Genomic DNA, 144,179 nt, shown 5'->3' with positions numbered 1-144,179 from the left:
GACGCTTCATGTTGGTGCAGGAAACTCGAGGTTTGACAGATTCTGCCCAGATGATGTGTGAAGAGGCTGAACTCCCAAAACAATACTGAGAGAAATGAATGTTGTTTTGTGACAGTTCTCTGTTAGTATCTTTTACTTCTGATTTGTGACCTGGTCCACTCCACCAGGCGCGAAACAATTTTCACACATTCATCATGTGGAAAATCAGGATAGGACCGACTTCTTTCTTTTTTTAACTATTTTTCTCTTGACATTTTTAGTGTTTTTTCATTCTGTGCAACTCTATATTTCCACTTGAGTAACAGTTAATACAGGCTTCTTTACTTTTTTCCATCTTACTCCTTTTTCATCTTATCCAGTTCACAGCAGTGAAACAGAAACAACGGCCTTGCTTTACTTTTATGTTTGAGACTTAAGGAAAATATTTCTCATTATACCCATATTTTTGCAGTGGAAGTTTGAAAGCATAACTTTTTTTTTATTCAGTAATTTTATTTAAGTAGACTGCCCAAATTCTTTCTCTTAAAAATATCTGAATCATTTCAATGACAAATGCAACAGATTTGCAAAAAAAAAATTGTGTTTAATGATTGACAAAACAAGATGCAAGGGTAAACATTTCTCCCCTAACTTCTTCATGTTGTGAAAGTTTCAAACGATCTGGATCAGCAGGCATCACTTCTGGTTACCTGCTCACAGCTCTTAGACGTATGAAACCTGCGTTGAGGAATATCAAGTAGGACGGCAGCTTTTAAGACAAGTCCCCAGTGTGAGAAACTCATGAAGGAGGGAGGGGAAAAAAAAGCCAAATGGTTTATTTTTTTTTACGAGTCTGCCACATTTCCTTGCGTGCACGGCATTGTAATAAACACAGTATCGACGTGAAGGTTGGAGGTCAGGTTATTGTTAATCACATCGGCTTACAGCTGCCATTTCTTCTCCTTCACTGCTCCATATATGTATTTTTTTTTTTTGGAAGAATTTCCCTCTGGGATTAATAAAGTATTTCTATTCTATTACTGTGCTCAGCCCGGAGGTGCAGAAGTCACTTTAAAATCACATTCACTACACACCTTCCCTTTATGTATAATCATAACTTTTTTTTTTCAACCCATAAACCACCACCGCTTCATGCTGCTTGCTCTCTGCTTGAACCATTCTCCCCCCGAATCCACCATCAAAACCAGCGACACGACTGTTATCTTATTCTTTTGCATATCTGCGTTTTAAAGAATAGATTTTACTCTTGTGTATTTCAAATTCACACCATTAAATCTACCTTGCGTGCTCTAAAATCCAAATTTGCAACAGATGGTTTAAAGTACATTCACTTGTATTTTTCACCCTCGGATATTTCTCAGTGTAATAATACGTCTAAGTACAAACGGTACTCGTCCCGGCTCTGGTTTTCTATCGCGTATTGTGTCTCAGTCCGACAGTAACCCCCAGAGTTCATCTTAAGAAAAGAACAGCCAGCCTGAGTCAAGTAGCTGTTCGGGCAGGTGTTGGAGTGGATTTTTTTTTTTTTTCCTTTTCTATATCAATCTTTATGTAGCTCTGAATAGTTTTCAGCGCTTTACATTTTCGTTTTATGCTTTCGCTGAACTCCCTTCAAACAAACGAGCCGTACTGGAGTTATCCAAAAGACGAATGATAACATTGTGTTAGTAGATGGATGAATATGTTCATAAGAAAAGTTTTTCTTTTTTCTTATCATAGATTCTTTTTACCATCTTCAATGAACTTCAGTGAATAATTGTTACAGCAGTTTTAAATATGAATGATCTTTGAATTCTCCAGAGGTATCCCCATATTTGAAATGGTTGAAAACTAAGATGAAGACATGGTTGTGAACTTGTGTTTTCAATATTCAGTAATATAGAGTTTACCCTAAATATTTCATTCCTATTTGTTAAACGGCGCTACTGAAGCTCTCTGAGAGTCTGTCGAGGATTGATTAATCAGCTCAACTGATGTCATTAGGCTCGGGCAGGCATAACTAAATTTAACAAGTTTGTCGAATTTCACAGACAGTGAAGATAAATCCAATTAAGCAGGACAGCCTGCCTTCCTGTCAAGAAGAATGCAAAGTCACTGCAACCTGGAGCATTCAACGTCTTTATTATGCTTTTATTATTATTTTACCCAAAATCAGTACTGCTTTCCAAACCTTCATAGCTTTGAGATTGATATTTGCTTTAAAATTTCTCTCAATTCATGGAATTCCAGACAGACTTGGAGTCAAGATCAGGGCTTGTTGGGTCTGCACCATAAGGCCTGTTCTTCTTGAGCATGAATTAGAAATGATGGGTATACAGCATTTTTCCCTCACCTTCCTAAAAGTTTGCTCCAGGTTATATAAAGCTGTTTAGGTTGGTGGAGTTGCTGAAACCTATAAACTTTGCTTCGCTGGTGTGTGTGTGTCCATGCAAAGTGTGTGTGTGTGTGTGTGTGTGTGTGTGTGTGTGTGTGTGTGTCCATATACATGTCCTGCTGTCCTCCTTTTACTGCCGCTCAACTGAAACTCTCACCGACAGATCGAAGTTTGCACCAGGAAATAATCTCCCCCCCAAAAAAATTTTGTGAAATTGTTGCCTCCCTCGTTTTTATACTTACACCATCTTTGAAGCAGAGGCAGCAGTTAACTTCAAGGAAAGTTTGACAGTCTGCAGAATAAATCGAGATGCACCAGAATGAGGACAGCAGCCAAACCATCAGACCATACGCCCAGTGACAAATATTGTTTTAAATCACGAAAACAAGTTATTATGAGCATCAGTCCTGTGATCGTCTCTTTATTATTTCAGATCCAGCCCATGGTTTTTTACACTTCTCTTGTTTATTGCATTTATTTCTGCATGAATGGGGAAGTTGGAGGGTTGTCAAAGCTGAAATGAGAAAGCTTGGAGGCTTTTCACAGTAGATTCCTAAGAAACGTCTGCCATGTGTTCTGACTCAACACGATATCCAACCAACGGCTCTATCCTCAAAGCCATAATATCCTCCACCAGATCTCCCTGATCGCTAAACTGTGTGCTGGCGGGCCTGCAGCCTGAGTACGGACCAGAAAAAACACTCGGAAAGCCCTCATATGAAGAATATTAGGAGGCAAAGTCAAAATGAATCTCAAACAAACTCAAGGTAATTACACACGTTTGAGTCACGCAGACTTGAAGGTTATTTTGATGAAATAACCAAAGAAGCTCTACAAAATAGAATAAAGTCGATGTATTTGAGATCACTCCAGGAAGCTGATACTGAAATGAAAAAGATAAAACCCATGGGAAGAGAAGCGTCAACTCACAACATGCTTTCTGAGATCTACAAGGAAAAAGAGGGAGTTTTTGTGGAACTTGCAAAAAAAAAAAAAAAATGTTAAAATAATACTGCTATTGACTTAAGTTGAGCTGACAGTTAAATTATGGTTATCTTTAATCGGATTCTGACTCCTATATCCCAGTCAGAGGGATATGGAGCACCTAGTTCTAATTGTGGGGGATTGTTTGCTCCCTCCTCATCGTGAAAGGTGATGGGTTCAGACTAAAGTGAAACCCTGTTCTCTCGGCACAGTGCAGCTTTACTTCAGATATTCCGTCTTCGAAGTTGGAGGTGGAGGCGAACCCATCTGACCACGACTCCACTGCCCTCTCTGCATATCATTTCCCACCGCAGAGCAGAGCAGAGCAGAGCTGCCTCCATCCTCAGGGACCCGCCCACCCCCAGCAGGGGCTGTTAACACTCCTGCCGTCAGGCCGGCGGTGCAGAAGTGTGAAATGCCGATCTGCCATACTCAAAAACTCCTTCTCCCCCTCTGCCACACACCACCTCACCACTGAAACCACTTAACCATCATTGTAGTATGCTCATTTCTGAATAAACTGGGCTTTGGCTGCTGATATGGATCCTTCGTTGCATGTTGTCCTGTGATCTGTGGTGGTGTGAAGAAATGCTCAGTTTGAGGATAAGGACTGCGTGGATGCAGTGAAAAAGAAAAATCTTTAATGATGGGTTAAAAATTCTCCATATCTATCAGATTAAACTGAATGATTCTCTTGACAGTAAAATGTACTTTACAGTGATACAGACCCAGGAGCAGATCCAGAGGAGAATAAATGCCCTTTGAGACTGTTGGTGGTGATTTTCAAAAATTAGACAAGATGTGAAGACGTCCACATAGAAAGGCCAGTGGAGGTGATTCTAGATTCCATTAATCTGATAGATAGAGCCAAACAATGCTGCTTGAAAGACAGATCATGGTTCTATTTTTAGAGAATTTAGTTAAAAAAGAAAACACAACGATCACAGACTCTTTGAAAACACTTTGCAGTTATTTCATTATTTTCGAACATTTATTTTTTTTGATCAACTAAAATTTATTTTTGAAGAAAGGACAAGAGAGCTTTCACAAAATCTGTATCGCTGTTATAAAAAAAATATTTGTTCACTTGACTTTTTCCTTGACAGGGAACATATTTTACAGTTTGGTAATATTCTGCTTACAGTAAATTCGTAAAAAAAACCATGGGAACTTGACAAACATGTAATCACAACACTGGCTTGACACAAAGGACGGAATTCAGTGGAAAATTGTTACTTTTGGGGGAGAAATCATAACGTCTCACGGGCTCTTTTTGGTGACATTTTGATCCTCCTACTCAAAATGAAGAGGACGGTGGATGAGGGGCGTCTTCACAGTAATCTCCACTGTACTATGAAGGATGGTGCTGTACATCTTCCATCAGAGTGTTTCTTGGATGTTTTCAGTGCAAATGGGGAGGTCTCATGTGTCCAAATAGTGACCCTTCCACTTTTAGAGGGAAATGATGTGTGGTAAGCATGGCCTGTCCATTCTGTTTATCTACTCTTGAAGCACTTCTTTTACAAGCAGCCCAGTAATTAGCTCTCATTGCAATCAGGTGTGTTCCAAATGGGAGCGAGGTAAAACATGCAGGACACTGGGCCTCGAGGACCAGGGTTAAGAAACCCTGTCATAGACGATCTACTCTGGAAGTCATGTGATCGAACCTCTTGTTCGTGGTGTGGCCTGGTGTGGTGCTGGATACCATTTCCCACAGCAGACCTGTTCGCACTTTCTTGATACTTTTTATGATTACTGGCAATTCATAGTTTCTTTTTTACATTTATAAATACTTTATTTATATATTTTTCCTCTTTTACAGACTTTATTGATACTTTACCACTTCAATGGGTATTTTATTGTTTCTTTTTTTCCTCTAATACCGGTACTATTGATACCTTTTAACATTCACTGGTATTTTATTGCTGACAGCGAGGGGCAGGTATACAACATTTCATCTAAATTTTGTTTACTTTGCTTTATGCTTTTGTTGCACACAATACATACTTCTCTGTCATAATTGCACTCTTTTACTCTGTCTTTTTTTCTTTTTCATGTTAATTTTGGCATTCTCGGTGGACAACCAGTCAGTGTGCAGAGAAACATGTTTTCACTTGTTACATTTTATAAGTAAACTTTGAATTTTGCGTGGAGGCAGGATGGGCTCAGCCCAACGACTCCCTCTCGATTCCAGAGTCCCCAGTTGATGTCAAGCTCAGGAGATTACTTGGAATGCTCGGAGATAAGCTCCACACCCACATGGAGAACATGGAAACACTGCACAGGAATGCTAATCTATTCGAGACAGCTGAAATCGGCTAATTAAAGTAACTACACCGCCATGCTGCTCCTTCTCAATGGCTTTGTTCTTACGCAAGGCAGGATTTAAACTCGTGTCCTTCAAACTCAAGAGCCACACTTAATCCGATGGGCCATCACGGGGGTGGATGTTGGACTCGTGTAGATTGTCCAAAGCTCCACCCACCTGAAAAATCTAAAAACAAAGTGTCTCCAGAGAAATTAGCAGTTAGATTGTGCTGACAGCAACGCGTTCATGCAGGACTCTGTCTCTTATGGTATGTGCGCTGATTAAGAAAATGGGTTTTATGTGCCTTTAAGCTTAGCTCCACTTGGAGCAACTGTAAAATTAATCTGTCATTTACACATTAAGTAAGCAATTATTTAATACTCAAAAGGGAGCCATTCATTCACGAGGACTGCTTCAAGTGCAATACTCGAGCAGATACTTTTATGCTGTTGTGTAAGAAAAACAACACGCAAAGTTTGGACTTGCTAATACGTAATAACAGTGGTGGTTACTTTTTAAAGGAGCATAATACGTCTTCAGTGAACAGGTGTGCCACGCTCCTCGGTGTGGAGGTGGCTGAGAAGACGGATGGCTATAGCTGCAGGAGCGAGGTGTTAACTCACACACCAGGCAGGAGTCCAAAGGCATCAGTGTTCACCCCTCAGGTGCACACACAGGTATTTCCACTCGGCTGCCTCATCCATTGTATGTAACAGGTGAACCAGCAAGGGCTTATGATGACATTATTGTGAACATCAATTGCTCATCTGGACCCGTTAAAACACACGTTGCATCATCTTTTTTTTTTTTTTTTTTTTTCAACTCCCCAATACCTCCATCCTTCCATCTTCATCCCCGGAGACCACGCCAGGCCCTCAGGTGGCTGCTGGATCAGGCAATGCTGCTTCATGGGAGGAAAAATCATGAAGAATATTGAAATAAAATCTGTAGGAGCTTCCAAGTAATTTCACATCACAGTGATTTATAATGAAGGTGTGAATAGAGACAGATAACTGGAGCTTTGCAGCAGAGGGTATCCTGATGTGTTGAAGTGGAAAGAGGCAGTAGTGTCTCCAATGGTAATTAGAATTTCAGGTACGTTAATAACACAATATTTCTCAGCACGGCAACAGTGAAAATTTCCAAAGGCTGCAGATTTACGCAGAGACGTAACAACCATCAGTGTGAATATTCAGCATATCTATAAAGTCATATTTTTATTCCTTGTGTTTGGTAAAGCAAAATGCCTCTAATACTATGGTAACCATTAGCCTCAGCAGCTGTTGCTATGGCAAAGATTCCCTCCTGGAGGCGGGAATCTGAGCTGTAACAAAACTGAAGTGGTCACAAAATACTGTGGCATGTCTGCTAAATTTATCTAAGCACATTCTGATAGCGAACTAATTTGTACTCATAAGTTTGACTCATTAACATCAGCAGAAAGTAGGTGTTTGAGTGCACATTTGCCTTTTTTTTTTATGACATTCATTTTTAATGTTCACGCCGCTCTGCCTTTGAATTTAATTATACAGTTTTTTAACCACTATATAGAACCTCTCACACAGCGAAATGCAACTGAAAGTGCTTCGGAGGTGACACTATCAACACTTAATGGAAAAGTATTTGCATATATATGCATCTGTGCATTTGCGTGCACACGCGCACACCCACATAGAGATAAATACGGGGAAAAATGAGATGTGGAGAATAATGTATGCCTGAGGCACTTTAATGTAAACACTAAAAAGCAGAGTAAAAAAAATGAATTGATTTGAATAAAATTAATCTGAAATATTTTTGATGTTAAAATGAGACAACAGCTTGTTTAGAAAACAGAGGTTTTTTTTTTTTTTTTTAACATTGATTGAACTTTTACGGTAATGTTTTATTGATTTATTGAATGCTTTTTTATTTTTTCATTTATTTTTAGTGTGGAGAGTATAACAAAAAGAACAAAATCACACATTACCCAGCATGAAAGAGTCTAACGTTAAACAAAAATGTGGTAAAGAAATGAAAAACTAAGTTTTCCCGCTATTTTTAGCTGCCTCGATTTCAGTCGTATTGCTTTTGACAGTGTGCATGTTCTGTGCGTACATGTGTTTTCTCTTGGTACTCAGGTTTTCCTCGGTGTGAGTGTGAGTATATGTTTGCCTCTGTTTGTCCTTGATGGGCGGCTTACTGATTGCCTGCCTGCCTTCTCCCCTACTCTCAGTTGGAAAATGTAGTCTGGAAGATGGATGGATGATGATTCCACCCGTATTGGATTGTCTGTTCAACCATATAGCAATTAAGCCAAACTTGCCTAAAGTCTCGAGCACATCAGAAACCTTGAAGCAGCGGCTGGTTTGGGACCACCGGTGCAAGGATTGACTTTTATAAAGGGAATCCCAGATGCTTAAAATAGTCCACTCTAATCTTGGATCTATATTTCATAACGCGCTATGGCAGGCAGTTAAATGTTGGTAAATATTTCATCACCTACTGTCCTTGTGAAGAATATTAAACACGCACAGCCCTGAAAAAAGGAGCACGGATCGTGTTTTATTGTGATTGTAGGTGGCCTGCTTCCTACGGTCTCGCGTTTACATGTCACAGCGTCCTTGAGGAAGACGGTGAACCACACATTAATCTCACTAGCTTGATGAGCACCTTGCTTGGCTGCTTTTGTTACCACTGGTGCTCCTACTCGTCTATTCATCCATTTATACTGCTTCATCCGTCGGCGGTTTCCAGGTGGATGGAGTCGATTCCGACCAACTTTGACCCTGATTTCTCCCAAGTTCCTTTTATGTAGGTTTCATTTGGTCACGTCTCATTTAGAGATGAGTGAAGTGAAAACTGAGGATCAAACGTCAAGATGCCATGTATTTTTATTCAACCATCTATACACTCATTTTCTATACAGATGTGTTGCGTTTACTGCCTGCCAAGCTCCCTCCTAGAGGTGCTTTGAGGAAAGTCCCAAATATTTTTCAAAAACGAAGTCAATTGCAACATAACCTATATAATATCCGTTTTTATTTTTTAAGATCCGTCTGATAGCTTGATGTACTGTGTGCACACTTGAGACCTGATGAAATATGAATTCAATTCAGCATGAATACATTAATAGATGTTTGCATGTCTTTTTTCATGCTTTGTACAGTGTGGATAACAGTAAAAAAAAAAAGAGAAAAAGAAAAACAGTCCTCATGCTAAGATTAAATATGTGTCCTCTGTGAATTCTCCATAGGTACTAAGCTTCCGTCTCTGTATCACCGGGTTGTTCATGGTAATGGTATCTGGAGAGTTATATTTTTATAGTGTTTACCTCCTTGAAGAAATGTATGGAGACCACTGCTCCACAGCGCTGCAGCTAACTTCAGGGTTGCAGAGTTTTGGAGGCAATCTCAGCTAAGAGCAAACACAAATTACACCCTGGACAGATCACCCGTCCATCACAGGACAAACACAGAAGCTCACACATGCGCACACAGACACACACACATATACTCATATCAAAGTTATCTAAAAGTTAGTTTTGGGACTTTGGAATTGAACTGAACTATCCAGGAAATGAAAACAAAAAAAAAATCTGCAAACTCCGACAGAAAACCCCCAATGAAGAATATTTTCCCCCATGAGCCAACGGTCTGAACAGCCACACACACACACACACACACACACACACACACACACACACACACACACACACACACACACACACACACAACTGCAAAATACGGTGAGATCACAATGTTGACGAATGCTCCAGCAGTGTCGCGCACTAATATTTCTGCTTTTTCATTTAGCCTTTTTTCACATTTGATAAAAAGTATTAGTCCAAGGATGAAATTGAATCATCAGTTTCCACTTTTTATTCCAATTTGTAAAATTGTTGCACTCCTGTGTCCTCTCATGCGTGTGTATTTGTCCATCATCAGAAGCAGAGCAGTACCTCATGCTGTTCAGATAATCTCTTACAGCCCGAGAAGACATCCAGGACTAGATTGTCTCTAACCTCATCTCACATTAACCCGATTTGCAGTGAAAAACAAGCTGCCCGGTCAGACTTTGATCCCTTTACTTGCTGTGTTTGAGCACTTTCCTAACAGATAATGGAAATATAGAGGCCAGAGTAACGGATCAAATTTTCTATTCCAGACACCGTCGATGGCGGCATCAGAACATTGTTTACTGTCAGATCCTGCTAAGTTGTGCCTAAAGGGGAATATAAAACACCTTCATAAATTCCTAAATGAACAGCCGGGGCGCCATCGCAGATGACCGATGCTTGGACGAATGGAGGTTTCCTGCGCGTTGGTGCGTTTCAGCGCGAGTAATGAACATTAGGTCCCTCAACACAGAAATGACCCCAAAGACGAGACAGCCCTTTATCTCCCCCTTTCATCCGACAAGGATTATTGATTCATGAATGTAAATGATCGTTCAGAGTTTGATGTGCCCTTGAAGGTAGTCTCTTTTCCTCTCCTCTGAATCTTTTATCCAGTCCATGTCGGCCGCACTTGGATAAAAAGATGTACGACGCCGGGGCTTTGGGAGGGGGCGCTGTCTGTTATTTTTTTCATCTTGCAATATTCATACCCAACCACATTATTTTAGTCCAACTTGAGGAATTCCACGTTTGCCTTAAATGAGCTAGCTCCTCCGCCGCAGCTCCTTAGTGGTGATAGACATCAATGAATGGGATTTATTTGGACTAATCTCCTAATAATGAGGTCCATCTGCAGCCGTGACAATAAGTACAGCACCTTCACTTTCATACTCGATCTGGGTCGACGCAGACGGCGTCACGATGCCAGGCTAATCCACTGTCCGATGTCACGGCATCCTAAATCTAATTTACCGTTCCATTTGGGGCCCAGATATTGCTGCCGCCAGTTGCACCTGTTGATTGCGAAGGCTGCTCACTTCACGCACCTGCCTTGACAATACACACACGTGCACTGGCATGCACACACTCCTCCGCCGCCTGCTCTCCCTGTAATGGTTTCTCCCACATAGTTTCCATAGCAACAGTCCAGTTTTAGTGTTCTGTTGTTTTTCCACAGACGGAGAATGGCTAATTTTTCAGAATGAGGGCCTTTGATGATAAAGAAAGCTAGGTTGCGAGATTTACATAATGAATGGATGCCACGCTAGATCAGTCACCACCTCGCACTGATGATTGCTTTTTGATGAATTTTTCTTTCTCCCATGTCCTCAGGTACCTCCGCTGCAGAGGCCCATTGTGTCCAAAAAGGAGCGACGCACACATTCATCTATTTAGGTCAGTCTCTGTCTCTTTGTCCCCACATCGCCTTGAAAATGTAGTCAAATTCCACATACCTCCAGGGCAACTATCAGCCTGTCACTTGAAGCTTTGCACCGGAGCCAAGCGAAAATAGCCGCAGAAGTTTCTGTTTCTGTGTGAAGTCCCGCTTTTTGAGATACATATTGGTAGACAGTTGCGCCGCTTCACGGTAACCTTCTCTCAGGCCTTGAGGTTCCCTTTCCCTTTCCCTTCTTTCTCCCCTCCCGCCACGCACAAATTGGAGTGCGTTCATGTGTGCATGAACATATGTACATTCGTATAGGCCTGCGCGTGCGTGTGTGTGCCTCGCGATGTTGAGGAAGCGGGAGAATTTAATCACAGTCTGGCAGATGTGTGCGGTATTGATTTGCGGTTGTTTTCCGAGCGCTGCTCCGGGCCCCTTCGGGAGGGACGTGAGCCCCTCTGTCACAGCGACCTCCCCTCGGGGTCCTGCGGCACACCAACACACCGCATCTCATGTGTGCGTAAGAGAGTGTTTTCTAGATTGAGAAAACAAAGGTGAGTCCAAGGTACTCACTCAACGACTTGTGGGGGGAAATGTCGAGCTCGCTCTGGGTGGGAATGGTCCATCCTTCCTATGAGAAGAAGCCAACTATAAATAAACAAAGCTGAGATGAGTTTCACATATCGGGGCACCAAGTGGCCGCAATGAAAGAGCACCACTTGGTTCTGGACTGGATTTCCTCACTGGCAAGACGCTGAGTGCCTGCTTTGATTAGAGGTTCTTTCTTTCCTCCAGTCAGATGGCTGAAATTACATGACCTCTACCGTGAACCGGTGCCAGTGTGATCTGACTCCTCTCAGTGGCACTGTCTCTTCTCTCTGCCTTCTCCAGCTCTTCATACACACCCTGTCTCACACACACACACACACATCTACACACTTCCTTGTAACTGAGTAGTAGCGCTCGCCTCAGCAGCCAGGAGGGCCAAATGGATTGGAGAAAAGGCACCGTGTTTACCGCCGTGGCTAATATCCTCGTTAGCGCTAATCTGTGGGGAGTGTGAGAGATGGAGGCAAAGGATGGAGGCTGTTCGAAAGACGGAAAGTAAAGGGAGGTAGGGATGAAGAATGAAAGGGAATTTGGGGGAAAGTTAAAAAAAAAAAAAAAAAAAAAAAAGGAAAAAAAGAAGCAGGCAGACTGAATGACCGGTGGGCTCATTTCAGACCCTCGATAGCTTCCTGGGTGCAGTGTGATTGGCTCATTAACCCCTCCTCTACAAGATGGCTCCATTGCGCACACGCACGCACGCGCTCACACGCACGTTATCACTTGAATTCACACATACATGCAAACGAATGTGCTCATTACCAAGTCAATGAACTGAGCAAGCATCCACATATAATCTTCCTTCATTACATACACACAGCCGATGGATCATTACCTTAAGTATGTTCTCGTTCATGCCTGAACTTTGAGCAACAGCAATCCCTAAGTGCTGCAGTGTCACGCAAAGTTCAGGTTGCTAGGCTGCACGTCTTTAAAACACATTGTCCCCCAGGTTTAGTTGTGCAGTGAGGAATGAATACATGTAGTAGTGATTTAGAGACATAAGTTTTTTGAATTTCGAAGATGATGTCAGCGTGCTTTTGATCTGTAGTTTGTTTTGTTTAAAGAAATAACTCATGACTGGAAAATGCATCTTTTGATGTGAGTTTAGTCTTACAGGATGAGTCAGATTTAACTCTGTTAAATATCTTATGCAGCCTGCATCTTTAATAGCTACAGCTGTTACTTTTGACAAATAACAGTAGGACTGAGATTCTCCCCATTACGGTGAGTGGAGTTCTTTTCTGGGTGATGCATGTTTTTTTCTGTTTTATTTCTGACTTCATGAAATTCTTAATTCCACCTCAGCCGTCCTCGAGCTGCAGTAAAGCAGCCCTTCATCTCTCTTCAGTCGGTGAAAAAGGCACAAACTGTAAATGCTCGATACCGAAAAGCCACTCCAAGTACAGATGGACCCAAGATTATAATTGCGTGACACTCAGCAGCACTCAAACTTATGCGGGGAATCTTGCGGTGCATCAGCACGGAGGCGAGACTCCGGATGCGAGCATCATGGCTGTCAACTTGACTGGCCCTCCGTTGTCATACATTTCTCAAACATTTAGCTTTTTGTTGTTGTTGTTGTTGTTGTTGTTGTTGTTGCTGTTGTTGTCGTCTCCCCCTTACCGATCGCATCTTTCATGTCACAGCAGAAAGCTGTTTTTCTTTCAGCGATGAATCATCCCCGCAGATCTGTGTCACAATTTCAAATAATAAATTGAAGTCTCGGACAGAAAATGCGCCCGTGCAGCTGTGTACAATCATAACGTCAACGCGGCCGCACTCATCCAGAAGTATAATCCACGGTGAAAGATTCTCAAGCGGCTCCTCCACTCCGCCAACAGCTCCAACCTGAAATGCCACTGTACATTCACTGTTAAAATAACACAGTGCAAACAGCAATCACGCATCACCGTTGGAGTCCCCTCCTTTTGATTTGTCATGTTGTGATTGTTATTATTTCGGCATGGCAGAGGTGTAATGACCAGGAGGCTGTTAAACTGAGCCCTGTCGGTGCTTTATGGTCACATTGCTGTCAGATTTATGACATTCTGCACCTCAGGTTTCATGTGATAAATCCCAGGGACAGGAGAGGAAATGTGATTGTCAGGCAGTAAAGCGCTCGACATTGTGCTCTGCCTCACATGTGTTTCATGAGGTTGTTTGTGGAAGGTCAGATAGAGGACAAAGGACAAAAAGCCTGTGCCGTGCTCACTAATTCAATGCATGTTGTGACATTTTGGACTTTAGCTGTTCTTCATGTAATACTTGTAATACATGAACGACTCACAGATTTTAAGTTTTTACTGCTTAAGCAGTCTGACTGTTCTTTATACAATCAGCATGAACACGTAATGTTCACTGTCTTGGCCAAAGGACACTTCAACAGACCAAGATTAAACCTCCTGCCTTGTGGTGAGAAGACAACCCGCTCCGCCAAGCAAAGGTGCTCAATCGTTCTTATCCTGAGGTCCTGATGCACTTAGAGGGGCGACAGAGATCATGGAGGGGCTTCAAGGCTTAAGGCTTAAGCTTCAAGTACTTACTGGAGTCAGTTTGTGGAGAAGAAATGACTGTACAAGGATTACAATTTAAATTCCTCTTGACACACAAATGAAAACTATATAACATTTGTTTGTTTTTTCACCTTTATATTTAGAGTTACAGTTACATCATTATTGAGCCAAAATGAGTTAATCTAGTCTCACTTTTCACCCTCTCAGGGAAAAGTTGCCCACTTCTGATCAAGACTGATTTTTCTTTAGTAAGGCTTAATTACCTCCAGGATAAACAAGATGTACTTCACTAGCTGGAAAAATGTTTTCCACACAGACTATATCAAGATCCAAATTGCTTAATTTTATTTAAAGAAACTACTTGACATGACGTTAAAAGAAAAATATTTTTATAATTTAACAAAAAAAAAAAAATGTCAGTAAATCTTGTTTAAGGAGCTCTCTGACGCTAACGCTCAACAGGCTGTTTCTGCAGATGTTTCTGACATTGTAGATTTTAGAATCTTTTCTATTGACTGGTTTATTTCCCGTCTAAAATATTGATATCCAGATAAACCCGGGGTGTTCATATCTCTTGTGGCTTGACTCCGCCACGGTGATTTGTGGTGAACTGTTGGTGGTACTAAGTGGGATAATTTACTGTCACTATGGAAAAAAAAAAAAAAATGATGTTCCAGATGTGAAAATGATTTCATTGCAGACATGGCTGCTTCATGTTGGATAGTGTCTCGTTGTTGTCACTTTATTCACACCTTAACTGTTGCCTTAATTTGCCCTGCCATCAAATTTAATATCATTGCATCATCTATTATGTATTTTTTATAGCAATTGAATTATTGCCTGGTTTTGGATGCTCATTAGTCACAACAGAACTGTTCCTCCTGACGTTACATCATCATGCAACATATCATAAAACTCTCATGAGGCAATTAAACCATAAAATGATAACATCCCAAGCAGAAGGGAATTAAGAGACTAGGAGGGGGAGAGACAATAAATTAACTCTAATGAAATTCTCACTCTGACAAATATCCACTCTTTATCTTAAGTGTGAAAAAGATATTAAGGACGAGCGTTGGCTGCAAGTGGTGTTTTAGTGCCGTCTTGTTATTCTGTTTTCATATGTATGCATCAGTGGTTTGTCTGACCGCAGTTTTCAACACTGAAGTTATCAACTAATATTTGGCACGCTTTACACATTATTATCGATCACTGGGTTGAAACAGTTGCCCAAAATACTTCAATTTGTTTGGATTCAAGGGGGAAGCAGGAGTATCTGGCGGGGTTATCTAACCTTCACTGGTTCCTCCTGATGACGCTGGTTTATTGGGGAATAGAGCAGGTCGCGCTCCTTGCGGTTCATGTTCGAGAATAAAGGGCTTTGTCGCGAGCTTACCCTTTCAGAAGATTCACCGGCAGCTAATCTCGACACGTCATTGTTGCTGCTTCTTATCAGCACTTTTACATAGGCGTGTAAGTCAATAAATCTATGCCTATATATTCAAATGTCAGATCATTTACTCTTCATTTTATTATTCAGGGTTTTTTTTTTTTTTTTCAGAAGATGTAGAGCATTTGATTTCATGTCTCTAGCTGATTTCTGTTTAATGAACATCATTGATTTGGCCCTCATCAGATCTTCATTAATCACCATGAAAGCGACTGGCTCAGTGTGTGTTCATCATGGTTACCCCACTGGGAAGTAGATGTGGTCTGTTCTCACTGTTTGGTCGGCTGAGAAAATATATACAGCATATTAGAATAAACCCTGTTAGCCATTCATGCTATGTTTTCACTGGCCTTGGTGCCACCTGACAGTTTGAAACGTAAGTATGTTCTTTGTATGCATACATAAATTCCCACTAGGAAGTTTGTCTTTTTTAAAAGCACTTTGCATCCACTTTCACTTATGTAGCTCACACCAATGGTGATGGCTGCCATGCAAGGTGCTCAAACACCATCTGGGGACAAATTACGGTTTAATGCCTTGCCTGAGGACGCTTTAATATAGTCAGGTAGAATTAAGAACCACTGAGTTTGGAGCTGAATCAAAGCCTTTGACATGCTTCCTTTAATGCACGCATTGTTGTTGGATACCTGGTAAACCGCAGTCCCTGCTTCTCATGCAGCTCTTCTGGGGTGGGAGGCACTAGCAGAATGTATATTAGGCCCCATCTCTCACACTCTGCATGCTCCAGCACCTGGAGGATGGGCTGAGCATGGGCGCCAAGGCTCTGAGTCAATATTAATCTGCCAATATGAAAGACTAGATTATCACTGGGGTCGATTGCCCAGGCCTCATGTAAGGAGAGCGTATAATGGGAGGGAGAGCTGGAAGGTGGGAGAGCGAAACGGACGGGGCTGGAGGTAGGCAGACAAGGGAGGGGGAAAAAAAACTTCTAGTGGTAAACCTTGCTGTGTGGCTTGCAAATGAAGCACTCGAAAATTGATTAGAATCAGAAGGAAGAAGTTACAGGAGGGTAGAATTACATGGGAAGGAGGCGAGCCAAGGACAATGAAAACGGAGGCTGCCATCGCATGAGCCATCTGCTGAGTGTTTGTGTGTATACATTACACAAACTGTGCGTGTGTGTGTGTGTGTGTGTGTATGTGTGTGTATGTATGTGTGTGCTGTGGAAGATTATGTGCATAAGGTTGAGCAGGATGTGGCATAATGTTAGCCCTCAGGCTCAAGCAAAACATGCAGTTAATAAGGTGAGCTCTCTAAAGGAGAAGCTGGAGGTGAAATCAAGTTTTTGTATGATTCTGGAAAGTCAACAAAGAGGAGAAACGGCTCGGGACGAGTTCTTTAAACTAGTCCTCTACAAGTCCCTGCAGCGCTCACCTTTCATAATTACGTCCTTATGATCATACGCCTGTTGTTTCCTGTTTAATGTGCGTTGTCATTAGGGCTTTTCGGCCATGATGGAGCTGTGATTTATGTGTTCTACAATATGCATCGTCACACACACACACACACACACACACACACACACACACACACACCCACACAGACTTGTCACACCAGTTCATCCCTTGATGATTAATTTCTGTGAGCCACAAAGAGCCTCCTGACCTACTGCTGCACTGTCTGGATCTCTGAGGCAGCACATCTTTATTGCCGTATGTACACACACACACGCACACACACAGTACAGTACCGAAAAACGTTTTGTGTCAGAATGTTTTGTTGTATTAAAAAGAATCTCAACACACCCTAGAAATCAAACACTCCTAATGCTGCTCACTGGGATTCCTTCACTATTCATTCTGCTGATCATTCTTTATCCTTGAGCTGTTTAAAATTTGTCATTTTCCGACGGTGACAATAAATCCTGATTTAGCTGCTGAAGGTCAAGTCACTGAGCTGACCAGATAGCAAAAACATTAAAAATAATCAAAATGACAGACAAATCCATGACATTTCAAAGTATGATAAATTTACTATTTGGTTAAAATTAATAAAGGTATTTAAATAAATAATAAATAATATTATTTGTCATCCATTGTAATGTTTCTCAGCTGGGCTACATTGTGCTTTGACCATCACTCGACTTAATGCAAACTGTGAGACACATCTAGAAAGATGTTCACGTCTTCCAAATACAATATTACAATATTCCAACAAACACAAAAGACATAATGAAAAATGAATAAGATTTAATGAGAAATTACAAGAAGACCAGCAAATGGAGATGCAGAGAAGCAAACATTCCTGTTTGTGCTCATTCTGCTGCATTTTGAACATGTAAACTCATGTACAACTGAGACTGAGACGCAGTTTTCGTTAGCCTAATAGCATAATTGCATAAGTCATATTTTAACATTTTTGGAAAACAAGAAAAAACACATTTTTTTGCAAGCACATTGGTATTTTTTTTATTGATATTGTATCAGGAAGTTCAACCAGATGTGTGAACAAGTTTCCAACAAAAAAATGAAACAACATTGATTGTATAACAAATAAAAGTGACTTAGGCAGAATATGCCATGACGAGGCAATTTTTCACTTACATGTAAATACAAACATAACATAACCAAAGTTGTTTTATTTTTGTAAACATAACCAAGTTGTGTTATTTGTCTAACCTTAACCAAGTTGTCAGAAAAGTTACCACAGGGATAACTGGCTTGTGGCAGCCAAGCGTTCATAGCGACGTTGCTTTTTGATCCTTTGATGTCGGCTCTTCCTATCATTGTGAAGCAGAACTCACCAAGCGTTGGATTGTTCACCCACTAATAGGGAACGTGAGCTGGTTAGACCGTCGTGAGACAAGTTAGTTTTACCCTACTGATGATGTGTTGTTGCAATAGTAATCCTATTGCTATTGTTACTATTGTAACAACACATCATCAGTAGGGTAAAACTAACCTGTCTCATGACGGGAGAGCTCCGGATCGCCGCTCCCGGGCGGAGACGAGCTCCGTGCCGGCCGCAGAGCGCGCGGGGACCCGCCGCATAACCACGGAGGCGCGTGGAGCAGGTCGCGGCGCGGCTGCTGGAGCTCTCCCGTCGCCTCCGTGGAGCAGCTCCGGGCCGTTTACCCAATCAGCCCCAACTCGGCCCCCTGGAAGTCAGGCACCCAGGCGCCGTGACAGCCGAGGCCGACTCAAAGTGCCTCTCTACTGGGTAGAGGAGCTCCGCAACGTTCCCATCCAAGCTAATTGTGGCTAAGTTAGCGAAAACTGTCAGCTGACCCACCTGAAGACGGTAGACGAACTGACTTTATGATAACACTGGCGATGGATGAAAAAATATAGCAGGAATGAACGATTTTGCAGAGATTATGTCCCGCGCTGAAGCTCCCTTGCCGTGGCACCCGGTAAATCGGTTGGATCTAAATAACTTCTGAAGGACTCCGAGCTTCACAATGTTTGTCTGAGTGACTATATGAGCATGCACACACTTATAAATAAGGTCCAGGTGTCAAAAAACCGGAGTTGCCCTTTAAAGGCATAAAAGAACCACATCCATTTGTTTATTACATCAAGACTTTTTGACCTTGTCAGGAACCTCTATTTCAACAAAATAAAACAAAAAAGTGTTTTACACTAAATTATAAAATGTTCTGGTTGAAATTATGACCTTTGTGTTGTTATAACACAGTTATAAAATCAGATTATAGAGATTTGTTCTGACCAGGAGCAAGACCACTTTTGCTAGTGTTAGCTAGCTTACACTACATCTTACCTTGTCGCAGAAATGTGATTAAAAGTTTAAACATATAGTTCCTAATCCCTTTGATTAAGTGAAAGTACATTTAGTGTCCACAAAGTTCAAGAAATATGAACTAGCGTACCAGATGAATCAAAGAGAAGACTTTAATGCTTCACTTGTGCTCAGCAGAGCTCTCGTTCTCATGTGTTAAGCCATGTTTGTATGTCGCGTCAAAAAATGCCAAAGTCAAAGAGATGACTAAGGCAGATAGTGATTTTGGACTCTAACAAACGTTCTGATAGGCTGAGGACAGAGGCAATAAGACAGGATGATGCAGCAGTGAAAGGAAACAAGTTAGGCAGATATCACAGTTTGGCCAAAAAATGACTTAGGCAATTATGCTATGAGGCTAACGAAACGTAAGTCCACATTTTTATGGGATTTTGAGGACTTAATTCTTTCATGTGGAAAAACAGTTCACTGCACAAAACACAAAACATGTTAATATCCTCAATATAAGAGGGGTTCTTTGTACATACATGTATTTAGATGTGCACACGCTATTTATGTTGTGATGCTTGCTGTAATGTGAGTCCTGCTACAGGAGTTAATCACACTTGTCACTGATACAGATTTAACTTGTATCACACTTTTTTAGTCATAACTCTATGAATTCAGTATGAATTGCTTTTAAAACTGAAAGGGTAACGTGAATATCTGACATATTTGTGAATTGCAAATTCAGATATTTTCCTTAATATAAAATGTGACATCTGAAAATTATGAAATAAATCATGTGGAAAAGTCTGTAATCTGCAGTTTGTAATTGCAGCGGTAGTTTATTGAAGGATTTTCCATTATTTATCCAGTGTCACTTTGACCCTGAACAGGATAAAGCAGCCCATGGATGGATGGATTTATACAGCGTATTTTGACAAATTAACTTTTCAAACAGACTTTCTTTTTTAATATATATGCTAGTAACACTATTGTGTGAACCATCATGTGAAAGCCAGCTGGGCCCCTTCTGAAACTTTTCTCACATTGATGATATATAAAGGTGGATTAATTTTGTGCAGATCAATAATGAGGGAGAGCTGAAAATTCCCACTCACACCTGCTTCTGCATTTTTCACTTTGCACCTGGTATTTTCATTAACTTTCACCAAGAAGCAGAGGTTGTGATTTATTGCCCTTCTTCACTTTACCGAGATGCAGCGTTTTGGTTTGGTGTTTAATACCAAAGCGTTCGACAACAGATTTATTGCTGCTGGACAAGAACTCCAAGTCAATAGATGTTGCCTGAGGTGGTTCCACAATTCAGAAAATAACCTTAGATTGAAAAAAAAAATTCTCAAAATGTCAATATTGAGTGTTTTCTTAATCTTTATCGCCAAAACCTGAACTGGTTGAGCTCTGACTTCAAATGATTTTTTTTCAAGTCATGTAGTTCCTCCTAACTTGTTCGTCAGGTCTCGTCTATATTATTTCCGAATCAATGCACTGGTGAAAAATAGTCATATTTTGATTCTCATTTCTGTATCATTACATTCCTTTTTGTACTTCATTGATTTATTCAATTCAGGGTCGAATTTAAAGTTCTCCTATTAGTTTTCAATTATTATAAGTTTTTTTTTACTTTTACTTTAGAATCTTATCTCACTTATTTTATATCAAGTGTGTACCATATCCTTCTAAGTTTTTGGCTGTTTAACTCCAGTGTTTCCTGCTGGGGGTCCTTCACACCGGGAGTTGGATCTGGTTCACTGCCGGGGCTGCTGTCCGCTGGTCCTCTGGTCCCGGCTGGTCCTGGGGGGCTCCACATCTTGTTGTGGGGGGTTCCCTTGGTCTAGCGGGATCAGAAGTCGGGCGCTGGAGCCCCAGCGGTCCTGTCCTGACCTTTGATTTCTCCAGGTGTGGGCGGCCCCACTGGTGGTGTTTCCCATGATGCTCATACCAGCCTGATTGATGGTGTGGTTTTGTTATGACTGATTTTACTGTTAGGTACTTTGCGTTGTTTTTTTTTATAAATAAGAAAAGTGCTCTATAAATAAAGATTGATTGATTGATAAAGATTGATCTAGATTGATTATGTAAATGCTTCTCTTTCACAAATATTCAGAAATAAAATTAAAGTCAATTTTAACTGTTACATACCATGAAAACTCAGGGGCAAATTTTCACCATAATTCAGAATCATGTGCAGTGAATAAAGTACCCTGCTTGCCTTTGGGATACAGCCTTTCAACACCTCGCCGTGCGCCCTGTTGTGACAGGTATAAACATTTCTGACTACATGGTCCAACTTAAATTTATCATGAGCTGGGTAGTTTGGAGCTCTGGCCTTCAGAGAGTGGAAACGAACTGAATGGACCAAAACTGTTCGCTGTGATTAGTTTGAGAGGTGCTCAGCGGTGTGTGCACGAGCCTATGAGTGCACATCTGTTTGTGTGCAGTGATGGCTGCGCACACACACACACACACACACACACTGGATGGTGGAGCAGTAAAACATTCAGCGGCACAGCTGAGGCTGTTACCCTCCTCGCAGGACTTTATGCCGTCTCATCTCCCTCCCCGCTGAGTTCAGTTCAGTCCTCCTTGACCCTCTGTTGAACCACCCCTCCATTATCCTCGTCCTACACGGCCGCCCCCCCCACACACACACTCCTCGCACGCGCACGCCGGGTCCGAACTCCACCTCCCCTCCTCACACCTCTTCTGGGCCACAGATCCGGCTCCACCTCCTCGACGCCGGCCCCCCTCTGCACTGCGACACATCACAGTTCTCCGTTCTTCGCCTGCCGCCCGCCCGCTAATCGGGATTGGTGGGGAGGAACGAATCGCCGTGAGACATGGCCTTCCTCTGGAGCCTCCAGAACTAGGCCAAGGTCACTCACATCACTCTTACTCCACCGCTGCCCACAGCAAACGGGGGGAGGAGCGGGGAGAGAGCGAGGCATGCGGGAGGTAAAGGAGGGAGAGATAAGACTGCCGCCGAGTGAGGCTCCGCAATCAAATGAGGGCTCATGAATTGAAGAGAACACAAGTCAATAGCAATGCTGGTGTTCATTTTATTTTTCAAATTAAGCATTAGAAAGAAAGGACGGGAAAATAATCATCATATGAAACGGCTGTTTACTCCCTCAGATTAAATATTCAGGCATGTCACTGTTGGAACGTGAGCCTATAGGTAACCTATTTTTCCGCTCCCCTTGATTAACGCTCATCAATAATTCACTCATGGCCCATTAATTTTGTGAGAAATGCCGAAGAGCAACTTCAACGCGTCAGGAATCGATTGCGTCTGTATTTTGTGCAGAGGCACGTGGCTGGTTGAGGAAGTTAAGACAGGCTTCACTGGGCAGAATAGCTTAACGAAACAGCTCCCAGTTAACCTTGGGATAATATTTACATCAATTCCAATCCGCTGCCACATCAGATTGTTGGTTTGAGCAGTCGAGGCCCCTCTGCCCTCACTTTTAACACGTTTACAAGATGAATTCCCTCAGATCTCAGTAGAAATTGTTATGGCGAAGCATCATTCAGTGGACCATTTCCCCATCGAGCTGACAATGTGTTTTATGAAATAAGTTAAAAGATGGATACTGAAGAGAGGGTCTCTGTCACAAACGCACACAGTGTTGTCATCAACAAGGCTGTTCTTTTTCCAGACCATTGCCTTTGCTGTAATTTGCACTCTCCGGCGTTCTCCCCTCCCTCCGCTGCCATTATTTCAGACAATGTTTTAAAAATCACAGCCGGTTTCGCAGCCAGTGTTCACACATTTGTCATTACGTGTCAGCGGGGCTCGGGGATTTTGCTGCATCACTTGGCAAAAAGCAATTGTGAGCATCAAGCTGCGGCTCTGCGGAGGAAGCCGACACACACCTGGAATGAAAAGAGCTCGTGGGTAAAGACGCCGCTGATGCTATTAGCCTGCGTCCTTGGCTGCGGAGTCCAGCTCTTTTACATGCCCCACCTGTGAGAGCGTGTCTCTTGAATGCCTCTAAGCCCTCTCAAGGCCTGGGCTTCTCCTCTTTCTCCTCATTCCAAGCTGAGCTTTTAACGCAGTCTGGCTCTCTGTCCTGTTGTTTTAAAGCCTCGCTTCCAGGTGTAATAATCTCCTGGCTATACGCTCAATTGGCACAAGGATATCTGATTAAGTGCTTAAGAATGATTTCTACTGTGTAAAAAGCAGACTGTATTGCCTTTTGATGGAAATTTGGAGCTTTTTATTTTTGGCTTTATTCTAGGAAAATTGCTGAAATGAGAGAGCAAACCACAATGTTTAAGCAACCAAAGGGCTTGTAAATAAATCAACAGCTTAAGCAGATAGTATCACTTTTATCAGAGGGTAAAGCAGTCAATATAATTACACTTAAAGGGCTGGTAATGATCTACGAGGGAAGGGCCGCAGATATTATTTCGAAAATAATAGAAGTAATATGAGTAAAATAGCTACAATATAACCCATAGGGAAGAGGTGGGTAGCAATGAATTACATTTGTGTGATTGAATGGGTTTTTTTTTTTTTTTTTTTTTTGCGTAATTTTCAATTTTATTTGGTAGTTTTTGAAATAGGCTATTTCAATTTTACTCAAGTGTATTTTGATTCAAATATTTTGCTTCAGTACATTGAAAATCCCTCCCATGACTGAGAAAACAATAGGGTGGGGGTGGTATCAAACCAAAAATACCCCTATTTGCATATAAGCCAGGAAATACTCATTTGAAATGAAGTTTAGTCTACCATAAAGTGATATTATACCCTCTCAACTTCCTCCTCTCCTGAGACCTGACTTCTCCATCCTCTTCTTACTCTCTTTTCCGAGTTGAAACATTTTTAGGTGTTTCGGGAAAATGTTTGATGCGAATAGCAACAACTGTTGGGAAGTGGTGATTGTGATATATTTAGAAAAACTTCAGATTATGAAATTGACTGTTGAGAAATGAAGACGGATCCAGAGGATTGAAATGAGGATCACCACTTTTTCTTAAGCTAATCTCTTTGGTTACATAATATCAACCAAAGAAAATCTATTTCTAGTCATAATTTTTTCAACTCTAATGCGTGTTTATAGAAGATGTTGAATTATTTCCACTATTTGCTCTTCAGTTGTAGCCCACACTGAGCAGACTTTCTTTTGTTAAATATCTCATTGTATATTTTATATTTGGGCTCTCCCTCTCTCTTTTTTTTTTTTTCAATCTTTCCACCTTTTTTGTTTTTTGTGGTTCCTCTGTAGCCTGAAATAGCGCAGCGTTCCCGCTGTGTTCTAAACTCCACATGCTTGCTGCTCGATTTCCAGTCTTTACAAAGCCAGGCCAAAATATGTGATAAGCCCTGTGAGAAGGAAACAAAATCAGCAGCTGCAGCTGATAGGAACGAGATCTGCCGGTGCTCAACAGTGGAGATATTGAATGTTTTCAAAAGATACCCTCACGTCCTAAAGTTGGCAAAAGATAAAGAGGCGAGATGAAGCTTGTACCAAAAAAAAAAAAAAACTTTCAAGGTAACGCTGAAGGTATTATGGGGAGTTTTTCTTTCTTATGCTTTCATGTAATTTAGAAATTAATACAAAAAGTGCCCATTCCATCTAAAAAAGCAAACACATCCTGGATTGTGCCTGAACCAACATGTGCAACCTTGTGATTTTTCTTTTTAAGCGAAAAGCCTCTCCCAGCCGGCGAGGTGAGCGCGGCCCTCGTGCCCTCCCTGACATCTCCTGCTGTGACTTTCAAGAGATCATTCGGCTCCGTGTTTGAAAACCTGGAGCAGAGCGGCGGGACATGAGAGGGACACGAGGGCTCGGTGGGGTGTGACTTACAGCGTTGTTCAAGTAGGTGAGTCCAACAACGACAGCGACAACAAAGCCGACAGAAGTTGACTGTGAGGAGGCAGAGAGTGTTGCACATGTGAACCCCGGTTCAACGCCAGACTTAGATACGCACCTTTTTATGTGCATGTTGTCTGTGAGCATGCAAGAGGTTTTTTTCTGGCTAGTTCTTGTGCAAAATCCAAATTTCCAGTCATGAGTGTGGAGTTCACCTCACAGAGAGAGAACGCTGATGTCATTCTAGGCTGAGACTGTGGAGTTTGTTTATTCTCCCTGTGTATTTTCTTCTGTTTGTGTTGTTGATGCACCTTTTTCCAAAGATTTGGTTTCTCGATTAACCCTGTGCAGGGCATTAATTGATGTAACAGATGTTGAGTTGTTGATTTCACTGAAGTAACCTTTTTCAGCTGGTAAAATTTAGAATTTCAGATATATAACAGAGTCAGTTTTACAGTGAAAAGCTGACCAAAATCACACATTTCAGAATTTATTGCGAAAAAATTCAGTCACGCCCTGATTTTTTTTTGCTGGATATTTGAGGACTAAAGTCCAACGTTTCATGTATTACTTGATGAGTTTAAAAAAATGTGACCAAATGAGGAAGTTACCTGACAAAAGGGCTCTAAATTTACCCGAACTGAAACACATGTGGGATGTAAGTGTGTGTCCCTGTTAGCCCACTGATGGAATGGCAACCTGTACAACGTGTACCCTGCCTTTCACTCTCTGTCAGCCGGATTAGCTCCAGCTCCTGGCAATCCCGGCTGGGATAAAGGTGAGTGCAGAAGATGGATGGAGGGATGGTACAGCTGCTGCTCAGCAGTCCTCTTGCCGAGCTTCATGTCTGACAAAAGTGGGAGTTTTTACCAGAGGGGAGCACTGATAATGGGGTGCCAAAACAGCAGCAAGGCCCCAAATGTCAACAGGACTAAACTCAGCTTACTGTTGATCACAGTCCCGCCACACCGAGCGGTGCAGCCGTGAAGGCAGTGAAGAGCTTAAAGAGCTCCTGCGGGCTGGGACTGCACAGCAGCCGCCGTTCTTGCCATTTTTCAGACAATACAGCTGTCAAGCGGGCTGCATGAAGACTCGCTGGATCACACAGAGGGCAGCAATCTGTTCCACTCTGCTATCTTATGCAGGTTTAATCCATTACTGCCACTGGAAGAAATGCTGGAGCGATGTGATCATAAATGGAGCTGATTATTTGTGGGGGGGGATGCTCAACTACATGCCCAGTGGAGAAAATGTTATTTCGATTGTGAGCATTTGGACGCAGGCATAATGGTACGCATCTCGAAGTTATTGCTGTTGATAAGATTAATGAAGTTGCAGCTCGCAAACTGAAATAAATAGCTTCTTTGCTTCCGTGTGAGGGAGGGAAAACCCATCTGCAAGTGAAAATAAGCATGATGCATGAGCCGGTCTGTGCATGAGTGATCCGTTTTCCACAGGTAAAAGTGAGGCACGATTCTTGGCTGCAGCCCATTTTAACGTGGATTTTTAAAAGAGCAGAACACGAGGGAAGCTGCAGACATGCCTTGGAATTAACTATCGGAGCACATCTTATATCCATCGCAGATGTTTACCCCGCCCACTTGTGGCCAAGGCGAGACATTAATTGGGTCAGCTAAAGGACTTTGTGGTGGCGGGGTGCCACGGCAAAACACTTTCATGTCCATCAAAGATCTCAAAATAAGCAGCAACACACACATAGAGACACACACACACACACACACACACACACACACACACACACACACACACACACACACACACACACACATAGACACAGACTAAGGCTCCAACATCACACTACAACCGCAGGATAGTTGATGATTATTTCATTTAGCATGAAATAAGTGAACTTTCCCTCTTCGCCGGGGACTCACTCAAAGGTTTTGTTGGAAGAGATTTCTGACCCTTATGATCAGTATGAAGACACTCCCATTACCATGCACTCAAATCTTTTGCAAAGTCTGTAAATCTGATTAAAATGACATTTTTCACCATTTCTATTCCTTCTTAAAGATTGTCTCTGTTATATCGAGTGTGCCAGTTTTGCAATATAATTTACTTTAAATGAAAAAGTACGACAAATACAACTTACTAAGCTTATCGGATGTACACTTGAAATCAGATCATGTCACTTGCATTAGATTTCTGAGTAAATTGCACATGTTTACGCAGGTTTTGACTTTTTTTTTTTAAGATAAATAATTCTATTAGCAGATGAAGCAAAGAAACCCTACGTTAGACTCTTATGCCATCATAAAAACAAATTTCAAACCAGAGACCACAGAATTATGAAAACAGAGAAGTATACAAAATGCTAAATATGACAATTTTCCCTGATTAATCTGGAGTTATATTAGTTACATGCGTTAAGGATACGTAAGGAGGACTCAGTCATTGCATATTGATGCGCTCCAGCCAGCCCCATCACAATCAGCAGTGGGCAGCATTAATATTCCCACTGATTCAATTCACACCAGCATTAAAATACCGCTATTAACATCATTACCGCCATGGAAATATATCAACAAGTCATGTTGAATTAGCGTTAATGTGCCGGCTGACAGGGCATGCACTCCTCCCGCCCAGATGAAATGCCAGCATGCTGTTTTCTGCTCAGCCTGGCGGGAGGCCTGCTCCGTCTGCCCACTCATGACCCCAAAACACTTGCTGTTGTCGCCGGGAAAGGGATCAACCTCTCTGGTGGGCTAACTTCCTATATTTTTTGGTTCAAATTGGATTAATTGGAGTAATAGGAGGTTGTCTTCCCCTCCCTGCCACGCTTTTTATCTCTCGCTAATTGCTCTCCGTTGCCCTGCCTTTTCTGTTTCCGCTTCTTCAGACAATATTTGTGTTCACTGTTTCCTTCCACAAAACCCTTTCTGAACTTTCAGTCCCTCTTCTTTTCTCTTTTAATTCTGTCTCACTCTTTGTCTGCTTCTGAAAGACTACTCCTCCACTGGTGGAATCTGTGTTTTCACGCGCCGATTTCCAAGAGCGGCTTACATCTCGCTCCCAGTGCTGAGTGCTGCTCTCGTTCGGCTCTTCCAGCTCTGAGCTCAGACAGCTTTCACGGAGGTGTTTTAATATGATTCAAAGTGAAATGCGAACAGACAGTGCTAACTTTTTCCCTTTTTTTTTTCCCGACATATTGAGACACAAACGAGGCAGAACTGTTCCATGATCCAAAACAATACACGCCCCGTGTTGCAGGTCGGCCCCGAGGATGAGAGGAAACTTGTTGCCATGGTGAACGCATGCTTGTGCGCATCTGTCTTTGGCAATGACATTTTCTTGTTGCTATTTTGCATGCAGAGAGAAACAGCTGTTGACCTTATTATGCTTATTGTGTGTTTAAAGTCTCTTGTCGAGGCCATTTAACGACGAGCATCATGTGTTTCTACAGAAGTGATTGATGCCACTGTCAGAACGTTTTTACCTGAAGCAGCGTTCGGTGTGCAAATTTCCTTTTCTGTGTCACAATAAATACCTCAAAGCTCAAACCAATATTCAGAATATATTATTTGGGAACACTATGCAATAACTTAAATTCAATCGCTGCGGAGAATTAGTTTAGAAAAAATTTACCTGTAAGCTCGAATGTAGCCAAACATTAAATAATGTAGAACTTGACCTGTTTTTGTGGATCGAATGAGCCACACACAACGAGTTAGAGGACTTCACTGTACAAGCATGTATATTTTAAATGTGGTCAGGTATAACAGCACTTTGAAGCTCTCCTGCTTCACTGCATGATCACCCATTGTTCAAGCCTCGTTGGAGGCCTTGGGTGGAGTTTTCTCCAGATATTCCAGTCTTCCCCTGTAGTACAAAAACATGCAGTTAAGGTTAAATGTGACACTAAATTGCCACTATATTGATCGTCTGTCCCTTGGTGTTTGCCCAGTGATGGACCGGTCCAGGGTGGACCCTGCCTTTGGCCTTTGTAAGCAGTGACAGACTCATCCTCTCACAGCCCTGAGTTGGGTGAAGCAGTCTAGAATATCGATGGGTGGAAGGGTTGGTGCGCACATCTTTTTGCTTTTGGACGGAGGCAAAGGTCCTCAGGTTAATCGTTACTTTGATTTTAAAAAAAATTACAAAAATAAATACCTAAAAGGAAGAAGCCTCAAAAGAAAAGCCTTCTGCTCATGTGATGCATTTCTGTGGGGACTTCAGTTGTGTTAATTAGATCTAGAAGGTCTGGTGATCTGTTCAGGGTGAACCCAGCCTTTTTTAATACTTTTTTTTTAATCAAATCAGGCAACAAAGACAGTAATCCAGTTGATTTTTGATCTCCTACTTTCATCCTTCCATTTGCATTTGCTCAGACAACAACAAAAAGACGACATGCAGTGTTCCTTCCACTCCCCACATCATGGAGCCTGCTCTGACTTTTACATGCTTTGCGCTTCATCATTAACCAAATTACTCGGATAATCTGATTAAAGTGGAACTTTGCTCTGCTCGTGGGCTCCAGCAGCAGAGGACAAAGTCCACGCGGGAGCCATTAAATGTTTGCATGCTCCATATAACCTCCAGGAGGAGATGGGAGGCTAATAATATAAAATGAGGGAATAATAAAACAAAAATCAGGTGTCACCGCCGCACCGCCTTTACTCCTCGGCCCTCGGTGTACTGTATCTCTGGTTTTATGCGACTTCGGATGTAGGTGGAAGTGGGGGTTGGTTTATGACTCTTAAGTCCAAACAGGCCTTTCTTGCCTCTCCAACACACACACACACACACAGACGGCACTCTGACTCATTTGCCACAGTGCACCGGGCAAATTTATGTCCTGAGTATCCAACACTTTCTGCTGGTTAAAAATGAGTTACACTTAAGGATTTATAAGATTCCTGCTGGCCAGGAGCGCCATAAATCCAGGACTAGGCCATGCCACTCCGGCCACCCGAGTCTGCTCTTGCTTATTAATAGCAATTTATCCAGCTTGTGTTTGATGCAGTGCGGCTCTGGCTGGCCAGTCCACTGCAGGCCGCTCCCCTCTGTACTCCACTGAAGGTTCAATCCCCCCCTGTGCAGGCCAGCCGAGGCAGGGTTTGAGGGCTACACTGACACCTGCTGGCCTCTCGCAGTACCTCCGATTGAGACGTCCTGGTTCCCCCCATTAACCCGTGCAATGATCCTCACACTGGTGTGATGATAAAACTGTAACCCAGCCAAAGCTGCACACCACAGTGGCTGCATTCATATGGTGATTTGACCATTAGCCTATGACTCTGGACAAATAGCAGCCCATTATTAAGGTGGGGTGGGGAGGAGGGCTAAGCCTTTAAGAATGGCTTAAAATCTCCCCGAAGACATTAAATCACGTCCTACTTTCTCTCTTTTTTTTTGAAAAACCATCGTTGCCTTTAATGAATTACAAGACTGAGGCAGTCCACTGAGTTGTGTCCTACTCTGGTTATAATACATCTCTCTCTCTCTCACTCTCTCTCTCTCTCACTTTTATCCAGAACCGAGCTGGTCTGTGTTTAAATGAGCAGAATAAGTTTCCCTTTCCTCCCACTTTAAAAACTCACTTCTTATCTTACGCCGGCACTGACTTTAACAAAATTGATGGCCGAGGAGCTGAAATATTAATGCATATCTTATGTGTGTATGCATATGTGTGCATGAGTGTTTGTGTGTGCGTGAAATATCTTTTCTGATTCCCAAAGCGGTGATATATTTACCCAGGTAGTTCAGAGCTATTTCCCCCCTGGGGCCTCTTCATCACTAAAATGTCTTTTGAACTCCCTCATCATTTCTCCAAGCACTCTATTTTCCCCTCTCCCCTTCCCTCTGTCTCTCTCTATCTCCTCTCCACACACACACACACACACACACACACACACACACACACACACACACTCCCACCAGGTAAATTGGAGTTATTGGCCGTGAGGCAAAAAAAAAAAAAAACGTTATATCTACATGTCATCATGGGTGTTTTAATAGTATCAGAAGGATTATATTGACAGGGAGGATTAAATTGTTTTACATGGGAGATTATAAATCCTCCGAGGAGATGGGGGCATTAGAAGTTGTCATTAACGCCGTCCTATCACCCATTTCGCGCACGCCTTCTCCTCGGCGTGCATTACCATACTTTAATGGCCGGTGGCTTGGAAAATCCACAATGGCCACTATTTCAGTGGGACGCCACTTAACAAATGCATAGCATTGATTTTGCTAATGGCCTGTAATGAGCTACACCTGTGGCTTTAATGATACCAGAGCAGATTCAGCAGAGGCACAGACTGCTTGTTATGTAGTTTATTCATTAATACATTGTTAACAATCCTATTGATGATATCCAATTGAAATATTTAGAGCTCTACTTATCCTACACGTGTTCTTGGCTTCATAGTCACCGCCTTGCTTACTAATTTTCAGCAGTACTTAATTTAATACTGAAAAAAGCGTTCCCTTTTTTTTTCACCTGGGTAAGTGTTGGTGCTGTGTGAAATGATTCAATCCCACAAGCAGATTTGCTGTAAAGGAGATTTAAACAGATTTAGCACCAGATTAAATTACTTCACACGAAGGACTCTTTTTTTTTCCCCTGAAGGGTTTTTGGCTGCTTCGGCTGAAATGTATCTTGTGAGGTTCATAAAAAGCTAACACGACTTTGACAGATAATTCATTTCCATGTAATTGTTACAGTAGGGACGTCGTCTATTCTGTTGTCCTCTGCCATCTGTAAGGTGAATCCATTGTGTGACCAGAATGCAATTGGAGCCAAAAAGGGGTTGCCTTTATGAAATATTAACACAAGGTGGTGCTCTTGCTCTCTGGAAAGGCTTCGCTCAACCTGACGCTGGATGTGCTGCAGAAGGAATCTCTGAGGTTGAGGCTTATTAAAAGATGAAAAAACTTGAGCCTTTATTTTAAAATCATCACAATTGGTGATTGATTGATGATTATATTTCTAGAGATAACTGTCCATTAATCCGTGCTCTTTGTTGTGTTATCAAACCTGGAGCTTAAACCAGCTGACTGCAAGGTAAAGTATTCTGTTAAGGTGCCACCAGCTCATCGAAGGGAAAACACAGAGAGATACATACAAAACAACCACAAAATTTTTAACTTTTTGCTTTTTTCCCCAAATAAAACATGAATTGCAACCTTAAATCACATCTGCCAAAGGTGTCACGGTCCTTTAAATCTCCTAAATTCACCCACACAACACAATAAGCAAACTAGAACATAAGTCTTCACTCATGAGTACAATCAAATCAACATGTGGGTCAATTTTTTTCATTTTGGACTCATTAAAAAAAAAAATCTCTTTGGTCAGTCCTAAAATATCCGTAAGTTCATTCAACTCTCCCACAGTCTCTTTAACACAAACTGTTATACTTGCATGTGATAGTTGGTGCTGCTTTTTTTAGTTGAAATGTACCAATATGAGCGATACAAATCCAGCGCCTGGTACAGAGAATTACTGAATATCACAAGGATACCGACTCAATGATGCAGTGCCCAAATTCCAGAAGGAAAACTGAAGTGTTTGCTTCCTCTTCCATTAGCCAGTCAAGGCTTAGCTTTAGAGCACGGTCTATGCTCCGCCTCACGCAGGACAGTCCTCTTTAAATCACTTAGAAAATTGAACCGGACCATTTTAACGTGATTAAGACACAAATTGAGCACACTAACCACCATCTCCTCCTCCTCCGTATAGCTCCTCTGTCTCTGGATATTGTGAATGTCAGACATGTGGGTAAAAAACACAGCTCCACTGTGTACTTGAGACTCTGGTGAAAACTGAATCAAATCTAAATAATGTAGAGAATGTAGAGAAGAAATATTGTGTCAAACTGGTAACTTCCCTTGGTGTGTGTAGTTGTGTTTTCACAGTCAATTCATGGTTTTAGTGCTGATGATAAGTTTGGGTTAGGTTGGGTCACAGCTGGGATCAGGTACTTTGTTCCGAAGGTGAAGATGATGAGGAATGCTTCGTCTCAAATAGAGGGTATAACAAGTACTGCAATGTCTGTAGGCTTGGATATGTGTGTGTATTCCTCTTCTACATTGGTGAGGACGTCACTCCTATGGGGCTAGTTGTTCAAAAAAATCTAATTGAGGTCAAAATGATCCAGATTTCAAAATCCCCTTTTTTGCTACCCAGGATCAGGAAATTCATCTTACGGTACTTTTGTGCTGGCTTTTCAAAGCAACATTGGATTAGCTCATCCTGATCCAGATACAGTTTTCAAGATTACCAAATCCGGATGAGTACAATGTGGGCTGGTAGTAAAGTAAAGAACAACACGCAGAAGAGCCAACGTGGGCTCACTTTAAGAGTTTTTATTCTGAGACAAACACAACAGTAACATTAACATCCACTTCTATTGATACGTAATTTCTTTTATGATCACCAACTGAGCCACAACAAATAACTAATGTACAGAAATAAATACATTGTGGTTATTTTGAAAAAGTCTTGAATTAATACAAAAAAAAAAGACTAAATGTCCAATAGTTAGCACAGTAAAGAATGTTCAGGGTTCAGGAATCTGAGCTTCTGTTCTTTCTGTTTCTCCTTTAATTCATAGATATCATTATTTCTGATTAAAGGACGCTGCAGTCTCTCCTCTGAGCTCCTGTGACTGCTGGTTCTACCAGAGAGGATCCAGGTAGGTCTTCAGTAACAGGACTTAGGTCCAGAATCAGTGTTTCCTCTGCATCAGGAGGAGCTGGATCACTTTCCTCTTACAATCGTTGGGTCTCCATTCCCAACAACAACTTGAACCGGATTTCTGAATCCTTCTTTCCGTTTTGATCAACCTATTTTCAAGATTTGATCCAATTCAGCAACCAAAATCCACTCAGATTACCTTTAACAACTGGCTGAAGGTTTCCAATGAATAAAAGCTTTTTTGGACGAAGTTGTGGTCAGAGTCAGAAGCCATGCTCTTCTATATTGATGTGGACCTGTAACTTAATTGTGTGATAACCTGTAGGGGATCATGTCACGGTGAGGGGAGAAAATGGAAGTCCTCCTCAAGGAAATAAATCCATTTTTCGGTGAAAACGTTTCCTAGTAATCGACTGTGTTGTCGGCAGTTAGTGTAAGTCAATGCAATTTGGGAGCCAAGGGCAACGCACTGGCCAGAGCACGTTAATCTTCAACACTCAGTTATTCAATTACTTATCTGCCATCTGTGTTTGTGTCTTTAATGACTCCAGTCGAGGGTTTGGGGATAAGGGCCTTGTTAATTCACACCTGTGGGGATCTAAACCTGATTGCATACCAACCCGTAGGGACTGCTATGACAATTGGGAGAAAAATTGAAGTCCTCATTAGGGAAATGAGTCCATATTTAGATGAAAGCATGTGTTATAAAGTAGATGTGGTTAGGGTTATGTCAGTAGTAGTTCTCGGCTGAGTTCTAAGTGAGTCTGCAGATAACGAATGCAAGTGAACGTGCGTGTGAGTGTCAGCTGGAGCATCCTGTAGGTTTGAGTGAAGTGGAAACGCCCCCCGCCCCCTCCGCCACCCCTCCTCTTACCTCTTTCTTCCTCTCTGTGGCCCTCTGTGGTCTCATGACCGTCCCCAAGTCATTTCAATCTAAATGCAAATTTCATCAACCTCCCACTAAAAAGACTGATATTAGTATCAAAGCCGGCGCATTATGCCTGTGTCGTGTGGACGTGTCACTCTCCATAGCATCTCCGGCACTGAGACCTGACAATTGAGAATGGATCTGTGTTTTCTCTCTCTCTCTCTCTCGCTCTCTCTCTCTCTCCGTGCCTCTTTATTCTTTACCTCCCTGTCCTGCATGTCTCCCTGCTCTCCGTGTCTTTCGGCCACATTCCTGCTCAACAGCACTCTCTCTGGCTCACATCTTCCCTCTCTGTCCACTTTGATCACTCCTCATTCCCTTAACCCCACCCACACACATTCCCTCATATTTGGCCTTGTCTAACCTTTCTTCGAGAAGGCCTCCAAATAGAACCTCATTAGTCCTCCATATGTTGTGTTCTGCCCCCCCACCCCCACCCCCCAAGTCCTCTTGCCCCTGGTCTGCACTGAGCAGCTCACTGAGACTCACATGCTCTCTCTGCAGTCGCTCTCTCTTTCCTCCCAAATATCCACCCTCCATTTTCTCCCCCCTCTCTGTTGTCTCTCCATATTTGCAGTCAGGTGAGGTGAGGTGTAGGTGCGGGGATGGAGGGACGAGTGGCGAGGAGGTCTACCGAGTGAGGAGGAGGAGGAGGAGGAGGAGGAGGAGGATGGGAGCACAGAGAGCAGGGAGGTGGGGAGGCTGCGAGAGGAAGCGGAGCGCCCAGGGGAGGCTGCGCTCCAGGGTTTGTTAACATGCAGGTTGCATATTTCTGAATTGCAGAGCAGTCTTATCTTGCCGTGCTGGGTCAGTGAAGCACTTCTTTTTTTCACTGCGCGCACAGTTTGTGAAAGTGTGAGCCCTCGCATGCGGCGGGCTTGCATTTTGGAAGCGCGAGTGCGCGCGCGCGTGCGCGTGTGTTTGCTTATGTGCAAATGTGTTGCAGTCGTGCTGGTAACAGCAGCGAATGTGAAGCTCTGATGTGGAGGGATTCTCTGCCCCTCTTTTTCTCTCTCACTCACTCTCTCTCTCTCTCTCTCTCTCTCTCTCTCTCTCTCTCTCTTTCTCGCACTGCAGCAAGAAACACTCATCAAACTGCAACACGCATCTCACAGAAGCCCTCAGATACAGCAGCAGCAGCAGCGGCGGCAGCAGCAGCTGGGCAACCTGGGCTTCCTGTTAACACACAGACGTGACACAGGGACAGCCAGCAGCTTAACACTCTGCTCCCCGGCCGCCCCTGCTCTCAGGTGGGCCGCTGAGGTCTGCTCGATAAAAGCTTGCACTGCAGGGTGTTAGACATTGCATCCTAAGGAGGGGGGGGTGATTCTTAGTGTTGCCACTTGCCATAAGTCATGGATTCTGTCCCGCGTGTCCTTGGGAGGTCAGACGTGCGGAGACCCACAGCGTCTCCAGCATGTACTGAACTCTGGAACGATCCGTCTCCTCAATATCATCCTCGATCGCCTCCGTTCGTCGTAGCGAAGCAGCGACTCTGTAGTCGTCCGCGTTGTTCTGCCGTAACTATCCAACAGCACAGTGTCACGCAGAGGTCAGAGTTTAGAATGCGGGTTGTGTGTGAAAAGAGGATCACGTAATTGTTAAGATGGCGATCGTGACTCCTGCTGAATGTTCAATTAGTTCTGTTTCTATTTTAACTCCAGTGAAGTGTTTTGGTGCAGAAGAGAGAGTGTGGGTAGGAAAGAAGGCCACTTACAATTGAGCTTTTTTATATATATATATATTTGGATTGGAAACATGATCTTGTGTTTTAAGCCATTTGTTTCCAAAAGCAAAGTCAGCAGGGACATTATGGGCTGTGGGTGTCCATGAATCAGCTGAAGATTTTTCCATTTCTGCAGAAGTAAAAAGGTAAAACTCTCCTCCGAGTGCTGCAGAAATGAGTCCAAAACCCCCAAAATAATTTAGAAGTATTGCACTTCTGCCACCTTTGTAGGTCAATAGGTTCAATGAATTCTATTTGGTTTTGATGTCAGGGATAAGGTTAGTATTGGACACGTGGGTTAAATGGCCGCCTTTTACTTTATTGTAAATTTCTCAGGAAATACCACAGTAATTATTTTCATGTTGTGGACATGTGTCCATGCCTGAATGAGACAGCAAAGGTTTCTGTAGACATGACGTCAGTATGGACCAGCCTGCCTTTACAGATATTATAGATATTTTGCTGTGAACTTTGCAGCAAAAAGATTATTAAGATAGCATTTTTCCTTTCAGAAAAGTAAGGGTGCGAAGATGAACGGTGAATGTTGTTAGCAATAAAATCATTTTGGAAATTACATGGTTGCCTCTTTTGTTATTGATGTGGATGAATGTCAGCCATGTCTCCCCCCCCTCAACCCACCAATCCCCCCACTCCTCTCAGCTTGGCTGGAGAAAATGGAACTTTTTGACCGCTGCCTTCAACCCATATCGGTATGAATGGAGAAGTTTTTCAGGTTTTTTTTTTTTTTTTTTTTTTTTTGGAAGGAAGTTAGGCCAGAACATTTAATATTTCACAAAAACTCTTGGGAAGCGCCCTTCTGCTGCAGCATTTTTCTTATTAACCTCACTCATCAGACTTCATGAATAACGTCATATTTCACCTGGACAAAAGAACAAAGTTTTCGCACCTCTTCCCGGCACTAGGAGTTTGCAGCTGCTAAGTCTTTTAGTTGAACAATCTTTACCTTCTTTAATGGGTTGTGTATTTTGAAGTTAATCTTTAGTTATTATTTTTTTGTTGTTTGGTTCCCTGCAAAAACAGAATGTCTTTGTGACACTTTAATTTAGCTAAATGTTGCAAAATCAGAAACAAAATGTGTCGGTTTGTTTGTTTTTTTTCCCTCCTTACATCAACACCCCTTCCACATGCCTGCTCTTGTTATTCAGTGGGAACGATTCATAAACAGAACCATGAATATTTCCGTTGCATGTGATAATCTGCCACCTACATTACTCGTAAAGCCATCTGACGGTTCATTCTGAGATTCAGGTGTGTTATAACAGCGGTTGGTGCATCGAGCCTCTGGCTACAGGCACATGTGAGGAGCAGGCTGCAGTGGTCTGGTGAGCTCATGACTCCAGCTCCATTATTACAGATGATTCATCTCTTTTTTCAAGTTACATGGACTTCAATTTGAAACGGTGGTGACACTCAGGATGGTTTTCCAGATTGGGGGGGAGCTTACCAAACACAACCTTTTCTTATATGCAATGTTACGTCGCATGACTTTTTGTAGAAACCAATGATGTAATAATGGCCAGTAATGTAATGCAAGATGATGAAGTTACAAGAACAATGAAAGAGACTGCTGCATGGTATGTAACACCAGCGAATGAACGTGACGGCCACGCCATCCACGATATCTAATTCTCACAGTCCAGCAGCACGAAAATAGCAAAAAATCAAAAATTTACAAAAAAATATAGTCCTATTTTAAGATATACTAGTGACTACACTTAGTACATTTTCAAAGGATTGTTTTTTTTTAATTTAACATAATAATCAGTCCATAATTTAGTAGCCTTTTACATTCTTGGCAAAATGTTTGTTTTATTTTTTTTTTTTACAATATTATAAATGCAATAATAAATTCAATATTGTCTCAAATATTTAATTACACAATTTTGTACTCATTATCATATTTTACTTATTTGATGCAAAATGGTAAAAAGGGCATTTTGGTTGCTGCACCTGTGAGTCAAAATGGTGATTTTTCATTGACCTCAGATCAGTTCTTTCACCCCTTTTTCAGGGTCAGATCCAACAGGCTGTGCTCAGTTTGATGCCCTGGGTTAAACTCGACGGTATAAATGTTTGTTGCCTCAACATCGAGTATGAATACAGATAATTCATCCTTAATTGTCTGTCTGACGTTCTACGTCCACAAGTGTGTTTGTTGACGTGTTTTTGCCGGACGCCGTGTCTCTGCTGCAGAGTTTGGATGTGTTTGCGTGAGATGAAGAGACAGTATCGGAGGGGAGTCTGCGACCCGTCCCCGGGGTCTCGCGTCATGACCGAGTGGACCTGCACTTTGCAGATTCAGGTTCAAAAACGCTGCTTATTATAGCCACACTTTAGATCTCAACAGCTAGACCACGCTTGCTCCCGCCTTCAGTGTGACTCAAGGTTGAATGCAGCGTGTACTTGTTGAGAAGGTAACATGTCTGTGCTAAACTACGACATGTGTACGCCGGGTCCTCGAGGAGCACTCCACCGCAGGCAGCGCTCTCTGCTTCTGCCTCAGCTGGCTTCATTGTTGATCTCTGGCCCTCACAAATGCAAACACATTAAAGCAATACGTTTGCCTCATCCGGGTCAGTATATTTCCTTTTCAGCTGTTGATGTGGTTTAGCCTAAATCCCCCGGCCCCGTGACGACACACCAACGCCAGCGGGCCAGACAGAGGAGGGTAAAGTGTTTAGAAAGGCAAAGATGAATGATTATTAGAGAGATCATAAATACTAATAATAGATGATGTGACAACTCATCAATAGAATATCTCCACAGCTCTTCTGAAAACATTGGTTTGATTGCTTTAAATGTCACAAACATGTTTCCCAAAGAAGCTTTGAAAGAATCGTCAAGTTTGCAACACAGTTATAATGGTCGCTGTGAAAGAGGAGTTGTTTGAAAAGCAGGGTTATAAATTCAGAGACTGTTCTGAAGGAGTTCTGTACCTGTCTATGAATGCTTCCGTCTCTCCTCTTGCGCTTCCACAAATACTTCATCTCCCAGCCGTCGCTCTTTAACGCTTACTCTCAGTTATGTTGTTTTTATCGGTTGTGTGCCTTCCCCCTATGCGTCTTATCCATTCTGCATGGCTGGCTCATTTTTCCGACTGGCCTGGATGTGAGTCAGGGATCCTGCGGTGAAATGGGAGACCATGCTAGGGTCACCAGCGGTTAATGGCCGAGGGTCGACATGCAACTCACACAGAAAGCGGAGAAGAGGTGGGTGAAAGGAGGCTCGTCTGTGCGTTTTGGTGATAGTCTGTTTTTTTTTTTTTTTTTTTTTGTTTTGTTTTGTTTGGCAGAGGATTAAAGGTGGGGCGACATGGACCAAAGAGACAGCTAACAGCAAAGCCGCTTTGGTATCTGACAGATTGGCCGCTTGGCTGTTTGATTGACAGGCAAACTGGCAGAACAAGGAGAGTGTGGGTTCACAGCGCAAAGGCACTGCCAGCAGCCATTAGCGGCGCTCTGAGGTCCACCGAAGGCCTCCGTGAGTAATAAGTTATGTAGCAGTGGTTGTTGTGAAGCCTTTCCTTCCCTGCAGCACCTGCACGCGGGAGAGGGAGGCTGATAGTGGGGGGTGGGGGAGGTATATGAGGCAGAGGGGACTATCTGCATTATGCGGGAAGGGATTGGTATCAATTTGGGATGATTGTGCACATGCATGTGCACATATGTGAGAGAGGGAGAGAGAGAGAGAGAGAGAGCTCTCTGCAGGAAGATGTCCAACCCAGTCAAGCTAAGCCACTGATCCCAAGCCACTGACTGCTCCGAGGCTCTGTCAGGTCCAGCTTTGCTCTCTCTCTCTCTTTCTCTTTCTCTCTCCCCCTCCTCGGAGTTTCCTCCCACCCACCTCTAACTCTGCCACGGAGTTGACAGCTTGGCCCCAACAGCTCTCTAACCACATTACCTGAACTCACCACAGTCATTATCCTGCACCGGACCCACTGGAGCTTGAAAGTCATTCCAACTTCACTGCCGGTAGAGGTTAATAGGTGTGTGGATGTGAGATTACATCCCAAAGGCTGCGTGGTGTCTGGCAAATCCCAGAATTCAATTCTTCCCTGGGAGCGATTTGAAAGGGACAGGTGCCAGAGGGTGTTTTTTTTTCCCCCCTCCACTTTCCTTTGTCATTCAGTTCACGGTTCTTGACTTGCATGTCAGATTAGATGACAAGAGACAGCCACAAGTGTCTGAAACATTGTTGTGCAACTCAGTGCAGCCCGTTCCCACAGAGGGCGATCCTCCACGGACGACCTTAAATGTCCTTAAAATGTCTTTGTCCTCATTTGTGCTGCTGTATCTTCAGGACAGACGTTGACAGATATGGGATTTCTGGTGAGGTTTACTAATATATTCTATTAAAATTGAAACAAGAATTAAAAAGAATACAATATGATATTTGAAAACTGGTCAAAATTGTATTTCACTGAACTTGTTGTGCATTTTTTCCCTGTGGAAATATTTAAACTTTACTGTAGTAATTTCTACTATAGCAGAAAAGTGCAAAACAGTAAAAGATTCATTCTGTTTTTATTTTGTCTTGTTACTCTGGGCCGGACACAAAATGTTATGATTCACCAAAAATTCCACAACAAGTTAACACACAAATTAGATGCAGCCCACGTCATGATGTTAGCATTTCTGAATTTGCGATGCAGGTCTAGTGGAATTTAACCACATTCTGGAAGTGTCAATATCTGCTGCATAAGTGGAATAATTAAACCTTCCCCTCAGTCATCAAACAGCTAACGGCAGTGTATCTGTATCGTTCTATGAACCTCTTTCAACACGAGCGCCAAAAGTGAAATGAGCCTCATTCCAGCTTTAGCTTTATTTATGATCATCATTTATTTTCCTCAATGCTGAAAAGCTGTTTCAGTGCAAGGAAATGACTGAAGTCCAAACACAGAATTACAAACAGCAAATGAATTTTAAAGATTTTGAATCCACAAACACGATTTAGAGATCAACGTGTAACAAAAATCTGTTTTCATAATTAAATACAAAGCAACCAATGAGCGAAGCAAACAGGGAATGTTTGTCAAACAAGCTGCAGGAGTTGAACTAAAACTAAATTACACGACAGAGTTACTTTAAGTACACACAAAGAATGAGTGGAAATCAGACACAATGGGCCATTTTCACAGCTCCACTACTTCCTGAAATTAACTGTGCACATTCATTTCCTGTCTTGCATTATTGGCCAAAATGATTAATCCAGGTGTGTCTTGTTGCAGCAGTCTAAACCAGACACTTAAACAGACATGTCACAGCAGATGGGCAGAGAAGCAGGGCTGGACTGTCACATGACCTTCACATCACTACGTCACCGTTTCTGCAGAGACAGTGCACTAAAATAGCCCTTTTTAAAAGTAAATAAATAAACCAATGGGAATGCTCACATGTTACATTGAAGATGTGATGCGTGTAAAATTGAAAAGATTTTTTTCATTATTATCTCCTGGTTTAACATTTAAAATCTAATATGTCTTGATCTTGATGCATCTTGTGTGAAAAGCTCAAGTCCAAACTACCACATCTCCAAGCTGACTTAGGATCAGCGTCAGGAATCCAGGAGTGCGGGGCCCATTAACAAGGAGAGGGTTTTTCTTTTGTGCTTTAAGGGCAGAAAATCTCTATGTTTAACTCTTCTATGTTAGGAGCCAATTACACGGCTGAAAAAAAATGACCTGGGGTAGTTTGGTGTCCAAGGTTGTTTGTGCTGACATTCAGCTTTTCAAATGCCACTCTGTTAATTATGCAAATGAACTACAGGGCCCCTGTATAAACATATACATAGTCCTCCTTAATGTGTGCACAGTCCCATATTTCCTGTGAGTTATTAGAGACAGGCAGTGCTCTTTTTTTTTTTTTTTTTTTTCACAACAATAAAAAATTGAAATATGAAATGACCCCTTCGGCTGCAGCAAGCCTCCTTCTTCTCAGACTCTCTGGCCCTCACTCTCCTCCCTTGTTCATTCTCTCTCTCTCTGTGTTTTTCTTTTTTTTTTTTTCTTCCTTGTGGTGCAGCTCTTTGCCCAGCAATGCTATGCGACACTGGCCAGCTTTAGAGAAGGCAAGTCCACATTGCATTAATTCTGAGCAGAGAGAAATCCAGTATCAGATGTAATGGGTTTGATTCCAAAGCCCTGGGGCAATGTTCTGCGCTGCTGTAATGGTGGTGGGAGTCGGCAGAGATCCTGCACTCATCAGAATGCTGCCTTACACACACACACACACACACACACACACTCCTTCTCATGTCTGCTCTCTCGTTCCTTCCCTTCTTGTCTACTCACCCCTCATCTCGATCACTCCATTTTTCTTCCTCCTTGGATGACCAGAGGTACGCTCCGCCCCGCCTCCCCGCTCTTGCCAGCCCTCTGTGCCATGCTGTTGCCTAATTACCAACTCTAAACAAGGGGGCTTTGTCCCCAGCAGTCCTCAATTAAGTGTCTGCTCTTCCTTCACAAATGGATAATAGTTTTTATTCCCCTCCCATCCTCACTGACTCTTCCTATTCGGCTGAGGTCATATTTAGCTGGGCATTCTGGAGAAGGCATCAAGGGAAAAGTCAAATAAGACCCGAAGGTAAGTTTCCCTGTTTTGCTTTGCTTTTTTTTTTCCATTGCATTTCAATTAAGATGCAGCTTCCTATCACGTGTAGGCAATCTTTGCAAGAAAGCATGAATTTTTACAGGAGAAACATTTACCCCACACCCCCCAAAAAAATGGAAAAAAAAAAAAAAAGTGAGAGAGACAGAAATCCCATGGCATACTGTTGGCCAATCAAGCACACATCAAGTGTAATTTGGTATTCAATGAAGTATCTGACCCATATAAAATGATGAGGTACAACACCATAAAGTGGTGTTTAACTTAGTGGAACTCTGTAAAACTTGCAGCTGCATGCTTTATCAGGCATTTAACAACTGTAGCCCGGTGTTTTCTTTTTAGGAACAGGGGCAGGCTCGAGATCACCGGAGTGGAAGTTAAGCTTTATGGCTCTTTGGCGACAATGTCCAGCATGCTTTATGATATTAGATGGATCTGCTGTTTTCTCCAGATACCTCACAAAGTGCAGAGTGTTGGAGGAAGGTCATGGGACATTATCAATCAAACATCCTAAATCCTTTCTAATCTCTGTTGTTGAATAAGTTATGCTTTATGTGGTGTGTTTCCATAAATATCACCTTGCGTGGGTTTCCATATAGTTCTCGGGGAAGTTCCAGCCTGTGGCACATGAAGTGTATAAGCACCTCTAATGTTGCGTAACGCAAACACCCAGAGTAAGCTGTTGTCCTCTGGTGGCCCCCCCTTCCTCCTGCATCTGGGGAAAATGAGGGGCTTCCCTCGGCTCGCCACAAAGACCGAGCAGCGTATACGTTTACAGCTCCCTCTGTGTGCTGAGGCTCCCCTTATTATTGTGATGGATGGTGCCTCCTCATCACCTATCCATGAACAGCGAGCAGCTCGACCGACAGTGAGGTAATTACACCGTCATTATAATACGCACTTGTGCACAAGCGTACTTATTCTCACACTACATAAACACAGTCCTCAGCACACCAGATGGGGTCCCCAATATCTTCAGCCTGATGACTCCCTCCCTCCCTCCCCTCGACTACCTTCCCTCCTCGGCTCTCCCTCTCCACGCCAACAGGGAAATTCCAGCCCTCCAGGAAAGCTTGCCAGGTCTGGACGGTGGAGTGTGCTTGCATAAGTGTGTGTGTGCGTGTGTGTGAGCGCATGCAAGAACAGTGCAGGAAGGACTGCATGCCAATCCTTACCATTAACAAGGCCCGTTTAACACCAGTGTCTCACTGCCACTGACAAGCTGACATATGCAGATGCTTTAGGGACGCCATACTGAAGGGACATCGATCTCCTCACAGATTTTAGACCTGCAGAAATATGTGCCTTCCTAATTAGATAGCAAGCCTAGGTCGAATTTATTCCAATGCATAAAATGCTGAATTTAATTCTACATATTTTTATATATACATATGGTCAGACAGCACTCTTGCCACAAAGTGAGATGATTGCTTATCCAATTCTGGGAGCTGGGCCTCTCTGTGTGGAGTTTTCTTGTTCTTACTTATGCAAGGGTTTCTCTTCCACGCATACAACATTTGATGTTATCACATGCGCACAAAATACAAGCTTTATCTACTCTCTTTTAGGACTTTTGTACTCTGCAGGGCCTTGGGTCCTTATACTGAAAAATCTAAATGAAAACAGTTCAGTGTGAAAAGTATGAAACTAATCACACTCAACTTTCTGACGATTAAATGTACACAGCTGAGTACTGCTAGGATGTTGCTTGTCTTGAAAAAGCAGCACTTCAGCACTTGAAATAGGAAAAGTACATGATATGAGGCACTTTGGATGGAAAACCTCTCCATTACGACTCGATAATCTTATAATTTTATCTGCACTGTCTGCATTCATTTTCCACCAATGTGAAAATATTAATGCAAATTTTGTTTGTTTATTTTTGTTTTTTTAGGTAAAACGAAGATCCGTACCACTTTTACAGTAATGTTCATTTCTTTTCAACATCTGTTTTGACATCAGTCTCTGCAGTGTCCAGGGGTTCCGTGGTGCATTAATGCAGTTCTTATTAATGAAATCAATAGCTATCTGATCACATATGGCTGTTGACCATTTCTGGGAGTTTTAACTGTTTTTAGGTAATTTTCTTTGGATACTTCTAATAAATTCTGATACAATGTTTAAAAACATGCTTTTGGGTGTGCAGTTTTTTAATAGAAAAATAGAAATAGAGAGCTCAGGAAAAGCTCAAAAGATTAAATTGTGACCGTCCAGTAAATTTTTAAACATTCATCTGACTTTTTTCCATTAGTTATAGGACTGTATCCATCTATCTAAATGTACAATATTCTCAAATAATGTGGGAGAGACGGGGGAAAGAGAGAGAGAGCGAGCCTCGGAGACAGGTTAAGACATCAGATAAGTTGTGAAGGTCTATTTCATGTCCTTGGCAAGCACACCTCTTGTTGCTAAGTGTAACAAAATGGAACAGGGAATTGGCTACTATATAAAGTGTGGAAATTATGTCGTTTCTCTTGGTTAGGTCATTGGACACAGACATGGTTGGGCTATTGAAGCGAGCCAGTCAAGCTGGAAGAGTTGCCCCATTTCTTGCCACCGTTACTGTGCTCATGCATGTGTGTTGATGAATTATGTATATTGATAGATTCCCAACAGAAGCTGGAGGATGGGCACTTCTTTTTTTTTTTTTTCCATGAGAATAAACAAGAGAAATTATAACTAGACCATTAGTGTGTAACCCATCTATAAATAGCTGTGGTGCTTTTATGCCTGAGGATGTAGTTGCATTTTTACAGGTCAGACTGTGATCTTCTCTTTAAGCCTCTGCATTGAGGCATTGAGATATATCTCTGGGGTGTTGTCCTTGCTGTTTTTTTTTTTTTTTTTTTTGGCGGTGGTGGTGTGTGTGTGTGTGTGTGTGTGTGTGTGGGGGGGTAATCTCATAAACAGCTGGGGTGGATTTTATGAAGAAAGAATTGGTGGATGGGGGATGGCTTTAATTGGGGTTTATGGCTCAACTATTTTTAATGTTTCACTTTTTATTTTATATGTATAAACCACTGTGCATACATGTTCTTATCTATAAGTAAGATACACTGCAAATGCATGCGCAGTATAAATATCACAAAAGACAGCTTGAAGTCCAATAAATTGTTCTCATGCACTATTCAGTCATGCTTAGCAAATTCAAAATGACCAATTAGAAAAGACAGGTGCTATTAATTGCAATTCAATTGATTTTAAAAAAAAGTTCAATTAAATAATTAAAAAAAAAATTTATGAATTGACAAAACAAATTATTTCAAACCTGGCAGCCAAGGGACAAAAGTCACAGCTCAAAGAAATAGCCATACATCCAACATTGCTGTATATTGCATGTTTACTTAGTATTGTGCAGCCTTACACTCAAAACACATTCAAGTATAAATTGATTGCTCAGCCCTGCCTCCACAGTAAGGCTGAGGTACTGAATGCTTTACCTGTTGCTTCCTCCACTGGATTTTGGGCAAATTTAGAAAGAATGTGTTATTGGTCTAAATAAACTATGTAGGCTAATGTATATCTTCCAAAGTAAGGCCTTCTATTAAGATGTTTTATGAATATTAGATCCTTGACAGACAGAGAAAAGCAAAAGAAACTTTCAAATACATGGAGGGGCTACCTGAGGCGACGTGTTGGAGCAGTGGTTTGTGATCTCACTTCTTCACTTCACAGGGAAAATATTGTGGGTTCAAATACTGGCCGAGCCTTTCTGTGTGGAGTCTGCATGTTCTCCTTGTGAGGTGAATTTGTAACCCTACCTGATTGCCCCAGGTGTGAATGTGACCTTCCAGGTTGTACCCTATCTCATCCATCGAAGATGGATGGGTGTTTTTAATGTGTACGAAATATAATAATAATAATCTAACTCTAATCTCACTTTGTGTCTCCAATCTATTTGACAAAGAAGTATTCAGCAAATTTAGCATATTTGATTAAATGATTGGTGTAAAATAAAAAAATAAATGTATTACAGATTAACATACAAACGTTGATTCTAGTTCATTTTATGAATGACAGCAAAAGGCACCAGAAATATCACCTCAGATGTATTTCATAGAAAAAAATAAGAAAAAAAAACTGAGTGACATCTGCAGACTGTCTCCTTAAAAGCTTTCTCGAGAAATAATGGTCTTCCTAAGAATTAATCTCGGATCCACACTACTACCGTGGCAGGCGGCCAGCTGAGTGATGTGTGCGGTTCACGCGGCCCCCGCATCCTGCGCGCTTATCTGTAGGTGTCCCGATGATCGCTCGGCTTTCAGCTCATCTCGTCTGGCTGTGTCCCCTCTCTCTCTCTCTCTCACTCTCTCTCTCTCTCTCTTCCTCTCCCTGCTCCATCTCTTCCTCCTCTTCCTCCTCCTCCTCCTCCTCTTCCTCCACCTCCCCCCTCCCTCTCCCCGCTAAGTTCGATGCGATCGGCTCTGGGCCCTGCCGTGAGTTCTCGGTGCGGGCGACAGCGCTGCTGAACATGGCGTCAGACGGGATGATTTTAACGAACCACGACCACCAAATCCGGGTCGGAGTCCTGACAGGTGAGAGCAGGATCGCCTCTCGGCTCGCGAGCGTTTCGCTCACACCTCCGCGAGCGTGGATCCGCCGGATCTTCATACATGTTGGCTGGTTTTTGCGTGGCGGCGGCGGCGTCGGCTTTTCTGTCTCTCGCTGGGTTTTTTTTTTTTTTTTTTTTGCGGCGTCTTGAAGTCGACGCTGATCTCTCTCTCTCTCTCTGTCTCCCTCCCTCTCTCTCTCTCTCTGTCTCTATTTCTCTCGTACCGGTTTGCGTTAATGTTCACGCTACATGGCTTCATGCGGTTGAAGCGGTGATCGCGGAGCCCCGCATTGGTGTCCGTCCGCTCCTGTGGGTTTCTCGTCGAGCCGTTTCCCCCCCCCCTGCTGAAGAAGAGGCGCTTAGTTTATGTGTCTTGAATAATTCATGTCCCTATCTGCTTGTCAGAGCCGAAAATTACAGCTGACCGTGTGTTGTGTCGCTGCTAAAGATGCCCAGGCTATAGATCGCATTATTGACACCCAGCTGACCACAGCGATTTTTTTTTTTTTTTTTTTTTTTTTTTGAAGTGGTGCTCACGACAGTTGCTGAAGGTGGATGTGGTGCGCGCATCCTCGGCCTGTAGGAGTGTGGATGATCGGGGGGGGGGGGGGGGGGGGGGGGGGGCAGAAATATGAAAACGCATGTAGACGTCGGATTTTGTGAATGACAGTGCGGAAGGAGAAGTTTACATGATGTCTGAGGCAGTGGTGGTGGGATTTCGTTCATTTCATTTATTATTTTTTTCTTGTGGTGTGGCTGAACACGCATGAATCCTCCTGACATTCCTGTAAATGCGAAGCGATGACGGCGCGTCTCCAGCTCACCGACATTGGAAAGGTTTTTTTTCTTTTTCTTTGCGCTCGGATGCAGTGTGCGGTTACGAAGCGGCGGATTGTGTTAGATCCAGTTGCCGCCGGCCTTCAACCCCCCCCCCCCCAAAAAAAAAAAAAGAAATCTATGTGTGTGTGTTATGTGTGTCCAGCCGATTGCTTTGTCATGTTTGTGATCGACCTCAATTCAGCAGCAGTGCTCATGATCTGAAAGTAAATTACACCTTTTTTTGTGTGGAGGGGGGGTGATAAAGGGTGTCCAGAGGAATACCCCCCCATCCCTCTCTCTCCCCATTCCTCACCCCTCCCACCCTCACACTCTCTCTCTCTCTCCTCTGTCCATCCTGTGTGAGGCTGGGTCGATCAATATTTCATGAAAGCCGTGATCTCACACACATACGGTATTCCTCCGTATGGAAATCCGCTACGGATAAAGTGGTAGGCGGTGTGTAGCGATGGAGAAATGACTGTGTAAGACCCTCTCCTGAAATCTGCCAGGGAAACCCCCACCATTAACAACACCACAACCACTCGTCTCCTTCATCCCTCCCTCCTCCTCCTCCTCGCTGGAGGAGAGAGGCAGAGCGCTGTCCGCGGTGCTGAAATCCAGCATCACTCACAAATCAGTGCGGTACTGACCCCACCACGGTAAATACTGCATGAGATAGATACACCCGGGGATGTAGAGGAGGATCAACCCATTCCAAGTCACCTCTTTCTCCCTGCACTGGCATCACGGTTTTTTTTTTTTCTCTGGGGTGGGGGGGTTAAAACTGTCATCTGAGGAGTTTTTGTAGTGATGTGGAAGAAAATAATCGCCATCTGATAAAAATTTGGTGTTTGAGGAAGACGTATAAACAGTCTTTCCCTCTGGTTTCTGTTTATGTAGGTGGCTGCTTGCCGTATGTTTCTCACCGAGTGCAGGTCAGCGTATATGCAACCCTTTTTAACACTACATTAAAGCCCACGCCACATTAGAGGGGGTTAATTTCTCAGTGTCATCAGTCTCTTGAATCCCCAACTGTATCCCCAGCGGAGTGACAGATTGCCAGTTTGATCTCGCTGTGCAGTGTTGACAATTCCAGCATACATATGCCGATGTTGAGACGAGCAGAGACTCAACCGACGGGCTTATTTGTCTTTTTGATGTATTTGTGTGTGTATATGGAGTAGGAGGGCTTGCACTGTCAGGGAAACAAAGCATCAAAGGAGTGTGGAGGGGACAAGGTGGCAATAAGTTTCCACGTTTTACCTGACCCTTAGCCTTTTAAGAATCTAATCATGACAGGATTACTCGTAGCTACAAGGTCCACTGTGCCCTCAATTTGAGGATTTTTTTTTTTTTTTTTTTTTTTTTTTGAGGTGATGTATGTTGACAGCAAAAAACTCTCCTGCTGTGCTGCCATGCACAGCCAAAGCTCCAAGTATTCAGGTCGGCTGAATCTCTCCTACGACTCAGGACATTGCTGCCACACCTCAGCCTCATATATATATCTGTTATTCTGCTGTGGTATGTGTCCTGTGTGAGCAGAATGCTAATAGAGCCCGGAGCGGTGCTCAATCTCCCCTCCTGCCTAGGGTCAAAGGTCGGCTGTCCACTCCTGCATTTAGTCATGGAGGAGCAGATGAGACCTTGGCTCACCCTCCTCCATCACTTAGCCCCGCGTCCCTCTGGACAGGTGACGGAGCCTGAGGATGTCTCTGTTTAGACCCCGGGGCCGGGGCAGGGTGGGTGAGGCAGTGTGTGCATGTGTGTGTTAGATAATGCGTGTGTTTCTGGAAGTGTTTGAAGAGAAGGTGGTTTGTATTTGTGAGGAGAGTGAGGTATGAAACAGGATTATAGGGGTGAACATCACTTGTCAGAGATGTCGCATTGAAAACGTGAGCCTTGTTATGAGTGGATGAAAGCTTCCCGTGCTGCGCTCAACCAATTGTGATCTGTGCTTCTAGTTTTTTTTTTTTTTTTCCTGTCTACCTGTGCAACACAGGTGTGTGGATTTTCACTGGCTAAATTCTAGTCACCTAGATACTTTCATATGGTGTTTCAGAATTGTGCGACTCTTGTTCATAAAATTATAATTCAAGATTAAACAATACACTCACTAGTTAACCTTATAGGCCCCTTTGTGCAGCCTAATCCAGTAGAGCCTGTGGATTGTAATGTGGAATTGGTTGTGTTACTGTCACTTTACAAATCTAATTATCTTAGGAGTATTAAAGTAATGTCATGCGGTCCTGTAAACCTGGTGCATGCTTTGGAGAAATTGATGGAGGTTCTTTTGAGATAAATCATCACGCATAAATGCTAAATCATAAATACTGTGATACTTGTGGAGTTTCATCTCTGAGGTGGTGGTTCGGATCATGGTGTTACTTTACCATCTCGATCTCTCTTTATCTTGTGTCTGGTTCATTTTTATTGCTTAGTACAACTTTAACGTCAACTGACTGGCTTTCTGTGAGGCTAAAGCAAAGTTTGCATTAATTATCTTTAAAATGTCAATTTATGGCAGATCACAATAAAGATTACTGAGTTAACCCAATAAAGTATTTGGTGTGTGTATCAGACCCCAAAATATTTATACAGAATTCAGTGTTTTAACCTTTTCAGCTGTTGTTTTATTTAAACATTAAATTTTACTCTGAATGAGTGCTGCAGTTCACATGCATGATCTTTGTGTGTGTGTGTGTGTGTGTGTGTGTGTATTCATGTGCATGTGCGCACACATGCATGTGCCTCTGCTTTGCTCTTTGTCTTTGTGCACTAATACTGAGCTCTGGCTTGAAAACACACAGCTTAACAAATCTCCCTACCCCCAAATATAGCTACTGTATGCATACCTCCCATGATCACACACTGAGGGAGACAGAAAGAGAGAGAGAGGGAGAAAGAGAGGGAGAGAGAGAGTGGCTGGCAAAAGACATCCAGTGGCTTTTAATCTGTATAAAGCCTGTGTGGGACCATACAGTATGTTACACGGCGGTGCTCCATGTAGTCCATGCGTACACCATAGATGCTCTTGGATGTGTGGCTTGATTCACAGCGTATAGAAGACTCCATTGATGATGACTGCTGAGTGTGTGGGTTAGCTCCAGCCCGTCCTCAAAGAGACTCGGATGCACACCCAGCATCGAGCTTCCGATAAGCAGCCAGGGCAGGAAAGCTCCACTCTGCGACAGACAACACACATTTTTTTTTTCCCCTCTCCCCTCTCTCTGCATCAATTTTTCCCTATCTCTCTCTCTCTCTCCCTCTGTCTCTCGCTTTTTTTTTGGCTGTTTTTCTCCCTCCCTTGGTTGTAACAACTGAGCGAGGCTCAGCGACGTGTAGGCGGCTCTCTAAACTTACATGCCTATCAGCAGACACGAATTGACGGCAGCCAGGCCTCCCAAAAACAACCGCGTTTTAGATCGCTCTCTCAATCCCTCTGTTAAGTAGAACTAATTCTCCGACTCCCTGCAGAATGGTTGGAAGACTTTTATTTTGGCGGGGTGGGGGTCCATTTTTTTAAACGAATGTGGGCTACATTTTGATTGTAATTAGGCAAATGACCAGCCTAGAATTTATTTTTGGATAAACACCCTGGAAAGGGCAACAGCCCATAACAGGGCGAACACACAGAGACAGACAGCACACACACTCACGTTAACATCTCGGGAAAAATTAGGGTCACCAATTAACCTCACATGCATGTTTTTGGACTGTGGGAGGAAATCGAAGTACTTGAGGAAAATGCACAGGCAGAACATGCAGTCACTCAAACAGAAAGGCCATGTTCAGACTCGAACCTTCTCATGGTGACAGGAAGTTGCCTACCACGATGCCATTGTGCGCATTAGTCCATGTTATGATGGTTGGTATTAATCAGAAATAATTATAAAATGTGAAGCTTTATGCAATTGGTGAACATATTGAAAAAGATGGAATTGCAGATCCTCTTGGGATTTGTCTGTCTGTGTGTGTTTGTGTGTGTGCGTATGTGCATGCATGCGTTTTGTGTGTGTACTCACGAGGATGTAAAAGTGTGTGCTCTTGCTCGTCTGTGTACTTCTTTGGCTGCAGATGGAATAATAACAATTTAATCTGCTTTTCCACATAATTTAATCTCTGGAGTTTGTCCCAAGCTCACCTTAACAGCTCAGGCGCTAAAGAGGCTCACTGGAGAAACAGGAGTCAACGCAGCGAGCGGCGGCCCTGTGTGCCAGAGCAGCCTGACCAAAAACTAAAGGACAGCGTCATCGCGCGCGGCTGCCAGATTATGATGCGTCTTCCTGAATGACTTTACTATCAAAGGAATTCAGCAATATCACTGTGCTCAAAATAGCTCTGGCGCACTAATACTTGGTCTTTATTAATGTTTCTGCTTTGGGTTTTGCATGAGAGCGACACTGATGGGAGACGTAGAACTCTCCCTTTTTAATAACAAAGTGGTTGCGTTATGTGACATTTCATCTCCTATTGTTCTCTGACCCGCTAAGCCTCCGTTATTCTAGATATAATTGCAAATTCACTCTATTTAATTGTTTTTTTTCACATCAAGCACCAATCATGCATCATTGTCAGACATGTTTGATTTTAGAAGATGATTCTACATATGGGACAACGGCGGTGTAGCGGTTAGTGCTACACCACAACTCTGGAGTTTGTATGTTCTTCCTGTGTCAAAATAATCCATCTGTAGTCAACTGTTGACCCAAAACCAAGTGTGTAAGATGCCTGCACACATGCTTTCTTCAGTAAATCTGACTTAAACAGTAGAACCACAGCTGATGAAGGAGTTTTGGGTTGAGGTTATATGAAATGACAGCAAAACTACCAAGACATTTTTTTTTGTTTTTTTATACTCATGTTGCATTATATATATATATATATATATATATATATATATATATATATATATATATATATATAGTTTAATGGCTTATGTCGTAGCTGCCACTCAGTACTCAAAAAAGGAAATATTGTTGCTGTGGGGCCAGATTTGTGTGTCTTTCTGTGTGTAGTTTGCATGTTCCCCCTGTGTGTGCACGGGTCTTATCAAGGTTTGCTCTCAGAATTGTTGGCCCTGAAGCTGCCCGCTCATCTCTCTGTGATTGTCTGTTTCTTGGTGACCTGTCCAGGGTGTAAACTGCCGTTGCACCTCATCAGCCCAGATTTACATTAAGCATTATAAAAGTTGGATGTATTTTACTTTGATATACCGGTAAATCCAGCAGCAAAGAAATGCTTGTGGGATGCATTAAAAGCAATAAACACCAAGTATAACACAAAGACTGGAAGGTTATGTTTTAAAGCTTTTTGTGAAATGTGATTGAGTAAAACAAGATTTTGAAAAAATAAGTTGTAGCTTTGCTAGTTTTTGCTGTAGTGGTGAAAAAATAAATACGTTATTTGAAAAAAAAAAAAATGAAATAACTTAAATTGCATCTGGTCACTTTTGTTATCCGGCCTTATGCTATCCGTCCATCGTGATACCAACCACACTTGAAAACAGGAGGTTAAAGTAAAATAAATGCATGACTAAAAGCTTGCGTATTAAATTGTTGTGCAGAACTTAGAGTGTATAAAGTAAGTGAATCTGATTAGTTAACCTGTATATGACTGAAAATGTGTTCATGCTGTCTGGATTTTTGTTTTGTTTTCATCACTATTATAGAGAATTTAATAAAGTCAGACCAAACCTTACAACCCAACCAGGGAACAGTGGATTACAGAAAAGATAACTCATTACAAGATAAGGTAATTCCATTACTTCAGGTCCTGTATTTGATTCCTCTAATTAAATCACTTCAGGTGAGCACACAGTGAGCAGAAATAGTCGAGGAAATTGCTGTCTCTAAACAATATCAGAAACTAATGAGAAGCGAGATACTCAGGCTTCATTACACATTGCTCTGGGATTTAAAAGATGAGTCATCAATAACACATTAACGTCTGTGGACGCTCTCAGTAACAACATGCCTCCATCCCCATCTTTATATGTCGTATCGGCTTTTCTCCAACTGAGGGATGTGGGAGGCTGGATATGATCCCATCTGACTGCAGGTGAAGTCACAGTGGATCAGTTCACCACAGGGGCAGAGAAGCAGACACGTTTAGAGTCGGTATTTAACCTCAAACATATGTTGCAGGTTTGGAAGGCCAAACTGAAGAACTCGCAGAAAGCCCAGGCTCATACAGGGGAGCCGATGCAAATTATTCTCGCCGTAGGACAAGAACACAAGACCATCCTCTGTGCTTCCTGACCTGACCAAGGGTTGAAATGCGCTGGAGCTTATCCCATATGAATGTGGGTGAAGCCTCAAACATGGAGGAAGCAGGAGAACCTGCAGAAAGCCCATGTGCACACAGATGGAACATGTAAACTTGCAAAAAGGCTTCAGGCCCGTGCATGAACCGATTATGTTCTTGTGCATCACCAGTTTGGAGCAACGCATTTACTGCAGGCAAAAAGTTCAACTGTACCTTCTCTAACAAAATTCCGTTCACTTCTGATATTATGACACAAATTTCATAATGTATGACTGGAATATACGATGTTATGTGACATACAAAGCCAAAGTAGTGCGACAGTATTGTATTAAAAAAGGCTTTGGTCATATCATTAAGGATGATTTCTTTAACATTTAAACATACAGTATTTCCCACTTAGATGCTTTGGCAGTGATTGGTGTTGGTGTTGTGTGGAAGTCAGACGGAGTTTTCCCACAAGGGAAGAATAACTGAAGATTATCTGAGCCAAACTGAAGTGACACTTCCTCTCATAGTCCAGAGACATGCAGGTAATCTTAAATGTTTAGTCTGAAACTCATCTGTCCATGTAAATGCGAGTTTAAATGGTTGTGATTGACCGGAGTGTACCCTACCGCCAAACTCTTTGGGCAACCACGCCTGGCTTACTGTGGCTTACAAATTAATAATGGGGAATTGATGACTAACAGAATATGTGGTTACCGTAAATAGTTTTGACAAGCAATAGGATGAATGTTATGGAAATTCATGACTCTTAAAAAAAAAACTATGAAAGGAACAGTTGGACATGTGCACCATGCAGATAAAACTTGTGCACGAGAAAGTATATCCATTTTAAGTTGCGCATTTAGCAACTGTAGCAATGTAGTGAGAAAAGTATTCTGTTTAAAGTCTTTCTGAGGTTATTGGCAGATTTGAATCAGTTTTGGTGTACGGTGACTACAGTAAGAAAATCTGTATGATATATTTAAATTACACGTATTTTACCAAGAGCTCTCTATAAAGGTTGACCAAAGTCTGCCAGGATCAGGTTTTGACCTGACCCTTTGAACAGATGTGTGGCTTTGGCTAGTGAAAGCATGACGGTGTAAGATATGGTTCAATGTAAAGTCGAGCCTTCTCACTATAAGCTCCTTACTGTCACTTCAACCTTCACACATCCTGCTGTAAGCAAACCCAATCTCTTAGATCAACAGCATCATTCACAGTAATGCGGTTAAAAGCAGCCTGTCTTTAAGTTCATACATTTGAAAACACACAAACCAATCTGAAAAATATCAGATTCAAATTTATTAAAATGAATGTTGCTTTGCCTATAGCTGACTGGATGGTTGACAAAAACTCCACTAAAGCTACAAAGCAGGCCGCAAAAAAAAAGGCGACTGTGAACTCCCTCATGGCCACTAGTCTGTCTCCCATTAGCATCACAACATTATTATTCATCTCCATTTTCCACTCTGTTGAATCTGAGACAGCCAAATGTAATATCCCAACAAAGCTGCCATCATGACAGGATAACAAAAACACCAAATAAACGTTAGAGTTCGGTTCACTGGTGATATAAAGATACGTGGTTTGGATGGGAATCAGTGAGCCCCAGGCGTGTGTCTACCCACTAGCATGATTTTATTTCTCCCCTTTCCTGCTTTGACCCAACTGTGTGTCTGCGTATATAGTTGAATCATCTCTGAGCTGCTACTGGGGCGATCCCTCGCAACGCTATGCGGGCATCTGTTCCAACAATATGCTAGTTTGAGAGGGATACACTTGGAACAGAAGCGCTAAATAGAGAGGAGAAAAAAAGCAAACTGGGCAGGCATTTGTTTCTGCTTCTGATTTCTCATCTGATTCCAGTGTTTTTGGATCTTTTTTTCAGCCAAATTGAAGTTTTGTTTTTTTTTTTTTTTTCCTTGGACTTTCATGGTTGTTGCCCGCATCAACACTGTGTTGGTTTGTAACAGGCTGTAAATCCAGAAATACTATTAATCTTGTAATCCCAGCGGCCGGGAAGACAAAATGGTAGCATGATTGGAGAACAAGCACGCACCTGGATGCTGGATGGCTGCTGTGCTGCTTTTGTGGAATCTGAGCCGTTTTATTTGCAGGTGGTCACGCAAGGATTGCTCTTGCTATGGGTGGGGCTCGCACTGTAGCAGTAGTTCAAACACAGAATGACCCTTCTTTCCCTTGCTCTTTCTGTCACTCTGCATCACACACACATAGACACACACACACACACACACACACACACACTGGACAGCAGTAAGGCAGGCAGACCGCATGACCAGAATAGATGATACAGGATCAGGGACACGAACACAGAATGAGAATTAAGTCTTCACTGCAAAGGAATTATTTTCAGTGTCGAGTGGCGAGGAGTGGAGCGCCTGTGTCGGGGTGGATCTCCTCCTCCCCTTTTTGCACACACCCCTCTCTCTCTCTCCCTTCTCTGTGTTTGTCCTCCTTCTCTGCTTTTATCGCCCATGGACGTGATTGTTCCTTTTACTATGAATAATCTTCAGGTGAAAAAAGTGCATTAGAATAAAAGGTAGGCAATCTTCGGAGAATGAGGCGCAGAGTGAGGGAGGGGGGGGGGTCTCCTCTACTCACAAAAAGCTCTTGTTTTCCCTCTAGAGAAGAGCTCCGTCGGGGCTTCCCAGAAAGCCATTCCCAGACTGGATGTGTAGGTGTTGAAAGAGTTGGTCGCTTCCCATTCCCCGCTGGCCTGAAGCTCTGCTACAGTCTGTCATTCATTTGAGGTGATGAGAAGGTCGTCACAGCCAAAAAAAAAGGATGATTGTGCTAAATATTTGCAGGATGGAGCTTTTCAGTGCCAGTATTTGCCTTGGTATGACTGGAAAACAGTCACTGGACATGGATAGCTTGAAGGTATTGTTTTCAACTTTTGAAACGATCCTGAAAATGAGTATTAATATCTTCCAGAAAGTGTCTGACGGGTGTTGTTAGATAAATTTGCAATCTCACAGAACTGTTTGATTGTTCCCCGGCACAGATTCGTGACGTCAGTCTCATGTCAATGACGCTGAAGTCGCATACATGTGACTTTACCGATCGGACCGCTGTGGCCTTGAGAGACATCAGGTACTCATCCAGTTTGGTACCACATGTGAACGAGACCTGGGTATATTATGCAAAAATCAGAATTGTCACAAAAAAAGATCGGATATTGGTCTTTTGCAAACAGAAAATCTGAATTGGGTCACATTTGCCTGCAGTGTGAATGCAGGCATAGAGTGTTACTTAAGTTCAGCTGGGCTGGACTAACATGATAGCATCGAGAAACAGAGACAGCTAGAAATGTTCTTTTTGTTTGACATTCAAAAAGCAGCCCTCACCAACACACTGTCAATATCGATTGATGCTCATGTAATTTCACTAGAAAACAGCAAGCTAGCTTTAGCTGTAGCCTCTTTAGTGCATGCAAGCTAACATGAGATCTAGAACTCCTTTATCTCTGAGCTCCCTGCTGGATTAATGTCATTATATTGTCATGCACAGCGCCCCCCCCCCCCGCAACTGTAATTATACCCCATCAATGCATCCTGACAGGTATTGATCGGAATAAATACCCCAGGATGTCCAAAAGTATCATGTTTACCACGGCTGTTCCTGTCATGTTTTGTTTTCGGCTTTCCCTGGCAGTAAGAACACCAGCTTAAGAAAATATGGTTAAAACACAGCTCTATTTAAATTTATTTAGAGATTTTTTTTTAAAATCAGCCAAAAATAAAAAAATCATACAGTTATATTATTATTATACAGTTACATTTGTTTCCCCCATTATGCAGACATCTTCGATTTTTGATCTCCAAATTGATTGTGTTGTGAAGTCGAGACAGATTTCAATAAAAAAGCATGTAAGATAATGGGATGCAGATTGAATTGTCCATTTCATTAAAGTATTTCCACCTTACGCTCGGAGAATCAAAGTAACGTCCAGGTGTATCCTGCTTTAATTGACTGCAACATGTATTTAATTTGATCAATTATGTGATTTGGCTTCACTGTATTTTTTCATTGAATTGGGAATTGGAAGGATGGTTCACAATCTAGATGACTCAAGGAAAAATAGGTTCGGAGCCATCGTTCCTCTAGAAAGAGTAACAACCTTTGGACTCATCAGGCTGCTTCATAATCTGCAGAATCATTAACGCCAATACGTCAATAAGTCATTAAAGCTGGGTTAAGCATTAAAGCTCAGTTAAACTAAAAGTTTTCGAAGGGATCTGAAAGTATGAGAGAAGATCATTCAGTCTGAGGAGTCAATATGTGTCCTCAGCTTCAAGCACCATCTCTGGTGATGGGAGGCATGGTGGTGACAGTATCACGCTGGATGAGTGAGATATTATCTTGAGAGAAGACGAGGAGACGAGTCACGTGTGAGAAAATGAAATCATGCAACCAAACACGATGCGGCTCTTGAAGACAGACTGACGCTGTGAAGCTTTCAACACGACCATGACTCAAGCCATCAAGTCAGTGATGATGGTGGAATGGCTTCAGGACAAATGTCAGATTTATCCTGAGTGACCAAGCACAAACCCAGACTTAAACACGAGCAATGATCGGTGGAGAAACCAAAAAAAAAATTCAATTCACTGAAGCTTCTGAAGCACAAGAGATTCTGCAGAATTCCAAGTCATGAGAGAAGTTCAAACTTTGAAGTCCAAAAATGATTTTACTGCTTTAAAGAAAGAGAGAGAATTTTCATCACTTTGTAATAATGTTGAGACATGATTTGAGTGTAAAAAAATTATTGCAACATTTAGAGGTTTTGTTTATGTAATTAATCGCAATCAGTCACGTTTTGCTCAAACCTCTGAACTTGATATAAAGGGAAATATTTTTAAATTCAAATTGATCCTTGCAGATACATTAATCAATAATTGCTGTGGGGATTATGCACATTTATTGCTTATTTTGCACACATCTACGGTCTTATCCACTTTTTGATCCCCCCCCAGTTTTTTTGTACTGAAGCAGGCAACACACACACACACACACACACACACACACACACACACACACACACACACACACACACACACACACGTGTGTTTCATGCATCACATCCATTCGCCTGCTAATGTTCTCAGCTATTTTCCACACAGCGGTTTGTCGTCGGATGCAGCTGGCGAGTTGGTATTGGACCATCTGCAAGAATGTGTTGGAAAGAGGGACAAAGGACTTACAAACTGCTACTTTATAAGAGAAATGGTTAATATCAAATGTAATGTTTGCTAAACTTGCAAACTTGTCCTTGATGACCAAGGCAAAGATGTTTTACAATTAGACATGTTTTATCTCTTAAATGTGCATAGCAGCAGTGCACTTTATTGGACAAGTTGATTAAGAAAGAGAAATTGATATTGCATAAACAAAAACTTTAAAAATCATGCAATATAGTTGAAAGTGTAAAAATAAATTGTGCTGAATGAAGTTTTTCACACTAACGGCAGAAGGAAACGTGTAGCAGCTTCGGGAAAAACATTAACTTGCGGCAATAAATCGAAATATACTGGGAAATATATCCCATTACTGCAGAATTCTCAAAATATTTTCCGTGAACATCAAAAATCGGTACCAGCATGTATTGTTACTCTAGCGCGGAGAGACAGCCATTGGATCCCGTCTCCTTCGCTCAGGTCAGCCTCTTGCGATAACCTGTGTGAGAAGTGAAGCTGCTGAGTGATGGTGATAGAGATTGAGATAAAAGATACAGCGGGCGGTTTTAACTGATGAGTAACTCTGGTGGTTTCCTGCTGCAGGATCCCGTGTCCTGGTTTGAGGTGTTAATTAGGGCTGGAGGGACGGAGTGAGCCGGGGATGGAGCACGACAGATTAATGGGGGCAAAAAAACAGAGAGAAAGAGGAAAAATGTCATTGATTCATCAGTGGACCCCGTGTGCTGCCTTGCTGCCTGGTTTCTTTATCAGTCCTCATCTAATAGGTGTCTGAAACGTATACCTTTCCCATGTCTCACTCCCGGTACGAGGTCAGTTCGCTCGTATCTCGCATCTATCACGCGCCGACTGGCTGCTCTTGTCACTGGGAGGTCCTTGTAGGAAGCGAGGGGCTATGCTAACAATGCTAACTGTCTTAGCAATAGAGAGGTGGTGTTTTTCCCATGTTAGAACAGCACAAATGAGCACATTTTTTTATAATAATTAATTAATACAACCAGATGTGGGAATATCGTTATTTTCCCTTTTAAACAAAAAAAAAATCCAGGAAGCCAAAAATCTGTAGTATTGTGTTTCCTGTCAGTGGTAGCCTATTCTGGATGAACCACAGTTTAAATAAATTCACTTTAGTTAAAGGTGCTGTAGGCAGGATTTTGCTAGTCAGTGCTAATTTTTCTGTGTTTTCTTTGGATTAAATGTTAGAGTATCCATTGATAATCCTTTAGGAATGTAGTACAATTGCACTACCGCGAGGGCACAGCGTTTCCATCTGTCTCTGTTCAGAGCTGAAAAGGAATCTTGACAGCTCCAGGTATCTTTGACCAATCAGAAGAGCCCCTGAGGCTCTAACCGTGATTGGTCGAGGGGCGTTCGTCCCACGTTCTTGTGGGAGGGGCTTAACTTGCGTAAGGGCGTGATGTCAGAGAAAACAGGACAGGATTGGCTGTGCTGGGTTTCAAATCGCTATCTTAGATGGGTCAAATTGCCATCTTGCTTAGGTAAACCTAAGCAAGATGGCGGAGATGTGGAATCCTGCCTACAGCACCTTTAAATGAGTACACTCTCAGGTTGACAGAATTGGATTTGCAGATTAAAGTAAACATCAATACGACTCTTCGTAAAGCGACGGTTTCCAACCCCGGTCCTGGAAGTCCTCTGTCCTGCATGTTTCAGACCCCGTTTACACAACATCGTTTCAAGTGAAAAAGCATAGCTTTTGCATTCTCGTTTCAGAAAACCTTTGCATTTACATTGCAGCATTTTGAGTATGGTGTCCGTTTGCATGGAAAACGATGTAACTGGCCTGCCAGGCCATTGGTTGAGGCTGTTGGTTGTAGCAGGTTTTGTAATGACACCATAAGCATCCTCTCAGAGAACTCTGTTATAAACATTAACAATGGCAAGTACACGGATATTTGCATGGACATAGGATGAAGTTGGATTGAAATTATGGGTGACTTTCAGCTCTAAAACCACCAAGTCACAGGAGAATATGCACCGGGAGTCATGCCACTCTGGAGGCCGCCATTGATTTTTTCCAAATACACTTGCAAGTTCAGAAGAGCTAATGTATTTACTACATACAGCAGTAGCAGCGTTTAAGGACGGTTGTGTTTTCTCCTGTTTACATGGAGACAGAGTTAGAATGTTTTGAAAAAGTTGCATTTTTCCCCCATTTACATAGAGTTAGGGTTAGGAAACTGCATTTTCAGTGGCTCCAGGCTCCACTGTTCAGTGAACAGACAGCCAAAATGCAACACAAGTTTTCTATTTTCACTTGAGAACGTTGTTGTCTGCAGGGTCTTGGATATCTGAAGCTAATAATCACTAAAACACCTGAAACTAACAGTCACAAAACTCCTAAGAAAGCTGAATAAGATGCCTTTAATTGCTATCAGTTGTGTTACAACAGGGCGAAACACACAGGGGTGGGGATCTCCAGGGCTGGCGTTAGAAACCCTTCTTCTACAGTGTGTGAAAGGTCCTGATTTTCTGTTTTAAAGACCAGGTGGCGCAAACACTGTTGTTTCCACTGCAATTTTAAGGAAAAACACAGATTAAAGAAGGGGTCCCCAGCCTTTCTTAGAGAGGGATTCAATGAAGAATTGTTGGGAAACAACTGCTGTGAGTAAATGTGAAACACTGATGCACCATGAGCCACTGAAGATTTCCATCCCCCCTCGTGGACTGCCTTCAGTGACAGGAATCGGGAGCCGAGAGGGGGACAGCGAGGAAAATGACTTCTAAGATCTTCTATGTAGCGAAGCGGCTATTAAATCTGCTTTCCTGCAAGAACAGACAGGCAACTTTATTTATGTCAGCATCACTCAATTTTTTTTTTATTTATTTATTTTTTTTTTTGTATTTCAACATTGTGTTGTTGTTTGCCAAGCAGAAAAAAAAAAGAAACTCGAGTGTAGTTTGAAGAGATTTGAGGTGTGAAACACAGGAGACAAGAAGAAACGGAGCACGTTAAAGGCAAGTTATGACAAGTAAATGAATACTTCAACAGGAGCAACATTTGCCTCCCAAAGTGTGTGCAACGTTGAATAACACAGACTCTTTAATGTTCATTCATACATACAAATAACAGCCAACAAATAAAGTTCATTCTGCACCTTCGAGGAGAGTGTCCACCAATAGAAAATCACGATACCATGACAGCGTACCTACTTTTCCAGTGATTGGAGGAATCCAGACTTCCTGTTTGCAAGAATAAAGACCAGCGCTGGCTGGAAGGCGGCGTAGCGCCGTGTGACTTCTGGCTGTCACCCTTGGCGGCGGCCCTTCCGCTCCCTCCTGACATACTGCCAGGGTGTCCACTGGCTGGTCGCTGGTTCGGACCTCCTCCCTTCCCTCATTACTCCGTACTTCCTGGGGCCACAAGACCAGCCATGTTGAGGTGCGAGACGCTGATTGATGTGTGTGACACACGCTTCTGGGAACCTCCGCCTTCCAAATTGCTTCTATTTTCGAACATAAAGGTGACACAATAAGGAAATAGGGTATTTTTTTTAGGAGGGGAATTATCCACAATCGATGTTTCGGTTGCTGTAAAGAGGTTTTTCTGCGTCGTGTTTAAAGCTGCTGTTAGATTCATAAATGACAGTAATTATATAAGTCATTGGCTTGCTCACACATCTACATCAATTTCACTCATCAATTCCATATCAAGGGTAATTGAAATTGAGTTTGATGCATGTCATAGGACTTGGGACACCAGAGATAAATATAACACACTCCCTCTCTCGCTCCCACTCATATACTTGATTTAATCTCAGGCCATCTTCCTTTTTTCTCGCTCGCTATTTTCGTCCCTGTCTCCTCACCTCTCTTTCTTCGTCCACTTCTTCTTTTTTTACCTTCGCCGTCCGTCGATGTTCAGCTCACTCCATCTCCCCAGCAAGGAGATGGTGCGAGCGCCATGAAGGGAGCATGGGCCAGTGAATAATGGAGGAGGCCAGCTTCTCCCTAACAAGATGTGTTTGATGGCCGACCCCAGCCCCCAGTGTGTGTGCGTGTGTGTATGCGTGTGTGTGTGGTCAAGGTGTTCTCCCATTCTCCTTCATTATTCAGCGTCATGCCTTTTCACTTTCTACCACAAAACCCTTTCAGATCATGGCACCTGGGAATCAAATGTTAATAAACACACACACACACACACACACACACACAACACGGCACATTTATAAATGCTCAACACAAATGAGTCGATTGATTGACAGGGCCTGACAGCTCCGTTGCCCTTTTGCAACATTTATGGTCTTACAGCAAGGCATGACTGGCGGGTTTTTCACTCCCGGCACATGACTGTGTAGATCTGAAGCAGTGATTCAGTGACTTTTTTCCTCTGCTTTGCTTCATTGACTTTCCCAATTTGATTTGTTTTTTTATTTTTTTTTTTTGTCGTCACACATTTCAGATTTGTACATACCTGTGAATATCTTTGATTTTATTCAAAATAAAAAAACTTAGAGTACATGTGCACTACTCTGGAGGTCAGCATTTCCTTGGCTCAACGCGTTCCCTTAAATTCTGACTTATTTAGGTGAAAGCAGACATTGTGGGGTCATTGTCATGATGGGCAGTTCTATCATCTCGGATTAGGATGGATCAGAGCTTTTACATGCCAGACTGAGAGTTGATACCCAGCGCCCCCAGCAGGAGCGGCTGTAGTTCTGTGCAGGTTGTTATCAAAATGCTTGAGTTTGGGAGGCTGAGCGTTGCTCCAGTAGCGACTACATCCTACAAGCTCCTTTGCTTTCTGTTTATATTTAACATTGCGCCAAACCGTGCTGGTTTAGCGGGCTGGGATCTCTTCATTTTCCAACATGCTGTTTAAAACTGCAGTCTACTGGAGCACTGCTGCAGGGTGGGGTGGGGTGGGGGCTTTATTTGATGGTGCTGCTGCAACTCCAGCTAGGTGGGTGCATAACAGTTAATAGGGATGTTGTACATAAATAAAGCACTGAACAATTTTTTAATTTCGCAACTACAAAAACTGAATTCCTCAGGTAAAAACAGTGTTTTTTTGCGCATTTGTTTCAGACATGTTTTGCATTTACACGACAGCGTATTGAAAATGATGTCTGTTTGCAAATAAATGCAAAAAAATGGAGAGAATAGTGTAGTTTTCATGTTTGGCCACGAGTGGGTCCTGTTTTTTGGTTTTTGTAATGAACCCATACACATGCAAATGCAGAATAAAATGCTAACTATAACATTGACAAATACGCTGACATTCATATGACAGAGTGCTTTTCCAGTGATTCTCAACTGGAAAACTATGAAATCTCTGGAGAATATGGACCGGGAGTCAGTCCATATTCAGTCCTCATTGGGTCCCGCTGCTTCGATGTGGAGATTTGCTGCTGCTGCTGTTTGTATTTTATCCTTGTTAAATATTTTTAGGTATTGGACAGTCAGTCAAACAAAACAAGCAAAAAACAAAAACAATGTACACTGCACAGAAATAAGAGGAAGCAATGATGTAAAACAAAGGTCCCAGTGTGGACATGAGGAGAGGATATTGTGGTTCATGAGCTGCGCAGTAACCTGTTGGGAAACCGAGCTTACAGAAAAAGATTCATAATGATATTGTTAACCAAGAAAAGAATCAGCATATTAGACATCAATGAAAAAGAATAATTAGCTAAACACCAGGGGGTGGAAAGATGCATTTTTTTTACATTTACATAACGTATTTACATATCACCTACAATGATAAACCTTTGTCAGGAGCTGTGGGACTTCCCTGAAAGCAGCTTTGACAAATGATGAGAAGCCACAGCTTTTAATTCATACTCGGTCAAACCTGAAAAACTCCCTCAATGCTCTCATCCACCAGCAGCTTCTGTCTTGGTTGGCCCCGCACTGACATGTACATGTATGTGTGTCTCAAGGGGTAAGTGATGAGATGTGTGAAATATGGCAAGTGGAGCACTCTATTAGACAGAACGCCACCCCCTTCGCCTCCAGGCTTCCCTTCTGCTCCACCGTACACAGCGGCTGGAAGAGAGGCAGAGGGAGACGTCACTGTGGGGATGCTGATGTGGTGCTGGTGGTGGATCTGAGTTTGATGTGTGGGGGGGGTTTGGGTTTTTAAACAGGCGGGTCCGAGCCAAACACCCACCACTGAAGTAAAGAAGGAAACTCTTTCCTGCATCGACCTCAGCTAGCATTAGCCCCAAGAAGAAGGACAAGTATCCACCAACTGCATGCATGTGTGTGCATGTGTGTGTGTGTGTGTGTGTGTGTGTGTGTGTGTGTGCGCTCTGACAGTGGGAAGCTGCAGTGTAATTGCTGACACTGTCCAGAGGATTGAATGTAATGAAGGTAGCTGCTTACAGGCTTCTTCATTAGTACAGCAGGGCCTGGGGCACTGTGTGTGTGTGTGTGTGTGTGTGTGTGTGTGTGTGTGTGTGTGTGTGTGTGTGTGTGTGTGTGTGTGTGTGTGTGTGTGTGTGTGTGTGTGTGTGTGTGTGTTAATGGTGGGGGGGCATGTAAAATTTAGCATCTGGGGAAATAAGTAGAGTCGAATGGTTTGCACACATTCATATGCACACGCATGTACCGCCACCCACTCGCACATTAACAAACACACCAATAAGCACTGGCAGTGTGTGGAATATGTTGATTCTAACTTCAATCCAAGGGAGTTTATGGCTGCTGTGAGTTCGCTTACTTCAGGCGTGTCTTTCCCAACAAAATCTGCACCTCTGAAAACATCTGTAACGCAGATTTCCTGGGTGGTGTCGAGGTTAAGGAAGGAAGTTGATCATCACAAATTGACACTCAGCTCTTCAAGTTGCATCAAAAACTAGTCCCAACATGAGGATCAGCATGGTGGTGACTCCAGAAAGAAGTATTCAAGTGTAATCAGAGTTAGCAAGGGTCACATATTGTTTCAGTATGAGTACAAATCTTTATGCTAAAGTATAAAGTGAATGCTGTAAATTGTTCCTTTGTTGTCTTTAGCCATGTTTTGCACTTTTGTTTATTCCATGTATTTACATCTTATAAAAAAAAAATTTTGCACAACGCACATTGAAAACGTGCAAAACCCCTCGAAGAAGTTTGATATTGAGTGCAGGTTCTCTTGTTGAGAGATGGAAGAGTTAACTACTATTTCTATGCCCCTCAACATTTTATTTATGGAGCACGTCTGACCAAAATGAACAACTCTGTTAATTAAAATTATAAAATCCGATTTTAAAAAGTACAGAATAGACCAAATAGTACAAAATGATGGGGGAATAGAGTCCCAAAGTGTTTTTCAGGAATTCCCTGTCTGAGAATTCCCAGGTTTAATTCTTGGTCCTGATAGAGTTTAAGTAAAATGTGCAGTGCAGTAGTGTAGCGGTCATTACTCTTAAAACCTAATGACAATGTTTGAGTTTGAGTCCATCCAAAAGCATGGATCTGAAGTTAATTGTTGAACCTGAAATTGTCCAGAATGTCACAGCGAGTGTGTAACTTACCTTCTCCCATAGTCTGCTGGGATCAGCGCCAAGTCTCTACAAGTTGGATAAAGCTGTAAATAAAAATGATGGATAGATGTCTGACATATCTTTGTAGTTCAAGCAATGAATTCTGAAAATCTCATTGCATCTTTCCATAGCTTTATTTACTGACCACATCACACCATTAGAGTATGAAGCAAACAGTTACTTTGCAGGTTTAGTCGTTGATCAATTTCTCCTCAATTGATCCATTGAGTTATCAATTATTCAACTAATTGCTTTACTCTCAGGTAATTTCTTTAAATAATTTTGCAGAGCAGTGTTGTAATGTGATGGAGCTGTTTGGTAGATAGATCTATGACCTTATTGAACCTTCTGTCTTCATGGTGTCTCTCCATCAGTCTTTTGGTTGCCGCTAATGCTAAGCTAGGTGTGGAGGTTTGATTGTTTACCTTTTGGAGCGTGATGGCAGAAAGTTCCTGCCTGTTAGAAACAACAGCTGCAGCTTCGGCTTAATGCTGCACAGTCCGGCGCTGCAGAGTTCCACTTTGCTCAGTTCCACTGATTTCACGATGATTGTTGGCACAATGTGCTAAAGCTGCAGCTGCACTGATCAGGCTTTTGTTTTGCTTTTTGACTAGCAGGGCTGGCATGAAATGAGATTTGTGGGCAGGGAGCGGAGGCTGGTCATGGGGAGGGCAGCCGGTAGACCAGAAGAGGATGGGGCTGCCATCTCTGCCACATACAGACCCCGTGGAGATGCAGTTTAGATTAACTTTCCACTTAGTGAACAATGTGTCACTTACAATATGGCTGTGGCTCCTGCTCCTGAAATCAGCTTGACAGCTGCACCTCTGGAGACGTGTTTGTCCCAATCAGAGTTGTGGATGTGCATTTGGATTACCCATCAAATCATTAGTTTTGAAATGCATGAATGTGGCCATTTACTTTGATCTCAAACCAGACATTGATTGCAAACAGGCATCTGTCAGCCCAACCTTGACCTGTCTCAAAGACTGAAGCCACACCACCCTTGACTTCTGTCTTTTCCTTTTTCTTCCTCTGCCTCTGTTCTTTCCTTTTTTTGTTTTCTTTGCTCAGATGTCACAGAGGAGCATGGAAACCATTAAGATTCCTAAAGCAATCAATGCATGATGTGATTAGGCCTCAGCACATATGTTTCACTACAAACCCTGAGAGCTAACAGATAAAAAGCCTCATTGCTAATGTTGGATGATAGATATCCATTTCAGAGCCAAACCACTTTCAGTCGTTGCATCTTCAGTTATTTTGAACACAGTGAAATAAGGAAGTCGGCTGTTTTCCATGCTGATTTGTCCAAAGTGATATCTGCCGTACAGCCGTGGTTGTACTGGTGCAGTTGAATGTTTCCCTGCAGGAGCATCTTGGAAAGAATGATCTGTTAAGGATGAGGAAGATGTGGGTGGTGAGAGAGGAAAATGATGAGCATGTAATTTTGTGAAAAGAAATTAGAAAATCATTTGCTGTGATACCACTCACCATCCAAATCCACCTAAATCACTATGAGCACACCCACAGGTGCACCCTGGACAGGTTGCCAGTCTATCACAGAGCAGATGCAAAGGCGCAATCACAAACGCTCACATTCACGTCTACGGACAGTTTTCGAGTCACAGATGAATCTCAAGCGCGTGTTCTTGAATTGAAAACCCCATGCACGCACAGGGAGTGCATGGACACTCCACACAGAACGGCATCCAATCGAACCGGGGATATTCTCATTTCGAGGCGAGAGTAATGACCAATACGCTATTGTGTATTCCCCAACTGTCCTACATGCACCGAGAAAAGCTGATCTGCATGCGTTGTGAGAACAAGTAGTGTCATTACAACCTGTGTTCTGTTTCTCCTCACCACAGCCGTGAGGTGTTAATTCTAATATTTGTGTATTTTTACTATTCTGCACTCACCGATACTCCACATGGCATTGACTCTATCTTCTAGTAAACCACGACAGATGAGTGCATTCACTCATGCATTGCATATATTGCACTTGTACTCATGTGCTCAGAAAACACATGGTGCACATTTAGTTTGTGTACGTGTGCATAAACAGCTGTTGGAAATGCCACAGAGAGCAGGTTTGCCGTGGGCCCTCTGCCATCGAAATGTCATGCTACATGGGGGAAAAAGCTACGATACCCCCCACACACGCACACACACACACACACACCCGCGCAACCTTCTTACTACGTGCACACACTGCCGACTGGCTATATGATAATGCAGTGCTGGGCCGCAGACACATTCATCACGCCTGTTGTCATTAGAAACAAGCCTCATTATACTCAGAGCCTGTGATTTATGATTAATATTCACAAGGGGTGTGGCGGCTCGTCAAGCCCCTCCAATCCATTGATTTCATTGAACAAGAAAAACATTAAAGCAGAAGAAGATGGAGGCAGTGGAAGAGGAAATGCACGTGTGTGGGTGGAGGGTGATGTCGGAGCTGCAGGGGCATTCCAGTCATGGCGTGGGAAATGAGATGAAGGACATATCAGTAGAAAGTAGGGTGACATAATCAAGGTCCCTGTATTCCCTGGTGCTGCAAATTGTCTCTAGAACTTTTCAACGTTGCTTCATTAGTAAGTGTCCTTTCAATATTTATGGCCGTGTTAATAAAGCATGAGTATGTGGGGCCTTTGTGGAGAGCTGCTGGCTGTAGGTTGGTGTAGTCTTTTCTGTGATATCTGGATGATGATGATGAGTTCAGGTGAGTGCTGCGCAGGTTGTGAGATCTGACGAGAGAATCTGTCTCGGGGACATCTCTAAAAGCACATGGGGGATTGATTTTGGACTTGCACGACATCTCAAATGCTCAAATGAGAAGTTCAGTTCAACTCGAGCAGAGAGAATGTTTTTTTTTTTTCTTTTTTTTTTTGCTTTGGCTTCAGATTATCATTTCTGCACTTTTGACTGTGTGGACAGAATGTGTGTTTAAACCAGGGTGCCCAACCCTATTTCTAGAGAGCCCCTGTCCTGTATGTTTTAGCTCTCTGCCTGCTTCTACACACCTGATTGCATTGACAGGCTCATTACTGGGCTTTGCTAGGTGCTTTTGGTGATGGCAGAATCATTAGAATCAGGTGTGTTGAAGCAGAGAGAATGCTAAAACATGTGGGACAGGAGGTCTGCAGGAACAGGGTTGGTTTGGGTTTCGCCATTTATTCTGGTTTACTTCCACTGTCTAAATACATGCATTTGAAGTGAATTGCTTGCTTGTCAAATTTCCTGAAACTATAAATGCATGCTTGTCTATGTCTCTGTTTGTCCTGTAATGGACTGGCAATCTCTAAAAGGTATGCCCAGCCGTAGCCAAGCTTTATGTGGAATCTGCTTCAGAAACTCTGAATTGCATGAAGCAGGATGAAAGATGGATGCTTTGAGAGGTTGCAGCGTACAGTATGTGGATCAGCCGAACCACAGCTGGAGATGGTCAGCCAGGTGTAAAGATAGCATGTGCTGTCTGACCGCACTCTGTTCAACTTCATAGAGCACAAACCTCGGCGTCCCTCTGTACACGCGAGAGCCACGCTTCAGAGATTCTACAGTAGGAAAACCACACCGAATAGAGCAGTGTCTCCCTCCTTGATTAGATATTCCATATTTTTTGACAATTTATCCATCTTCTCTTGACGAGTTTTTGAATATGAAAATTTGAACCCACAGCACTGAGATAAGAGAATCCTTAATTAGGTTTAAGCAGGCAACACAATGATAAGATGTCTTTATCCAAACGTCATGTTAAGGCATCGATCATGGGAACTCCAGGTGTAAATGGAGTCTTAATGATTATATTTTACATATTTCAGTATCTGGTCTTTACTCTTGGATGTTGAATTATTTTTCCCCTCACAATTCTTGCTTCCAAGGCATCTGATGCACTTTTACTTTTCTTAAGGTTTTCTTTAACAGTTATGTGAATCTGAATGTGTGGTTTTCACTCTTTTAATGTTGATGTACTGCCAAATTGTTCATATTGTGTCCTGCTTTAACCTGTAGCCACCTGAGATCGACTCAAACGATCTGCAACCCTAAGTTACATTTGGAAAAGTCTTCTTTTAGGCAATTCATCCATCCTTTCTACCTCTGCATGCAACTTAATGTCCTGTCGACTAGAACCAATACTAATTCAGTTTGAAATGACCATCTTCTCACTGTCAGGCAAGAGTATTAACCACTATGCTGCCCTTCAGCCATCCATGCATGAGTGAATAAGAACCAAGGAAGCCTTGAATTTAAGGGATTTATGGCCAGTGCTCATAAAAAAAAAAAAAGATTGTGGCAAAAAACAGATTGGGAGTAGGCTGCAAAGGTAATCTCAAAAATGTGTTGGTGAAAGGAGCTGAAAACAACCGTAACTCTTCCGAGAGCGGACTATGCAACTGATCAGAGCTACCGGGCACGAAGAGCTGTTGTTAGAAAGATGATCAAGACCCTGGCAGGCCACTCTGGTTAGGATTCATAGATCTTGAGAGTGGAGAGAGAGAGACAGAGAGCACAAATTGCAAAAAAATAAAGGATGAAGGACTATCAGATTATAAGTAACTAGATTGTTGCTTCTGATAAAATTAAGATTGTGCTTTCTGAGTTCACTTCCAAGAATTGTGTTCAGGGTAAACCAGGCAGACGCTGCCCAATACTATCCCAACAGTACAATGTAGCTGTGTCAGCATGCGGTTGAGAAAAAGTTGAAGGGTGTAAACAACCCCGCCTGCCTCAAAGGTTCACCTTTCAACAGTTCGATGACCCTCAGAAAACCACCAATTACACAATTTAGGAGTGGTTTAGAGAAAACTCTGTGAATGTCCTTAGATAGCCTAACCTGACTTGAACCCAGTGGACCTTCACTTGAAAGACTTGAAAATGGCTCTTCACCGACAGTCCCCATCCAACCTGACACGGCTTGAGAGGATCTGTAGAGAAGAATGGCAGAAAATCCCCAAATCCAGGTGTGCAAAGCTTGTCACCTCAGACCCCAAAAGACTCAAGGCTGTAATCACTGCCAAAGGTGCTTTAACTGAGAACTGTACAAAGGATCTGTTCTAAAACTCTGTTTCACTGTTTGAGCATGAGGTTTAAGTCAAAATACTTTGTAGGCATTGTTCATGGGAAAAGAAAGGTGCGACTGAAACGGTATCTGAATGGTCAAACAGTAGGTTTGGTTACTGATGTAATCCAATCTCTCTTGTCATCCCTCATCTCTCTTTCCTTTGTCTCTGCTTCCTTCTTGGTGCACACACACACCCTGCCAGTCATTTCTCCATTTTTCAATTTCACCTTACTATTCCCTTTTCTATCTGACTTTTTCTCCACCCCCCCCCCCCCCCCCACGCTCCCTCTTTGCTTTTAGACTATTCCCACTGCTGCTCCCCTCTCTCAGCTTCTGTGTTCCCCCGTGCTTTCATCCAGTGTGAATTGCTTTCTTAATCCTGTCAGGGTTAGGCTCCAACTCACCCTCCCTCGGCGTCACATGTCCATCTGGCCACCTCTCCTCCTCCTCTTCCTCTTCCTCCTCTCCCTCATCTTTTACTTGGACGGGGAGTTGCCTCTGATCTCCGGGGAGACGGCGAGAGGGGAGAGTTTCGCGAGCTGTGGTCAGGAATGGGTTTTGCCCGCCTGACTGGGACAGAGCTGTCTTCCTTTCTCTGCACATCTGGTGCGTGGGGGGCGCCAGGGCCATGCTGCGCTCTGTCGTTTTGTCCTTGGCTCAACATGGTTGCCAGATTCTGGCCTAGCTACGTTGGAGTAGGTTTTGGATTGGAGATGCGTCCCGGCCCACTGCTGTACCTACGTGAATGAGCCAAGCTCCTGTTGGTGGAGTAAGCGTCGGTTGTTTAAGCCAATAGATTAATTATTAGCTGCAGTATTAGCGTGGGCCCCATGAATTTTTGGGCCGCTTCGCTTCATAGTGCTCTCCGGCGGCTGGCTCGGCAGGAGCAGGTGGAGTGTCGCACTCCTCGCATTATGTAACTCCACCCCAATTTAGATCTGACTTCAAATAAATGAAAATCAAGCTGCTGGTTGGCTCCTTTCCCCGCGGATATAAATAGCATTTTCAAATCTTATCTGGAAACAGTGTTGTAGAGGGGAGAGGCTTTGAAATGCAGCCCGACGATTAGGATCCCATTGTTCCGCTGCACACCCCCTCCATTCTCCCGGCTGCTTACAGTAAGCCTGAGGATCTTTGTGTATGTGCCTGAGCGTGTAGTCCTGCACATGTGGATGCATTCATCTGCATCACAGTGTGATTGAGATAGTGGCTAATGGTAAGATAGCATGTGCATGTGCGTGATTTTGTGGATTCGAGAGTTTGTGAGTAATTGGTGTGTGTGTGTGTGTGTGTGTGTGTTGCTGCTGGGTGTGTCTTTGATGATGGATGCTGTGCTTGTGCTGCTTTACCCCACTGCTCCTCTCAGAATTAACAAGGTTGCTAAGATACAGTGGGCTTATATTAGATTAGGTTATCTGCTGTTATTGCTGTTACTATATTTTACCTAGCGCCGTGAAGCCTTTATTAATTTGGAAATTTACCCTGCCATGGAATGAAGACGCTGGTATTTGTGCACCATTGCTCCTCTCGTCTCCTCTCCTCTTCTGGCTGGAAGGGGGGCGGTTGTTGTACTGAAAGCCCCCTAGTCAGATGTCTACCCCACCCCATTACAATCTGGAGGCGGATCCAAACCTCTATTCATCATTAAGCCCATTTAATCCAAGGCCCGGGGCCCAGTGTTTCCATTTGACACAGAACAAGCCAGTGAAATAGAAACAGAGGTAGTGATATCACTCCGGTTGAGGCTTATTGGTGTGCAGAGGTGTCGTCCCTCCCACCGGTAGATGTCAGCCCAATCCAATGTTTGACCTCCATAGCAGCCTCTCTGAGGCCGGAGGGCCATTGGCACTGCTGTTAACTGATAACGAACAAGAAATACTGGAGACGCCGAATGTGATGCTCAGACAGTGAACAGCATATGTATGCATTTATTTTACGTTTAACAAATCGAGCATGGTTGAAGGTATCTACATGACTTCAGCAAATCTCACATCTGAAACGTTGAAAACTGGCCAGATCTCTACAGCTACGCTGCACAAAGACAGCGCTTGTAATGTTGTCTGCTGTTTATATTTCTCTGTTTGTGTTAATGCATGCAGGCACTCAGTGCATATGAACAGCGTGTAAGTGGGTGTGCATGAGAACCTGCTATAAGGGAAAACCCCATTAGTGTGGGATCTCAGGGAGATAATGAGTGCTGACTGCTTTATGTTGTGGAAATGATTGAGTGGAACATAGTAACAGTTTATGAATCCTCTCTGCTCAGGCTGACAGACTGATAGCATTTAGCAAGATAGTTAGCCCACACACTGTTACATAGAGGATTTAGATTTCCTCCTATTTTATAACTATAACAGCTGACATCCATTATTGAGCAAGTTACTAAACATCGATACACCAATACAGTTGCTTCTTTGAAATGTAGTTTCATTGGTATTTATTAGGAGTTTGCATTACATTTAATTGCTTCTATTTTTTTAGGTTATGTAGGTGCATTGCTTGGGCATATTAGTTGAGCTGTTAACAGTGTGTTGGTCAGCTGAAGTTACATCACTTATTTATTTTGGTCAATTTGTGTTAATCAAGTGTTGTCCAGTGTTTTCCGGTGCAAGAGTGGTTGAGTCTAACGCAGCTCTCCGTTTTCATGTACAAGAAAAGTATCAAATGATTTAAATGGCTTTAAAAATAAAACCTTCTTGCAGTCCAGTCAGTCTTTTGGGATGTGTTTCATGCTGGTAGTGCAGCCCTAAAGACAGATGCAATTGTGAAATTCATCCAGCCACAAACCTATTTAAAAAAAAAAAAAAAAAAAAAGTATGACTTTGAGTAAACTTGTAGTGCATCAATGTCAACTTTTTCCTGTTTTTGGACTCATTCCTGGGGCAGTTTTGAGGGAATTCTAGTAGTTTTATTGCTTTTATCTTTCATTGAAAGGAGGCAGAGATACAGCGCATTAATACCTTTAAGCTATGTTTTTCCAATTCCTTTTCTTACCTATTATGCATTTTTTTTCCCCCCATGCCTCCCCGCATTCACATCTTCCCCTCATGATCAGTTTGCTACTCTTTTGTGCCTTGCTGTGCTCCCCTGCGTCCTGATCTCCCCTGCACTGCTGTGGCTTAGCGATTAACCCTTAAAAGAGTGTGTATGAGCGTGTGTTTGTGGCGGGGCGTGCGCGTTGAGATCCCTTGTGTGAGCGGCGCTGCCCTGTGTAATGCTTCTGAAGCACAGGCCTCGCGCTCTCCTCCCACTGCTGTAGCCTGGGGACATCCAGCCTCCTGCACTCTCACACACACACACACACACATTCACAGGTGGAGGCAAATATAGGAGGGTATGATTCAATACAGGCGCAGACCCCAGAAAATAAAGATTTAAACCTTTTAATGATTATAGGTGAAATACAGTATGGTTTAGGATAAAGGATCATTGTGAGAACTTCATCCTCACAACCACGACCCTGTATTCCTATTCACTGATCTCATGTGTATATTTTTCATTTAATAATTTTCAGTAATGAAAGTATTCTATAGCTATATGTTTTGTTTTTTGTTTTTCTGGGAAAAACTAGTAAATGAAAATGAAAGTCCAGTCACTGTTTTGGGGGTTGTTGTTGTTGTTGTTGCAAATTGTGTTCACATCTCATTGTTGTCGAGGCTAGACAGACAGAAACGGGAAAAATACTCCCTGGAAGCAAAATATGTTCCATGACAGAAGAAGAGGGCAGCTACAAGGGCAATCTTTGCCTGCTGTTGTTATCAGGGATTCTCCACGCCAAAAATGCAACGGCTCAAAAATGAGAATCACTGATTGGTCTAAGAACTGATGCTCAGTTCTTACAGAAGAGTCTGGATGCTGCTGTCTGTCTCCTCACACTCACCCATCCATGTGGAAGCATTGACCTTTAGCTTGCTGTGTGGAATACCGTATGCAGCATGTGAAATACCGCCCTCTGGGGCTGGACGGCCGTCACTGCATTGCGTCTTCACTCGCAGCGTGACCTGGGAAGGCGACCGCAGTTGCCGGCCGCTTGGCTATCGGGTGCGAACCTGTAGCTCCCGCCGGGTCGGAGGTAACCCGAATGAGGCATCTGTCCTGTGTGGCTCCAACGGTGCCGGTTTAATGAAGGACACCGGAGACGATGCAGTGCACAGCAGTGTTCTTGATGAAAACGAAGCCGCAGATTCACCTGGAGAAGGTGCATGGGCGGAGCAAGAAGGGTAGGAGGGAGCATTGTCATAAATTCTCATGCACCTTTCCCCCCCCACACACACACACACACTCCACTGTTCCTCCCTCCCTCTTCCCTCCCTCTCTTCCCCTGTCTTCAGCTCTCGCACCGGATCACATTAATATTCCTTTGAAGCCTGTTTCAACTGCAGCCAGATCTCCCTGTCCCTCTCTTTTCCACTCTCACTCTTTCTTCCCCTCTTTTTCTTCCCCCAGATATTCGCCCACTTTTCCTTCTTCTGCTCTTCTGCGCTATTGTTTTCTCGGAAGCGACTGCGCTTTCCGCCGTTTCCAACCGGTGCGGCGCGCAGGGAGGGGCCGTTTTTATTACCTTCAGCCAGGAGTTCCCCTTGTTGCACACATGCGCACACGCACATGCGTGCACAGACACACACGTTGAGGGGTGGTGGATGCCGATGCCTTTGACAGACCGTGTTGATTGGTTCAGAATGGTTGCTGCCTCTTGTAGGAGAGTGGAAGGGCTATTTTTAGATCAAGGGGTAGCTGGGAGAGAAAGACTAAGGAGGAGTGTGTGCGTGTCTGTGTGCGTGTGTGTGTGTATGTGTGTGTGTAAGGAATACTGCAGTCTTGAAGGAAGTTTCCTCCTCACACACACACACACACACACACACACACACACACACACCCTTATGCAGCAGTGCCCCTATGAAGCCAGGGTGGTGTGTATTCCATGTGCTCGCTTGGTTTTTCTCTCCTCCCTCAAACCTCTTTTTTTTTTTGCTCCTCCACCACCCCTGCCCCTCTTCAGCAGCCTCTCTGCCTTCCTTGTTTCTCTCTCTCTCTCTCTCTCTCTCTCTCTCTCTCTCTCTCTCTCTCTCTCTCTCTCTCTCTCTCTCTCTCTCTCACTCAGTATCTGGCTCAGTGTGCAAATGTCAGCACTTTCCTATTTATTTGCCAGAGCCCAGAGCAGCGTCCTGTACCCTCTGTTTACCTCTGTCTCCACAACGTTGCCCCATCGGCACCGCTCTCCTCTTCATCACCCCCCCCCACCCTCCCTCCATCCTACATCTTTTCATTCTCACTTCACCACCTCAATCTCGTATTCCCCTGACTCATATCCTGCCTTCCTTTCCAGTCCTTTTCTCCAGCTGCATTTCTTTCTCCTCCTTTTGTCGCTCCGCTCTTTTTTCCCCCCCCGTCCCGCTTCCATTTTTTATTTTTTTTTACACCATTCTCGCTTCACTCATCCACTCACCCTCACCCTCCTCCTCCTCCCTCCCCCCTTCTCGTTCACGGATCATGGCACTTCACTTGGAGTAACATCATGACATTTACAGTCTTGACTACAACTAGCGCGTCAAGTTTTTTTTGGCTTGAATCCCACTTGCCACCACCGGCGCCACCATCCGCTCCAACGCCTCATTTTGAAATGATTCAAGGACATGAGCGCGTTCACGTTTAGGCCGTCCTTCTTTTTCTGTTTTAATTTTTTAATGTCTCCTTACCTGCCGTTCTCTGTCACTCTCTCCATCACTCCGTGATGACTCACGGGGCTGACACCTGCTCTGCATTCAAGAGATTTCTGTCTCTCAGTGACGAGTGTTTGGAAACAAGGAGGTGACGGTTTATATCGTCCCAGACTGAACAAATATGTGCAGTAAATTGTGGATTGGGTGAGGTGCGAGGTGTGCACAGATGAAAGAAGAGAACATGCGAAATGCACGCAAAGAGACATCCAAGCCAGGATCTGAATTGGGAAATGTCTTGATGTATTGCAAGATCGCGAACCGCTTCCTTCTCTTCCCAATATAGACGCAATGGACGGTCCCTGTAGAAAGGGTGTTTTTATTTTTGTTAAGTCAGGTGTGAAATTTTCTGATGAAAACAAACACTGCACAGATCCTTTCGAAATGTGCGCAGAAGGTTTGATTTTTTTTTTTTTCTTGGATGCTCTTCCTCGGTTTTCATCATCTGTTCAAACAGGAAAAAAAAAAAATCCTGTTTGTGTTTGTCACGATTTCCTTCATCTGGTGATCTGTTAAATCTCCGACGCTGAGTCAACATGTGGCTAAACATGACAGAAAAAAACAAAATCTAAGGATCATAAAATAGTCCTTCTTCTTGCAAAGCAAGTAATCAAGCTGGCTAAAAATGAATGAGTTCAAAAAAATGTAGTTATGGGAAACACAGTGGAGTAGTGGTTTGCACACCTGCCTCTCAAAAAGGTATCCCAAGTTTGAATTCTGGACCTATGGGACTTTTTTCTGTTGCGTTTGCATTTTCTCCCTGTGCGTGTGTGTTTTCTCTTTGTGCCACAGTCTGAAGATAATGTATTGTATGAATTGGTGTTTGTAAATCCATTAAAGGTGCATACGAGTGTGTAGTTGACGGAATGATACTGTGATGCCGCAGATCTTCAGTTGTCCGGAGTGTTGATCATCGCCCCTTTGCCACCATGCAGATCACTTCTGCATGAGCCGGTTATCCCTGCTCAGTGCTTATTTTGTTTTCATTCATAAATATTTGTGTTGATAAAAACACTATAATATCCCCGTTGAAGTGGATAATGTGGAATTAAACTATCACCCCACGATTCTTCATTTTTCACTAAATTTGTGTTGCTAACTCCATTTTCTCTCCGTCTCCTGTCTTTCCAGTGAGTGACAGCTGTTATCGGAACCTTGCAGAAGATCGCAGTGGCGTCAACCTCAAAGATCTCGTCCACGATCCCTCCCTGTGAGTCATTTTTAAGGATATTTAACCAACACAAGCACACACAATCACTGAATGTGGCTATCTGTGGAGCTGCTGCTCGGTGAAAGATGCACACAATGTCGACATGGATGCACCTGTGTTTACACGCCTTCTTGTGTTACTGAAAGAGTGTAACTAGGAAACTAAAAATATCTCCTCAGTGCAGCATGTTAGGGCTCGGTGTCACCCCGTGAAGAGAGATTCCCAGCGTGCATGGCAACAACAAAAGATCGGCAGCACTCTGAGTGTGTAAGGACGACTCTTGGTAGCTGCAAGAAGTCATTATTAGCTCAAAAGATGCTGAAAGAGGGGATATAAACAACTGCTTCTTCCAACAGGGGGAATGTGTCGCAATTAGTCAGTGCTCATTTGGCTCTTTTTTTCTTGTGTGGGCAGTTAAAGTGGTGGTCATGTGGTTGATGTTGTGCACGTTTGTGTGACTCGTAAGCATCTCATTCTGAAACCAAGAGCATTAATCTGCTGCTACCTCTGCTCTTCTCGTGAGTTTAAACCTCGGCTGATAGGACTCTCAATTCAGTCTCATCAGTGAGCGGGGTTGCTCAATTACTGTTTTGTTTTTGAAACCGGTGCAAATGATTGATAACATTGTATTTTTTAATTTAATTTCATTTAATACTTCAGGAAAAAAAATTGTTTGGGAGCTAACAGTTTAACTCAACTGCATTAGATCCTAGAAAATGTTTCAGAGCACCAAAATTCAAAGATAACAAAATTGTAATTAAATGAAACTCAAAATCTGTTGGGCACAGCATGATAAAATTTCAGTGGATTGATTTATTTCATTATATTAAAACACACACACACACTCTGCTGGTGTGTTGATGGCATTGCTATGCTCCTACTGCCAGCAGCGCATCAGTATGATATGTTCCATGTAATAACGGCACAAATCTGAAAATATACAAATGTTGACTCGATTGACTCAAGTTATCAGGAAAAGCTTGGCTTATATTCGTTGTTATACTTATCTTACATCCTTATTTGTGTGGCCAGCTGCTGATAACAGACGATCGTAGATGTCCTACTTAATGAGAAAGCAGAGGTTCTTCCCCAAACCTGGCTCCCGGAAGCACGTCTGAAATGTCTCTCTTTCTGTATGTTGCATCACAGGTCACCTCAGGATTTGAGGTCTGTAAGATTTCTGTGCAGAGGTTGATCCATTTGTCTTTATGTCATGTCGCATGTGTGACACATCGATGTGCCTCCTCTGCCTGTGACGACATGCAAACTTCCGACATGCGGCTTCTTCACACACTCCTTTTCTCGGGCATGTTATACATTCCTCATGTAAGCATTGATTTTGCCGGAGCCGACCCACCCGAACCCCCCCCCCCCCCCCCCCCCCCCCCCCTCACCTCCCTGTCACTGTGCCACGTCAGTCAATATCAGTGGAGTGTCAGTAGTCCCCCTGCTGTGGGGGACCGCGGCCTGATCCATGCTTGTCATGTCCTTCACGGTATGTTTATTTTCAGGCTGATGTGTAATTTCTGTGTCAAGTCTGTGTGTGACACAAAGAGGGAGTGTGAGCAGCCTTGTGCCATGTCATGTGCGTCACGCTAGACAGCACCAGAAAGTGATTAGGGATTCATCATGTGCCTATTTTTGCTGACTTCTTTGGTGCACACACTGGAGGGAATAAACTGCGTGTTATTTGTTTTTTATTGTGTGTCCTGTCATACATATTGTAATTGATTTAATGTGCAGTATATTTGTGTGTGCGTGTGTGTGTGTTTCTGTACTTCGGTTTGAATCTCTTTGTGGGCTCCAGAACCTGAGCCCATACTAACATGTGAGGTCCTGAGGGGAACTCATCATGTTTTACAAATGCTAACTGGAGCTGCATGATATCAGTTAAACATGTAATAAAGTCGATTAGAATTTCTATGTTACAATTCGACTTGTGGATGAATAAAATACTTAAGTATGATAATGAGGATATCTGTGTTTTGGGATCCGTCCCTCTAAATCATAATGTCTGTTCTGGGTCACGTCTGTTTTTGTTTTTTGTTATTGTTTTTTTTTTTTTTTTTCGTTCTGATCACGTGCATGTCTGTAGTTCTGACATGCAGCAGTTCAGAAGCGATGAAAACTCATCCTCAATTTCTGTGCTTTTGGCTGCTGACGTATTTCCACCACGTGTCGTTTATTGGAATAACAATTAAGTGAAATGTGATCCGCTGTCAGCTCTACAACAGCGTGAATGAAGAGACACTGAAACGTGTGATTTACTGCAGTTCAGTTTATTTCTCGTGACACATGTATTGTGAATGACGATATCACTACGATAGTGAATGTATGGTGCAGCTCTAATGTTAACATTTGTAATTAAGTTTTTTGTCCTGATGCCTAAACTTCCTGTTCCATCATTTTGTTTTTTAGTAAACTGCACAAGAAGCTGGTTTGTGGTGGGCTCCAGAAATCTGACACTATAAGAGAGGAACTGAAAATGTAGATGCTGTTTCTGTAACATTCTCTGATATATGAGATTGTTTTTATTGTAGCAGTACAAACAATGAGGGAATTGAGAAGAGCCGAGCTGGTGGAGCGGCAGATCTCAGGGTCCTGTCCCCTTTAAAATCCCACAATGCCATTCACGAACCACTGGAGAGCTATTAGAATGTATTTTACCCAAAATCCACTTGAAGATTATATTGGAAGAATAATTTTTAAGCAGGTTCGTGTGCAAGCAAGGGTTTGAGTCTTGACCTTGAGTGAAAACATGTGAGAGCAAAGGTTTAGAGCCAGATGTGTGACAGTTGGCACTCCCTGATTGTGTTGTGGTTTTCTATAAGTTAACTCTCCAGCGGCCCATGGCTTTGTATCACCCACTTTTCTTGTTATCTTAAAAGAAAACTGCTGGATTCCCACTTATTTATGGCCTTTGTGACACAGTGGCAAAGTGAGTATGAGATGCATTAACGGTGAATATTGCAATAACAATATGATTTGTGCTTCTAACTTCTGCCCCGTGACCCGCAGGAATGAAATATTTAAGGCAAGGCTGATAATGGATTAAATTGTTTAAATGACCTAAACATTAATCATCGTTTATTGCACCTTGAGTCAGTCGTCTTCGATATATACAGCCAATATGTGTTGATATAACACTGATGTTAAATTGGCGATATGTCGCACAGCCCAGCTCTGTAATCCATCTGAAAAAAGCACCTTAGACAAATGTGTTGTGTGTCTGACAGGGTTGATCTTCCGTTAAACAGACTCCTGTTAAACATAAAAACCGGACGCCGGAACACGTTGTCAACATTAGCGTCGCTCTCTGCTGGGCCGTGTAGCGGTGATGGTTGACCTCCCCGGGCCCGCCAGCCTCCACGCCATGTTAATCCACGGCACACCACAAGTCAGCAGCTCCATCAGGTTGACCAGCTGGAACGCTGTGCCCTCAATGTGCCACCGCTGCCATGACAGAGACACATAGACATCGACGAAAAAAGAAAGAGCGGAGGGAGGGAGGGAGGGAGGGAGGGAGGGAGCGTGGTGCCACAGCAGGACACATAGCATAAACTCTAATCACAGCAGCGCTCAGGCGCACAAACACAACACTGGCACATGCAATTAATCAGTCTGCCCGGTTTGGTATTCAGGAGGATCCAGAGGTGTGTCAGGGAGAGAGAAAAATGATATGAGAAAAAAAAAAAACAATGTGCAAGACAGAGGGTGGTCAAACAAATGATACCCGGGTTCAAGGACACACAGATGAGGCAGAGGTGTGTGTGTGTGTGTGTGTACAAGCAGGTGTTCTCGTATGCATGTGTATTAGTCTGCATCTTCACCCCAGCATGAGCAGTCACTTCTAGATGAATATGTCTTTCTCATCCCATCGGTGTGTGTGTGTCTGTGTTTGTGTTGGAGGTTGAGTGAGAATCTCTCCCTCAGCAAGTTGAGCCAGCACTGTGAATCTGCCCCGCAGCCACTTGTTTTGGATCAACCTTTGTCAATTTTACAAATTGTCACTTCTAAGAATAGCTAGAAGTCAATCGGATGAGTGACTCCAGGCCTGATTTCACAGCAGGTAGACAAAAACACAGATTAATCTGTTTTGAGGAACTGGAGTGACTTCAGCTGTAAATACTGACCATTTAGACAGAAAATCCCAGATTTGAATCCGGGAACTTTTGTCAAACATAATTAGGTTTTTCTAGTTTTTACTGCAGGGGTCCATGGGCCAAAGTTATAAATGAGATGGGTTATGCAGGTAAATCATTTCCCCAAGGGGATCAATAAAGTCTGCTTTTAAATCTGACAGAAACCATAATGTGAAGTTCAGAGTTCAACCTTTACAAGGAAACTGTTGAAATTACAGATAACTTAAAGGTATAGTGGACGATTTTCTCGAAAAAGTCGAAGCCAAACGTCTGTTACTCGCTTTTTGAACAACGCGCATGCGCCAGACCATCCTGCCTGCTCTGCTGCTCCTACGAGCGCGCTTGACGGCGTTACGCAAGCATTTCTCCAGCGCGATTGACATGTTGGAGGACCACTAGTTGAGATTCGCATCACGCAATTCATTGGCTAAAACATCGTCCATTATACCTTTAAGAATTTTTTTTTTCTCATAAAGTAACTTTTTCTTTGTTTTCTCGGGATTGCAATGTTTAAGTAAGCCTAAAGAAAACCACTTGCAGCATTTACATGACGTGTAAATAAAATGAAATTCATGCATGTAGACATGCTAGCTCAACTGAGTGCAAAGTTTTCTTAGATATAGACGCAGAGACCCGTGATGATAAAATATTGAAAAGCTTGAAGATTGCTTTTAAACATTTTTCATTATCTGAACCATAGTCAAATGAACAATAGTGCAATGTTGAAACTCCACACAGTATGCTTGTACCTCTTTGCACAAAATCCATCGGGAAACTTTCTGAGTTGTTGTTACATAAAGGTTATCGTGCCCACTTGAGATCAAACCGAGCTCTGAACTGACCACTCCCTGCACTACAGCCTTCAAATAATTCCCAGGAAGACATTTGAAACATGGAAAATCATGTTAGATTGTGAATCCCTCTACTGTATCTAGTAGTATTCCTGGTAGATCCTTAATACTGAGATAAAATGCCACTGCACTCAACCTTGCCCTTGTGTTGTCGTACATGTGATGATGGATTTTAAGTTGAAATAGTTATGTGGTTCATATTATATCTGACTTTCAACATACATATTTTACTCTCACAATTTTTTTTGTCAGAAAGTCAATAAGTAAGAATAAGACCTCATGAAGTGCCTCACCCCACATTAAAAGCTGTTTGTTGTTATGAAACCAGTTACCCTGTTCCGATTACTGAAGTCTCGGTGTGCTTGTTACTTTTGTCTTACAGTTGGTGAGCAGGACGGAGAAAGACAGCAGCACCCATAGACACCATTACAACACCCGTCGGCAGCGGCCTCCACATTCTTAGTTGATCTGAAGCCACTTACGCTGCTTCTTCCTTCAACTAACTCGTGTAACTTTAGCAGAACTTAACTAGTTACCTATTTGGTTTATACGACTGAAGTAAGTAGCTTTTAACTGTATTCAAGTGCTTGTTTTAAGTAACTTCCACTGCAAAACCAGTGAGGAGAGCACTTTGTAATAAAACCCATCAGGTTTGTATACAATAATCAGACGTGACTTTTAAATTAAAATCAACGTAGAACAACACCAAGGAAACAAAGTCAAAGAACACCCCAAAACATCAGTTTACATGTAGTAGTTTGCTTTGTCCTGAAATATCTTACAGCTGTTCATAATTTGGATTTCCAGAAGTCCCAAATATCCAAATGTCACGTAGGACGGACAGCTTTCAAGCCGTTGCGCTTGTCGTCATTCTCACTATAAGCTGACGGCAACGTAAAGATCCTGGAGTCTTATTTATACTGAAACCCAACTTGGGAAAGTGGATTGGCACACGTTCACAACACGCAAAGAACTGCCCATTGCAGTCATCAGGTTTGTGAGCACATCTGTGTCTGTCAGAATCAAGTCTACATTTTCATCAGTGAAGTGTGTCACTAAGGTGATTGTGTGATGAGTTCACCAGCTGACTGGAGTAGGGTTTGGTTTTAGCCTCCACTAGTCAATGAAGCACAGTGAGCAGTGCTAGGTCGGCCTCAGGCGCCAACATGGTTGTTTAAATACAAAACGTTCACCTAATATTTGGTGAAGCTAAGATGTTTTGGGCGAAAAATTCAAATGAGTGAGAAAGATTCCTTCTTTCTGTGAGCAAACACTCGTTTTGAGTGCACTGGTGGGAAGGCTATTTTCTCCTCCGTGTGTTCCTGGAGCCGTGTGCGTGTCGTTCAGCCGCTGAGAGTGAATTCATGGGAGTGGAACACCTCGCCGGGCACTCAGAGGGCCTTGAAGAGGTGGGCTGGTCCGTTCCTCGATCTCCATCCATGTATCCCTCCATCAGCTGACATGCTGAGAGGTGACCTCTTGAGAGCTTTCCTACATATGGATGAACCAACATTTCAGCTCTAATGGGCTCGACTCCATGCCACCACTGGGAGCGTGGAGATGGCCAAGGCTCTTGTCTCCTCTGTGGACGGAGTGTGAGCGTAAGAAAGCAGGAGGAAGAAAGAGGGAGTGAGATTGAGTGCCCTGTACAAAGAGCTTGTATTATTAATGAAATCACACTGGCAGATGGGTCTCATCTTAGAAGTGTCCCACAACCACTGAGATTTGCAGCTGGTTCACACGCACATACGCACGTACACACACACACGCACTTTCCCCCTCACTCTTGTTAAGTGTGCCCCTGACAGTCCACCTCTCTTTTTTTTTCTTGCTCTTTTTTCTCTTTCTTATTCTGTCTCCCTCTCTTTATCCGCTCCTCTGTGCTCGTCTTTTATTCATAGAAAGATTTGGCCGTGGCGTCCAGGCTTTCAGGCCAAAACCAAAGGCATGCTCTGCCCCCCTGCCCCCCCCCCCCCCAACTCCCCCCCACCATCTCACTCTCTCTCTGCCTGCTCAACTCTTTCCTCCTCCTCTTTCCTCCAGCCGCAGCAGAGTTTGTCCACACCTGAAGCGAAAAGCATTTATTCCAAGCGCACTATACCTCCAGCCTGCAGTTGGTAGAAGAGCTTTATATGTCATTGCTCCCCCCCCGAACCCACCCCCACCCCCTGCAGAAGAAATAGACATAGATGGGTTTTTGAGATTAAAATGTTGCAAGCCCTTTCCCTTCTAATAGGCTTCCTTGAATTCAGAGCACACCCACCCAAAATACAGCCGGGGACTCTATCTGCAAAGAAGCCAGTCATGCAGTAACACACTTTCATGCTCGTACTTGTGCAACCTCCCTCATACGCAGCGCATCCATGTGCACGTGCGCATGAGCCACGTGTGCTCGTACAGACACACATGATTAGAAGTAACGTCACGATGACGAAGTCGAGCGGTTTAATCTGTCCGAGTGGCATCGCGATTTTGGAGAGCTGATCTCTGTTTGAGGGGGTTTATTCCTTTGGTTTTGTTTTCTTTGCGTCTTAAACAGCCAGCGTCAATTCTGTTCTTTTCATTTTTTCATTGAAAAAATTAGGGGGGGTGTAAAATATTAGGCAGGTGATCATAATGCTATGAAGATGTGCTGAATACCTGATAGTCAGATGAATGGAAAGACGACATGAAGTCTTGATTTCTGTAGTAGTGTGGAACACAGTGTGGGGCAGTCAGCTGGTATGAAAAGTGCATTAAATATGCAGATTTATTGGCTGATTGACTCAGTGTTTGAGATCGATGATCACGCTAACCACTGCACCACCATTGCATCAACACCTAGAAACAATGTAGAGCCACCAGTTAACCTCCAGCACATGCTTTTGGACTGTGGAAGGTAACTGTGCATGCACATAAGCTCTACGAGCAAAGCACAGACTTGAACCGGGGGTCCTGAGGCGAGAATGCCAACCGCTTCTCCACCATGTGACCATTACAACTTCGACAGAGGCTGAATGTATTGAATGAACATGAAACTACACTCATCTCCGCGCTCGGAAAAGCCCAGTCAACAACATATTACAGCCTTTGCTCAGACGGAAAGAAATGGCATCCCCGATCGTTACAAAAAAAAAAAAAAAAAAAAAAAACAAACACAAACACTGGCGCACACTAACTCTCACACACTCTCACAGTGAACAACACAGCAACTCGAGGCTTCAAACAGGAGGGTTGCCTAGGAAACGGTGGGAAGGAACCCTAGTTATTTGTGTTGAGCATATTTTCATTTGGGCTGAAACAGAGAGGCATAAAAACCCCAGGAGAGCAGGAGAGGTGATTTGTCCTGACAGCTCCTTTACTCTCCCGAGGTGTAACACAGACACACGCGCACAGACACATGAATGGGAGAGCGCACATGCATGAGCACATACAGACACTGGCAGACACACAGAGAGATGCCAAACCACCCCCTTCCTTCTGAGCACATCAAGAGAAGTAAACCGTTCGTGCCATCACAGGAATGTCAGCAGCGAAGTTCTGTGTGTGTGTGTGTGTGTGTGTGTCTTTGTGTGAGCGTGCACGTACGTAGCGCACATAGCCCTACATGTGCAGTGTTTCATGAACAAGTACTTCTTAAATGATGCTCCCTGACTCCTCTGCATCGTTCTTCGGCACCAGGCAGCAGCTTCCCTCTGAGCTCGGTGCATCGTCCTCGTGCATGCTTGCTGCAGCGTATCGATGCCGCCTTGCATGGCGTCTCTCTGAACTGCCCCTGCTGCTCAGTTGCAAAATCCAGCGGAGCCGACGGGCTCCTGGAGTGATTTCTCCAGGGTGCACGATCTGCGTCTCGGCGTACAAAGGGTTAAAAGTATCCTTGAGGGCACAAAAAGTATCAGAAAGGCGGGGAGAGATGATGGATGTTTCCAGGATTTTGCGGGTGTTTGTCTGAGGGAGGGTATCATGGTGTTTAAGTGGCTGACGCGGTGGGGAAACATGATGCAGTAGTCTCCCAAAAATAGCGCTTTTTAAAAAAAGAAAAGGGTTACATAAGGGGTGTCTGTGCAGAGCCTTCACCTTGAGCCTGGGGTTGTTGTTTTTTGGTACGATGCTCTGGCTGGCCACAGGAGGTCGCCCTCGCTCACTTGGAAGCAGCAGCAGCAGCAGCAGCTCTGTCCTTGTCAGAGCGCTGGGCCATCCTGTGGAAAATCCTTTCAGGAGGGGATGTTCAAGGGCATTTGCTCTCTCCTCTTTTATGCTGCTGGATTTCTGGATCTCTAACTCCATCTTGCTTCTGATTTTGTACATGTCAGCTGCAATCTGAATCTGTGATCTGTCATTATCTACGAAGGCCTGCATCTTAATATATGTGTAATACAAGTGTGAGGTTTGCGCTACAGTGCTGTTGGTTGCAGTGTCAGTAAAGCGATAGAACAGGATTCGTGTGCCTTCCTAGGCTGTTTCTCTTTTTGTACAGGGAGATGACGGTGGGGGAAGTATACCCTAAATCTGCACCTCCACCTGCTGGTCTGATAGGACTTTCTATTTGTGGCGAAGGGGTGGGGTGTATTCAGAGAACAGAGGTTGTCCTTGAACAGACTGTCCTGAGTTCAACTTCCCAGCTTCTGCAAAAAAAAGTTGATACAAGAAAGAGACAAAACAAACAAAAACACACACATACACACACAAACCCACTTAAGATGTTAGCCATACCCTTTTGCTCACCTTTTTGATCTTGGGATAATTTGAACATGAAAAGAGATGTGAAGATGATGGTCTCTTTGCAGGGATCCATCAAGTGTCCTGACTGGAATCAGAAGCATTTATGACTCCTTCCTGAGCTAACGGTGATGTCTTACTCTCCTCAGGTTGGGAGGTATGATCGCAGCCTACAAGATAGTTCCAGATGAGATAGATGAAATCAAGGTAAGACTCGAGCTGTTTATCGACTGTATTTGTAGCAGATGCTACATTTTCAAAAAATACAGGTAAAATTAAACGACAATAAAGACGCAGGAAACTTTACACAACCTGGAGTGCAATCGAGTTTGTGATCATGGTTCCAGAGCTTAAAACATTCAGCATTTAGCAATAAATGCAGCACAGTATGGACAGTTTAAAGCCCCCCAAACTAAGTTAATCATTTAATTCAAATTTGATTGTGATATTTGTGTGTGCCACATATACAGCATGTTGGGGTTTTTTTTACAGTGTTGACTTTGTGTGTTTCTGCCAACAGGAGACGCTGGTGGACTGGTGTGATGAAAAGGAGCTGAACCTCATCCTCACCACCGGAGGCACTGGCTTCGCACCCAGAGACGTCACACCAGAGGTGGGCCTGCTCTTTTATTTATGATTTACTCGAACATGTCCGTCCTGAAGCTATCGAACAACACTTTCTGACTTTTCTTGCACTGAGGTTGCCTGCATTAGAGTTGCACGTTTTATTTTTTTCACTTAAAAATTTTTTAATTTACATGAAGTTATACTGTATATCTCTTGAGGGTCTTTGGCAGATGAAGACTGCCCCACACATTAAAAACCACTAATTTCCTCCTCTATAGCCCCGCCCACCAGAACAGTCCATTTTCACATTTCCTGTGTATTTATCACTGTAGTCGACGTCAATCTCTGAAACATTTAATATTGTTTGTGCAAGAGTCATATATATTTTTCAACCCAACGACCCATTTTAACATCGGTAATCATTTTTGCCCATTTTTGTCTTTTAAAGTTGCTCTGTCGACTTGGTTTGTTCCACCTACACACCCCCTTAGTGCAGGTGTAACACTCAGAGGAAGCCCTCCAGGTATTGGTGGATGTTGAACAGTGTTGATATAACAAACCATGCGCTCTTTTTTTGCATTTATATCACTGTGCCATACGTTACTCTACCACCATCTCGCTTGCTCTCTCTCACACACACACACGCATGCACGCACACACACTCGTACAACCAGTTTGGCAGCGGATGGGCTGTGAGTCTCAGCAATATCATTGGTCCTCATCAATCACGGCAGACAGCGGCAACCTTCCTGGAAGAGGGAAGACACGTACACACTGTAGTCACCGATAATACCTGCTATCTGATTCAACCCTGTGTGCCGCAGACAGTGATATCTCCCCGTCTGACTCTGTGTGCGTGAAGGTTGTACAAGACACGTGTGACGACGCTCTGTTGTAGCTGAAGGCAGGACGGCAGTAACAGATCCCGCTTCACGTCATTACTTCACTGGACCGCTTGTTTTTGTGTTCTGCTGATATGTTAATATTTAAAATAAAATAATTGTCTAAAATCTTATAACCAATTTAGAATAGAATATAAATCCTTATAAATAATATAAATACTAAACAAGACTTGAAATATTCATTAGATATGGCATCAATTATACATAATATATATTTTGTTCCATGTTGTATATTACCTGATACTGTGTATATATTATGAATGTCTCATATTTTGTGTACACATAATAACATTCCTGTTTTTTTACATCTGTAGTTTTTTTTCTTGCACACCATATATGGAATTTTCAAACTGCGAATTGTGAAAGAAAAAAAATGTTAAAAGAAAATCAATAAGACACAATGAAAATGATGCATTTTTTCACTTTAAGAAATAAGAGGACAAAGATGACACTATAACCAATAGATGGGTAGATAAATGACAATCTGACTGCTCATCATGTTCGATACATTTTGTTTTGCTGACTTGTAAAAATACCACCCAGCAGGGTCACATGTTGTTTTCAGAGGTCGTCCTGCCAATTCTGATCAATTTACAAACATGAAAGTGTCTGAATATGAGTGTGTCTGCGTGTGTGTGTGTGTTTGCCTGGGATGGAACTTGTGCACCAGCTTTGCCCATGGGATCGGTTCCAGCCCTTTGTGACTCTGAGTTGGATAAAGTGGGATATAAGATGGATAAATATCTCTTAGCAGCAGTCCCTCTAATTTCTATCTTTGCATCACGCTGGATGCTGTCTGCCTGTCAGTGCTAGTAACAAAATGCAACATTTAACTCCTCCTTTCTTCTACTCTGTTACAAGTCTTTTACCAATTGTCAATATTTGTGTTTGGTTTGATAGGCTGTCTTTGGAGTTGGAAGATGTGGACAGATATTAGTGGACTGCAGAAGCACTGAGTATGTGATGCTTTGCAGTGTTTTTATGCAGATCTTGTTCTTCCCTGAACACGAGATCACCAAATCGTCTGGTATGCTCTGACACAGAAGCTATGCTTTATGCAAATCTACAAAACAGATGCGTGCTCAGTTAATTGCTTTTCCTCGTGCAAGTGCATTGATTTTTGGTCCTTAGCCTGTTGGAGGAGGAAGCATGATGTATTGACCCCGTCTGCTCCAGTATTCATCATCTTTCCCATTAAAGAAGGATTTTCTCTGTGTAGAAATGAACCAAGATCAGTCAAATAATTCTATTTTTTTTTTTTTAAAAAAAAAAAGCATAATCTGCCACATATATGAAAAAAGCACTGTCTCATTTGCTTTTCCATTAATTTGCAGTTATATGCTCGCAATGAATCCCTTTGCATTTAATGTCTGACCAGCAGAAGCCTTTTTTTGGATCTAATTTGGTGATATTTAATCACATCTCCTCATATTCTAAGAGTCCTTCTTTTGCCCTTGTAATATATTGCCTCATTCTCATCATGCACATATAATTAGGAATAAAAATCACACCCCACGATCCTTCCTATTCTTAAGGGGCAGATTGCCCAAACTCTTGCGCATCTCATTTGAATGTAAGACGCCGACAGTCAGACGAACCCGTTCCTCACATCTGTGGCTTCGTATGATGTATATGCTGAGTTGATCTTTCCCTCGTCCTCCCCTCTTGCTGCTGGTTCCCCCCCCCCCCCCCCCCCCCCCCCCTCGGCTGCCTCCCACGGTCTCTCCTCGTCTCCTCCTCACCCTCCCTCTCCTCTCCTGAGTCCGAGCCCGAGATGCTCATCAGTGGCTCCTCTCCTTTGAAGTCTTTTCTCTTCCCTCTCCCTCACTAATGGTGCGTTTGAAGTGTCACTCAACTCAAGGACACCCAACACACACAGCTGGTGGAGAAGACACCATCTTCCCCACTGTTTGTCAGCATCGTGACACATCGTCTTCAGTTCCTAAACACAAGCACTGAAACAGCTGAATCGGGACCAAATATGTTATTGTGATACCTGAAGTAACTCTTTTCTCCTCACAGGCTTTAATTGTTCTGGTTTGTGTATTTAGATCAACATAAATAAGGAAAAAGAGCCGCTGTCAGGCAAGTTTGTACCCCATAATGATATTTGCCTCACAACACACAGCAGCACTTCATATGAATCCTCTCTTAAAATTATCCTCTGATTGTTCTTCTTGTTCTCAACATTTACCAAACATTATATTTGACCTTTGTGATTCATTGAAGGAATTATCCTTGTAAAATGTTGCCAAAAAAGCTGAGATGTCCTATAGCTTAGGTGTCGCACTCATTTTAATAATTTTAATTCAGTTTGATCTGAGGTGGGCCAGGTAAATCTGTTGTTTTACATCTTTAGGTCATTGTAGGGTGGGTATAGTGCTTATACTAGCAGTGGGAAAGGGCAGGACACACACCTCTATCACAGAGAATTTAACCAGTACACACACTCACGTTAACGCCTACAGCTGTTGTTTTTGGACTGCGGGAAGAAACTGGATAGTACCTGGATAAAACTCACAGGAGGAACATGCGAAGCCTGACTTAAAACCGGAGATGAAATGCAAAGAGGTAAAAGTACATTATGAAAAAGTCCTAATCAAATCAAATGTGTTCAATAAATTAACTTAAAAAAAAAAGAAAGAAAAATTAATTCATTTGAAGTCATTTGGCTCAAACTTGTAGCGTCCCGGTAGAAAACGGGGCGATCGCTCCGTTCTCAGCATATTTCAGCTTTTCTTTTTGAACCGCGCTTCTCTCAGAGGACAAACAGCGGCAGTGTTTTCAGTTGACACTGCGTCGCTCCCCTGCTTGGGTAGACCATGATAACACTAACAACTCTCCCTCTCGCTCCTTTCCAGGCCACTAAGGAGGTGATAGAGCGCGAGGCTCCAGGGATGTCTCTGGCGATGCTGATGGGATCCCTCAACGTCACACCGCTAGGCATGCTTTCCAGGTCAGACGCACCGAGCAAAAACTGTGCTGACTCCGTTTTGTAACCCCTAACAGGAAAAGGACCAGGGGCAATAGTTGCATCCATCAATTCAGCAGCATTGTTTGCAGAATCTGAAAGCTGAACGTAGCATGACTTCACTTTTAAGCCTTTATTTATTTGTGCAGATGACCACCCGCTGCACTGCTTCTCATTACATTCATTTTGGAACCTAAACTCTGAGGTTACAGCACTTCTACAATTCCAGTAAAATGTCCTCCAACCTCACATTATAATGTTTATATTTACATTGGTAGGTTTTTTTCAGTAAACTCTCAAATTGAAGTTGTGGTATATCATACTTTCAGTCACTGAGGATTACCTGAGGCCTTCAGATGCATGTATATCCCTTAGATGTAACTTGTTTCTCTCAACACAGGCTGTACAACCTGTGGGCCACTTTTGCATGAAAAAGTAAAGCACTTCTTTGATCTGTATTTCTTCAATTTTTTCCTCCATCATGTTTGTTTACAGACCTGTGTGTGGTATCCGAGGGAAGACACTCATCATTAACTTACCAGGAAGCAAGAAAGGCTCCCAGGTAGGAGACGCTTCACACGGCTGCAGCATCGCGTGGATTTCGCCGTGTTTAAGTCTTGCAGTGTGGCAAAGAAAAACAGACAATGTGAGGAGATGTGATTCTGGAAGCACATAATTTTGTTCTAGTATAAACTATCTATATTTGTATGGTTTCAAAAAGGAAGCATGCTGCTTCAGGGTTGTTCACATACTTTCTTACTCATGTCAAAGTGTCGGAGAAGTTCATAAAGAAAGACATTATCTATTGCTATGTCATTGCCTTACATTGTTCTCATTACCCTGTAAACACAATGATAATGCATTTTGTCAAGAGCTATGCAGTGGCGTAATGGTTGGTGCTGTTGCCTCTTAACATTCTCAGTTCGAGTCCCAGTGAAGGTCCAAATATACTTCCTTCATGCAGTTCATGTAAATTTCTATGTGTTTTAAATGTTATGTGTCACTGCCCTCATGCTTCTATGAATCCCTCACGTTGATGTAGCTGTTCATCAATACATCCAGTAGAGGGCAGTGCACATTGTTGGTTTCATAGGAGGCAGCATTTCTAATCCAAATATTTATGAACAGGTTCAAAACTGCTAAAATTCAAGTCCCCAGTGGTATTTCAGATTTGGTCTGAGGGGGATAATGGATGGCCTTCTGTTTTCATATTTGCTGGTGAAGATGTTTCTAAGCTGTTCACAGAAGTTAACTGAAGCTTTATTGTCTCAGTTCCCAGACGAGGTTACGCCATAAATATATTTTTATACACACACATATTCACTGTCTTGCCTCAGAGGGCATCTTTATTTCTGTTGTCTCCCCAAGTTACATTTTCTTATTTGTTTCTTTTGCTGGTCAGACATGAGCTCTAGTGCACAGCACTGCCCCCACAGGTCAGCAGTGGTATTACTCCATTTGCTCCTCTTCTCTCTGAAAACACACCAAATTGAATACAGAAGATAGACAGAAATGCACAGTCCTACTGTGTATTTAGAGACAGTCACACACATCCACATTCATGTTTATGGACCATAATAAAGTCACCAATAATCTCAAGTATCTGGACCTGGAAAGAATATAAATAAATAATTTTGTTCGCACAGAATAAATGTACAAAGTCTCCACAGAGAGCAAAAGTGCTAACAACAACATCACTGTGTGTGTGTGCGCGTCTGTGTGTGTGTGTGTGTGTGTGTGTGTGGTATCTCCTGCTCCGCCCCCTCCGCTCTGCTGACCTGCACATACGTCTCTGTCTCGTTACGCGCCCACTTCTCCTGATCGATTTTAGTATTTCTCTCAATCAATTACCCCACCCCTCCTCCGTCTGCTGCCATATTAGTGTCTCCCTCGTCAACCCCCAGTTAAAGTTAACGGTACAAGCAGCCCATTGCAGGCTTTTTTATTGCGTTGATCCGCTGTCATAAAGATACAAGGGGAGTCCGGCTCCGGCTGAGCCGGCCAGACAAACCTCTGATGTCCTCTTACACATCTTTTAACTGCTCATCCCGTCTGTATGGCTTCATTTGACCTTTATCAGACCACTAAACATGAACGGTAACATTCCCATCTCTTCTTGTCACTTTAAAGCTAACCGTCATCAATAATGACAAGTACAGGACACGCGACTTTCATCCAAAGAGCTGGCATAAGCCATTCTGGTTTAATTTTTACGTTGCCGAAGATTTTAGCTTGCCTAAATGACATGAAGAACTTCTTATTTTTCATACTTACTCCATAAATGCCATAAATATACAGTATTGCCTTGACAAGGTGGAGCACAAAATCTATTTTTAGATAATCCCTTCAAAGTATTTTCACGTTTTTGGCTTAGCTACTACAGTGAACAAGTCTTGAAATAGTGTTCAATAACACAGTGGTTAAACTGCAGAAGGCATGATGTGTTGGCTGTTTGCAGTTGCTGTACAGTTATGTATAAAGTGTTGATAATTTAAAAGTAATGCTAGTTTCATTTGAAATCAAGCAGGAAATTAAAGGTAAATTATTATACGGTCTTGGAAATTTCACAATTTGATGCTGTTGCTTATTATTCGTAGGTCATTTATGCTTTAATGCTATAGATAGATCGACTATGCAGTTTAAACAGACTGTTGTCTTTGTTCCAGTACACATGCATGGGAGTGTGGTCGATTCATCGTTGAAATCGTGAAGCCTCTGTGACGATAGGTAGTGGTAGCCTTCCAAATCTGACACTGAATTTACAGACAATCAATTGAAAAATCTTTTAATGCATTAAAAAGCCAACTCCACCATGTTTATAGTTAACAATCAGCTGAATTCTTCTGTTTGAGTCCCTGTTTGTTTTTACATGCCGATTGATTTCTGGGTCCCTAATCCAGTCTGATCGCTCTGTTTACATGCAGGATCAGGATGACTTTCTGTCACATCATCTGAGTGTGATAATCAAACTTTAGCTTTCAGTTGAACATGTTGTGTCAAATGATCATGATAATTAATTCTTCAGGGGTGAAAAAATGTTTTTCACTAACGATGTGCACTGATCCTCATGTGCTTTAAGTATCGAGTTAATAAAAGACTCCAAGACGCTTGCTAAAAAACTGGCAGAGGGAATTCTGGAACAATCATAACATTAGTCACTATACTATTGGTCATAATTGATTTTTAGTGGGCTGTGCATTCACTGAGATCCTCCTGTAGATTCACAGACAGGTTAACCGTTAACTCTTTTAATATTATTTCTACTTTTTGCATCTTTACTGTCCTTTCCTCCTTCTGTCATTATTCTTTCTTGACTCTTTTGTCTGTTTTGCTGTCCTTTCTTTGCCCATTTTTACTGAATCTCTCTCTTTCTGTGTTATCTTCTCTCATCCGTTCCCCCAACGCTCTCTCTGAGAACAGCAATGCCCACCACCATCACCATTTCTCTCTCCCTCTCTCTCTCTCTCTCTCTCTCTCTCTCTCTCTCTCTCGTTCCTCATCCTTTGGCAGTATATCCAGGGATTCTGCTCTTTAGTGTTCTTGACAGTAACTCTCCTCTAGGACAAAACAGAGAACAAGAAGGAAAAAAAAAAAAACCCACTCCTGATGCACCTTAAAAAAGAAAAAAATTCTCGGCACGCAATGAAAGCATAAAACGGGAGTGTATGAACATCTCCAGGCTCTTGACACAATCCTCACTCTTTCTTTTTTGCCCTGTCCCTTCTCACCTTGCTCTCTCCTCCACATCTTCCAAAACCCCTCAGATGTGAGCCTCAAACGCATCTGCAAGACGCATAAACAGTCCGCTGTGTGCTGAGGGGTGTGGGACGTGTGTGTGCGTGTGAATGGATGAGGAGATGTCCCGAGCAATCGCTCGCTTGTGAGATGGTGGCTGATTTCCCCATTTATCAAATCAGTTTCATCCACTGGTCTAAGAAGTCATAGCTCTTCTCATGTTTTATGCACGGCAGTAGGGGACGCTGTTCCATTCACGCATGGACTAAAGTGTGGATTTATGGACTTCAGATTCAGTCAAATCAAGGTTAACATTGTCAGATTTAATCCAGCTCGCAGTATGCACACGTTAAAACGGAGAGGCTGCTCCAGGAAGCCCATTCGCAGCCAGCGTAAAGCGTGGGGGCGATTAATAATGTAACTTCTCAAAGCTTAAAATACACAGGAAGATAAATAATTTCACAGATTAGCTCTTGTCTAGAGAGTGAGGAGAATGGAGCGTTTAGCATCGCCGAGGAGCCCACAGGCACACTGACACACAGAGGAGAGCCGAGGGGGTGGAGGGAGGTGGAGGGAGGCGGCCTGCAGAAAAGTGGCCAGACGGAGGCGCTGTGATCTGCTGAGGATGAAGAGGAAAAAGCATGTTTTGATTCAGCTGCCTGGAAGATGATCACACATCTATTTTTCACATAGTCTCATATTCTCACTTTTTTTCCAGATCTGTTGGATTTTGGTAGAAGTTTAGTCATAATTACCTGCTATGTGAATTTGCTGTAGCTTTTTCCTTTTTTGTACTGTAGATGTGTTTTCTCGTTTGTTTTTTTTTTGTTGTGTCCTCTTTATCGCAGAAGTTTTCCACTTGTTTGAGCTCATAGTGTTTCCTTTTCATATTCAGAATCAAAGAATAAACACTTGACTCTCTTGTGTCACGTCGAGCACATATCTTTTGTTTTCCACTTTAAAAGATTTTACTTTCTGTTAGAATCTGTAGGGAATTGCAAAGCATGAGTGTAGCGGTTCCTGTTAGATGCTTTTAATTACTTTGAACTTACTTTCATTGTCTGCAACTGTTGATGCTACTTTGTGCAAAGACCTTTTTATAATCCTTAGTTTTAGTTAATCCTTAGTATTCCTTAGTAATAGTTTTATCCCATTTTCACCTGCACTCTGATTCAGGACAGTTGCTGTTGTTCCCTCCCAGGAATGCTTCCAGTTCATCCTTCCAGCGCTGCCGCACGCCATCGACCTCCTCCGGGACGCTGTGGTGAAGGTAAAGGAGGCAGCGGACGAGCTGGAGGACTTGCCTTCGCCGCCGCCGCCTCTGTCGCCACCCCCCAACAGCTCGCCGCGCCGACAGACGGAGGACAAGGGCGTGCAGTGCGAGGAGGAGGACGAGGAGAAGAAGGACAGCGGCGTGGCGTCCACCGAGGACAGCTCCTCCTCGCACATCACTGCTGCATCCATCGCCGCCAAGGTACCCCGGACAGGGGAGCGGGAGGGGAGCGGGAGGGGGGGAGAGGGCTCGATGTGCTGTAAAGGTGCAGATCTGTGTTCATCCATCTCAAACCGTCGCCTTGACATGTCCTCATGTGTTATTTGCACAAAATAAAAGCACCTGTACAATAGCCCAACATCACTAATCCATCATCTTTCTTTCCAAAACAAACTGATTTCAGATACTCTCTATGTTTGTATGACAGATGTGCTTTAAATACATTTTACACATAAAATCCAACTAAATTTTGAAAGACTTTCTGCCATTGACATTGCGATTGGATGTGGATTAAAAGTAGCTCATGCTTCCAGTAGACTGCTGTAATGTTTTTAAACAGTACTTTAGTCTTAGTGCTGTTTCCACTTCTGTTCAGTACGTTTAAAGAATGTACAGCAAACTTTTCCATTGTAGACGTTGTCTTTCACACAATGCCGGTGAAATTATTCATTTAAGAGCTGGCTTCATAATGTCTACTATTAGAAGATCATTGACTGAGCATAAAGACGTCTAAATGTGGCGATTACTTTGAAGTGAAGACCAGAAGAAGCTAAAAGAAGATGGAATGGGAACAAGCAGCGTCAGGCAGATGAGATATATTTGAGACGGTCTTTGATAACTCATTGACGTTCGCCAATTCATGTTTGGATGACAAAGTGTAGTTGTGATAGATACGTCATCTGTATTTGAAGACGCTCCGTTTCAATTCAAAGTGTTCCTGAGCTATTGCTGATGAACCGCATTGTTAAGACGACGTTCACATCTTTGATCATAATATCAAAACCTCAGGAAGGCTGGTAAACACTCCGAGGAAGCTAATAGGGATCCAAAAAAAGCATGAAGAGTGGCTTGGTCTTTAAAGACTGCTGCAGATAGCACTTTTTGAATAATAGATTCTCTGTTTTTCAGCTCACACCTTAGTGCAGTGCAGTGCTCCTGCTGCTGCTCCCTGCTGGGCTTAAATGTGGTCCAGCTGGGTAATCATTTATACCTTTGAAATCCATGATGAATCTGCTTCTCCGGCATTTTCTGCTGCTTCTGTCATCTCCGTTTGTTGGATGAATGTTGGACTGGCTCCAGACCGTCATCAGCCGCAGGGGTGTCAGACATGCTGCCCGGAACGGCCTCGCAAAGTGTGAATATAACAGAGAAAACAGTCGTTAGTATTTCTACAAGAAGACATCAGTGATGCAGAACTTAAAGACAGCTAGCAAGATAGCATTAGCATGAAAGCTATACGATAAAGTTGAGTCCCAAAAGTGGCAGAAATCCAGTGTTATGTGACGTTTTCCAGCATTATATTATGAAGAAACAGTATTGCAGAAAACTACTGTTTTCAGAGAAAAGACGAATGGACAAGGACACGTGTCGGGTACAGAGGGGAAACCAGGCAGTAGAAAACCTTGATTTTCATTTCTATTAATTATGTCATCTATTCTGTGTGGAGCAGTGCCTAAAGGAATTCCCTCTGGGATTAATAATAAAGTGTTTCTATTCTATCTTATATCTTCAGGCAGTGTTCGGTGACAGCCGCAGGCTTCAGGCGTTATTGGATTCTGCCAGTTCATCCCGTTCTTGTCAACACAATAGATCTGAAATGCCTTGAAGAGGCTTTTTTTTAAAGATTGTGTTCATATGCTGTGGTCAAAGGTGAAAAGTTAGTATCGCTAAGACCTCCATATGCTCCCTGCTCTGGGGGGATATTTTCTTGTCTACTGCAAATGTTCAGTTCGACCCTGTCATGTACCGACACAGTTTGGAAGTTGAAGGTCAGTTTGTCCATGTGGTGACTTCTTCTTTGTCCATTTTTTTGGGAATATAGTATAATGTGGAAACCTTCTTTTGATAGCTGTGATTATGATCGTTATGTATGAAGCTTTCAGAGAGATGTTGTTGGAAAAAGCAAATATGCTGATCGGTGAATGGTTGCACCTGCAAGGCTTTGATTAGTAGACCATTGAAACATTTATTTGAAGTCAGTGGCTGCTCAAACGAAAAATCCTGCTGTTACTGACTGCAAGGAAGAGTGTTCCTCCTAAAGATCGAGCCTGAATCACCTCAGGTGAAGGAGAATTGATTTTTTTTTTTGATTGCATGTATGAAGGATTTGTGGAACAGCGTAGTGAGGGGCGTAGTGGAGATTCTTGCAGACGGCAGCACAAATACACAAAACCAGCTTAACCCGCGAAACAGAGAGCATAACCTTTAGCGTGTCTTCATTAGACTGTGATGGTCTGTCTGTACATGCATCGTTGTGTGTCTCTCCTCATCTGTCTTTCCATACCCGTCATCCTGTCCTGTACCTGTCTGCAGCCTGGACCCTGCATGAAGCTCTGTTGTCAGAGCAACATCCCTCCTCATTGTCCCGTCACAGACACATGACGTTGGTAAGACTCCCAAACTCAAACATCAACCTTCATTCTCATGTCATGTCTTGGCTCAGGGGTAACACTAAAACCGCCTACCTTTCATTATGGAGTTTCTCTTTTTGTTGCCAAATCAGCCCTTCGAGATGTGGACTCCATTAGAGTTTTGAATGTTTGCTGTCCTGTTTGCAGCAGATCTATTAATCCATGTACTGTTTTGATTTGTATGATGTATGTATACATCTTTCTAAATCTTCAATAATGTGTGTGTGTGTGTGTGTGGTCTCAGATCCCAGACTCCATCATCTCGCGGGGTGTGCAGGTGTTACCCAGGGACGCAACCTCTCTCAGCACCACGCCCTCCGAGTCGCCCCGCGCCCAGGCCACGTCCCGCCTCTCTACCGCTTCCTGTCCGACACCCAAAGTGAGTAGACACACACACCCGAGCACACACACACACGCACACTGACCAGATTTTCGTACTCACACAGAACTGTCACTTTTGTACTTTTAAGTTCTTGAACAATATTTCTTTAGTTTACTCTCACTTGAATTGAAAGTGACACTTTCTAATTTCATTTTCACAATCAGACTTTCAGACTTCATTTATGTTCCTCAAATAGGTTATGAAAGGAATTCACTCATATAGGGCTTTTCCACTTATTTAACAGTCCCGAATGTTCATCACATTCACCTAATGTAGAATATACACCTCTGTTTTCCCATAAAATAAATAAAATATCGAGGAACCCGAGTAGATTGTTTTCCCTCACGATCTTTAACACGCTATCAAGTGAGAAAATTTGTCCGTGAAGTCAAAATAATTGTAACCACTCAGAGATTCTGCTTTTGCTGCTTTTCTAGATGCACCACATGACTTGTAAAGGCATTAAGAAGTAATATTTAACTTTAGACTAGAGGTTTCAGAAGATATGATACATTGAAATACAGCAACATTTCACATTGAGATACTGTGTCGATTTTCCAAACAATTATCGATACTTCATTAAAAATGTCATGGATTAAAGCTGTTTTATCTAAGTCACTCAATTTGAAAATCCCTGGTTTATTCTCACATATGTACTTCAATTCATATATATGTATAAATCAATTAGGGACAAAACGGTGATGAGATAAGTTATCAGGTATTGTTGAGTAGTATTGAAAAAAATCAATTTCTGACTAACTGAACTAATTTCAAATGGCAAATAACTAAATATTGGCATCCTTTCAATGACATTTGAGAAATAAATTGATAGTATAGCACCAGCAGTACCTCAATTGAGAGTTTATTTCATAAGAGTATGCTGACACAATCTAATTTATTTATACTGATTCTTGTTTAATCTCTTGGAAATATAACATGTTTCATGAATAAGTTGTCATTTCATGTTGAATAACAAACATAAACTATTGAAATATCAGCTTTAATTTTGAATGTGGCCTTCAGTCCAAATGTGAAACGACAGACTGTATTAGAGAGGAGAGTCCATCAGATCTGAAGAGGTTCTTACCAAGAAAACCACCAGACACAGTTCCTGCAACATAACACTCCCTGCTGCTTCCTACACATATAAGCAAAATGTCCATTTTTTCCTCTGCTCGCCGTTAGTGCTTGTCTCCGTCGGCTCATTTCTGTTTAACAGGCTCAGTCTTCAGTTTGTTTTGATTTTTTTTTTCTGTTAAAACATGTGATGCTCATTAATTTTTACAGGAATCACAGTGGTGGACAAAAGTCAAGGTCGTCCCAGAGCGATTTATTGTTTCATGTCTTTCTTTTTTTACTCCTTTGCCTTTGTTTGATGTGTTTAGTTTGTAAAAATAGGACAAACTACATGACTGCACATTCAAGCTGCACACACTCACACAGTGACTGGCTTCAGTGTCTCAGCATCACAAAGTGAACGTTTTCTTATATGTACACCCTCTGTTGTTGCCTGTTTGTGTGTGTGAGTGTGTTTTTCTGTGTGCTCACTCAGACTGCAGGTTGTGATTGCAACAGCCTGCACAGGAAATACTTCCCAGATTACTTTTTTTTTTTCGACCCCTACAACGCTTCTTTCTTTTTCCACTTTAATGGGATGCTCTGTTTTGTTCACTTCTGTCTTATTTTCTGTGCTCCATCTTGTTGTGACTTTTTTTTTTTTTTTTACTCTTGTGGTTGTTTGTGGGAAAACATCAACAATGTTTGGATGCTTGTGTGCTTTAACTGATCTCTCCTGCAGGTTTAAAAAAAAAAAAAAAAGCGATACAGTGTCAAGTCTTCCCCTGTGTCTTCCCTCATCTCTCTCTCTCTCTCTCTCTCTCTCTCTCTCTCCTTCTCTTTCTCTTTCACTTCATCTATCAGTGTCACATCTCCGTGTCGCCCGGACAGCAGGCAGGTGCCATGGGAAAAGATGAGGTGGTTACCATGGGAACAGAGGGATGGGAGGGTGGGTGCACAGACGGGTCATGTAGCAGCCGAGAGCAGCGCTCCGCCGCTCTCCCTTCCCTCTTCCCGTCTTCTCCCTTCTCTTTCTGCTGAGTTGCGTTCGGGTGATCACAAAAAAAAATGAAAGTTCAGAGAAACAATAAACACTTTAAGGTTGTGCTTCAGATTCAGGTGGTTCAAATAACAATAATCCAAGATGTGGAATCAGAAGCAATTTGTCAGGGATGAGTGCAGTCAGTGTGAAAAGAGTTGTATTTGTTTAGAGGTTCAAGCTGAGAGCTAATATTCAATACATTTGTCTTTGGTTTTTCTATAAAAACATGTAATTGAGAAAAAAAAAAGTCACAGCAAAACAGGATTGATGATTGGATCATTATTATTAGGCGTGCTTGCATGATCTTGGACACCTCAAGGTCTTCCTTCTTTGCTGATTTATGACTTAATCCAGTGTATTTTGGATTTGAGATGGTTAAAAGAATCAGGATTATTTTAATCCCCATCATAGATTTGTTAGCCCCGAACACGCTCGCCAGCCTTTTGTTATGGTTCCGACCTTTCCTCACGTTTCCTGAGTTCATCCTGTTGAACCCAGTGCGCCTTATTCGTCCTGGCGTTTGGCTGTTTGGTTTTCCCAGCGGCTCTTGCGCTGTGTGAGCTCCACAGTTCCTGCCGCCGGTCACGCTTCCCGAGCTTCACACTCACCCACGGTGTCGCTCACCTCAGCCGAGCTGCAGAGTGTGGTGGGGCTGTAAATAATTGGACAATTGTGGAAGTTTTACTGTTTCTGCTGCTGGGTCCAGTGATGCGGCACCGTCGCCCTCTCTCCCGCTCGCCTCCTGCTACATGCTCGTTCAGACATGTGTCTCTTCAGTGAAGTCCCTCGCTCTCGATGACCCACTTTGAGTTTTGCCAGCCCGTCACTATCGCATGCAAACCGCATTAAGTCAGTGTTTGTGTGTGACATGTGTGCCTGGACATGTGTGTCTTTGTGCATAGCAGATAACAGACAGCTAATGGCTTTTCTAGGTATAGCTCTTCACTTGTTTAGATTCTGAAACGGGCTGTTTCCCAGTGACAAGCTGCCATATGTTCTTTGAAATTCCCACGTCGCAAGCGGCTGCTGACAGTATGTACACAATGTCCCCGGAGCCAGAGCCGGAGCCGGAGCGGCTCTGCTCGCTGATGCGTTTCATGCGCCACTGCGGGCTGTGGTAGTTTGTTAGCTGGGTCTTGTTGGCAGAGCGACATGGCGGCTTCGCAAGGAGAAGGTACGGAGTTGGTCTTAATCTTGTCCATGGCAGAGCCGCCGCCGCTGCAGTTTCCATACGAACAACGAGGCTCAAACAGTGGAGCGCCGGAGAGGAAGCCAGTGCCAGGAAGTGAACACGAGTTACTCAATTCAACCTATCGGACTGGAAATGCCCCCCTTCAACCTTTGACAGGACACTCACATAAATACATGAAAAATTTTAACACTGAGGTGTTAAAATATATATTTTATAATGATATATTTCATTATAAAGATAAACCATTTCAGCTATGTGTTCACATATCTTGAAAAGAGTCATAAAGCAGATCAAATCGCACATATTTCACCCCTAAAAGATTTATTTTTTACAAAAAAGTAGTTTATCAAAAGGTGCACTGAATATGGCTTGTAGTATTATTTTTGAATTGTTTCATATTTTTATATAAATAAGTGTAACGTTATTGGAAAAGCTGCAAAAAATATGACCTATTTCATCAAACAAAAAAAAAAAAAAAAAAATTCTTGTTTTTCCTTCAAATGAACATTAATTGAGCGGTAAGTGTATAAAAAAAATTACATAAGTGTCCAAATATCATCAGAGTTCATGTGATTTTTCCGGTTCTGGAAAGTAAAGATACTTTCAAATGATCACATGATTACAACATGTTGAAAACTACATGCTGAACATATGTAAATAAAAAATGTGTATTTTTTATCGGATCTGCTGTTAAGCGCGAAGTGTTTGCCTTCAGAAAAGCACTAATGTCCAAATCTTCTATTGTACAGAGCAACAGCTGGAACTACACGTGCACATTTTTATATATATGAACCGTCCTGAAGGAAGAAGTGGTGTCTCTCGCTCTCTCTCACACACACAACCCACAAATGTCAGCAGATACAAAAGGATTCCAAACTGAGCGGCTCTACAACCATTCATGTTGCTCGATTTTCTTTCTCTGTCACACTGTCTCTGATTTGTGAACACACACACACACACACACGGGGAGAGTAGCTGTACCCTTCCACTCTTGTGAGCATTTAGTGCAGTTATGTAATGGTGAGTTTGGATTAATGAAGCATATGGGAGACGGGGCTTTGACTCAGAGGAGGGTTGACAGCGTGTGTGTTTTTATGAGTGTTTTTGGGGTTGTGTCTCCTGCTCTTATTCTCACTGTAGTGGTGTTTGTTGGACTGTCTGTGTTCAGTGGTGCACTGAGACAAAACCACCGATAAAATGAATTTCTGTTGTCCAGATCGTGCATTTCTTTGTTTTTAGTGCCTACATGCAAGAATGCAGGCATGCAAGTGTGTGCCAAAGGTTTCACTTTGGAACTTTATGCTTCCCTGAATCTGTTGCTTGAGAAATTTGACTTGTAAGTGGATCCATTCTCTTATGCCGTTCTCTCATGCTGTATGTCTCAGTCAAACAAATACTGTCTTTTAGATCGAATCTTTAAAGAAACCTTTAGGTTTTCACATTAGGTATTCACTGGAACTTAACTAGACCACTCTTTGTCCTCGCCAGGATAAAGAGCGTCTCTAAATTGGCCACAGATTTTAATGTCTGCATTAGATTTGTCTCTGTGTGGTGACCTGTTTAAAGTCAGCCTGCCTTGTGCCCAATGCCTGCTGGGACAGGCTCTGCCCGGTGAAAACTACTCATGCGTCTAAGGTCAAATTCATCCGATTATTTAGCTGTATTTTCATAGTTTATATATATATATATATATATATATATATATATATATATATATATATATATATATATATATATATATATATATATATGTTTTTTTTTTTTTCTTTAATTTAAATTTGCCACTGAATAACTAAAAATGAAGTATTTTTGCCCGTTGGAAACAGGGAGCTGATCCCTGCTTTTCATAAAAGTCATAAGATGCTTTTAAGGCAACTAGACACCGTGTGATTTTTGCTATTTCAGCTGAATCTGTGGTCTTCTGTTTTACAGTGAGAGGGGTTTGCAGACAGCTGTAGTCACTGTTGTGCACCAAACATCTAATGGAAATGCAGCAGAACTTGATGCAAGAATTGAAATGTTATCTTTAAAACTGATAAAATTGCATATTGTGTAGAGTCCTGTAGGCGTCCTGCTCCTACACATAAGCTGCTGACTGCAGTCACCCCTGTCAGAACTGAACCACGCAGGACACTGGTCCAGTAGCACGAGGGTTTGAATGCCGCTCCTATACATGCTGCCGTTTCTGCCCTTTCATCCAATTCCCGTCTAACGGTGCAGCTTTCACCTTGATCACCTTGCATCTGCAGGTCCTCACATTATTTATGCTCCGTGTATTGTATACCCTTCCAAACATCCTATCAACTTGACAGATATTGGCATTTATTTTGATTAAAGTACTCAATACTCTCACTCTCTCGTGCACCCTTTCAGGCTCTGGCTGTGCACCTCGAGGACACAGCCTCATTTTGCTCTGGTCCTATAGCATTCTTTTTTCTTTTTTTTGATAAATAGTTTGATGTATGGCTGTGGAGCCAAGGCTTATGGAAATCAACTCCTCCACTGGAATGTGGGAAGTGAGTCACAGTGCCGCCGTGCAATTCAGCTCACGCCGCTTCCATAACCTTCAGCGTGGACATCTTGACATTCAGGTCAGCGCTCACAGCCAAAACAAGAGCATGTTAACATGCGCACAGATGTGCACAAAGGCATGCTCATGCATAATGTACCGAATGATAAATAATAGAGGAGACTATACTCTTTAGTATGCCTGTTGGTTAAACTTTGTGCTGCGATTGATCCGCCCGAGACTTTCATCCATCCATCTCATGTCCCGCTTAAGTCCTGCGGCCCATTCGAGCTGACTGTGGATAAAAGCAGTGCGCTCGGTGGACAGGTCACCGGACAGACAGGCAGACATCTCCACAGCAAATTAGTGTCACAGATTAACCTGAAATGCATGGAAAGAGGGGAAAGTTCAAACTGCTGATCATCCATCACGATGAGTTTGTATTAATTATCTTGCAATGTATTGTACCTGGGTGCAAAAAACAGGAAGCTGGTGGCAAAACAGAGACCACAACAAAACAAAAACACCCAACATCCTCTCCCAAAATTCAGCAAAGTGTGAAGAAGACTCCACGGTGGTGTAGCGTGTGTCTGTGGTTGTCTATTTACATGTTTGTCTTACCTCCACTCACAGTTGATCCTGACTTGGATAAAGCGACACAGAGGATGGATGGATGTGTTATCCAATATTATTTTGATTATATTCAGTATCTGGATAACTGTGACTCACGGTGTCCGCAGTCAGTTCAGGCTTGGCTTCTGAACACACTTCACTCCCTCGGCAGAGTTTGACAGCAGTCAAAACAAGTGCGATAGCATGATGTGTGAAACGAGCTGAAAGAAATCTGCGCGTGCAGTTTGGCCCCAGTCTGGTCAGCACACAGATCCCAGAGTCATCACTTGCAAACGAGTAGCGACAGGGGATCATCGGCATCGTGAAGTGATCTGACAGCAGGGGGGATGAATGATTTATAACTTCACTCCACACAGCTCAGCCAGCTGCAGTGTGACGGATCAATGATCTGTTAGCTTGTGTGGCAGAAATCTCCTCTTATAGCAGAGAGCTGTGCAGGAGACCTGTATTGTCCCAAACTCTACGTGCAAGTATTTGAGTGTGGAATGTAACATCCTGCTTGAATTATTTGGAGCTGTAATGATGATGCGGTTGAGCTGTCCTAATGTACATGGATACAGAACAGAATAACTTTTATTGTCATCGTGCAGTGTATAATGGAATTGGAGAGCTGAAAGGGTGAGCCTGGAGCTGCTGTGACTGTGCACGCCCCCATCTTTGCCTTTTTTTTTTTTTAAGATGAAAAGGTAAAACAGTATCGGAAAACCTACTTCAATCTACTGGATACTGTGCTGTTCCTCCACAGATGCACCAACCTGGATATGTGCTGACACAACAGAAAATCAAACAATTGCTGTGAATACCAGGAGCATGAGGCAGTATGAAGATTTCTTCATCACTCCGCTTCTTAACAAATGAAAAAAGCTGCTTGAAGACAATGTTTAAAGGTTGATGATTGATGATAAAGATTGTTCCTTTTCCTGAGTCAATGCATTTGCTAACTTTCGCCGCTTCCCGTGGCGGGACCGTCTTGTGTCGAGCAAGCAGTTCGGCGCGCCGTGACCTTTAATTCCTACGAGCTCCCATCAAACCGTGAGGATCAATAACGGCGCCACATATATTACAGACAAAGCATTAAACATGGCCATCCACAAGCCATGTATTCAATGGAGAGTTTGAGTTATATGGAAGTGATTGGATTCCATTTACAGTGACCTTTACAGTCGCCACCTGTGAACCCGGCCAGCCGCCTTTGGGCAGTTTTGATGTGATTTGTTAGATGGTTCTTTTCATCACAGTCATTAAACAGAACAGAAATGCGCTTTAGATAATAAACTGTGGTTTTATACAAATTTTTTGACTTCAGTTGAATACGGAAGCTTTTAGTGGTATTAGTTTTAAAATCCAATCCAGTACCTTATTAGTTTTTAAATGGGGGGGGGGGGGGAAGGGGGGGGGGGGGGGGGACGTCCGATAGTTGTAATCTACATTGAAAATATAAATACTACCTGGCAGATTGTGTTGTGACATATTGACAACCATTTACTGGCGACTCAAATTGTTGGTGTAGTAATTTCTGTCAGTAAATTTAGGCATTGTGACAGCAGCAGTAATGCACGAATATGTACCGCTGAGTGATTTAACTAAGATTTGATCAAAGGTGAAACTACACTCAATCAATGATAGTATGCTTCTTTTTCTTTTTCTTTGCTTTTGTTTATTTAAGATAGAATTGGAGCTGAAGAACTGTTGATGCCACAGTTACAAGTACCAGGTTATCATCAAGTACCGTGTTAATTAATAAGCTGCATTTGTGTTCCCATTGATTTCATTGTGTTTACACGAAGATATATGTAAAAAATCAATAGCTAAAGTAATGTTATCCTTCAATAACTCCTTCGATGTTAGAAAAAGTGTCCCTTATACCTTTACAATAAGCACATTAGAAGGAGAGCTAATGAGTTGACAGTGTGGTTGGACAGTCAGAGATTTGAGGTTGGGATATTTTGGTCATGTATGAAGGCTCATATGTATGGAAAGGGATGCTGCAAGAAGATAATAGGAAAGCCAGTGAGGTAGAACATGCAGGTAATTAGTGTGAGGAGAGAAAGAGGACATACTAAGATGGTGATCCCCCTTTGTAAGACTAAACTGTACATTTGATTTACGGAAAAAAAAAAAATGCTGTTGTTCGATTGATGAAAGCATGCACCAGTCTATAACATTATACTATTTGCCCAGTGTGTGCTGCAGTGATGTTACAGGGTGGTTTTTCTTGTTGCCCTGCAGAGGTGAAGGCGCAGTGTGACACCCCGGCACTGTTTTACAGCCCGCATGGTCGCCCTTTTAAGGTTTATTCCCCTGCAGGAACAATAGATAAGACTTGTTATATGCCTTTGTGTTCTGCTGAAATTATTCATGTTTGGTTTTTAGCCGACAGTATTGACCGCTTGTGTGTCTGCCGGTGTGTGTGTGTGTGTGTGTGTGTGTGTGTGTGTGTGTGTGTGTGTGTGTGTGTGTGTGTGTGTGTGTGTGTGTGTGTGTGTGTGTGTTCTCGTATTTCTATCCTTGTCGGGGCCAAATGTCCCCACAAGGATAGCAAAACGTGGAACGACGTGCCTTGTGGGGACCTTTTTCCGGTCCTAAGTAGGAGAAACAGTGTTTTCTTGACCATGTTGTTGTTACTGAAAAAAGTAAAAGTGCAAAAACATTTCTTTAGGGTTAGGCTTTATTGTGGTGTGGGTTAGGGTTAGGGTAAGGGTCAGGGTTAGGGGCTAGACATGAATGGGAGTCAATGGACGGTCCCCACAAGGATAGAAATACAAGACTGCGCGTGTGTGTGTGTGTGTGTGTGTGTGTGTGTGTGTGTGTGTGTGTGTGTGTGTGTGTGTGTGTGTGTGTGTGTGTGTGTGTGTGTGTGTGTGTGTGTGTGTGTGTCCCCTCGACAGAGCAGCAGCACAACTGGATATGTGTTATTGTCCTCCTTCAATGCAGTGAGGCTCGTAAAAGTGCCTCCTCGTCTTCTGGCCTGCCGAAGGTGTGGACGATTTATGATGGAGTGAGTGGGAAAGAAAGGCGAAAAAAATGAAAGAAAGGCAAGGAGAGAAGAGGAGAGTGGGAGGGAGTAGAAGAGAGAAAGGGACAGAAAGCTAATGAGTTGGAGGGGCGAAGGGAAGGAAAACAGAGTGGGAGGTGGGGAAGGGAAGATGGATAGAAAAGGAAATAGTGAGTGAGCAGAGGCCGGCCAGGCCTGTGCCACGCCGTCCGTCTTTCTGTCCGTTTGTGAATTTCTGTCCGTCTGTCCCTCCCCGAGGGTGAGTCCAGCAGCTCACCTCATATCAGCCTCAGTCCGGGCCTCCCCCGCCTCAATCATCTCAAATCAGTGGAAGTGAGGGAGAGACGGAACGAGGAGAGGAGTTGTGAGAGAGAGCGAGAGCTTGGAGGAAGGAGTCACATCCATCACCCACCACCACCACCACCACCACCACCACCACCACCACCACCCACCAAACAAATTCTCTTGGGGAAAAACACACATTATGACACAGAAATGCGCACGTACACACACGCAAGGATGTCAGTCATGCGTGTATGACTGAGCGCTTTACACATCCACCATATGTACTGCTATGGAGCTTCCTCCTCCTCCTCCTCCTCTTCTCTCTCCTCCTCCTCATTGTCTCGCTGGCTGTTGCATTTCCTCGCTCCTCTTTGGCTCTCTTGTGCGTCCTTCCCACTCCAGCCTTCCCTTCTTATCTCGCGCTCTCTCTCTCTCTCTCCCTCTCTCTCCCTCTTGCTCACCCTTCCTCGCTCACCCTCTCACAGTTAGCGAGTGTGTAAAAGTGTGTGTGTGACTGTGTGCATGTGCCGGGCAGCTCATTCTGTTTCGACTCCAGGCAGAAGATGGTAAGTAATGCCTTTCCTCCTGTATAAATGAGATCATGTTTACAGGTTTTAAAGCGGCTGTGTGTGTCTGTGTGTGTGTTTGCGTGCGTGTAGAAGTCATGTACTTGCCTTTGTAATAAGCAAAGGATTATTATTAGCTGAGTGGGCACGAGGACGGATAAATCGCAGTGTATGTTTTGTAAATACCGTTTGCGCTGTTGCGTGCGTGCGTGCTCCAGCTGATGAGGATGCTGCTGCCTGGAGGAGGCGCAGTGTCGGGTCACGGGGGAGTTTAGGAGGTAGGCTGGTGTGTAATGTACCAATGGGACCGACTTGACGGAGCAGCGGGCTGCAGAGTGAGGAAGAGGAAGAGGAAGGGGGCTAATGTGCCTGACATTGTGGCTGTGGTGTGTCTGCAGTGTTAAGGTGGTGGACACGGTTACATAAAGAGGCAAAGAGAGGACAATGACTATGAGCGATCTCAACGGACTCCCGTGCTCCAGTCAGGCAGTTCTGTCACCTCTTCACAAACAGAAGCTGCTCCATACCCTGTTTACACCCTCGCTGAGCTGCTGCTTTTTCCTGGAGAACTTCAGAAGGAACGTCTTGATCCTGATGCCTTCGCCGTCAGTCCTCGTCCCTGGAGTTGTGTGTTTGCTTCCAGGCTCCAACACAGCAGCTTAGCTGGACGGTGAATGGAAATGAGGACAGTATGGATGAAGACGTGAGAGAGCGGCACATACAGAATCCATGTTATTTACAAGAGATGAATCCACTGCTTTACTGACACTCCAGTAACAGGTTTTCAGAGTGTTTAAAGAAAACAATATACATGCATACTTTTATTTTTACCTCTTTGGACCACCGCGACTGTTTTTCAAATGATAACAGAAGATTTATTGGATGGTTGGATGGATTGGATTTCTTGGATATATAACTGTAGCAACAGTTTTTAATACCCTTGTCTTTGAATTTAACGCTTTCTTTATGCTTCACTGTTTGATGATCTGCAATGCTAGTGATGAAAACATTGCATTAGATGTTGCTTTTTTTAGCACTTGAAGAATTGAAATGTAACGATTATGCAAAATAATATTGGTACCGTATTCTGTGATCATCGCAGATATCAGTGAAGGATTGATTTGGAACAACTGTCTGAGAAATTACCTGAACAGGTGATGGAGGAATCACAGCAGTGACCGATTGGTCCTGGAATTCAAAGCAACATGTTTTCAGTAGAAGCATGCTTCTCTAACCTTTAGGCCACTACTGCCCCTCTTATGCCCTTCAGGAAAAAAATAAAGCTCTAGATTTTTTTTTTTTTTTTGGTAAATTTTATTTATTTTTTTTTATTTCTCATTTATTATTTCTTGTTTTAAATGCACCCTGTACCACGTCAGGAGTAAAGATATCTAAAAGAGTGGCCTAGTTAAGGGTTTAGGGTGCAGATTTATTTCTGGAAGTGTTGATGTGTTGATAATGTTAGTGTTCATGACTTATTGCGAAGATTTTAAAAACTATAAATATGAGTACAAAGTTCATAACAAGTAGATAATAATGTTGTAAGTGATAAAATGTACCAAACTGGTGAGAATCATGCTTTCTTCTAGTTGCAAAACTCCTTGTTTGAATAATGTCTGAGCATTTGCGAGCAGGCAAAACCGCAATCAAAATGAGGAATTTCTGAGATTTATTTTGACAATACATGAAACAAACTGCTTGGCATTGGAGATACTAAACTATTCTTATTGTACTGACATTTTTCTTTGACTTTTTCCAAGAAGATGAGATCTGATATGATTTCTCAAGGACATTTTGGCAGAGTCCTGCATTTTCTTCCTTTTTAAAAAATGCTTACTCCAATCTTTATGTGGCCTTAGGGGAAACAAACATGGATACCAAGCTGCAGTCTGTATATGTCTTAGTTTAACAAAAGGAACAACAGATTTCAATATCTGTAAAAGGCAGATTGATGGTGATTCAGCTGTGAGGAATAACTTAATAAATGTCAGGTACAGAGGGATGGCAGAGATAGCCTGGTCTCATAGATAAAAACTCAGTATTTTGATGTGTGTGATAAATTTTTCCAGAAATTAGATGAAAGTGGCTTTGGCCAGATGGAGAGTGCTTTTTGTGTCTGATTAATGTACACAATATCCAGCCCTCCCTTGCTTTGTTTGGCTCGTGGTACCCTCGGACCATTTAGGTCACATTGCTTCAGTGTTAGAAGTGAAAATAATTCAGCTTATTTCTATTTGTATGTAATTTTTTGTTGTTTCTTTGTTTCAGCAGGAAAAAAAATAATAAAAGTGTCATCAAGTGTTAAAATGTAGGTTTCCTTTCAACAGGAATGCATCATGATCTTGCATCTACATGTGTGAAGTTTGCGTGCATTGTCTGCTATATTATATTTGTCTTGCGTTATTCACGCCCACTGACTCTGAGAGTTTGCCTGGAGGGCGATGGAGAGAGAATGGAAAGAGGAGGACAAGAGAGAGCTCTGAATAGAGAGACGGAAAGAGAGAGAGCGAGACCAAGAGTCGGGCAGAGGGGGAGAGGACAGACAGGGAATGAAAGGCTCTAAGGGGAATGGATGAGACTGTCTGACCAGCTGCACTGATCGTGCTCATTCACCATGTGGGCTGTGGATGCAACGCAGGCCAGACTGGTGAGCAGAATACCACAGGCCTGTCAAGTCAGCCGTGTGAGCGCTCACTCTCCGCCACACTGGAAACTCACTCAATAGGCCATTAATTTCTGATATATGTAGACACACAGAGATGGCTGTAAGAGGGTGGAGATGAGTGCCGTTGGCAGGACGATGAAGCGTGCAGAACATGCTTGTGGTCAGCTGGGATTATTGGGTGCTTGGGTTTTCCGCCGTGGCTTCCTCCTCGCCTTTACAAGACGATCGTGTTTTCAATTACAGTCTGTTTTGAAACATCTATCCACCTTTCTGTCTTAGTATGAGGTCCTGGTGGCAGCGTAGGCAGCAGGGAAGCCCAGACATCTCTTATCCCCGACAACTTCCTCCAGTTCTTCTGGGTTAACCCCAGTAGCGACCAGATCAAACCAGAGAGATAATCTCTCCAGTGAGTCCTTGGCCAAATGTACCAAGAGGCCTCTCCAGACTCCTTCCACACCACAGACAATGCTTTCACAACCACCACAGCCTGTGAATAATTGTCTGCCGAGTCCAGGGTCCCCTGAGCCAACCGGGCCCAGAAGGCCTCCTCGCTCGGCTTGACAGCGTCCCGGACAGCCGGCGTCCACCAGCGTGTCCTTCAGTTGCCACCATGACAGGCACCAATAGGCTTCTGGCCACTGCTGCGCACAGCCGCTTCCTCAATGGAGGTCTTGACCATGGTCCACTCGGACTCTATGTCCCCAACTTCCCTTCCCAGCGAACACCAACCTCCGGCCTGACTCCAGGGACGGGTCCCGGAGACCCTTGTTCGGGCAGGGCACTGCTATTGTTTGTGTTCCATCTTCTGGGTTGTGATTTAGGTGCATTTTCCTGGAAGAGGAGACTGTTGAGAGGAGAGTGGAGACTTCTCCGATTTGTGTGGTCCTACAGCGAGCATAGATCTGAAGATCACTTGATCAAGGCCACAATCAAGGAAATTTTTTGATACAGTATGCAGTGATGTTGTTCAAAGAGTAAATTTGACAAGTGGGGACTGTTTCTCATCACAAATCCTGCAAAGATGTCATTCAAAAATGTTTTATATTGATTAAACCAAACTCATAGTCAAGTCATCTCACACCATATACTCATTTCATGATTCTGACTGGCCTTGTTTTGTGGTGTTTGGTGGATTGGGTGGTGGAAGTCTGAAGAAGCGAGACATGCTGGGAATTTAACAGAGAATTTAACATTCAACAAAGAGCTCAGTAGCATTTAGAAGGATGATACACCAGCTTGCTCATACGCTACTGTGGGATCGATCCATCCTTCAACCAGCGTTTGTTAAAACCACAAGAGCTCATCCAATAAGTGTTCAGTGGGTTTGAAGTGGTGATGGCAGACCACTCTCAAATCTGGAGCTGGTGTCTGATAAACCCCACAGTGTTGAGGTGTGTTGATGTTAACAGTGTTAATAATGTTACAGTAGAGTGTAGATATATTAATATGAATTTTGAATGGAAGCTGTCAGTATAGACTCATGCACTACTTGAACAATGTCAGCTCATCTTTTCAGTGTAAATCAGAAAAAATTAAATTTTTTGTGGCAATCTCACTGCTTCAGAACATTGTGTTGCTCACCTCTGAGTTTCAGTCCGTAACCTCCTGCGGTTTCCCGCCAGCGTCCTTCATCGGAGTAGTGAGTTTGAAGAGGGCAGCTGCTGTGAATGTGGAGCATTTCAATTAGGAGGGACATGATGCTCATCTCCTCGACAGCCCTTCTTTACTAAGCCTATTTATTATGTAATCTCAGATGTTTCTGATTCATGGGGCAAGGTTGGGAATTGTCTAATGACTTGGCTAGTAATTCATTGTGAGCTCGACTTTCATGCAAGCCATTATTTTAGGAACGGATGAGATATTTCTAAATGGAATTTCCCAGGGATCGCTCATAGCTGGAAGGCTTCTAGACCAACAAGAACCTCTGCCAACACAGATGGCTGTGTTTGTGTGCTGTTTTTGTTTTGAATATTTCCACAAACTAGCGCATGAATGAAATATTGTACAGCAGCTGTCGTGGACACGGTGGATGCACTCGCGCACAGAAAATTAACTTGATCTCCCCTGGAATCTGATCTATTGCCTTCATGTGCGTGAAGTGCTAAGACAGGAAGTTCGGTGTGGGCGCCTTAAAATAGGCTTGAGCATAGCCTCCATCTTGCCTCATTAGGCGAGGTAATAAAAACCTTCATGTTCCTTTTAATGGAGGCACTGTTATTAAAAAAATGCCTTACCACAGCATGAAGGAAGCCGCTTCAATCACAGCCGATCCCCGCGGAGCAGTAACAGGTGATGCGTTTGGGTGCTGAGTAATTTGCGCTGCTCTGCACACTTTATTTCCCAGCTGATTTCTGGTTTACAGGATGTCACGTTGACTCTGTGTCATGAGCGAAAACATGATATTAAGGCAGGATGCGTGGCTGAAGAAGTGATAGATTACCAACAGACACCCGCTGTGATTCCAGGCCTCATTTACTGTAGTGGTGCAATGACTGTAGCAGAGGCTTTTTATGCAGCCAAACTATTGAAATAACTACATTTTAACAATAATGTTTGACCTAACAAGGCAGGTCTGGCTAAAAGCTTGCTCAAAGGTGAATATTTTGTCTTTTGTCTGCATCATTGTCAACTCCAGTCAGAGGAGTAAAGGACACAATTTAGCAAGAAAACTCAGCACTTGGGAAGATGATGGGCTGGACAGATGGCTCATAAACAGAACTTTCATCTGTGAATCCTTGAAGGTTGTGATAATCGACTTTTATTGACAAATCTGTAACTGTTAGAATGAATCACTCAAGCTCAAAACAAGGATCCTGAAGTCAGTGGTTGTTTTAGTTTACGCAGTAGTTTAGCTTGCTGTGGATCCTCTGCAGGAAGCTCACAAAAGACAAAATTATACAACTTACAAAGTCAGATGGGCCCTCCTCAGCTTCACTTATGATCAGAAGTGGCTTGATTAGTTTATTTTTTCAGGTTTTGTTAGTCTTGCTGTCTATATGCACTTTTCCTCCCTCCTACAGTGAATGAATCCAAACAGTTGACAGTAGCAATTATTCATTCTGAAGCTGCAGAAAGTGGCACATTTGTGATTGATCAAGTTGCACCAATCATGATGGAAGGCTAAGACGTCCTGAGTTTCTAAGTTTAGTCTTCAGCAACATGAAAGAACTAAAATAGTTTTTTTTTGTCGAGCCAAGGATTTTTTCTTCTCTTAGTAATCGGAAACCTGGATTTAACTTTGATTCAATGGCTGTAACAATGTCATAAAATGTACAATAAGTGCTTGTCTTGGCTTCATTTTTAGCAGTTCTGACAGTTCTTGAATATTACTGACAGTTTTGACGGGATTGGGAAGGTCATTTTGGAAGATTCCTTTGTTGGCTGCTGTAATGTCTCATATATAGATTCAAAGCTCTGTTTCTGTGATTTGCAATTGTTTTTCCATTAGCTGTAGATCATAAACTTGGAGTTATGGTTATGAGAATTAACAGTGTCACACATGTGTATGTTGATTTTTTTGTTTTGTTTGTTGAGTGACTGCAAATCAACTCATTGCACATATTCATTAAAAACAGATGGAAAACTGAAGGTTTGGGGTGACTTTCACATTTCATGTTGGTGACGTTTTGTTTTGTTTTTTTGTTGCAACTTGCAACAGCATCGTCCCCGATGATTATAAACCACACGCTTTATGAAGAGTCTGCCTGGCTCAGATATCTGAGTACAGGAATTACTGACACTGCAGATGAAAATGAAGATAAACACAACAAAGGCATTGCAGCAAGTCAGTTATATCTTCATGGATGAAATTCATAGGGAGATGAAGTGAGAAGAAGGAGACATGGGAACACAAGTAAATTCAAGCATAAAGAAAACTTAGAAAATGCTCAAAATGTGTGATTTGTTTTTCCTGTGAATCCTCTTCTCCTGTTGCTGATGGGAGCAAATCCCCATGAAACTCCTACCTGCTGTCCTGACCTGACCTGACCTGACCTCTCCTGTCCTGTCTCCTGTCTCCTGTCTCCTGTCTCCTGTCTCCTGTCTCCTGTCCGGCCCATCATGCCCTTGGCTGCCTTGGCCCATCCGAGACAGTCACACAGAGACCTGTCATTGCAGATAGAGCCCTGAAAGAGTGAGGGCGCTGTCTGCTCCGCCCAGCGGTCTCTGTGTGCCTCTGTCCCCCTGCTCGGCCCGGCTTTGGCTCTGTTAAACCTCTTCTCTTTTCCCCTCCTCTCTCTCGCGGCACCAGGCGCGGCTCCCCTCCTGTTCATCCACCCTAAGCATTGCTGAGGTACTCCTGCATGCGTTCTAATGCATCGTTACGGCCGTCTTCATGGCATCGGTTTATACTCCCCCCTCCCTTCCCGACAGCGCCCCGATTTCCTGCCTGGCATGAGTGCTTCCTGCCGACACCTCCTGTCCTTTCACACGTGTGTGTGTGTGTGTGTGTGTGTGTGTGTGCGTGTGTGTATTGTCCTGCCTGCTGCACTCCTGTCAACCCACAGGTCTCTCTGTTCTTTTTACCCTGTTTTTTTTTTTTTTTTAATATAATTTTTTCCTCTGTGGATGTGACTCGTTGCCCTCATTCTGGTTCTGTTTCTAACTCTTGCCTTGTTTCCATTCTCACACACCGCACCAGAATACACAGCCCTTCATCACTCGGCTTATTCCTCAACTGCGTTTCAACCTCATAGCCGAAGTTGAAAGATGCTTGAATTATGTATTTGAATGAAAGTGATATTGCCTGCACAAACAAAGTGCGTTTCTCTCCCTTTGTGTACGCACCTCAGTTCCTTTTAAAAGGGCCTCACTGACACACGGACATCAGTTTAAAAAAAGCACTAAAGAACGACGATGAAAGCACTTTGGTAACACAAAGTCTTGGACAAGCACTGTCCAATATGGTCTTCAAGCTCATTGATTATTTGTAATCTGAGGAATGAAACCACAGACTTAAATTGTGAGATCCTAATGATATAGCCTCAAAAAGGATGCAGGAGTCGGCTGACATAGCAAGAAATAGTACAACAGAAAGGTTAAGCATCCAGTATGCTTAACCAATGTGCATCCAATATCACGATGTGCTCTTGATTTAAGTTTTAAATCAAAACATTTTGCTGTTTTTCTGATGGATAGTGTTGGGTTTTTTCAACAATTTTAATTAGTATATTTCTAATATTTCTTTAATGGAATTCTGATAAAGATTATTGTTGATAATATAAGTGATTTTATGAATCTACATTAAAACATGAAGATTTTTTAATAGAATTGATTAAAACATTTTTCTGGTCTTTTAGCCATAGAAATCAAACTAAAACTGTGGTCAATGTAAATACAATGTAAACAGCTGCTTTAATTCTACTCTACTTATTCTATGCACACTAGCAGGAGCTACATTTCGGTATCAGACACTCGTCTTGTCTGGATCACTGTTATATCTGTTCCCATGTTCTCAACCAGTCACGTGAAATTAGAGCACGGACGACGTGAGGTTATTCCCACTGTCAAGCCCTCATTACCGATCAAATCTAATGTCAAACACACACACACACACACACACTTTAAATGAGCGATAGCTGTAGCGGTGCTCTTCTGGAACTGTTGTGAAATCCATCAAACTGGTTTTGCTCCTCTCATCCATCTTCAGTTCTGTTGTGTCGTTGGTGGTTTCAGTGGTGACTTCAGTGACTTCTTTTCGACACTGTTTTATTTTTGAAACATTACTTTGATCTGATCGCAGAATGTGTGCCAATTTCAGAGTGGCTCAGGTCTGCCGTGCGTGTGTTTGTGTGCGTGTATGCGTGCGATTACCTTGTGTGCAACTGTGATTTTAAAGCCACTAACTGATATGTTGTGTTGGTCAGAGTGTGTGTGCATACCTCTTGCCCTGTGCGTGTGTTTGTGCGTGTGTGTGTGTGTGTGCGTGCGTGTGTTATGAAGGTGAGTGACTATCCTGTGGCTTCCCCCAGGCCTCACGAAGAGAATTCAGGGCTCACCTGGATGAGGTCATCACGCTCAAGTCAAGGTACTCTACCTTGGACCAGGTAAACTCGCCAACTCTCTAGTCACTTCTTACCTTCCGGCATGCGGACCACTGGCATCCCACATCGCACCCGACCACGCCAGAGACACACACCATCACACATGTGCACAAGCAGGGAGGTAGCTGCAGGGAGAGAGGCATCATGAGGGTGTATTTGATACGAATACAGTTTAGTTTGTAAGACATAACGTCACAGAGTGATGAGAGTATAGCCTTCGTAAGTTCAGAGACTCAAAGTTTACACCTGGTATTAATATGATATTCTATGTTGACATAATATCTGGATTTCAATTGTAAAGCGTCTTTGATTCTCCAGAAAAGCACTATATAAAACGATTGCATTATTATTATTATTAAAACATCTGGCTATATATTTGTGAGAGGCATATACTGCTTTTATTGTGTTTATGTCGTAAACAGTTTGATTTTATTCTTTGGAAATAACTTTCCAAACTTGTTATTTCATTTTTCTTGCAGTACTCACAAATAAAAGTACACTGAGGAAACACCATCTTTTTTCAACATTCATTAGTTGAAGCTTCCCCAAGCTAATTTCCATCGAGATCTGTCCTCAATCTGGTTAAAATCCACAAAACTTGGATGATTGTCAATTAAAAAATTAATCCAGAGTTTAGTTCTGTATTAGAATAATGGATAAGTTTGTTCCGGTGTTGCCAACTCATCACTCAACAAAGAAGCTGCCCAAAAAGTCTCTAAAAAAGCCAAAAAAAATTGAGTTAAAAAGACCCTGATTATTTTTATAACTGATGTCAGTAAACCATGGCATGATCAGCCAGTGTTGGCTTGGTGTGTGATTCATTTAGTGTCTAAATGTAATAGGTTGGACTTCTCTGACTGGGATGAACGGATGATTTGTCTGTGGTAGTTGAGAGGAGTCTACAACAGTCTGAAAATCGGCTATGCTTTAAAAAAAAGAAAAAGAAAAAAAAGAAAAAAGCAACTTGAATCATTTAAAAGCTCTCTACGTCACTACGTTGGCAACACTGTTTGGTCTGTTAAACAGATGTCATGTTAATAGCAGGTGTAAAATTGATCTAAAGCTTGTTTCATGAGGTGTAAATCAAAATACACTTCCTAATATAAGAGGCTCCTATGGTGGAAGAGTTTATCGTTCAAAGCAATGCTCAGAAATACTGTGGTGATACAAGTGGCAATATAGTATCTAAAAAATAATATGGACATGTTTTCTATCAGCGTCAACTGAGAAGTTGTCTTCCGTATCACCACTGTCAGTGGTCAGCAGCATTCCTCCTCATTGCCTCTGTCTCAATATCTTCACCAGATTTCATCATTTTTCATTCATCTCTCATTCGGCAGGTTTGCTGTTTTTGTTTTTTTGGTTAATTTTTTTTTTTTACTGTGTCGGTGACGGGTGATGTTTTATTTCTGCAGAGGATGTGCGGCTTGTGTGTTTCTAGCTGGTAACTGGTGTGGATACGGTCGTGTGTCGAAGCAGCGGCTGGCCTGCTCAGTGAGATCGCGCCGGTGCTTTCAGGTGCTTTTGCCTCCCGTCTCCGGGGAGGAGGTCTTTTCCTCCGGACTGCATTTCACCCTGCCTTGTTTCACCGTGTTAGGACCACTCAGGAGTTTTGTCCTGTGCCTCCGTCCGGGCTCCCTCTCTCTCCCAGCGTCCCGAGGGGCAAGGCGATGGAGGCTGGTTGAAACGAGCCTCCCGGCTCTGTCACAGCCTTCCCCTCCTCACAGTGGATGTATAAATCTTCCCCTTTTTGCATAATTTGTCTGACAGCTCCTTTGTTTTGTGCTGAGCTCAGCACCGCAGCAGTTGCATCCCATCATTTCCTGGAGCGTCTCCTCTGCCGGCCGGTTATTGGCCCCATCGATTTTTTTTTTTTTTTTTCCCCCTGGCTGGCTCTCGGGCTCTGGGCCCACGCCTCCTGCTGACCTGGCCACGCTCACTATTCTGCGTCCGTGCACAGTGTGGCTTGTCCACCCGCTCCCCCGAGCTCATTGATCTTCTGGGCAGATTTCCATGACAACCTGTCGTCAGGCTGTTGCTGTGGTGACGGTCGCGCTGTAGTGTGAAGGGTGATTAGTGTTTCTGGCACTCAAGCTGGTGTTTTTTTGTGTTTTTTTTTTGGTATTCATTTTAATCTTTTCTATTGTATTTTCATCTGTATGTGGTCTTGTATTTCTTCCCTTGCCCAAAAACTGGAAGCACGCTATACTTCCTCACTGATACATGAATCATAGGGTCAAGATGGGGTTTTAGAATTATGATTACCATTGAGTTAAAGTTTGTCATCTTTAGATCCTCATCTTTGATTCTTCAGGTCAGAGCAATGGACCAAGTCAGTCAGTAGACCCCATGGATTCTTGTGTGCATCAGTTGTTTTCCTTTGCTCTGTCCAAACTGTTGAGACACTGACTGCGAGGCTCCCATATATACAGTTGTTGCAGGCTCAAGATGTTGTTTTCGGACTAAGATTACAACTGTGTTAAGGTTAAGTGAAGGATTTGGATTATAGTCTCATTTTATACAGTTTAGGTCACGATAATGTGTAGTAAAATGTGCTGTGTAAATCGGAAGGCCTTAAAAAGTGATATAAGTCTCTGTGTATGGCCGTATTAGTCTACCTTCATGGCATTCAGAGGATAGTAACCTCTACACTCGTATGGAGTTCGACGTAACTTATCTCGTCAGAAATGCAGGTTCCCACACCAATTTGCATGAATTACAGTTTTTAGATGCTGAGGTTACAGTTGGGTTAAGGTTAGTCGAGCCAGACAGGGTCGGGCTCTATTGCTTAATGGCTAATCTTAAAAAAAAAAAAAAACAGATAGGTAAATGCACAAGGCAATATATCATGTAAATAAATATAAAGTTGTGCGTGCGTGTGTGAATCATCAAATGCTCACACAGTTGAAGCAATGGTTTCCACTGACTTTATTTTCAGTTAATTTCACTTAATTTCACTTTCTCAGGAACTTCCCAAGCTGTTGTCGTTGTGCTTGTGTGTGTGTGTGTGTGTGTGTGTGTGTGTGTGTGTGTGTGTGTGTGTGTGTGTGCTGCGCTTCTGTTACCATCTTCATCTCCCACGAGCCCATCCTCTCCTCTCACATGGTCCGTCACTCTTCAGTAGCGGGGGATTGCGGACAGCGTAGCTTAGATATGAGTGTGAGAGTGTTTGACAGTCTGATTTTTTTATTTATTTTTTTTTAAATTTGCCTTTCACCCTCTAAAGACCCAAAAGCATCGCAGTCTGATTTGTACTCATTCTCCACATACTCCCTTCACGTTCTCCAAGCCCCCCCTCCATTCACGGTGTTCACTTCCATATGCAAACGGTCTCTCCCCGTGATTCTCTGACGGTACCGTCGTTTTCTACACAGCTATTTTTTTTGCCATACTGAGGTCTTGTTTTTCACCCGTGTCAGTGTTGGTGTCATCACTCCACTCGTCATCAAGGTTTTTTAGCTTTTCCAAGCTAAGAGTGACTGCATACTTCCTGCATCAAAGCTCGCTGCAGATCAGACCAATGACCCATGAGGCAGTATGTGAACTGGATTAGGAAGAGGACAACTTGTGGAATTTCTGGTTTGACTGTAGGTTTAAAGCAGTCCGATTGGTAGTTATTGGAATTGTTATGCATTTTGTTTTTTTGTATGTATGTACTTGGGAGTTTGTTCTTTCAGGGCACGTCTTGTACAAAAATGTCTTAGCTGTTGACCATTAGCTTTTACATGTGCTTTTGAATGTCTGCAAGTTTGATCTGTGTCTTGCTGTAGCTGTTTTTATCTCCCTAAATTCCCACCATTGTTTTTGTATGTTTTTTTTTTTTTTTTTTTTTCCAGTTATACCTCTTATCTCTCTGTATAATCGAGGGCTGTGCAGTCGTGGTACAGATCTCCTCTTAGCAACATCTGTTGCCATCCTGGAGATTCTGCTGGGGGAAAAAAAATGGCTGCATAAAGAAGTGCAAACGGAATAAGAAGCATCAAAACCAAGCTTACATCCAGTGACGCCTGACTAATGATAAAATTTACCTTCAGAGTATTCAGGTTTAGTGTTTTTCAGCATTTCAAAGTTTTCAGCTCTCTTCTTATTTATCCGCTCTGGATATAGTTAAGCAGGTTAGCCTGTTTGAGTATGATGTGACACTGAAGTATGAAGAGAAAAAAGTAGACAAGACCCCTCACATGCCAAGCAATGCCCGTAGTTGCTTATGTGTTGGGATTTTTCCAAAAACATTAGTTTCTTACTTGTTTGCAGGTTCCTGTCCTCGGACAGGAAGGTGAAACTGGTAGGATCTAATGCAAACGGTTAACACTTTATCGCTTTTATTTGCCCGAGAAATTTTTTATTCAGATTCTGAATATAATTCCTGAGAGTCCTGGTTTAGATTGGGAGCAAGAAGACACGTTTATTTATATTTATATCTGACCATTAGAATGAATGAGTACTGATAATTTCATATATGACACAGGGCTGCTAATGCTCACTGCTGTTTTAGCTGTCATTTCAAAGCCTATTTTATAGATTGTACTGTTCATTTTATACTCGTTCCATTATTTATAACAAGTAATTCTGGCATATTTCCTCTTATCAAATAACACCTCTTGTTTTTAAATGATGGAGCAGCACCCTTCCATTAGACAGCAGTCATCTACATGGAAATAAACATATAATATACATTGCGAAGGGTTTAATACCACCGTAGTTAAATGTAAACAAGCAGCTTGAAACCATACTTCACTCATAAACCTCTGAGATGGTTACATGTGAGTTTAACTATAGTTTATTCAAGTCAACAGGAAACAAGGTGCAGATTCATACAGTCCATGCAGGTTTTATTTAAGTATTTAAAACAGACTCAAAGATATAAAAATGGAAATGAACAGCTTTGGAAAGTAGCGTGAAACACAAAATAGGTATTGAAGCATCTCGGTTGGATTATTTTAAAAGATTCGAACACTGTCATCACTTTTGCTGAAGGACTTTTCGTTTGTCCTGATGCCACCTTAAAGCCCTGCTTCTTCTTACGCCCCTCTCTCTCTGTCGTTCTCTCTCTCTATTTCTCACACACACATACACACCCCTGCTAGGTCTGCTTGTCGTCGTGGATGCCTGTCTGTCCGTCCGTCTGTCTGTCTGTCCTCCCGTCTTGTCTGTGGTGTTGTGGTTGCTGGGACAGATGCACTGATGCCTGTGATTCGATGCTTTATCTCCACTAGCTCCAGTGTAGGTTGGAGGGGCTTAAAGATGATCGCAGGAGGACCTTCAGCTCTCGAGTAACTATCCCGCCCCCCCCCCCCCCCTCCTCCTCCTCTCTCCCCTGCCTTCCTTTACCCGTCCCTCACCCCTCCTCTGAGGAGCGCGCAAAACAAATGCCCCGCTCTGTCCTCCTCCTCTCCTCTCCTCTCCTCTCCTCCCTCCCCTCTCCTCCTCGCTTGCCCAGCTATCTCTCCAGCTCTCGCTTTCACCTTCCTTCTCGGTGTCTCTCTCTCTCTCTCTCTCTTTTCTGTTGCCACTAGTCTGTTTCTCGTTCTCCGTCTGTCTGTCCTGTCGTTCACTCTTGTCGATCTGTCTCCCTCTTTTTTCTGTCCGGTCCGTTAGGATTCTTCTTCTCTTCATCTCCTACGCACACTTTTCACTTCCTCTGTCTGTTTCTCTCTCCTCCTCCTCCTCCTCCTCCTCCATCTGCCTGTCTATCTCTGTTCCTGTCTCTCCGGTTAACATGCTCTGCTTTCAGTAGCTGTGTCTGGTGTGCTGGATGTCTGTTCAGTAGATGCCATCAGGCCGCTCTAATGGTCTTTATTGTTTTTCCGTCGTTTTCTTCCTGTTTTCCCTCCTTTCTGCTGTGTCTCGGCTCCGTAGTTTAGTGAAGTCTGTCCAGTCCGTGCTTCCTGTTTTCGTTCGTTTCTTTCGTTCTGGGCTGTGGGACCACGTCATGCTGATCCTCATCCCCCTCCACCTCCTCCGTTCAGTCTGCCTCCCTCTCTCCGCCTTCTCCTCTCCATCCCTCTCCTCCCGCCATCCCACCCATCCCCACCCACCTCCCATCATCCCACTTCCACCCTTGGCTGTTTGGTGCCCAGTGGTGTGGCAGGTTTAGGCCTCGGGGAGGGAGGGGAGGAGAGAGAAGTGGGTGGGCGGGGTGAGTGAAGAGAGACCTTCACCGTCACCGTGGGTGCTTTGGTTCTCCATACGCCACACGCTGCCCACACCCACCCGACTTCACTGCAGGCCGCAGTAGCAACAAATAAAGGAAAGACTTTCAGAGGTCAGAGAGAACAAACAGTGTTTCACAGCAGAGAAACAGAAAACTTTGCAGTCAGTCATTCCAACTGACACGTCTGATTATAAAGGCTGGTAGGTAAATCAGCAGGCAGGAATATAAATGAAGAGCAAAAAAAAATTATTTTTTTGTCCAATTTTGGTAGAAACTTTGTACAAACATTTACTCCACTTCAGCTTCAGGTAGATACATAAATGATTATATTACACCAATTCTGTGCCAAACATGAAGCCTAATAAACTGCTTTATGGAATTCTCCTTCCCTTATTGATCATTCCCCGAGGCTGAGCTTCCCAAACGCACTTTCACAATAGAACACCCAATTTTCCCATTTGGAATTATGAAAGTGCGCAGCAACTATTTTACATCAGCCATTGGGTGCTGTGCCTTTTTCATTCAACTAACCAGGAGATTTGAGCCTTGATACAGATGTTCTGGGATCAGTCCTTCCACCTGCTGTGGATTTATGTTGCACTAAATTGTGTGGATGCTTATACCGGGATTTCACTGGAAAACTGCTTCTGGAATGTTTGATTTCATGCGTTCTGCAATATGAAACAGAATGAAAAACACTGTTCTTCCAGTACAGTCAAATCTCAAACTGAAACTGGAGCCATATCCTGATTCTACGTCACATGTTTAGACGAAAGGCCTAAAAATGAGAACACAAAACTCGGGAAACAAAAATAGTATTCTTTCCATTTTCATTTTTGTACAACTGCTTATTTTTTATTTTTAACCTGCATTTTTATACTTTGATCTTAATATATTTGTGTATTTCATAAGCTTAAGTATAGAGAATTGTCCAAAACAAAAAGAAAAAAAGGAGTTGGAGCCAATCCAACTTCAAGCGGAGAAGCAGCAGTTCACTGGCAGCGCTGCTCCCATCACAGTGGGTTATTGTGCAAAAACCTAAAATAAAAGTTGATCATCTTCATTGTCCTTTTGTTAGAATGTTGCATGGGATTTATCCACAGCAGGTGTTAGACAGATCTAAGAATCATTTTTAACTCGTATTAACAGTAATGCAGTGGCAATTTTCCAAGAGAATTGTTTTCATATTTTTACCTTTCTTTTGTTCTAATCATCATCCCAATGTGCTTCGAATTTGGAAACCAGAAAATACAGCTACATATTATATGCTTTGCGCTGGATGCTTTAGATTGAATTCACTTATTAACTTTCTCAGTTTACATTTTTGATGCAAGTGCCGTCAGCACTCGTCTGCAAGTCTCACTTTTGTTGTTATTTTTGGGAAACTCAGCCCACCTTTAACCCACTCTGCTCTCCTCCCCGCCTCGCCTTACTCTCCGAGCAGCAGCCACTCAGCGATCAGGGATTAAATTTCCAGAGAAATCTCACCATCCCGCGCCATATCTGAACAGCCACGATCGATATTCAGCACCACATCTCCCACTACATTTGATGTTACACCGTAGCACAGTCGATACGTCTGTTACGACCTTGTGGTTTAATATTGTCACTCTGTATATTGTTGCCTTTGTCCGTATATATCCTCTGTAGCGCTTCAATCCAATGATATTGTGACATATCAGTGTATTGATCAGTGTGACTTTTACCTGTGGTGATGTAGTGCTCAGTAAGTTATCAAAATGGTAATGCCGGAGATGTAGCCATCTCCCAACAGCGGGACAAAGTGCACAGTGTAGTGTGACAGAGCTCTTGCCTATGCTTCTAACTGTGAATTTTCATCTTGAGTGCGTTTATGAAAGCAGCTTGGTGTATCTCAAATTACCACTACCTCTGCCCCTTCTCTTTCTTTCCTTTTGCCCCTTGTCTCTCTCTCTCGCTCTCTCTCTCTCTCTCTCCCGATCTTTCTCTCGTCTCCAGGTGCAGTCACGATGCAGCAGCAAAGAAAATATCCTAAGATCAAGTGAGTGCTAACTTTCTCATTCAAAAGGACCGTCTCGTTCCTTGATGCCATACGCGTCTGCGCGCTTCCCAACCACATAAATAGACGCTAAATGTGCATGTGATGCGACTGTGCGTGGGCGGGTGTGTGTGCCGAGTGCTTTATGTTTGCATGTTTCAGTGTGTGTGTGTGATGTTTTGCCAGAGGTTGTTAAGCCTCATGTTAAGCATCGGAATATGCTGCGGATGCGTAAGTGTATGTTTAAAGGAGAGAAATTGGGTCAAGGGAAATCAAAGCGCAGCGCCTATTCTCCGCTGTGAGGCGGGGGGAGACGGAGCAGATTACACATTAGTTACACCTAGCTTTGTTCTTTTTTACCTTTAGAGTTATTAGAGAGGTATTATTAGACCAACATCACTGCTATCGAGCACTTCTGTCATCCAGCTGTGCTCCACCACATCTGCAAACAGAGATTGTTTGTTACCAATCCCTCCTCATGACACTGACACCAACAAACATAACAAATAAATAACATTCATCCACTTGTCTAATATGAGTGTAAAGATGCATTAAATAGGGTGTATATTTGTATGTTGTCTTTGCATGTTGTCGTTCAATCTGATTTTTAGCCAGAGTGCTTCAACCAGTTTGAATTTCTAAAAGTTTTCTGGCGCTGCATCAGACCAAAGAAATTTTGTTGGTGGGGGTGAGTCCCCAGAGACAGTTGAGTGGTGGAGGTTGCTTCTCACCGAGTCACATATGTAGATTCCCGCTGTCCTGGGATTGAATCCCAGCAGAGGGCTCTCTCCTTCCTCCTCTTTCAGTTTTCTTCACAGTTTTCAAAGTGTCTAAATAAAGAATTAAATGCTAATAAAAGCAAAAGTGAATGCACTGCCTAAAGTCCTCAGGAAGAAAAAAAAAAACACAGCTTGTGTGCCAGCTTTTGCTACATTGCATGTATCTTTTTTCCCCTAAATAACGAAACGAGAGCAGTATACTTGGCAGGCCGAGCAGAAAGAAGATAATTCATCAACACAGTTGTTTTTCCAAATTATTTTATCAGCAGGATCAAATCATCTGCAATTTCTAGTTTCATCATCGAAAGCAAACTGTATGTGCTGCTTTAAAGGATAAGTTCGGTTTAAACAGTTTTCATGTTGTTTATAGGAAGAAGTAGAACAATATACTCACCCAGCAGGCTTTTCTGATCCGATAAGTGGTTCGGGAGAAATTTAGATCCAAAATCGAGCTGCAGACATCCATATACTGTTAGCCAATGGGGCATGTGTGGCGCCGGCTCCCAAAATGGCTTTAAAGGAATTCTCCGAAGATTTTGGACCCACGCCCTATCCCGATCATTTACACAGTGAGATAAGCTCATAAATGCCTTTATTGTGTCCGTTCGTCCAGCCGCGGGCTCCCAGCTGTTAGCATCGTAGTTAGCTTAGCTCAACTGCGGGAGGTGAAGAGGAAACAAAGCCGGACTATTTCTATTTCTATATTTAGCTGATATAACACGACTTATTTCGTGTTGATGTTATTAATGCCACATATTTCCTCAGGTCACAGTGCAGTGGACATCACCAAGGTAGCCCGGAGGCACCGCATGTCCCCCTTCCCCCTCACTTCCATGGACAAAGCCTTCATCACTGTGCTGGAGATGACCGCCGTCCTGGGCACTGAGATCATCAACTACAGAGGTGAGGAGGAGGAGGAGGAGGAGGGAGACAGATGTTTGCTTCCCTTCTGAAGGTTAAACTAAATTTCCTCCAAACCCAACTTGTTTTTCCCAACTTGCTCCATCTTCTTAGATTATTTCCCCATTTCATGTGCTGACCTCAGCTCCAGAGAACGCTGGGACTTTAAGGTGTTAAAGCGTTCGCATCAATCAAGCCACATGTGCCTGCTGAGTATGCATGGCAGCATTTAAACACTGTCCGTCCACAGCTTGACACAGCATTGAATCAGCAGCCTCTGTCTGCAGCCTGCAACGCCGCTTTCACAGCCACAAATTCTCCTCGACACAAGGGCGCATTAATAATAAAATATTCAAAATGATTCATATGTGTTGTTTGAATGCCCCACTTCCTAGAGGCACAATGTTTCAGCTTTTCTCCAGCTCTTTTCCACTTTCGCCTTCAAACCGTTTATTCAACAGTCTTGATTTTAATTGTGAGTCCAGATCTTTTTGGGATTGCACAGCTCTTTGCTCCTTAAAACCTTTGGGGAAATGAAGTTGGAGTTGTTGTTTGACGTTTAGGATCCCTCAGCTTTGGGATCCCTGCTGCGCTGTCTCCAGATTTAGTCGCGCGGCAGAGATACAGCTCAGCTGAACTGCTAAAGCAGAAGCAATAATCATCATTTCACACATTACATATACGGTGCCGTGCTGAAATCTGTTGACATAGAGCGAAATGAGCATTTACTGCCTTCTGAGATCTGTATGTGTGATGTGTAAACTAGCTTCGGCTTGTATTTTTCACAAATGAATACTTTCGTTCATGTTGTCTCGTGCGCGTCGAACTTAGTTGCTTGTGTGAACGGTCACACACACATCCAAACAGCAGCAGGTTCGGCGGGGTCTTGTCACCCCTCTGGCTCGGTGGGCTTCACACCTGCGGTGGGTGACGCAGAGGCAAGCCAACAGCCAGAGGGTAAAACACACACTCTTTAACTCATCTCTGAAGACAGACGGGAAGCGACTTGGGTGGCAGTAACGCCCTGCAGTGCACACACTACTTGTGGATCAACGGTGGCAGAAGGAAGACTGTCTTGATCCAGGTGTAAAGTGGTGTTTCATGTTCTCGAAGAGGGGAGCTGGGAGGAGGGCAGTGGGGTGAGGAGGGGAGAAAGACGGGGTTTGAGAGATGAAATATTTAGAGAGACAACATCTGGAGCAGCTCCCCTGCTGGATTTTGTGTGTGGATGTGTGTGTGTCTGGAAAAAACAGTCATTTATAAGAACGTTGAGACCAAAATAAGTCTATATGAGCAATATCCCGACATTAGTGAGGTAGAGGATTATTTCAAAGTGAAATAGTAGTCATGAAGTAGTTTCATGTCAGTCTGCAGGACTTCTACTCGTCTGTTTTTCCTAATTCTTCATATTGTAAGGGTTTCCATGCCCTCTGCTTTAGCCGCCATGTTTTTATTAAATCTGGACGCGAAAGAGATGTTTTGCGAAGCATCTCATCAAGCTGAACACTTTGCCGCTGCAGCAAGACGCCACCTCTGTTCTATTTTTACTCACAACTCTGCTGCAACACATGGCTTTAACAAGCTGTTTAACTGGCAGCCTGGAAGAAGAGGCTGCTGTGGGAAATACACCAGATTATGTCACATGAAACGCCGTCGACGTTGCAGGGAGACTGGCGACGTCCAGGCACGTGTGACTTTCTCCTTCTGCAACCGGGATGCGTTATTTATCAAGACCGGTTATTAGTGTCATCTTATGTCTGCGTGTGCGTGGGCGTCTGTGTGTGCACACGCATATTTCTTCTGCCTTTCAACTCATTGATATCAAAGCTTAGATCTTCATATTAACACCCACATAATCACAGCATAAAGGCTCAGAGAAAGGCTATTTATAGCCCCACAGCAGCTTAAGGTATTTTAGAGGCAGGATTTTTTTTTCTTCTTCCTCCACCCACTCTTGCTCTGACTTCTCCCATCATCCTCTCCTTCCCTCTCTCCTTTCCGAGCCATTGTCTCAGTGCAGCGCCTCTTTGTGACTCCATGAATCGCTTTGAGTTGTCTGGCTGCTGCGAAGGGTTAAGAAATTTGGACAGGGAGTTTTTCTCTCTGAGTCATTAAATGAAAATAGAAATGGTCAGGCGGTGAGTCATGCACCGACATTTCTATGCACGGTGTCACACTTAGTCTCATTTTAAAAACACACACACTCATATATACACCTCCAGCACGTGCGTCTCGCCTTCCTTCAGCAGTTTCCCCCTCGTTTCCCTAACGCCCGTGTTCCTCCTGTTCCCCTGCAGATGGGATGGGTCGAGTCCTGGCTCAGGACGTTTATGCCAAAGACAACCTGCCTCCCTTCCCTGCTTCTGTCAAGGATGGTTATGCTGTGAGAGGTAAGTGGTTAATGCCAGTGGGAGTATCTTTCCCACAACATTACAAAACACACACACACTCACACTTATCATAAACAGGGACGTCCTCCTAAACTGCTATGTTCGGACATATTCGGAGAGTTCCATCGTTGCGGTTGTGATCGCTGTTTAGTGTTTATTTTCTTGGTGGGACTCCGGTTGAGTTCTCCTGTCAGGTAATTCAATGGCCGGGGGTCCTTGGGTGCACCGAGGGCCCTGTTAACCTGCAGCGTGGGGTGACAGCTTGCTGGCTTCAGGCGCCACAGAAACCCCTGCATGTAGCAGCTGCTGCTGGCTCGGTGCTGATGGGGGAGGAGGAGCAGAACGCCGGGGCTCTCCCTGGATTTTCTGCATCTGTCCTGAGGGCCTGGTGCTTGTTGAGGCACACCTGTGAAGTTTTTAGACTTTTTAGCGCCTTGTGGCGGTGGAAGAAGCCGATATGCTGATTGTTTGTACTGAACCAGGCTTTTTTTTTTTCCCCCCAAGATGCAGTGTCTGCCTTTTACAGAACGCCTCCGTAAGCTGAATCAGTCTCAATGAAGCTGGGAAGCAGATCAGGGAAGCTCCGAAGAGGGCAAAGTTCACATGTGCCATTTGTTTGATTCATGTGTTCTAAGTGGAACAACATACAAATTCTGATTCTTCACCTAATTGGGAGAAAATCTTTCAGATTTTTAAATTTTTCATTTTGCAAAGGTGTATTAGAAGCATTAACAGGGTTGGTCTTGTGCACACTTAAGGGTAGAAAACAGAACATGAAAAACACTTCAGGATTCTTGATTAAATCTGGAAAATGTAAGCATGGTGGTTAAGTCTCCAGAGTGTGTTGGGTTTGAGGCTAACATGCTGCAGGCTCTTTATAGCACTTCTCTCATGAGCTGCAAAGCGGGTTATGTTTTATTCTATACCAGTATTGATTGCTCTGGGTAAACATCTGATAAGTGAAATCGGCTCAAGTGGGCTTATACTGTATCTTGCATGATGTTGCTCACTTTTTTCTTCTTCTACGTGTTCCCTCTATCAAGAGAAGACAGTATGAGCAAATATAAAACACATTTTAAGCTGCATATATGTGTGAAACTCTTAAAATTATACTTTTTTTCAGCGGCCGATGGCCCAGGCGACCGCTTCATCATTGGAGAGTCTCAGGCTGGAGAGCAGGTCTGTTGTCACACTGACACACTACACACACGTCACTGACAATGACCAACACACACACACACACACACACACACACACACACACACACACACACACACACGAATATGAAAATTAAACACTTGAGTTATTTTGTTGACCTCATATATTTCCCCGCTGTAATTGCATGTTGGTGTGTTCCCTCAGTGTGTTGATAAAAGTCTTTTTGCACCAAAGCAGGATTGTTTAGTCCACAGTTTTTTCTTCAGTCGTGGGAGTCTAGGCGATTTCAGTCTCAAACAATCAATTTTTCATACTGTAGGAATGCACTCACATAGTTTGGTCTGTTTTACTTTATTCTGATGACTAAGTTGGATTAAAATTGACCAATTCGGTGAAATAGTGTAACATTTCATCCCTCCTTGTCAATCTAATATTCTAATTCTTCTCTGTGGTCTCTGTTTGTGCAGCCCACCCACACAGTGATGCCGGGCCAGGTGATGAGGGTGACGACGGGCGCCCCTATACCCTGCGGTGCAGATGCTGTAGTTCAGGTGGAAGATACTGAGCTCCTCCGCGAATCTGAAGACGTAAGCGGGGAATTTCACCCAATATACAGAAATGACAGGGTTGTGAGACACAGATCCTAACAGCAGACTGCAAAAGAAATCGTACACTTCAATGATTTGAATTTTAAGGTTGTCTATATATGGACAATAGAAAAAAAGCATCTGGGAGTAAAGTCACTGGAGCATGAATCTGACAGCAGGCTTGTTTTTCAGGGCACGGAGGAGCTGGAGGTACGAATCCTAGTACAAGCTCGACCAGGGCAGGACATCAGGTCAGTACCTGTTTCTGTACTTTGCCATTAAATATTGTTTTCAAGCCATAACCATTGTTTTAGCTAAAAGTGGTAAAGGAACTACACGATAGCAGTTTCCAGTTCTCAGACCGGCAGGTCTTCAGGGACGCAGCTCCGTGGGAGGGAGAGGTGGCTCTCAAAGGGATTACACATCATCTGTCCTCGGATTCATCTCCAGATGTGCTGATTATATCAAGACAGTCCCCTTGAACTTGAAGATGAGCTTTGCAAAAAGTTCAGTAAAGTTTGATCTAATCTGATTTTAAACTGTTTCTCCTCAGGCCCATCGGTCATGACATTAAGCGTGGGGAGTGTGTGCTGGCGAAGGGAACCCACATGGGCCCCTCTGAAATCGGCCTCCTGGCCACTGTCGGAGTCACAGAGGTGGAGGTCCAAAAATTCCCTGTGGTGGCCGTCATGTCCACAGGAAACGAGGTAAAAGCTATGAAAATCGTCCTTTCTTTTGGGAAATTAAGCACCTAATGTGCACCATTTCTGTATCTGGTTCCGCTTCAGCTGGAAAAGGTACAACGACACTGAGCCGTTCCTCCTGACAGCACACCTCATTCATATTTATGCACAATCAACGTCGGCAGCTTTGGCCGCGCACGCCAGAGCGGCATTAAAAGTGAATGTGCATCTGGCTGTTTTCACGCGTGCTTTCAGGTGTAAGGAATGTGTTTATCTGTGACCAGGTGGCTTCTTTTAAACAAGTGGAGTCCTATTTGCGCATTATCTGTGCGGCTGATGTTCAGTTTGAATTTCATGAGGTGTGTAACCTTCAGCAGACTCCAGGCACGTGCAACACCTTGTTTTCTGCATCGTGCCATTATGTTGAAAATACATATGAATCAGCGTGAGTCAGCAGCCACATGGCCACAATTTAAACCTGTTGAACGCCTTCGTCTGCTCGCTGGTCTGCTCGTCTGATTAAACAGCAGATCTAATACATTTTCCTCTTATTCCGAAGGCCTTTCCTCAACATTTTCTCTTAAAGTAATTTTTTTTTTTTTTCTTTAAAGCCACTCTGTGCTCTTGCCTCAGTTTGCATGTTCTTCCTGAACCTGGAGGGTTTTCTCTAGTTTTCTAGTTTTCTCTCACAATCAAAAAAAAAAAAACATTCAAGGCTAATTATTGACTCTAAATTTCTTGTGCATGTAGATATGGGTGTGTGTTTCTCTAAAAGTAGAGGGTTTAGCCTACTTAATCCACAGTCAGCTGGCATCAGCTCTGTCGCCACACTCGGTTTATAAAGCAGTATTTCAAACAGATGGATTAATGTTGTACATATACTGTACTCTTTCAAAGGACAATTTATTATTTACAAAACAAAGAAGCTGATCAAAACTGTTACTTAAAATATAATATGCCCAAATTAGGTATGTGCTAATGTGTGCTCATGTTAAGCTTTATTATTATTATTATTGTAATTAGCTCTGATTGTTCTTACAAAAGGTTTTGTAGCTGTGTGATGATAAAACATTTTATAATGAGATTATTTCAGTGCATTTCATTTTATAAATGAACAAACCCACCCTGTGGTGACTGTCTTTCTACTGATAAACCTTAAAATTGAATGATTTGGTGTGTTTTATCTTGTTGTGAATTCTTCTTGAACCTTAAATTCCCATCATGTCACTGCTGACAGTATTTATTATTATGTATTCTTGTCATAATCAGAAATCCAGGACTGCTTATGATGACATATTTGAGAAATATCGGGAAGTGAAAACATTCAGCTTTATTTCGAGACACTAGTTGATACGGTGGCCTTCCGAATTTACGCGCCACGATTATGCAAACGCATCACTTTCACCATCATGGCACACATTTGTAACATGAGCTTCTCAGTCACATCAAAACCTAGTCGTTTTGAAGAAATTTGGCTAAAAGAGCAAAAAGAAAGCTCACTTATTAGCTTTTTTTCATAAATCCATAGGCATAAAATCAAAATAAATGAAGTCAATCTCGTCAGAGGAGAGTTGAATTCATTCTTGTATTTTTTTTCTGCAAAGCTGACTTCTCCAACGGTATGTTAGGATATGCAATATATTGAAATCAATTAACATATTTAATATCAGATCTGCATCACTTAGAAGGTAGCTCATTGAGTTATTTTATAGAAGCAAAGTCACTTGTGTGTGCACTGCGTGTGTGGTATGCACATATGTTGATGTGCTTTGACATATCTATGTACGCACAAGCAAATCTCATTACAGACACACAAATCTCATTACATGCATAATAATCTCTTTACGTTCGCAGTCCATCCGCTTTATGCTGCTTCGGCTATGAGTGAAGGCAGGTTGCACCCTGGACATGGTCCTTCAGAGGACAAACCTGGACAGATAGTGTGCAATTCAGTGTTGAATTTAAGTCCCGTGCACGATTTTTACATGCAAACAAAAGGAAAACATGCAAACTCTACACGTTTTCCACTGTGGATTTACACAAATCGCAATCCACTCCCAATGCACACGTGACTGCGTTTCTGTAACATCCCCGTACTGTCTGTTGAAATATAGTGAGTGTTTCCAATGTGACTTTCTTTCTGGTGTTTTTGCTGCAGCTGCTGAACCCAGAAGATGATCTCCATCCTGGGAAAATCAGGGACAGCAATCGCTCCACCCTGCTGGCCACCATCCAGGAACACGGCTACCCCACTATCAATCTGGGCATCGTGGGAGACAAGTACGGCCCTCGGCTTCACCTCAACACTTCTCTCCTTTTGGCTGCAAAAACCTTCTCGAGACACACCATCTTATTCAAACCTCCATCTTTTGTTCCTCTCACTTCCATTTTTCGTGGTGGTTATTGAATTTGCATGTGTGTGTGTGTGTGTGTGTGTGTGTGTGTGTGTGTGTGTGTGTGTGTGTGTGTGTGTGTGTGTGTGTGTGTGTGTGTGTGTGTGTGTGTGTGTGTGTGTGTGTGCGCCCTGCAGCCCCGATGACCTTCTCAACGCTCTGAATGAAGGCATCAGTCGTGCGGATGTCATCATCACCTCAGGAGGAGTGTCCATGGGAGAGAAGGTACTGCAGACGTGCTGACATGACCTTGGCTTTTACTGACACCTTGTGGCCAACGTTGGAAAATGTTGAATGTCTTTTCTTATTAACTTTTTTAACTTTTTTTTTTTTTTAGGACTACCTTAAGCAGGTGCTGGATATTGATCTTCATGCTCAGATCCATTTTGGACGTGTATTCATGAAACCAGGGTAGGAAAATATTTTGTTCTCACAACTATAGCGCTGTTCGTTGCAGTGGTTTAACATGTGAAATATATTACTACTGCGCTGTGATGATGATGTATTTGTAAACATTATTGAGAGTCTGATGTCCGTATGTGCTCTCTCTTTCAGTCTCCCAACAACATTTGCCACCTTGGACATAGACGGTGCTCGCAAACTAATCTTTGCCCTCCCAGGTAGTGTGTGAAGTTGAGAGAAAGAGCGATTCAGCCGCGATGTCTCCGCAGAGATGTTACTCATATATTTCTCCCCCTGTTTTCTCTCCCCGCGCTCCATCCCTCCATCCGTCCATCTGTCCTAGGAAACCCCGTGTCCGCCGTTGTCACCTGTAATCTTTTTGTCATCCCTGCCTTGAGGAAGATGCAGGGCATTTTGGACCCTAGACCCACTATCATCAAAGCGAGGGTAGGACGCGCGGGGCGGCCGGGGCGCCTCGGCTCTCCGGCTCGGCTGCACACATGTCGTCACATTCAGTTGTGCAAAAAAGAAAAAAAAAAAAAAAAGGCTTTCGTCTTGTTTTATGACCAGGTTTAAAGTTTCCATTGAGGCTGGGCGATAGATCGTGATTCACAGTTGTTGTTATTTTCCCATTTTAAGAGGGGACGTCTTTTTGGGGAAGGGAGTGTCCAGACCAGGTGGAATAAACTGCAACAGAGAGGAACTATAAAAACATATTGAGTTATGTTTGAAGTGAAGTTTCAGGGTGTATCGTTGCAGTCCGTTGCATCTTAACTCATGATTTGAAACTATTTTCATCATCCGGCTTGATACATATTTATGACCAGAGTGTTTTCCACTGACTTGGCAGAGGAACTAATCGCGGCCCACACTGACCTGAAGGCCTGCTCCCCGCTCATGAATATTCATATTCATAGAGTGAGAGAAAATCATAATATCACAGGCACTGAGAAAACCCAGCTTATGTCCCCAGCTGGCACCATGAACTCAGAGATCTGGTCCCATGCCATTATGGGTGCTATCCAGAGTGCGGTGCTCCATCATTTGCTGTTATAAAGCGGTTAAAAATCAACTTGAATGCATTACTGCCACTTAGTGGCGGGACTGATGGCCTGGGAGTGCAGATGTAGCCAGGCGATTTCCCCGAGCAGATGGCATCAGACCTGGGTCAAACAGTTTCCTGAAACAACCTTTTTTTCTGCCAACAGACTTAGAAAATCTCCAAATTCCAAAATGCAATTGGCACAAATATAGCCAAATAGAGTGATACACAAAATGACTTAATACCAGTGAAGGTCCAGAGACTAGAATTTTAATATAATTGTTTTTTTTTTCATCTCAGATCGAGGAACTGCTTTCATGTTTTGGGGAAAAGTTCACTAGTGACGATGAATGTTTGGCATAAAAAAAAAGTGAAGTATAAAATATCTATCTATTCAAAGCTTTCTAAAAATTATCTAGAAAAAGAAGTCATAAGTCCTTATTTTCAACAAATCCCTCCACCTGTGGTGGGCCGAGGCAGGGTAATTCCCATAAATAAACTAAATATCAATACATACATTTATAGTTTATCTGCAATGGATATACAATTAAAACAAACAACTTATGTTTTAAAGTTGTTTGAGCTCCCGAACGGCGTTCCTTCTCTGTTCACTCTTCTCATCTGAGAGTTGATATAATTTAGGGAAGAATTCAAAAAAGTAAACATGCTGAAGAAATAAAATGCTTCACGACATTAGTTATGGCTTTGCAAGGTTTCCGCATTATTTTAAGAGGAAGGCTTTCTGGTTTGTGGCTTTACATCAGTTTATACCTGTTTGAACTTGAGTTCAAATCCCATGGGAGGATGGAAAGGTGCCGCTTCTTTCACTGACTCATTTCACCATCGTGTCTCGCAAAACTTGCATTTAAAGAACAGTTTAGGGTAAGTTGGGCTTTGTTTTGTAAACCAGCAGCACGTTATCCACCGAGGTGACTTCAGGACTGTTGTCCCGTCTACTTCTGTTGATTCTTTTAGGTCACTTTTCTTTCCTTTATTGAAAAAAAAAACAAACAAACATGTTGTACCTTTAAGCAGAAAATGACCCTTTTTGGACAAGTGACTATGTTTGACAATGTAAGTATTTCTTTCTGTCTCTCTATTTATTACAGTGCGCTTCGCACATGGAAGTGTGTCAGTTTTGAACCGTGTGCCCAGTGGCTTTAGTTCGTCCACACAGTGGGATGCATTACTCTGGTGGCAGGGTTTGTGGCCACAGGATGGCATGTCTGCCCACTGAACTTCTTTTGCTCCGTTCAAACTACTTTATTTCTCTTTTTCTGAATCCTCAAGTTAATACAAACTGTCCTCACAAACCTGTTAAATTTTGGGAAGAAATATTAGGCGTTAAGATGAACACATCTAAGGTGTGGAAATCAGACATAAATGGATCACAGTTAAATAAATGAGATATCACTGTAAATGGCTGTAAATTAGCAATGATGATTAAAAAAAGAGAAAACAAATGAATAAAAATTGGTTCTGTCAATCTAAAGAAACCCTAACAAGTAATTTACAGTAATTCATCCTCTACAACAGCTGTAAATGAACGCCATGTAAAGGCTCAAACCAACTTTTAGGGAATATCCCGTGACGCTGGTGAGACGTTGTCAGATATTACATTGTTGTGTTTCTGTCTATAGTTGTCTTGCGATGTGAAGCTGGACCCTCGCCCTGAATACCACCGCTGCATTTTGACATGGCATCACCAGGAGCCTCTGCCGTGGGCACAGAGCACAGGTACGAAGCCCAACGCCGACAAAACTCTGGAGGAGAACACAGCAGCAAAAACGATTTACTTCCCTCAAACATACAAAGATTATTAAGACGATGTAACCCTCCATCATCTCATCTATGTGACTGTAACATTCATTGATCATCCATTTTGCATTTCTTTTTTCATTTTCCTCCTCCTCTGCAGGGAACCAGGTGAGCAGCAGACTGATGAGCATGCGCAGTGCCAACGGGCTCCTGATGCTACCTCCCAAAACAGAGCAATACGTGGAGCTGCACAAGGGCGAGGTGGTCGACGTCATGGTCATCGGCCGGCTATGATGTCGTCACAGAGCGGCGGACAGACGGCGTCATATAGCGTGGGTCGGAATGGGTGGTTCACGGTGCATGTCCACATATCATTGACTATTCTGTAATATGCAACGGCACAGCTAGTTTTTATTGATTTGGATAATGTTGAGGTATAGTCAACATCTTGATCACAACCTAGATACATATGAAAAAAATTAATTTAAAAAGATTATAGTATTTCAAACAAAGAAAATATAACTTTTAATGAAAAAAAATCTAATTATAAAAAGAGATTTATTCTGTAATATATTATTATGATTATTCTTATTATTATTATCATTATTCTTCTTATTATCATTATTATATTAAGGCAACTTCATTCCTTTCATTGCAATTGCTTTGTGTGTTCAATGCTAGACCTTATCTATAGCAGTAGCATTTTAATAGACAGCTGTAGGTGCCTGCCAGGACAAAAAAAAAAAAAAAGAAAATTATTTTCTCATCTTTAGTGGATAAAAAAAAAATCAGTTTTTTGAGAAATGAAGAAAACATTGAGGAAGGCTCCAGATTTCCCACGGTGCTCAGCTAAGAGGAAGACGGGGCACATCAGGGCCGCTTCCTCTCCGGAGTGCCCATCAAGGTGACACTTCTGTTTTTCTCTCATTAGTATGCATCATAATGGCTTCACAAAGAGCTTTGCTTGTTGTTTATCTTGTGAGTCTTGTTTATGTGCGCAGTGCCAAATGCCTGGGCAGGGAGGAGGCGGCGTTGGGGGACGGGGGAGGCGTGGGGAGGGCGGGAGGGAGGGCGGGGGTGGTGGGGTAGGGGGGGCAACACCTCAAGTCGGCCCAGACCCCTGAAGCTTCCTTATATTCACGGTGACCGGGTGTAAACTCTGCCCCGAACCCCCACCAGGGGCGAACTGAGCCTGGGGGTGGGGGGAGGGGAAATAATCTTTTATTTGATCAAATATTTAAGAGAAAGAATAAAAAAAGAGAAAGAAAAGAAACAGCTTCTTTAAGTGCTGACAGCCTTTTTAACCAAGTTCACAAAAAATGTACAGAAAAAAAAGAAGAACCATATTGTACAGATATATGTGACCAGCACTCCTAAGGAAATTATTAAGCAATGAGGAGACATTGAACAACGCTGTACTATAACATTTTCTGTAATGATATGAAACTGACGAAAGAGACTAAGATAATAAAAATCCTTGCTCATTATGTAAAAAAAAAAAAAAAAAAAGTTCTTGTTGGGTTTCCTTTTTTAATAAAATATATCTAATTAAAAAAAACTGTGATTTTCTTCATTGGAGCATGAGTGTTGTATGAATGATGAGCGTGTCGAATGTCCAATTCCCATTTTTCCTCAATGCTATTCCTCCTGTGCGTTTGACTGTGGTAATACTGCTTCACTCCTTCAATCACTGCTACTTAAATTGACAAAAAAGAAGCCACTTGTATTGAAATGAATCCCTGCAAACTGAAAAGGGGGTTTTAACTGTATTTTCTTTCCAGGAAGGTAAGTATTTAAGAATCGGGGACTGGCAGCAGAGAGACTAACGAGGAAAAGAGGTTAAGCGCAGAGGTGTCAGAGAGGATTAACCTAATAGAAAATACAGCAGGAAAAAAAAGCAGCTTTCAGCTTTGGTGGAGATATTTCTGAGGCAGCAGGAGATTAGACACTTTCCCTTCTTCTCTGCGAGGTAAAATGACAGAAGATCCCATTAGCTTGGAATGATTAATAGTGCTGTGACAAGAACTTAGTTAAATTCATCAGTGTGAATGTGCATTAAAGTGTGCTGAATGTAAAGGGATCTGTGTGAAGATGATAGTAGAAAATAACTGCAAATTTGTCATACCCTTTTTTTTAAGAGGATGCCACTAGAGTCTAATTTTCTGAGATATACCCAACAAATTCAAGCCATTCAGATACATAATGGGATGATTAGTGATCGGTTCAAGCCTCCATGAAGGTATTAATATGGAAAGAGACAGCAAGAAATGGCAGCAGTGCATTCAATGTGGTTTTCTTTATAGCTTCACAGCTTATACGTGCTGGTATTCCGCATCTAAAGTCAGTAGACGGCACAAATTCTTGATGTGATACATTTGCAGTTGGAATTTTCAGCATTTTATTTTTTATCTCTAGTTTACAGTGATTATTTTAATAGGCTGTTTGTCACTACACATTGCATTGTTATATACACCAGTTCTCAGACAGACTCAAATGAAAAATCCAGAAAATATCCATTCAAGATTGTAAAACATTCAACATCCTCTTGGCAGTTTCTTAAACTCTTCACTTGAGTTGAATCCAAGCTTATGTCTCAGTTTAATTTTCAAGTTAAAACAAATCCATCACATGAGGATGGCTGTTATGTATATTGTTGAGTATTTATTGTTTTCTTAAAGCTCTGGTTTGGCATCTTTGGGAAGTTTCAGTTCTGGTATTGAACAATCATAACTGTGACAACTGCATAAATGTGAACCAACACCTAGTCCTGTAAGTGCCCTGATAATTATGCTGTGACTCACCTTTAATGATTTTTTTTTCTTTTACATTCTTGCTGCCATTGAAGGGAGGTTTTTTTGAATCTCTTTAATCAATTTTTATCAATTTTCCAAATGTTTCTTCTTGCCATTTTATTTCTGCTCACTTTTGTTTTAAAATGTTTTGTGGTATTTTGTCTTTCCTATTGGTCACTCTGTTACCATTATGTAAACATGTTAAAATTTAAAGGTGCCTTAAGGAGTTTGCACGTTTTATGCGAAACAGCGCCCCCTGCAGGCCTTGGGCGTAATGCAGCTTAGTGAAAAACTCGTCCCTGTGGCTCGCGTGCACGGAAGAGGGGGACTCCGTCTTCGCTCGTTTAGAAGCGCTCAAGTAAGATTTAAGTTTCTTTTACCTGGTGGAGTCTGTGCTGGAGCTGTGGCAGTGCTAGAAGCCAGTCTTTTCTTACTGTCTGGAAGCTCCTGCTCAGTTGTTGCTCACTAAGCATCTGGCAGAGTAATGGCGGACAAATCGAAACTCAAGGAGCCGGAGCGCGCATTACGTTATTCCTTTCAAATTCTCCCCAAAATAATGCTGGTGCCGGACCGGCACTGCAACTTTCAAGTGACAATTTAGCGCTGTTAGAGGTACTTGTAATGAATATGTCATGGCACATTGTACACATCATTAAAAATGTGTAACATATTTATG

General features: G+C 42.8%; 1 protein-coding gene and 1 long non-coding RNA gene across 13 annotated transcripts; one reads left to right on the top strand and one right to left on the bottom strand.

Annotated features, from left to right (window-relative positions):
- Window positions 1-47,387: 47,387 nt before the first annotated feature.
- gphnb (gephyrin b) lies at window positions 47,388-141,509 on the top strand. Of its 12 annotated transcripts, none has more exons than XM_030110633.1 (26): window positions 47,388-47,524; window positions 79,235-79,313; window positions 84,689-84,691; window positions 89,154-89,211; window positions 89,525-89,617; window positions 93,335-93,429; window positions 93,940-94,006; window positions 98,381-98,653; window positions 101,327-101,461; window positions 118,657-118,698; window positions 120,377-120,451; window positions 125,665-125,721; window positions 128,580-128,622; window positions 130,164-130,301; window positions 132,596-132,688; window positions 133,812-133,867; window positions 134,314-134,433; window positions 134,626-134,684; window positions 134,987-135,140; window positions 137,275-137,396; window positions 137,647-137,734; window positions 137,847-137,920; window positions 138,065-138,132; window positions 138,255-138,358; window positions 140,594-140,690; window positions 140,872-141,509. In XM_030110633.1, the coding sequence occupies exons 1-26, from the start codon at window positions 47,461-47,463 to the stop codon at window positions 141,003-141,005; spliced, it is 2,391 nt and encodes a 796-aa protein (XP_029966493.1). In that variant the 5' UTR covers window positions 47,388-47,460; the 3' UTR covers window positions 141,006-141,509. The 12 variants fall into 12 exon arrangements, with proteins under 12 accessions (XP_029966493.1, XP_029966492.1, XP_029966491.1 ...); XM_030110632.1 differs by lacking the exon at window positions 84,689-84,691 and adding an exon at window positions 80,463-80,480 and having other exon boundaries at window positions 138,065-138,129; XM_030110631.1 differs by lacking the exon at window positions 84,689-84,691 and adding an exon at window positions 80,463-80,480.
- Window positions 79,485-100,692, bottom strand: LOC115402171 (uncharacterized). The gene is made up of 5 exons (XR_003933092.1): window positions 100,683-100,692; window positions 92,216-92,220; window positions 89,677-89,684; window positions 86,693-86,697; window positions 79,485-79,828 (listed from the first exon to the last, which is right to left on the bottom strand). It is a non-coding gene; the product is annotated as an uncharacterized LOC115402171 (long non-coding RNA).
- Window positions 141,510-144,179: the final 2,670 nt, after the last annotated feature.

The sequence above is a fragment of the Salarias fasciatus genome, chromosome 15 (assembly GCF_902148845.1).
Source record: "Salarias fasciatus chromosome 15, fSalaFa1.1, whole genome shotgun sequence".
Classification (NCBI taxonomy): Eukaryota; Metazoa; Chordata; class Actinopteri; order Blenniiformes; family Blenniidae; genus Salarias; species Salarias fasciatus.
The sequence above is the reverse complement of the archived record's forward strand: the minus strand, read 5'-3'. Positions and strand labels throughout refer to the sequence as shown.

Coding starts and splice junctions, on each gene's coding strand:
- gphnb (XM_030110631.1), top strand. CDS start 47,461: ATGGCGTCAGACGGGATGATTTTAACGAACCACGACCACCAAATCCGG. Junction 94,007..98,380: donor GAAGCAAGAAAGGCTCCCAG/GTAGGAGACGCT, acceptor GTTCCCTCCCAG/GAATGCTTCCAGTTCATCCT. Junction 135,141..137,274: donor TCATGTCCACAGGAAACGAG/GTAAAAGCTATG, acceptor TTTTTGCTGCAG/CTGCTGAACCCAGAAGATGA.